Source organism: Grus americana, chromosome 3, assembly GCF_028858705.1.
Source record: "Grus americana isolate bGruAme1 chromosome 3, bGruAme1.mat, whole genome shotgun sequence".
NCBI classification, from domain to species: Eukaryota; Metazoa; Chordata; class Aves; order Gruiformes; family Gruidae; genus Grus; species Grus americana.
The window spans coordinates 107479788-107612514 of NC_072854.1; the positions used below are offsets into that span (position 1 = coordinate 107479788).

Here is a 132727-nt window from a genome sequence, read left to right on the forward strand (position 1 = left end):
CGTCAGCAGATTAAAACTGAAGGACTAAGGTGTTCCCCCCTGCTCCCCTGAGCAACATTAGCTCCAGTTGTTCATTAGCTCCAGCTCTCCGGGATGATGTCTGAAGTCATGCAAGAACTGGCTCATTGCGGACCATGTGTCCCAGCATTGGGGTCCGACCGCATCCGTGAGGGTGGTGGGACAGACCACTGGACGTCTTATTTTAACTTGGAGCCATGCTTGTCAGAGCCCTTGTGTGAAGGCCAGGTGACGCCTGTGCTGAGCACATCCGTTGTGGCCAACTTCTACGAGCACTGCGCTACGTGCCTTTCTGCGATATTGGAGAAGTGTTAGCCTGACGTTAAGATGCTTGTCCTTGGGGATTGTGGAGAACGGTGACTCTTGGCCTCCCAACACTCGTCGGGCAAATATGGACAACAGAAATAACCCTGAGCATCTCCAAAGTAGTTTGATCTCAAAGGTTCACGATTTTTGAACAGCTGAGATGAGCACTACTGAGAATTCAATTTCCACTTCAGCCTGCTCTTCTACTTGTGCAGGGCAGAGCACAGAAGCAGGGCTTGGGCACTTCACAGCCATTGTCTGGATCAATATTTTCCAATGTGCACGTTTCTGAGAGTTTAAACCGCTGAGTTTTGCAAAACTTTAATTGTATCAAGTGCAAAAAAGAAAGGGATACTCTATCAAACTAACACATAGCTAAGCACATAAAGAATTTAGGGGATGAATTAACAGCAAATAATTAATATGCTGCAAGAATAAATTGCTGAGTCCAGTAGAAGGAACCCCTATTTATTTTTCATCTTTTTTTTTTTTTAATGGTGCACAAGTACTTGGAAATACAAAATCGCAGGAGAAATTTGGTGGAAAGGCCATGTGGGGGTGCCATTCCTCAACACTCATCTTTAAATTACGTAAAATGTTGCAATAAATTTGAAGAACATCAAAGAACTTCCATCAGCTCCAACCACCTGAAACAGCAGAAGCAAGCCGAGAAGTCCACATCGCCTTGCTGAATTAAGGCGCCAAACCCTGAGCTATAAACACAGTTGTCACTGGAGAGCTTACCGTGACAGGAAATCAAGCCCTTCCCACCTCAAGGCAGACACTCATCCTTTCTCAAATTATTTAAAGCAACTAGAGGCAACAAATCCTCAGGCGGCCCACTCTGCTGCATACACGTGAAAGTTAGGATCAGCTGAGAGTGTTTCTCCTCAATGACTTGGCATATAGAATCATAGACTCACAGAATCATAGAATAGTTTGGGTTGGAAGACACCTTTAGAGGTCATCCAGTCCAACCCTGCTGCAATCAACTGGAACATCTTCAACTAGATCAGGTTGCTCAGGGCAACCTGTTCTAGTGTTTCATCAACTTTGTTGTAAAAAATGTCTTCCTTATACCTAGTCTAAATCTACTCTCTTTTAGTTTAAAACCGTTACCCCTTGTCCCATTGCAACAGGCCCTGCTAAAAGGTTTGTCCCCATCTTTCTTACAAGCCCCCCTTCAGGTACTGGAAGGCTGCAGTAAGGTCTCCCTGGAGCCTTCTTTTCTCCAGGCTGAACAACCCCAACTCTCTCAGCCTGTCCTCATAGGAGAGGTGCTCCATCCATCTGATCATCTTTGTGGCCCTCCTCTGGACTTGCTCCAAAAGCTCCATGTCCTTCTTATGTTGGGGTCCCCAGAGCTGGATGCAGTACTCCAGGTGGGGTCTCATGATAGTGGAGTAGAGGGGGAGAATCACCTCCCTCGACCTGCTGGTCACGCTTCTTTTGATGCTGTCCAGGATATGGTTGGCAATATGAGAAGAGCTGCCTCTAGTTAGCAGATTCTTGAGGGCAAATCTAGTGAGAGGGTCTCCTGATAGTTGGTAAAGCTGCTTTTCTAAGAGACTGTGTTGGGTGCTTCTGCCCTTCCCAGAATGGGTCCAGGAGCTGAGCTGGCTGTTTTGCAGGGGTGAGTGGCAGGGTGAAGGTCCTGCAGCATCAGCTAAGGCTGCCTTTCTGCTTTTTGTGTTAAGTCAGTGTTTCTCCCTTGCTGAATAACCCTGGGCTTGGGATTGCCGTGGTGAGGGACAAGGCTCTCCTGATGTTCATAGGAGGTGGTTGCAATGGGATCAACCCCTTCTGCATTGCTCAGGTAGCAGGGTGAAAGTGCCCCAAGGGTGAGCATGCCGTGGGGTGGCACAGAGGCTGGGAGGTGGGCACACGGTGTCTCCATCAGTAGCCCAGCTCTTGGGGGCTGCAAGGCCATGCTAGCCTGCCCTGAGATACTATTGCCCCCCCAAAACTGAGGATACTTCTGGCTGCTTCTGGACTGTGTGGGGCAGAGCCAGCCTGGGACCTGAGCCTCTCCTTGAACCCAGCACATGGGGGAAGAAAATGAAAGGATCCATCCTCTCAAGTCAGGCTTTTTGTACAGCTCTTCAAACCTAGAAACCACCCCTCTTTCTCCTGCTTGCTGAAATGAAGATTAAAAGCCTGAATTCCTGTAAAGGTACTTTAATGGCAGCCAAAACAGGCTCCCTAGAGAAGATTAACTATCCCCTGGACTGAGGGGTGTTTGAGCTTTAGCAAAATGGACTGATGAGAAAAACATAGCTAGTCCTGCAAAGATGAATTCGAGAAAGGTGGGCAGAGCACAGTGAAGGCATGAGACGCTGGTTAAGTGTTAGCTTTTATATATAGCTGAGTTCTAGGTCTTTAGACAAGACTTAATCTTTTCTATAAACAAATAACACATTAATTTACATGAATAATCCACATTTCTTATGCAAATCATTTCCCTGCTGCTGTTTCTACTGAGAATAATATCCAGTATAATTACCACATTTATTTAGTGAATCTATTTACACAGGGTAGCTCTCTGTCCATGAATGCTCTTCACCAGAGAGGCCCAAAGAGCAACAGGGGAGCCCAAGCTGCCAGTCATGTGCGCCCTCCGCTTTCTATTTTTGTTCCAATAAAGCATTTTGGGACCGTTTGAGATGTCTCGGCAAGAGCAGAAGGATGTCAGCATCCTGCCTCCGTCCCGGGGAGAGCACCTGCTGCTAATGGAAGGCAGCTCTCCCCTGCTCGCTAGCCTGCTGTTTGAGCTCCAGCTAACCGTAATGAGGCAAGGCACTTTGAATAATAACTTTCCTTTGGGTATAAGGCTATCTTAATTTTTTGTGTGTTTAAGTTGGTAATTGCCATAGAGTTTGAAAATCTTCCAGGTTTTACCACTCTTAATTATGTTCTCATGCATATGCATCATCTGCTTGTGCGCTCATTACTGCGAGGAGATCAGAACCTGAAACATTGGAGCGGTTTCCTCCAATTATCTCCCACATGCAGAATTTCCTGTGAAATACCTGTCCCGTGTGGGACAGCCCAAGCTGTTTGGAGCACATCTTGCTGTCCAGAGCACATTTTGCCCTCTGCGGTTAAATCAAGCTGCCTTTCTTCCCTTGCATGTCTCGCCTGGGTTGCTCCTACCTGGGATGTCCCCTTGCTCATAGCACCAGCTGTTGAAATGCTTGCTCAGGGGAAGTTATTACGGTGTCCTAATGGAAAATATTTCAACTTTCTAGGACCCTGATTGCCTCTTTACCTGCTCTGTTTGCATCTATTGATCGTTCCGGTTCAACAAGGGCCTCTGGGACTAACAAAGTCTAACAGGTTTGAATGCATTAATGAGGTGTTTTGCGGGGAAGGAAAAATAATGCTGTTGGGCTTCTAACTTGTTCTTGTTCAATAACAGCAAAACAAATGTGTGCAATTAAACATTACTTTGTTTTCTAAACAGCAGCCTTGAAATTTTGTCCTGCTAGTGGGGAAATCAAGCTGCTGCTTTGCTTTCTAACCAACAGCAGTGATTTGGTGATGGGAAATGAGATGTTAATCCACCTGAGCACGTTCAGGGTAGAATATTGTTCCCTTGTAGGAGATCACAGTGGATCTCATGAAAAGATCGACGTGGAGCAAGCGTAGACCTTGACGTTATGCACTCTTTTTGCACAGAGTAACTGCGTGCTTTTAACTTTTTTTCAAGGAGATGCAGGGTTGAAAGCAGGAGATTGCCTGATCAAATATAAATCACTCCGTCTTTATACTTAAAGCACTGGATTGTATATGGAAGAAATGTCTATTCCTAGACACTTCACCTAAATAATGGGATTGAAATCTTAAGAAGTTAGGTGGTGTGTGGCTCACTCTCTTCAGTTTTTGGATCCCTCAGGAGAGGGGAGGGATGAACAGTCAAGAATTTTTTCTATGAAAAATTTTCTAGGAGGAAGACGAGGGTAAAACTTTTCATCCAGCTGTGAAAACGCTCCTTCCCATAAGATGCCTGATGCAGTATTACATATTGCCAGCTGTGTTAATAGATGCCTAAATCCCAGCTGGCATCGCGCCACACTTACATATCACAGAAGTAGAGATTTGGCTCTGAAGTCTGCTTAACACCTGCACACAAAAGGACAGAGGCATTAAAGGTGCTTTAAGGACAAAGCTTTATTTTGGCTAATGCGTTCTCTCACCCATCACCTGACTTGTTCTTTATTCTGTTGAGTGTCACCTGTCCAAACCGCAATTATGAGCTCCAATGCGTCTAAAGGACATAGTCCTGCAGCTGGCTAAAAGGACTGATTTAGCATATTCAAAGTAACAAAAGGGTTTGGTCTGAATTCTGGCAGGGTTCTCCGCTTTCTTAGAGCTAGATGGGGGCGTGTGTGCACACGCACGCGTGCACATGGGACACATCTCCTTGGGAGGCAGCTGAGCAGCTCTGCTTCTGTAACTGTAGAGTTACAGCAGCACTGGGGTCCCCCAGGAGCAGGGGTGCCTGCCAGAGCCGTGCTGAGGACTGCAGGGTGCCCAGGACCTTACAGGCTCGGATGCTGCTGGTAAAGATTCATCTGCCCGGTGCTATGTCTGCTTATTGATCCTTTGCTGCAACTTGGCCCATAAAGCTATCTGCTGCCTTGTGTCTCAAATGCTCTTTTGTGGCCGTTTGCAGTGGCTGCCGCTGGTTGCTGCCGCAGTGACCTGGAGATAGACAGCTTCCCCCTGGCCAAAACACTGCAGAAACAGGCTGTGGGATCAGCAGCCATTGCTTATCCATGGGTTTCTCCTAGAAAATGCCTGTGTTGGGGAGCATCAGGAGACACTATCAACTACCAGAGACATCTGGAGACAGACAGGATCCAGAAGACTTAATTCTATTGTGGCAATAAGCTACACAAAAGCAGGGTTGGTCAAAAGCAGCCAGTGAACAGTACTGAAAGCCGTCACAGTGGAAGAGCACTGCCCAAGGGATCTGTTCTCGTGCTCCCTAATATATTCCCTTAGCCACACGCTGAAATCAGTGTGTCTCCCTTCAAATCTCTGGCTCTGCCTCTTGTTCCCACACCTGCTTGTACCGGCACCATTGGACACCTGGAAATGCTGGGAGCTAGTAAAAAGGCTGCAGCTAATCCAGAAAAACCTGTGCTCCAGCAAATGGAGACAAAGACTGGGGAGAATGTGAATTAAACACAAGTGCAAGTGGGTGGCCATTTGATTGCAGTTGCTAAAGATGCAAGATATAGTACCTTGTGGGAGGCAAAAATTTCCCTCACCCTCTTCCAATCTTACCGTGGAGAAGCCTTTGTTCTTTTGGTGAGAGAGATCAGCGCCTCATCCATTGGTGCCACATGACCTCGCAGCCTGACTTGTAGGAACTGCAGGGAAATGTCCGGATGTGTGCTAGTGCCCATCTACTCAGGGAACAGCTTGTGTTCCTGCAGCTGACTTGATGAGAACTTCAATTAACAAATGCTATTAAAGAAGCTCTCCTCTTTATTTTATTTTTTTTATGCATAGCATTTCCTGACAGCTTAAACCTTTAATTAACTGGAGATGCCATCGTGGAAAGTTTGCTAGAGAAGAACATTTGCAGTTTAATTAAAAAGAAAAAAAATCCTTTACAGTCACTGAAAAAGATCTGCTTGCAACTCCAATAATGGCAAAAAGCTCACAGGAACTCCTCCATTTCCCTTTCTGATTGCAGCGGTAGGTGAAGAGGTGCAGAGCAACATCATTGCCCAAGTGGAGAAGGTGAGTGCTTCACAGCTTCATGTTTGACCCTCCAGTTTAGGCTGCAGATGTAGGACAAGCTACAGTTCCGTTATCTCAGTGAAGGAAAGGAGACAGCCAACTATAAAGCTTTTACTTCTTTTAAAAGAACTTTAACTTACAATTCTTCTGGTATTAGGCCAGAGCCATCTTTAATATTTGTGGTCCTCTCTGAGGGCATTCAGGGAGAACATTGTTCAGCATAAGCACCGGTCTTGTTTGGCTCCCGTTACAGCACAAAAGCAAAGGCAGAGCTTACCTGCCATAAAAATGTGGGATAATGCTCATGGTATCTTCGACAGCCTTCACGGAAGCTGCTTTCTGAGATGGTGGGGTACTGCCCGAGGTGGCAGAGAGTCCTTGCTGCCATTCACAGCCCTGAGGGTTGCATGTGATGGTAGCTGTGGCTAGGAACCATCAGCTTAGTACACGCTTGCACCCTTGCAGCAACGCACCGTGGGGCCAAGGCATGGTGGTGACAAGTGCTGCAGAGCTGGTGGACCCCCATAGCAAAACAGCAATCTCTCCTTGCTCCTGCGCAAAGGAAAGCCTGAGAGACCTGGGTGTGTTTAGCCTGGAGAAGACTGAGAGGGGATCTCATCAATTCCTATAAATACCTAAAGGGTGGATGTCTAGAGGAAGGGGCCAGACTCTTTTCAGTGGTGCCCAGCGACAGGACAAGGAGCAACGGGCACAAACTGGAACACAGGAATTTCCATCTGAACATGAGGAAAAACTTCTTCACTGTGAGGGTGACCAAGCCCTGGAACAGGCTGCCCAGAGAGGTTGTGGAGTCTCCTTCTCTGGAGATCCTCAAAACCCACCTGGACGCCATCCTGTGCAACCTGCTGTAGGTGATGCTGCTTTAGCAGGGGGGTTGGACTAGATGATCTCCAGAGGTCCCTGCCAACCCCTGCCATTCTGTGATTCTATGATTCTGTGACTTGATGGCTTCTCCCCTTCTTCTGCCCACGTTGACTGGATTAGGAACAGGCCAAGTGACCTGTAGGCTTTTTGAACAGCTGCAGATCCAAAAAGGGATTTTTTTTGTTCCTGTTTTAAATATAACCCTGGAGGAGTCACCAGCATGACTGTTTGCATTTGAAGCACAGCTCCACCACTAGACAAGTAGCAAATGGTTTCTGAGTCATCCCCTGGGAGCAGGTTGGGGCTGTTGGGGTGGTGCCTGGGCCAGGGGCATGTGTTGGCTTGCTCTCCTGGAGGCCCTGCACCCAGGCTGGCACCTCGGCTGCTGGGTGACGAGGGACAGCTGGGCTTCTCGTGAAACATGCCAATGCTCCGCATTTGCCAAACAGCTATCTGGGGGCAGCTTGATGTGCTCTCCCTCCTCTCCTGGCCCTGTCCTCAGTGTGGTTAAATTCAGTAAACGTAGCACACCATCTTCCAGCGGTGGGAGAGAAACTTCTGTATTAGCTTCTTTCCCCAAGCCTGGAGCAGGGACCACAAGGGTACCGTTGACCACTGAATGAAATCCATCTCCTTGTATAACCACGTATTACCATGCTGACCCTTTCAAACGGGTCTCTTATTTTTGCAAACAAACATATTCTTTCTGATGTATGTGCTACCACAAGCAGCACCTCTTCTTGGGGAAGCTGCGCTGTCCCAAACCACAGACTGTACCAGGTCCTCCCCTGGCAGTGGGGCTCCGTGTCCTAGAAGCCTCTTTTCAGCCAGAGCTTGGTGGGGTTGCCCCATCTTCCAATAACCTGTGCTGTTCAGCTGAGACTCCTCAGCATCCCAAGTTGGGGGTTGATTTTTGAGTGTCTCCTCTGATCGCTTCTTGAGGAAACGTATATCAAAGCTTCAGGCCAGAAATAGGAATTGAAAGAGCATCCCCCTGCCCCAGACATTGCAATACAAACTTCAGTTTGTTTGATTTAAATTGGCTTAATCTTGAAATGTAGTCCAATAAGACTGAACACTAGACACTTTTAAGGACCTGGACCAGGTAGTAGAACACTCTCAAGCCTTCTGGATCCTTGGATTGATTTACATCAATGAGTGAACCAATTTAGGCCCCTTCCAACTTTCCTAGAACAAACTGCAAACTATTTGTGATCCTTTTGGAAATGAAATGTGTTTTTTCTCTGTGGATGGGATCTCAGATGTGAACCAAACTCAAACTCAGGAATATTCCTGGTAAAAACTGCACTGAAGCAGTGCCCAGCTAGTTTGTGGACCTGGTGAGATGAAATTCCCTCGAAATGTGCTTTACAGATGCCTTTGAAATAGCAAGGAGGGCTACTTTCCCCTACCACCCTTTCCTTAAAGGCAGGACCCCAAAGGGCCATCACCTGAGGCTGTGATTGTGAGGAGTCCCCCTTCCACTCAGAAATTATGTCCTATTTTTGCTCTCGTGAAACAATAGCTTTCATCAACTTTGCAACGCCGATACCAGCAAATGCTAAAACCCCATTTCCTGGGCTGTTTTTCTGTCTCTGGCTGTACTGCTGGGCTTGAACTTTACTCTCTTGGAAACAGGTAGTATGTTATGGACCTCATTTGTAAAGCATCTGAGATTAGCAGATGAAAAATTAGAAAAATGGGGAAGATACGGGTATCAATAATACAACAGAAGATTTTTTTTATTGCCACAGTTTTAATGGAATTGCAGTAGGATTTTTGTACAAAAAGTCTATGACTTCAAATAACTCTGAACCTACAGATTTGTACTTTTGCCTTATTCTTGTTTAAATAGCTGTTACCATCATCTGCTCGATATATTACCTGTCCCAGCACACATGGTCAGGAGGAATATACTTTCTTGGAGATCTTACTCATTGCTAGAGCTCCTCGAATCTCCGGTCTCATCACGGGACACTCGCACAGAGCAGCCACAGGGCTCCAGCAGGCAGGGACTGGTACAGTGTCACCGTAGCACTGCTGGCGTCACCCTCCTCGCTGATGTAACGGCGGTGCCAGCGGGGAAGAGTCGGGCCTTTGCTCGTTACCTCTGCCCGGCACAGCGGGTTATTAATCACGGCACCAAGCCCTGCCAATAAAGCTTTCCCTCAGCAGAGGGAGTTGTTTCTCAAGGTAATAAGATAGCATTATCTGATTGCATTTTTGTCAGGTATGTCCTATTTATTACCTTACCTGTAATCTAATTTGTAATGTATTTCCCTGATATTTTCTATATTTCTCCCCTATATTTTGTAGTAACTTTGGCTGAAAGTCTGACCTACAAGAAAGATGAGGTTTTTAATCCAGCTTTGAATGATAACACCAAGGTGCCTTTATCTGGAAAAGCTCTCCTAGCATGGAGAGAGGTCTGGTAGGAAAAGCTCAGCACCCTCTGCAAACATGTCAGGGGGATGCTGTGTTAGAGCAGCTGAGGTTACTTCATCCCGGCCAGGAAAACATCAGCAGCTACCTTCTACTTGTGGCAAGATGATCTTTTTGGTCAGAAAGCCATTCCTGCTTCAAAGGGGTTAGAGGGAGGTATGTGAGAGGCAGCAACCAGCAGAAGGTAAGAAGACAACGATGTGAAAAGCCACCATTGATGTGCCTCAGCTGCTGAAAATTGCTCAGGTGCCTCACCTTAGCTTTCAGAAGAAAGCATAAAATACCAATTTGGGGATGAGAACACCACCTGAAGGTCCCCTTCTTGGTTGGGCAGAGATGTCTCATGGTGGCAGAGCTGGAGCGTGGTGGTCCAGCTACCCCAAGCATGGGTCCAACGCAGGTTAATTGGCGTGATGAATGGTGCACGCCATGGGAAGAGGTGGCATTTTCAGACTGGCACAGGCTTCCCATGCAGTGTTGGGCTGGCAGCTCACCACGGCGTGAGGGCTTTCCACTCTCTTCCCACCTGGTTAGTTCTGCTCCTGCTTGGCTGAGTCACTGCTGTTGTTGTAAAACAAAGTTCAGCCTAAGCCTGCCTGCTGGACCTGGATTTCATCGTTCTGGTAAAGGCGTTTCAAAGTCAGATGGCCTTAAAACAAAGAAAGAGAAATGCCCCTTTTTGTGGATGCTAATGAAATTTTTATCTGGGCATCTTTCTGTGAATGTTGGGCCTGAGAGGCATGGATTATATGTTAGGGGAGAAGGGCTTACTGAGCCCTGGAAATAAATCAGAGGAGGACAGAGGATGAAGATCACAAATGATAAATTAGCAAGTGACAGAAAACAACTGCAGGAAATAATAAAACCAGGAGGAGTGTGTGGGAAATGCATAGGAGAGGTTGTTTACAACATGTGCATCGGACTTTCCAGCATTTGACATCTTATCTCCAATTCATTCCATATGTTACTTTACGCATGGATTCCTTTTTTTATGGGGTTTGTTCTATAGTTTTTGTACTAACATGAATGACTCACATCTGCTCCAATGCTTAATTTATTCTCTAATGTCTTCTGCAAGGGATTGCTCAGCTCCTGCAACACTTGTCAGTGGCAGAATTGGAAGAGCAGCGAGTCGGGCAGGTGAGCAGGGACAGCTGAGTGAGGAGTCCTACTCTGGGTTGGTTGGTTTTTTTCCGCTTAGCAATGTCTGTAATTCCCACTTTGGCTGCCCTGCGTGGATGGGCTGGCTGTGCCAGGGCTGTGCGTGGAGCCAGCAGGGAACACCCCACGGGACAGGGATACAGCCGAGGGCCGTTCCTGCAGGACCATGGCCTGGCACCGAGCTGCTGCCGGCATACCGACAGCGGCCCTGCTCTGCGTTGATGATTATGATTTTATTTTTTAAGTGCTCTTGACAGCTCCGGAGACTCACATCTTCTCTTCCAAATCCAGTAATTAAATTCCACCTACCTGAATTCCCCCTGCTGTTTCAATTGGATAAATTAATCTTCCCGTCATGTCTGAGCCTCCTCTGTGTGTTGTTGAACGGTGGCCTCCCCTAGCCCCGGCGCCGGACGAGGACCGCGATGGAGACCGGGACGGGCCAACTTCGCGGCGGCGCTGCCCGGCCCCGCGAAACCTTTCGCTCGGCTCGGGGGCGCTAGGAAGTGGCCCGGACCCACGCACGGTGCGTGGGAGGGGAGAGAGATGGGCGTCCCCGGTTACACACCCTCCCAACCGCTGTGCTCGGTGTCCCCGTCCCCGGGTGCCCGCATCCCCCCCCCCCCCCCCAGCGCGGTGCGGTCCCCGGCGGAGCGGGCAGGGCAGCGGCGCGGCTCCGCAGCTTCCCCCGCCGGGGCCGGGGTGCCAGCCCGGCTGTCTGCGCGCAGCACCTTCCCCCGGCGAGCGGCACCGGCTCCAGCCCCCCTCCTCCCGGCGCCGGCGCCTCCTCCTCCTCCTCTTCCTCCTCCTCCTCCTCCTCCCCCCCTCCCCTGCAGAGCATGCACTGCCCGGGACTCGCATCGTCGGCTCCGAGGCGGGCGGGTGGGTGAGACCCTTCTTCCAGCCGCCCCGGAGGCGCCCCCCTCCCGGCCCTTCGTTCCCGCTGCCCCCCCCGCGGACTTTTCCCACCCCTCCCGAGGATGAGGCGGCCGACGCGGCGGCTGGCGCTGTCTCTGCTGGGGGTGCTCTGGCTCGCCGCCCTGCTCCTCTTCTTCTTCGGGGCGAGGAGGAAGTTGGAGGCGGCGGGAGCCGAGGGACGCACGCCGGAGGTAAGGAAGGGGCGGCGGGGCCGGGGTCGCCGCCCGGGGAAGAAGTTCCCGGCGATTTTCGGGACCCTCACCCCATCGGGTGGTTACCCTTAAAGTTTTGCACCGGCTATGTGCCTCTGGGGGTGTGTGTGTGCGCGTGGTTCGAGTCCTTTCCTTACCCCCCCCGTCTGGTGAATTAACCCCCCCCCGGTCGCAATGCCCCCCCCACCCCCCCCAGCGAAAATCCCAGCCGTCCCCCCGCCCCGGTTCACCGGGGGCTGCAGCCGTCGGGGCTCCCCGCGCCGCGGGTGCCGCCGGGGGTGGCAGGGGCGCCGGCGGTACCAGCCCTCTGCCCCGCTGCCAACTTCGAGCATCCCTCGCTTCGGGCCTTGGGGTCCCAGGGAGCGGGGAGACCGGCGCGCCCCAAGAAAACAAAGCGTGTGTGTCTTGTCACGCGTGGGAGACGTGCGGTCTGGGCCGGGTGGGGTGGCCGTGTGATTCCTTTCCCCCGTGGGTCACGCAGCCCACTCCTAAACAAGAAGGGTTCGGTCCTGTCCCCTGGCCGAAACGAGAGGGGAGCAGGTGGAGAGCGTTTAGGGGGTCCGTGGTCGGGGCAGAGCGGCTGGCAGAGCTGCAGGTACATCAGCCGGCTTCAACCGCTGGGGCTTTGCGTTGCTGGTTTTCTGGGAAGGCAGGGAGCGGGTAGGAGCGTTGCCGTGTAAGTCTCAGCCAGGATGGAAGAATTTGCAATCGCATGTCTCCGTGTCATGTTTAAGTCCCTGGAGTGCACCGGAGTGACAGCATGGGAGAGATGCGAGGAGCATCCCACTCGAGGCAGGGAGCGGAACAGAGGAGTTTCACTGCTCAAACGCTGCAAAAAGCAGGGGAGCTGCAAGCAGCTTCGTTTGAACAAGGTCCCGTGTCCTGTCCTCTCTAATGGCTGAGCTTAGCTGAGGGTTAACTGTCCAAAGGATACGGATTACATGCTGCTTTTACTTATACTGCCATAAATCGTGAATAAATTAATCGGGGTTAGAGCCCAGGTCCTGAAAATCTGCTGTGATTAAGGATTATTGTGGCAGAAGAAGGGTGCGAGCCCTCAGCCCTGTTTCTGCACCAGTGACACCCAACTGAGCATTTGGCCCATGACTTACAGCGGCTAGACGTGTTGGCCAGGTCTTCACAGAGTCTCGTACGTGTGTCACCTCTGAAACTGAATTAACGGCTTGATTGGGAAAAAGAAAAAAGTCAGAACTCATAAAGCTCACTTTGATTTTTCATCCTGAGGAATTATTGGTTTTCCATGTTTTTTAAATAAAAATGATTGAGGAGGTTTTTTCAGGCTTTCAGAAATCTTTCAATCCTAGCAGAGGGGAATGAATCTATGCAATTTCAGGCCCCAACATAAATAATTAAATATACGTATATTTATTTATTTAAGCGAGGGTCAGTAATAAGTCACTGAAAATAGAAGACAAGCACTTTCTTAACTGTAACTATGCTTTGGTGTCAATAGGTTTCTATCAGAACTGTGTTCTTAAAAATTGCAAAGTAAGACCTCCCCTGTTTGACGTGAGCTCTTATATTCTCCTTGAAATGAACCTTGCTTCTCGCTTAGCACCAGCTGCAGCTGAATTGCTGCTTCGTTTTCCAGCCCGTTTTGACTCTGCTCCTGTGCAAGGCTCCCCCTGCCCCGAGGTGCGGGTTGCTGCTGCCGTTAGGGGCACGGCTGGGCTCCCACGACTGGCGAAGCAAACTTCTCCAGCCACGCAGGATCAGGCCCCGAGTTTCGAAGCTGTAACTGCCGAGTTGCCATAACTCCAGCAATTTGACTGCTAAAATTGCCTCTCCTTCATTTCCTCTGAATTTTCCATCAAAATAGTTGCATCCCCTTGAGATCCATAGAGTGCAGATTCTTTTTTTTATTTAATGCATTACATTTTTTGGCTTTGGAAACCGCTTTTGAGCGGTATGAATTATAAGATGGTTGTGAGCACGGGGAGGTGATGTCACTTCAGTTAACCCCTCTGAATGGCTGCAGAGCTGACTTGGGTACCAGAGGCAGGGATGCTGCGATCCGGAGAGGAGCCTGGCCAGCGGGACCAGCTGCTGCTGCTGAAAACTTGAGCAGTTAGAGTTGTCCTCTCAAATTCCTTTAGAAATAAGTGGAGGTGGTAGGTTGCTAACAGCAGTGCAAACTTTGTAGCACAGCTATGGTGGAGAAATAGAGCAAATCCACGTCAACTTTCCCGGCAGCGTTTTCTGATGTGGTTTTGGTTGGGGTTTTTTTTTTTTCACTCCCCCCTCCTCCCCTCCCCTTCTGCCTTCTCTCTCAGTGGAGCTTTATTTCTGCGGCCATATGCGCACCATATATCATGTCTCATGTGGGTTTAACCTTCAGACCCTTCTAGTTAGGCTCCAGCTGGTAATGTCGCCTCCTGCCCTCGCCTGTCTCCCGGCAGGGCTCACGGCACACATCCGATGCTGGAAGGCTGCGGTGCCCGAGCTCGCCGGCCGGCCGCAGCACGTGGATGGCTTGCCCAGGGCCAGCAGCAGAGCTGCTGCTCTCGGACCTACCGCCCTCGGCTGCACAGAGGGCTTGCCATCCAGCACTGGGATTTTGGTGTGAGCCCCCCCTCGCCCTTTATCCCAAATCTTGTGCCAAGTCCACCGCTCGGCTTCCCAGAGGAAAGTTTGTGATGTTTTTCCTATAACCAGAGAACCCTATGTTGGGGTCAGCAATGTCTCTCCAAGGAACAGTTCCTTGGTGCGAGGGGTCTGCCGCGGTCTTCAAGTCCTGCCTGTTCCTGAAACACGCTGCCCGGCGTTTGGGGCAGGTCTGACAGCGGTAGCTGAGCTTTCCCGAGCTGCTCGTGCCCAAAGGGGTAGGTGCAGCCGTCTGTTGTAATTAACTTGGCTTTACCTCCCCTTTTTATTTTTTATTTTTTTTCGGTTTCCCCCGCTAATCCCATCTCCGTGGATCCCTCACTGCTGCTTGGTGGCGGGCAGGCTCAGAGGGCCCCCCTTTTGCTAGCCCTTCCTCCCCTCCGTCCATGTTGCCTCCTTTCCCTCCTCCTCCTCCCCGCCGCTTGCAGCTGCGGGCGGTACGTGCCGGGGCAGCTGGAGCAGGCTGAGGCTGGATTTTTAGGGTGTGGGACTCCCTCCCGGCTGTGGGGTGTAGTAACCTTGCAGGGCTGGTAGGGTGTAGGACAATATAACTCCATTTAGGACCGCGAAGCTGTTCCTGGGACAAACTCCCTGGTCCCTCTGGTGCTATTACTGCTGTCGCTTGGGTGTTTTTTCTTTTCCAAAGGGCAGATGAAGCCCTGTTAGTGCGGTGAGCAAAACTCGCCCTTGCCCTGCCCTTTATGAAGTCCTGTAAATTGGCTGAGAAGGGAGCCGTGGCGGCGTGCCTGCCTCTGCCAGGGTGCGTTGCCCGCGTGGCCCCGGTTAGCGGCCGGGGGCTCAGCCCGCAGGAAAGCCGAGTCTGATGGATGAGGGTGTAAGGACGTGGGGCTGCTCGGGGTTACGGATCAGCTGGGATTCATCGAGGCCTCCTGCCCTCTGTGCCTTTTGGCAGAGGGTTTCGAAATACTTTGCAAGCATTAATTAGTTCCAGCCTGTCTCCCTGCCCCGGCAGTTTTCCGGCTGGATAAACTGGGACCCGGAGAGGTTAATTGAACTTTGTATCCTTCTGGCTCTCGCTGACTCCAGAGGGATTGGAATCGCTCAACCCCCTTGGAAAATCAGGCTGCCGGTGACCCACCTGAAGTCGCAGAGGGAGGCGGCATCGGGGCTTGGCATGTGCTCTGGTAATCTGGGCTCACGGCCCCGCGCTGCTGCCCGGCATCGCTCCTGCCTCCCTCTGATCCGGCCCTTTGCTTTGCTTTGGAAAGGAGGGGGGAACAACATATAAATTAATAACTTAATTACATTAAGAAATAATGAGAGGAACTGATACGCGGGATTAATTACAAGCAAATTCCCAGATTGATTTGTGAGGAGTACGTGTAGCTGGCTCTGCAGGGATGTTTCGTGAGCGTGCTGGCTTGTGCCTGTGCCAGGCTGCAGCCACACGGCCCCGGGGGATGCTGAGGAGGGAGCAGGAGAGGGGTAGGAGACAACCCCTTCGTGGTCTCATCCCCTCCACCTGGCGAAGCCCTAGCAGAGCACAGTGGGGAGCTGGCTGCACAGCAGAGCCCTGCTGCAGCGAGGGGCTCGGGGGGGGGTCTGGGCTCCGGTGCTCGGGGCCAGCAGTGCATGCAGGAGGGGCCGAAAGACTTGGTTGTTCGGTTTGGGGGTTTTATTTCTCTTCATTCCCTCCTGCGTGCCAGCTTGCTCCCTCTGATGAATGGCTGAAGCATAACTGACGGCCTCTGGAGGGAAAGCGGGTCCATTGTGGGCTGGATTGCAGGAGAAAGGGAGGAAAAGTTCCTTTTATTAAAAGAAGTGACCCATATACTTGCCTTGTACTGGCGTTTGCAATGCAACAGCTCCTTTCTGAGTGTGTTCACGTGCGGCTGGGGGTTGGCTCCTGGGAGGTGATGAGAGGCTCAGCACCCTCGCTGCCTGCTCAAAGTGCTCCGGGGTGCTCAGCACCCTGCAGGATTGGACCTTGACGTGAAGGGATGCTTGCCAGCTTTGCGTCTGTGTGCCTTGCACCAGCCTGCGCTTCCTTCTGCATCATCCCATCTAGAAAGCCTCAGCACCTGCAGCTCAGCTGACAGTTTCCAGATATTAAATTCCTGTCAGTTTTATAGCAGCAGAGCCACTTAACAGATTAAAATAACTGTGTATCCTGCAGAAATTCAGATCTTGACAATTAAGGGATTGAAGTGCCAAAGCTGTCAGGAACAAAAAGGCAGGGACGCTTGGGCTGGCTGGGGGCTCGGCTGGGGGCACAGGTGGGTCCGGGATGGGAGAGAAGATGAAATGTCTGTAATGCTTTGCTGGTGAAATCCCACCCTGAAATCTCTAGGAGCAAACCCAGACTTTCTAGGATGTCCAAAGCTTCGATGGTGCAGGAAGGAGGAGATGGGTGGAATCCAGTTGCTGTCTGCTGCCAGGGTATTTAGCGATGGATGTGGAAATATAAACCAGGAAACCATACCCAAGCTGTCCCCATCTGTGGGACCAGACGGGGCAGGTCTGGTGCATCAACGGGTGCCTTTCTCGGGCTCTCACCTTCCTTCTGGTGAGCTTGGGAAAGAGGTTTGCTCAGCATGGCCGCCTCCTTATGCGAACACCTGTGTCCTCGTGGAGCAGGAGCCAGGTGAGAAGTCCTGCCAAAGTCAGCTAAAAGTCACCTCGGCTGCTAAGCCAGCCACAAACAGCCTGCCCTGTATGTCTCGTTTAATTAATCTACTGACTACATGTCAATGTGCTCTCTGAGATACCTGTGAAACAATAGGTGGTCAATGAAAACTTTGTTAATTTTTCACTAGTAATTGCAACGAATGAATTTTGCCCCCGTTACATTCTGGTAGAGCTCTGTGTTGCAGCTGTGACTGATGGGGGCGTAAATATTGATTGAACAAGACCTGTTGGCTTTGCGAAACGGTTAGCGTTGGGATGTCCAGGCACCTTTCCTAGCTCGGTGCTTTTAAAAAAACATCAGGGAAGGATGGAGAGGATGCAAGGATTACACTTCTTTGCTGGTAAGATGGTAAATAAATTTCTATACGTGTGTCTTGTTGACAAGAGGTGTTAAGCACTAGAAGAGGAAAAATACTTTTCATTCTGCTCTGGAAGGATAGAAGGAGCTGAAAAAGTCCTGCTGCCCTGCTCCAAAGGGGTGTCGGAGGTGGTGGCGCTCCTGGGGTGAGCTGGGCTCAGGAGTGTCACGGTCTCTCTTGTAATCCGCTTCCCCTGGCAGAGCCCCTGCGGAGCACCCTGCACGCTGCCAGCGGGATCACTCTGGGCTGCAGCATCCCTCACTGGCTGGCGTGGCATGGGGTGCCGGATCCCCTCGGGAGGTGACAGGGAAGGGCCCGAGCCCCTGCAGCTGGGTTTTTAGGAGGGCTTAGCTCTGGCTCGTCGGTGACCCTTAGGGGTGGGTTTGACAAAAGAAAGTCCTGCTTTTGAGCAGGGAGGTCTCTGAAGTCAGCTCTGTGTCTGGGTGCCGAGGCATCGTAGACACAGCACGTGTGTTGTGAAGTGTCTTCATGCCTGAGAAAGATGTCAACTACCAGGGAAGGGTTTTTTTTTTTTTCTATTTATCCTTTTGCCACTTTAGATACGTACAGAGGTGGATTATTTACTCAAAGAGCTAGGCTGTTTTCTCCTCCTCGCTCTTCCTTTCCACGATAAGAGAACATCACCCTGATTTATTTTGATGTGCTCACGGCCCAGGGCCTGTCTTGGCTGGGTTTGCTTCCTCTTGCTCTGCCGAGACGTCTCTTGACCCCGGCTCTGCAGCGTGATCCGTGCGTCCCAGCGGGCAGGGGGACTCGGCTGCAGGGTAAGGGCTATAAATGGGGGTGCCTGAGGGAGGCAGCTCTGGGGAGCATTTTATGGTACCGGGACTAGGGTTTTTCTTTCCCTCCCAAAGCTGAGGGGTCGGTGGAAGGACGTAGAGACCCAGGGCAGAGCGTGCAGGGCATGGTCTGCCGAACCGCTGTGGTTTAGCGGGCACGAGCTGGGCGAGCACGGACGCTGGAAGGGCAGCGCTGGCAGAGGCGGCCTTGCAAATAGCAGCGTCTTACCAGCGCGCGTGCGTGCGGGTGGAGCGTTGCTGTCCCAGGCTGGCAGATCCCCGGGTAGCTGAATACGGGCTTTGAGCAGAGCTGTCGAGCCGAGCGTTTTTCTTGGATCTGTGGGCGTGCGTGTCCGGTGCACGCAGCCCACGGGGGACGCCAGTTTGGTACTTCTGGGTGCTCTGGTCTCTTTGCCGATGGGAAAAGCAAGCTTCGGAGAAGCCGTGGAAATGCAAAAGGGACCTACTGCAGCTGGGAGAGAGAAAGACTGTTATAACCGTTTCCCTTCCGCGAGGGCAGCCCAGCATTTGGTGCAATAAAACCAATTACGGGGAATGTATCTGCAGAGAAAGCAAAAGTAGGATCTGTTTAAGAAAGACGTTTGCATGAAGGGGTAATTACGTGTAGCCTAATGACAAAGGGTGCAGCGGATTGACTATTAATTGGAGGAGCGCGAGCAGGAGATTGCTGGCGTTAGCTGTGTGTTTCTTGCTGGCTTCCTCCTGTTTAAAGAAGGAAGGGGTGAGGCAGAGCAGATGATGGGGGGGGGGTTTGCTCTCAATCCACTTCCCTGTGCAATGAAAAAGCCATTTCTCCCCCCTTTCTCTCACAGTAAAATGTTCAGACTTTGCCAGCGACACTTAGCACAGTTGCTTACTAAGCTGCAATTAAATTGATTTCCCACCCTCTTTCCCCTTTTTGGTTCCAAAATCTCAGCAGGAGTCAGCGTTACAGGAAGAGCGAGCCAAGGAGGAGATCTTGGGGCCCTGTCTTCTGCTTGTCTAAATCAGTAGTGCTCTGCTCTTCCTATGTATTTCCACAGGAGCCAGGGAAGCTGGGCTGCTTAGATACAGATTTTCCCATACAGCCGCTGCTCTGGCGGGGAGGGCAGCCCTAGGTCAGGCTGGATCGGTCTATAGGGTACCCTGGGAAGCCGCCCGCTGCGGGATGGGTGTTGGGTGTCCTGGGGGAGCTGGGGCTCTGGGTGCCTGTGGCATGGGGGTGCTCGGAGGAGGAGGAGGATTTCTCATCGTGCCTTCGGAAGATGGTCGGTGGCGACAGGTTCAGCAGGAGTTCACCGCTCGCTTTACGGAGGCGGCATTAGTAGTACTCAAGTTTGCTTTCAGTCCTGCTGTCTGGAAGCTCCGTATGAGCCTTAATTAACCCTTACCGCAGCCCCGAGGGAGCGGGAGGCGTGCGGCAGCCCTTCGCCTGTCGCAGAGAAGTGTTTCGGGAGGGGACAATGTGCCGGTTTCGCTTCTCCGTGGCGGGGACACACTGGCTTGGGGACTGTCCTCAGCCAGACGGGACATGGAGACATTGGTGGTGGCACCTGTGGGGCCGGGGGGGGCCTTGTGTCCCCCGCCAAACCCTGCCTTGCTGCACACAGGCAGAAATTAGTGATGATTTACTGCAAAGCAGCTCGAGCTCCGGCTTTGCGATATTATTTGGAGGAGCAAGTGAGCTAATGATTGCATCTCATCTCGGAAAGGACCGTGGGAAGTGTGGTGCCAGAAGAGAATTGATTCAGCAACCAAACAGGTTCATTTTCAGATCAGCCGAAAGACAAGGAAAAGATAGATTATTATTATTTTTTTAATATTTTTTTTTCACCTCCATTTCATGTGCAACTGAGGATTTTAGCCTTTCCCTCCTTGGTTTTCCAGTGGAAATGCCAACAATAAACCTGATTGGAAAGCGATACGAGGAGAACAGGGTTCGTGTGGTGCAAAAACAAATGAGCTCTGAAATCACCTTCTATTCTCTAAACATTTTTCGGAGAGCCAAGGAAATTGAGACGGATTATTCTTGGGGGTTTTTTTTTTTTTTTGAAGCCACTGAAGGAGTAAGTCCAAAAGATGTAATTTGGCCCAAGCAAGGAGAGCAAGGCTGCTTTGTCCTGGCTTTCTAAATAGCTTTGCCTGCATTTAGACACACACCATTTCCTCCTCAAGGACCACTGTCGGCATCCGCTGGTTACAAACACACCTCATAACACATTATGGAGGCATGTGGCTCGCAAATAAGACACGAATATGTTCAGCGGCGCAGGCCTCGGTTGCAGCTTCCCCTGGGCTGGGGGGGAGTTCGTGCACATCTTTTCTTTCTTGTGCATTGAATTTTTAGTTGCTGCTTGTGAGGTGAGACTGAGAAAAGATGGGAGGGAGGAGTTAGAGGTGACAGCAGGCTCATTTTCAGTGGCTTGGGTCAGTTCTTTTTATTAAACATTGATTTTTTTTAAAAAAAATATTTTTTTTTAAAAAAAGGTTTTTTTCCTCTGAGTCAGGGTAATCTGCTGTACCCAATGGGTTCTTTGGGTTCCTTCAGGATGGAATAATGTCCTCTAATATCCTTTGGGATCTGCCTCGGGGGATGTTTGGAACCCTTTTCGCTCTGACTTTGCCCAGCCGCAATGCGAAACAGGGGGGTCTGGTTGGGGCAGGCGGGGGGTTTTTCCAGCGGGACGGGCAATGGGAAGACACGGGGGAGCCACTGGAGCTGGTGCCTGGGAGCTGAGCTGGGAGGGAAGCTGTCGTGTCGCACGGCCCTGCCTTTCGGCAAGAGCGGAGCTGGGCGCGGAGGAAGCAGGGAGGAGCCGTGGTGTTTATAATGCCCGTTGCGTTTTCCCGGCGCGATAATACAGTGTAATTTGGAGACAGAGAGACTCAAACATGCATTAATCAGCCATCTGCTCCTGCAACTGGGATCAAAACGGACGAATATCTGTATAACGCTCAGAATTAAACCGCGTACGGTGCGTAGGCCGTGTAAGGTGTGCTCCTTGCGGTGTCGTGAAACACTTTGTGAGGAGCCCTCCCGTCCCGCTGGGATGTCTCTGGTTTAGGTCTCTTAAGAAAGAACCAACCACCCTGCAGTCCTTGGGGGGACGGGTGCTCAGCCCAGCAGTGCCCCGGCGGTCCCGTCTGCTGGCCGTGGTGTATGGAGGAGCCAGTTTTTGGGGTGGGGGAGGCGACACGCGTTGCCTGGGGCCGGCCAGCGCCAGCTCTCCCTGCCCTGCTGCCCTGGCACGGAGCAAGGGAGGGATGGACCGATGGCTTGCTATGGCAGAGGGGCGGCACGTGTCTCGGGAAGCTGTCAGCAGCGATTCTGGTGTGGGCTTGAAATTCCTGGGAAGTGAGAAGGAAAGCCAATTTGCCTTTTGTTTCTCAAATTTTGACACTTTTTCCGTATAATTGAGTACCTGGAAAGATACCGTACTGTGAGTTCGAACAGTGGGACTGAGGTTTTAAAGCAGAGCGTGCTGCTGTACCCATCACCTCTTTAATTTAGCCCCTCAAAGCAGATGTAGTTTGGATCCTCCCCAATGCGATGATGTACAAGAGTAACCATGCAGCGTGCTGGGTGGCCTCTGCTTCCTTTTCAAGCAATTATTCTGTTTTATTCCCTACTGCTCCCTGCCGAGCCTGGACCCCATAGACAGAGGACAACGTTACGCACTTCCACGCAGACTTTTCTGTTGTGCTTGATGCTCGTGAAGCCTTTGGCTTCATGGGCAGTAATAATTGTGTTTGCACAGCTCCTGGATAAATAAGGATGTACATCCCCCTTGTAGAGGTACTACGTGAAGAATTTGGTCATCTCTAGAATTTGGTCATCTCCAGAAATGATGAGAACATTAAGCCTAAAACCAGCCTGAAATCTGCTGAGATTCCAGCTGCTGTGGTCTTTGGAAGCGTCAGGTATTTGTGCAAAATTAGGCTTTGCAAGGCCTTCTCACTTTGCCGGGTTTGGTGGCATTCTCTGGGGGGAAAAGTGAAATATGTGAGCCCATTAGAGAGGCTGTCAGCTGCCTGATTTGAAGTCCCAGCCCTAGAGCTTGGAGAAGGAAGGATGTCTCAAAACAGAGGTCAGCAGGATTTTGTAAGAGGACCAAAACAACTTTTTTCTTCCCTGGTTTTGTTATTTGAAAGAGTCTGGTTTTTCCTGCCCAACCCTCAATCCCCCTGCAGTAGAAAACCAGCCAGGACTTTTTCGAGTGCAATAGCTGAAATTTGAAATTAGACTTGCAAGTGACAAAAAAAGAGAATTGGATAATGAGAAGAGCGGTGTGTTGGTGGTCCCTGCTGATGACATGGTGTTCATTACTGCGCACAGATATGGATGTATCTCCTCAACAAGGACCTCCTGGATGCACCTGCACGCTCAAGAAACATGACATTTCCAAAATGAAACATAAAATACAAACACAATCTACCTTGCAATGTGAGAGCAGGCTCCGGCAGGCATCCGAATGCTGGGGAAGGTCGTTCAGGTGTTGTTCTTCACCTGAGGCACCCTGAGGGCTTGGGGAGGTGAGGACACCTTCCCTTCTGGAGGCAACGTCAGCGAAGGAAAGTCAGCTCCAATTTGGCCTTTGCAAGCAGAGGCTCCGCTAGCGTGTGTGAGGCAAGAGGAAAATGCGTCGGTACTCGAGGGCACCGGCTGCGGGGAGGTGAAGTGCGATCGACCTTCCCCGACAGGTGCGAGTGGTGTTCTGTAAAACAGGATTTCTTCGCTCTCAGTGCATCCGTGGGAGATCAGGTCCCTGTTGGCATCGTGGCCAAATCCTGACACTGAATGCATCCTAGAAGTGAAGAACATCTCTGCTATTTAACCAGACCCCTGTGCATCTGCTGTTGAACCAAAGCGTACGTGTTGAGCCGGGGCAGAAGCGGGTGTGAAGGCACTTGCTGTAGGTGGAGCAGCGCGTGGAGATCCAGCACAGGGGTTTGCCCGTGCGATAGCTGGAAATGAGCTCATTAAATAAAGTGTAATTTGCACTTTTTAATCTCAGTGATGCCTGTGTGCGGGCACCCGTATTTGGGATAAAAGCTTATTCTGCTTCAATTAATTTTATATCAACATAAGCTGAATAATTAAAGGTGTGAGTGAAAGGCTGGGTAGTTATTTCCCTTCCCTCTGGTGCACAGTCTGTGCTGAGGTACGTGGGGAGGTGGGAGCACCCGGCAATGCAGGTGTTAGTCCAGCTGAAACGTGCCTGCACCATCTCACAAACAATTCCAAGTTTTTATAGGTAAATATCAACCGGGATCAACTAATTGTTGATACAGATCTCCTGGTATTAACACCAGTTTGGGTCTTAGCACCAGCAGTGCGTATCGCCTTCCCAGCATCTCTCTTTCCGAATGCAGGCTTGGTTCTCAAAATGTTCTCCCCATCTTCAGGCAGAACGAGCAGCCATTACTGTATCCGAAAGATAAAGCAGATTAATTCCCACTTTTTTTTTTTTTCCTTATTTCCAGAATACTGTGTGTCAAGTCCATAGGGCAGGAGTGGCTGTACTTCACAGGCATTTTGTTACAGTAGGCTGCAATAGATAACTGGCCATTTCTGCACTGAAATCACAGGAATTTTTTTCTGAATTATATTAATCCAATAAAAAAGTAAAAGTTTTTAAAGGGTAAAAAATGGGCAATTTGTTCCTTTGAGAACTTGACCTGAAAAGTGTCTCTATTTCTGAGACGCAGCTAAATTCATGCCATGCTCAGGATTTCTTTTCCTCCCCCAGTAATCCTTTTCCAGTGCATCAAACACAGGTACAGGAGATTAATTTGCTGAAGGTCTTAATGTTTGCTTGGTGTTACAGGGACCCAAATTCCGCACGGGCCCAGCTTTCACTGAAGGAGGCTTTAAAGCCACCCAGCTCATCCCAGCGTGTGCTTAAGGGCTTTTGCCGTGTGGGATTCGGTTTCGAGATAACGTACCGGGAAGCCAACGCTCACTTTTTCTGTAAGTGGGGCTGATTTCAGATGCCGTAAGGAGCACGGTGAAGTTTGATAACCCAACAGCGTTGTTTAGTGCCTTCCCTCGCGCTGCCTGGCCGTGCTCTTGCAAGGAGCCACAGCGTGATTACAAGGGCTGTTAAATGCCCTTAATATTCATGCTGTTAGAGGGAGCATCGCTCCTGCGGGCTCTGCTCTCTGCTGCTGTTTGCAATAGCATCGCACCAATGATTAAATCACCGATGCCGCATCGAATAGCGTGTGAAGCCCCTCCAGCCAAGAGATTCAAAGGCAGAGTTAAATCTCTCCCGTTAGCCCACCTCCTTTTTTTTTTTTTTTTTTTTTCCCCCTCCGTCTCTTAAGTGACGGCGTTGTTTAAGCAAACAGAACGCAGAGGGAACGGTTCAGAGCCTTGAAATGAGATGGGAAATGAGCCCCTTGCAGAGAGGGTAGGAGAACAGGGCACGGGCACTGCAAGGGAAAGGAGCCGGGGGAGGTCGGGGGGACACATGTGTGATACAGCGCTGCTGTATGTGCTGCTGCTCCTCATACTCTTTCCAAACGTGGATGGGAAAAGCAGTGTGCTAAGATATATATCTTTATGTATATATATATATACTGATATATACTTGGTAGTGCAGGAAATGGGGGAGTGGTACAGGATGCTCTGATGGGGCGTGGGGAGGCTTTTGGGGCTGAAGCCAGCAGCCGCTGGGCTGACAGGGCCCCGATCCTTCCTGATCTCTTCTGGGTGCCGGGGAGAAGCTGCTCCCTGTCGGTTTTTCTCTGTGGATCAGTCGGTGTTGGGTTTGGGGAGCATCCATTCCCCGCCGTGCCCGCGCTGTCATCCCAGCTCCCGGGTTTCCTTGGCTGGCGCCGGGACGCAGCCGTTTTCCTGTCAAAGCCTCGTGCCTCGCACGCAGCCTCGGCCGCTGCAGAGGGGGCTTCAGCCTGCCAGGTATTTTGGGGAAAAGAGCCAAAAGCAGTTTCTTGGTACCCTGCTTCACTGGCTGGGCTGCTCCCCGTCCCTCTCTGTCCCCCAAGGCCGCGTCCTCTCAGCCGCGGGCATTGCAAGCGGGCGGCTCCCCTCAGCGGTGCCCTGCTGCTTCCCGCTCTGCCCCAAAACGTGCAGCGTCCAGCTGGCCGCAAAGACTCAGATTTAGGTCATGGCGGGGCCGGGGGGGCTTCGAAAGGCCCGTGGGTGTCTGGGAGAGGGGTGCTGAGCCAAACATACTTGCCCCTGGGGAAACAGTGGGGGCTTTTCCAAGGCCGGTTCCCGGAGGCGCCGCAGCGGCCTCGGCAGCCCCTGTTTTCGGCACCGGCATTGCTGGGGAGAAGGCTGACGCCTCCACAAATGACTCATTTACGTGGCTTGCTTTCACGGGGTGTCAGTGAGAAGAGCCCTGATGGGGTGGCCATTAACGAACCTGTCGGTTAATCGCTCTCCCGTCGGTTTCGGTTAGAGAGAGCAGCGCGACGGGGACGCCTGGCTGGGCGCCGGCAGGAGCCTTTGCTCCGGGTTTGCCGAATCTCCATTGATTTTTCTGAGCTTGTCACGCTGTTCGTTAGGAGAGGGAGAGCAAATTAGGTGCTTAGCAGAAATGCTCTGAGTCCATCCTGATGGAGTAGATTTCTCCGCTGCCTGGTTAGGGGGGCAAAAAAAGTTGTCTTGCCCAAATCTCCTCTGCTCCCAGAGCGCTCAGCCTCAAACCTCCTGTCGTCCAGGGGTGCCCCGCAGCGCATCTGTCCGTCTGCCCCATCCTCGCAGATTTGCCGCAATGAGAGAGCGGAGAAAATTGCACTGTTGGTGCTCTTGGTTCATGGGATGATTTTTCTGCCTTGTCTTTCCTTCTTGTCCTGCCGACTCTCATGGCCGGGTCCCCGTTGCGTGTTGGGCTCGGTGCGTCCCTTTTTTACGTAGCTTGTGCCGGAGCTGCACTGATTGAGGCAGTAAATCAGCTTGCCGGTGCTGAGGAGATAAATGATGGCTGTAATGTGAACTGAGGGGGAGCAGATTAAAGAAAAAAAAAATAAAAAAGGAAAAATTGGGAGAAAAAATAGTGTACTCAACAATGGATGGGCTATGAAATGAAATATCTATCTTGACCAAGGCCCCTCAGCATGGCGGCGTGGTCCTAGTGATGACTCGAGGCACTGCAACGGGACCTGCTGGGGAAGGAAAAGGGGGTTCCCGTGCGTGCACGCTGCGCTTACCCGGCGGGTACCCCAACGGGACAGCAGAGCCATGCCGGCACCCCGCCTTCCCCGCCTTGCTTGCTGACAGCACCTAATGGATGGCGGAGATAAGGATGAAAGCTGGTATCCGCGGCGCGCACCGAGGCGCAGGACTGAATAGAGGGCACCAAATGGAGCTAAATCATAGGCCAATTTATAGTCTTGCTGTCTACAGCTGCAGGGAAGGTTTGAGCTGAGATACTATTGTTTGAATGTCTCTACAGCTCTTAGGGTTGCAGCCTCTCCATTTGCTGCCTGCCTTAGCTGTGTTTCTCTCTCTCTTTTTTTTTTTTTTTTTTTAAATTTTAAAGCGCTTTCCTGCTGCTGAAAAGCTGACAGCCCCCAAGGCTTAAGTCTTCTACTGATTTCTGCAGGCAGCGGTGGTTTCTGTGTCCCTGGGCTGCGCAGACGGTGTCCCTCAGCCCTGGCCCGTGCTTTGGGGATGGAAAAGGGTGTGTGGAGCCCAGTCGGTGGCATCCCCACCGGTGGGTAATTATGTACTCGGAGCTGAACGGAGCCAGGCAGCTCCCCGTGGGCCGCAAACCAGATGTCAGGTGGCAGTGATTTAAAGCCTCTGTCGTCTGGAGACAAACCAGTGATAACGATTCTCTTTTTTTATAGACGGGACTTGGAGGCGCAGGAAGTTTTAATGGGGGGATGCTTTGTAAAATTAGCTACTTGGCTAAGTTTAGCAAAATCTTAGCCAATTTAACTAAAAATGAGCTAAATTCAGCTAAAATCATCAGACAACTGTCATTCTTGATGGGGGAAAAAAGCAGAAATCAGAGGGGAAAGCCAAGAGTGAGTAACGTTGATGAAGTTGTAACACTGATCCGTAATTCAGGAGCTTGCCCCCGCCTTCAGCATGTTGCTGAGTTTTGGGCATCTCGCTGGGATGGGTCCTGGGTTGGAAGAAATTAAGGTGGGTGATGGGAAGTTATCTGCAGGGAGAGAGAGGGGTTTCACTGGTGGACCTCGCTGCTGCTGGGCTTCTGTGGGGTTGAGCACTTGATGTCTGGCAGCAGGAGGACCTGTGTGGCCATCCTCAGCCACAGCTTTTGTAAGAGGAGGAAAAGACATGAGGAAAAAAAAAAAAAGAAAATCTCGTGACTTGGGATGGTCTTTTTTTCCAGCTCTGTCTGAAAAAATATTGGGGAAAAGCATAACTCATAAGGGAGTTGCATGTAGCTAACGAGCGTGGAGAGGTTTGCATCTTCCAGGCTGGTGTTGGAGGCAAGGTGTCTGGTGGGATGGTTTGGGAGTGATTTGCGTTCTGAGGTTGGATATGGAGAAAAAACAACGCTGTTGTAGTCCTATGCCCTCGGAAGTGAAACATGAGGAAGGAGAGATGAAGAAAAGCCTCTGTGGCTGAAGGAGGAGGTGAAAGAGGGTGAGATGAAATTAAATTCTGCGAGCCTGGCCATCGGCCAGGAGTCTGTGATGAACTTCTGCCGTGTGCCTTGGGATCTGTCACGACTGGGAGCACTTAGTAGGTGTTTTGCCTACGGCAGAGCTACATCTTTCTGGAGATGTTAAGCCGCCAGAGACAAGATGGATCGCTGCAGATGTACAAAGGGCTTGGATGTACGTTTTTCCCTTTATCCCAATTAATGTTCTGGGTAGTTGTAACCCCCATGGAAAATTATTCCTGGTAGAGCATTGGCAACGTGCCAGTGGCTTTCTGCCTTCTGCCTTTTCCCAGAAGCGATCCCAGCGGTTTAACCGAGGGTTACTGTCCAGCAGTGGCGAGGCTGGGCTGTGGGGTCACCGTCTTCTCCTCCTCTGCTGAGGAAGGCCGGGGAGCTGATGTCCCCTGTGGATCAGGAGGGACTGGAGAGGTGGTTTTCTGGATTGTCCGTACCAGCCTGGCTCTTATCTGCCCATCTATTTTCAGCCCTTGGAGCCAGCAGAGTTGTTGTGTCTGAGCGGTCCCGATGAGACCGGGGTCTGATGCCAGGGGCAGCCGTGCGGCAGCATCCCTGTCTGCAGAAGGGGGACCCCAACCCGGGACATAAGGCTAGCCCCAGAGCCTGCACCACCCAGGGGGTGAGAAGGGGGTGCAGAGCTGGTTCGGTGAGCAACGCAGGGGTTTGGCGGACATCCCCACCTCGCTTCTGGGGCAGGAATTACTGTGGCGCTTTCAGGAAGGTGATCTTGGAAGAATTGTCCTTGTGGAGGCAGAACTCTGAATAATGTCTCAGTTTGCAGGCTGCTCTGATAAACGTCTGTTTTCAGAAGTGAGAAACAGGTCACGCAGTCTTTTTGCTTCCTCCAAAAAAACCCAACCCCCAAACCCACCCCCTGCCATTAACAGTGGGTAAGGCAAGGAAGAAATATTTTTTTTTTTCCCCATTCGCTTTCATTGAATATTTTATCAAGAAACATTCCCCTTGGCCTGCCCAAAAGCACTCAGTTTCAGTTAATGAATTTATTTCTGCCATCTGGAAACCCTGCACTGACAGCAGTACCCCCCCCGCCCCAGCAGCACAGACCTGGCACTGCCGCTGTCTTGGGGTCCCCGGGGACGTTTTGCCGTCCGCAGTGTTGTTCTGTGGGTGCAGCAGCCGCTCTCGAGGCGACGGGGATGCCGGTGGACGATGGCACGTTGTTTCAGTTCCATAGCTCCTGTGTGGGACGTGGGGCTTGGTGTCCTATCCTAACCTTAACCTTGGTCCCCGCCCCCCCCCCCGTGGCTCCTGCGGGAACACGGTGTGGTCGGGGCAGCTCTCACGAGTGAGCGTCGCTCTTTTAGGTGTGTGGGTAATAACGAGCCGTGGCGTGAAATAGCAGTTTCTTTTAAAGCAATCTTCTCTACAAAAGTCCCCTTGAATTTAATGAAGACTTAGAAAAGTTGTTCCTGAAATCTTTATGCTGGCATATAGATATCCATAAAAGAGCCCTCCCATAAATGGAACAGAAAGGAAACCATTCATTTTAGCGTCTGTGCATTTATGGATTGATTTTTGCAGAATCCTATTAGTTTCGCTGCCAGTAAATGGCATGAGGACTCTATTTCAAACCAGGCAGTGTCGAGGTATAAAGGTGGGCATTAAATATCATCCTACCTGTTGCTGCGCAGCTATAGCTCCTGCTTGTGTCTGAGCAGAATGTGTTGCAGACACCAGAAATGCCAAGTCGATCTCCTTCCAGATCTTTCGTTAACAAAATCATTAGGAACCAGGATAACATAAGAGGCTGGCATTACACTGTTTCAACAGCCCATTAAATAGATCTGGTCATTTTTGTGCAATGCTTACTTTAAAAAAAAAAAAAAAGAAATACTCTCCCGTAGCCGTTACTTGGTGCCCACTCTTGAGAAAGCGATGATTTATAAACCTCTTCCTAAATAACCCAGTTACGTGCAATGAAAAAACCCCCAACCCTATAAACCGCAGACTGCTACTCCTCCTCGTAATGCAGACTATTTCTGGATTATTTTTTTTTGCCTCCCCCCGCCCCACGAGGTGGAGGACAGAGCATCCTCTCCCCGCCCAGAGGGCTGCTGCCAGCCCAGCTCTAGCTGACCGCAGCTGGCACGGCGACGTGATGCAGCGGCCGTTCGCGCTTCACTTTCGCACGGCGTTCGAGCGGCTGACAGCCAGATGGTTTCATAAATATCCACGTCTCCTTGGGCTGAGGATAGCTCACCTTCCAGTGTCATTACCAGTCTTGCTCACATTATTACGAATGAAAATACGCTATTAATGTAATTTCCTTTTTTTTCCCCCCTCCCTATTTAAGCTCCCTGCTTTGTGCATCTCGCTTGGTTTCGGCTGTGCAGTGCTCTGATTTTTGTTGGTAGGAGGTTTTACTTTCCAGTTTCAGTTCCAGCTACATTTGGTTTGCAGTTAAACCCAAAACTCAGCTGCACACATTGAAGCAAGGCAGGAAAAGCAACAGGCTAACGCTTTCATTATTACTAGGTTTTCGAAGGGTAGCTCTACAGCCTGGGGAAGAGTGGGCAAATTTGGTGCTTCAGATTGAATACGGCTACCCCGGGAGGCAGGGGGGGTGCTTTAGGGGGTACCTGCAGCGGCCGGTGTGCCTTGGGGTGCAGAGTAGCATCCCGATGCTTCACACGCCCCCGAGGGGGACCGACCGATGCCACCCAGCACCACCTCCTCTTCCCCATGGTCCTGCTGCAAGCGCAGTACGTTACAGACGTATTGAAGGGGACGTCGGTGGCGCTGGCAAACGTGATAGGGGTGCGGAGCCCCTTGTGAGCAACAGGCATCGCTCACGACTGAGGAAGACGCGAGCCCGTTGATAAAATGTTTGTGACCCGTTAACCACAATGCTGTTACTCACTGCGTGAATTCGTCCCTGCCAACTGGGCTGCGCCTTTTGTGGCCCGGCAGCCCTAGGGATGTGCTTCTCTCTTCCGTCCCTGTAAAGCTGATGCCGGGATAAATACAAAGAGGGTGGCCTGACCAAGATTAGGAGTATTTTGGATTTGTTTCGATTAGTTTGGCATAGCAATTGAATCCCCCTTTCCACAACTTCCAGCAGCACTGGCAGAGAAGAGGAGGCACCCAGCGCTAGAGATGGGGAGTGTGGCACGGTGGGGACACGCTGCTTAGCCATGGGCATGTTGGTCTCCTGCTTTGCAAAAGCGAAGCTGTGATGCTTTATTGGACTGTTTAGAAAAGGCAAAATAATATGAAAGTTTTATATATATATATATGTACGTATGTTTTCCTATATATAGGTTTTCTGTAGCTGAGAGGGAGAGGGTTGTTGCCGAGATCAGCGGTGTATCCTCAGACGCTGCGTGTTATTTAGGGAGCTGATGCTGCTGGTTTTCAGCAGCAGAAATGTGTCTTTAAGTCATTTCTCCTGTTTCACCTCTGTGGGCTGTCCAGGTTACCCCGGCGTCGAGGCAGCAGAGACTCTGAAGATGTCACTCCAGAAAGAAGAAAGGACCTTTTTTTGAGGATGGTGGAAGAAAGGGGAGGGATATTAGTAAAAGAGCCTGGCTCTGAGCTTCTCCTCTCCCTAGCTCTTCCTCCTGCTCGCGTCCTTCACCCGCTGCATCTGGCAGGCTGTGGAAGGAGAGAGACGTCGGGGCGGATGGCAATGCGTGACCAACAGCCTCGCTGTTCCCCCGGACATGGCAGGTACCTGCCAGCACAGCCTTGCCACGAGTTTTTCCTGCTTCAATCTTGGGGAACAGTTTCTGGGAGCGGAGGAGCACGTGGCTCTCTTAATCCCGGGCAGCCTCGGGCTTCCCCGCTGCTCTGAGCCAGGAGCTCCTCCGCTCTGCCTGGGGACCGGTTAAAAGCCTTGGCGAGCCAGATCGGCGCTGAGCTCTCCAAAGCGGTGCAGATGCTTCGAGCTTGCCCTTTTTTGCCGTGTGTAATTTATGAGTGCAGCAGAGGCCGGGAGCCACGTTTGGGGTGGGTTAGTGCCAGGGCACCTCTAAATTGCAGGGCTTGGCTCCTGACAATAACAGCATCTGGCCTTAACATCTGTAGCCTAAATTTCAGCCTGTCCCAAGATCTTTGAGTCTATTTGAGGCTGGGATTTTTTTAAATTTTTTTTTTTTTTTTTTAAAGCTCGAATTGGACTGTACCCGAAGAGCTGCCACATGTACCTGCAGCTCTGGGAGAGCCCAGCAGTTGGGCTAACAGCTAATAGCAATTCCTGGTGGGTTTACAACCCACGGAGAGTTTCTAGGCCACTGCGGACAAAGCGGTCACTGGCTCTGTGCTTCAGCTGCCCCATCAGGATGTGGAGAAGGGATGGGGAGCCCTGGGTGAGGCTGTGCTGCACCCCGGGGGGCACAGGGCGGCAGCCGAGGGGATGGCCCCGCACCAGCCCCACCGCTCTGCGCTTCCCAACGGGGGGAAATACGGCCCGGGAGCGTGGCAAAAGCTCACTTTGCCACCTGCTTCACCCACTCCAAGGGTTAAAAGCAGCTTGGTAGCTCCCCGTATAAGGCTGTAATGAAAATTATGCTCAAAGCAGGGCTAAAATCCCATTTCTTTTGTCCTTTAATTATTTAATTTATTTTCTATATTTAACGTGCTTGCTCTTCGTGAGTCAACTGAATTTTTCTGTAATATTTTTTGCTCAAATATTTATCCACGTTGGCGGGCGGAACATTTTAAAATGAACCTAGCAGATCTCGCCCCAGATGCCCTAGTGTTTCTTCTGGCTTCTCCCGCTATTGAGCCAGAGCGGTTACTCCCTTCACATTTCCCACATGTTTTCCCTGCTGCTTCTGATACGGATAAAATGTTAAATCGAAGCACGAAGAAGAATTTCAATTTTATTCCCTGTGTTCACCACTTTTGTCTCAGAAAGTAAGGGGCCGGTGTGGTTAGCCTGGTGCTGGCGGCAGAGCCCTGGTCACCCCACCTGCGCCTCCCGCCTCGCCCCGGTAGCGCCGGCTGCCGATTCCCATTTGGCATCTCTGGTGCCGGGCAGGGGGTGAGGGATAAGCCAAAGCGAACCCGCCGGAGCTCAGCTGCGGCGCTGGAAATAGCAGAGCCCGCACCAAATGCTTTGTTGTTTTGCTTCCCATCTCGATCGGGAAGAACATCTCACCCTGATGTACCTCGCTCCCACAACCCCTGTGCCCTTTAGCAGCCTGGACGTATATTTTAGAATAACAAGGCTTTTGCTGCTTGTCTTTTTGTAGATATTTAGGTAGTGAGGCAGAGGAAGGGACTGTCAAACAGCCTCTCCTGGGCGCCTTGTGCTTGGGTTTTACCGTGCTGCCGGCGGAGGTGAGCGACGCTCAGGGAGCGCAGCCAGCCCCATAGCAAGCACCGAGGGCTGGAGCGTGGCGGGCAGGTCGGTTGCGTTGCTGGTGAGCCATGGGTGGTCGGGGGGCAAGGGCAAGCAGGGTGCTGCCGCGGGAAGCCCCGGTGAATCCTGCCTGCTGTTTGCTCCCTGCCAAGTTCTTGCAGAGCTAGAAACGGTGCAGAGCGGGGACACGGGGTGATTGAGGCTTTGGGATGGCTTCTCTGCGAGAAGTAGGCTTGGGCTGCTTGACCTGGGATGGAGGAAGCCATGGGGCCAGACGGGGACCGAAACCCCCATCCCTCCCCTGCCACTCTGCGCCGCTTTGGCTGGCTGCAACCGGGAAATACCAAGCCCTGGACAGGCGCTGCCGTGAGCACCCTGCCTGCACCGTGCTCTGCCTGCACCGTGCTCCTCTGCCTACACCTCACCCTGCCTGATGCTGCTTGCTGGGCAGAGAGCCCAGGAGCAGGTCAGAAGTTGGCAAAGAGGAGAAAGCCTTTTAAAATAACTTGTTTCCTGTAGTATCACTCTATTTATTTTTTACCTTTCTTTTTCCGGGCTCCTCTGACCACCATGCTTCCCAAGCTTGGTTTTAGAGCCATGGCGATACAACGGGGTACAACCGCGGTGCTGTGCCTGCCTGGGGTGAGACCCCTGGTGCAGGGAGCTGGGCAGATGCTGCCGGTGCCCGTCTGGGGCAGGGAGGAGGATGCACCCCTGCTGCCGAGGATGCCGTGCATCCTCCTCTGAAGCATTAAGCGGTGTTAGAGACAGCTTACCGGGGACCGTAGCGCAGCACAGACCATTAGTCTTGCTGAGTACAGCTGTGATCGTACTTAGTGCTGCCTTCCTATCTCTCGTTGGTGAACCGTAGAGCACTTTGCAACGATTAATTCAGCATGAGACTCTAAGTGAGCATTATTGCCCCTATTTTAGAGCAGACATAAAGGTCACTGGAAGACCAAGAGCAGAAACTCTCTGCCATACAGACATTCACCCGCCTAGCTGTCACAAGCCACCGGTACGTCCTGCTGGCCTTCTTTTGTCTCAGCGCTTTTTTAGGTCCATTTCGTTGCCCTTGAGCTATTGTTCCTTCTGCTGCGAAAAGCAGGGGGGATACATTCAGATGCTCAGCTGTACCCGGTAGTTTGGGATTAAAACTCTCTTCGCCTGCATAGGAGAAAACGTCTTGGCTTGTGTAACCAGTTATTTCTGGTGCATCTCCCCAGGCATCTGCGTTGATGTGGGCAGCAGCAGCAGCATATGCTGCCGGCTGCAGAGGGACCGGTCCCATCGCCATCTGCGTGCGGGCTTGCTGGGGCTGCGGCGGGCGTTGCAGCTGGGGCTCTGCGCCCCTGCCTTTCCCAGGGCCATGCACGAGCTGGTGGCAGGTCATCCAGCTCGGGGCTGGGAGCCTGCGGTGGTGTGTCCAGAGCTCTTCACATCTCGTGACAGTTTCTTCTCCTTTGGGCTTCAAGAAGGGCAGAAGGAGTATGAAAACACTCAGCTGGAGCTTGTGCTCTGGAGGTGCCTTTACAAGCAGTAAAACAAATATAAAATCAGCCGGGGGGGTATTTTTAGAGCCATTGGGACCAGTGCTGGTTGAGGTGCTCGAGCCTGCCCACCCCATGGCTGGTAGGACATCTGCACTGACTGCTGTGGTTTCGGGAAGGGTTTGTGGAGTAGCACATCTGCTCCTTGGCAGGTCTTCTCCATTGACAGGGTTTCTGCTCCCCACCCTTCCTTCCACAAGGTGTTGTGGCTTTTGCTTGCTCTGGTGTGCGTATCAAAGCCTGAAAGTACCCCCTGAGCCATCTGTATGGCCATCTTCTCCGCTCTGTTTGAAGGCACACTGTGGCTGGTGCCAAGGGCTTGGGGAGCGAGGGGAGGTGGAGGCGTGCCTGTGGCTGGGAGGAGAGAGCTGCTGAGGGATGCAGGAGGAGGTGAGGGTGGAGAAATAAGCCAGTGGATGCCCAGCTTTAAGGGAAACAGCGTCACCAATTTGGGGCTCAACTCCACATGCTTTCGGGACCATCCAGGCAACAAAAGGGTTTTGTGTCTTCTCCAGTTACACAGACCCATGCAGGGGTGGTGCAAGAAACTTCTTTCCAGCCGTGGGGAGCCTCCCTGCTGCTTCGCTCCCCACCGCCGCTGCTTTCCACTAGGAAGCCTGGCTGGAGACATGGTTCCTCTGCCAGGAGAGTCCCTTCCCCCTGTAGCTGGGGGCCATCGGGTGCTGCAGTGGTATATCCAAACCTGTGGGCAGAAAAGCCGCGTAAGCCCGATCTCAGTCATATCCCTCCTTTCCTCTCCTGCCTGGCTGGAGTTTAACTGCATCTCATTTCCCTCCGGCTGGGAAGACTGGCTCCTCATTTCTTTGCAGCTACTGTCAGAAGCAAACGCGACCTCATTTGTATTATCCTGCATCTGATCCCACCTAATCCTTAATGCAGGGCGCCGCTGGCAAGGGGAGTGTGTTGCTGCGGGAGCAAGGAGGATCAAAGGCAGGCAGGATGGGCCATGGTCCAGCTGAGCGATGGAGCTGCCTAAAAATGGGGCCAGCATCTCCTCTCCACTCCTTGCGTTGTGTGGGGTGCTTCCCCTCTCACCCCCATGGCTTTCTGAGAGCAAGGACCTTTGCCCTCAGCAGATATTGCACAGCTTCTGGTGGAGATAATGTGTTCACCTGGCACGAAATGCTCTTTGTTGAAGAGAGCATCAGGCTGTTTCAGTGCTGACTCTTTGAGTTTGGAGGTCCCGGAGATGTTGCCTATCAGCTTGTTTCTGGTAGATGGGTAGGCAAGCTTTTGGCGGTGGCATCTCCATGCTGCTATGGCCAACGAATGGAGCGTGTGTTGACTTGCCACCCAACTGTTCTGTGAGAAGCTGTTCCGTGCCCACAGGGGGGGTTATTTCTGCCTTGATTTGCATGATGCCTCCTCTCATTGTGCGCTAATACAAAATGCCATCTACAGGAGTGCTTTGCTGTCTGCATTGAAGAGGACGAGGTTTGGGGATTTGATGTGTTGGGGTACATGGCAAGGCTTGCCACCTCCAGGTGGGTTAGCCATGGTGTGCAGAGTCATGGTGGAGCCAGGCAGGAGCATGCCAGGAGCCAATAGCCATACTGCCTTGCCGTAGCAGAGGAAACATAGAATCATAGAATCGTTTTGGTTGGAAAAGACCTTTAAGATCATCAAGTCCAACCGTTAAACATCTTCCAGCACCAGCCAAAAGGGCTAGTTCATGCCCAAGCAGCAGCTGTCCACCAAGACTCTCATGCTATGTCTTCATGACTGATGACTCCAAAAATCCTCTTTTCCTTATTGCGGTGAAACATGTGTGTATGTGTGAGAGAGAATCAGTGCCAAACACAGATTTTATTTTTTTCCCAATAATAACAACAAAGCTCGGTGTCTGGTCCCTGGTTTCCATCCAGATCTCCACGCTCTCAGGAGATGTTTTGAGTTTGCTGCATCAGGTGACTTAGCAGTGGGCTTGTTTTTTATTTTTGAGTGGGGTTTTTTTTCAATTTTTTGCTATTTTTTTTTTGGCTTCTAGAGATGTGCTGAAATATTGATCAGATGTTGCCACTGTGTTAGGGAAAGGGGGAAGGGAAGGCTGGTGCCGTGTCTCCGGGCTGTGACATAGCAGTGCTTTTTGAACCAGCGACCTCCCGGCTGTGAGAGCTCCAGTGATGGGCCAGTGGCGGTAATGCAACCGTCCTCCGCGTTATGGAGGAAGGCTAGACCCCTGGTGTGGTGTACATCTATTGCAGAGAAGTGGCCAGAAAGCCTCTGGGTCCCCATTTGTCTTGTCTTCTGCAGCTGGCGTTAAGCGTGGCAGGCCAGAGAGCTCAGGCTTGGCGATGCTGGTGCGGAAACTCCATCTTTGCTCTCCCTGAGCCGGTGTGTTTGCCTTTCTGTTACTTGGCTGCAAAGCCCAGGGAGGGGAGAGAAGAGGCGGCAGCGTTACAGAGCAGCGGAGACGTTGCAAACCTTGTCTCTGCCTGGTTTCCTTATGGTGGGTTTAAGGTGCTCGTGGACAGAGTGGCTGGAGCGGAGCTGGTGCATTGCCACATCCCGGGGTGGGTTGCTTTTCCTTCTCCTCCAATAAAACCACGGTGGTGTGGAGCACCACTGTTGCTGTTGTGATTTGCTACATGCCCAGTTACACCTTTGGGTTTGTTTCCCCCTCACCCTCCGTTTTCCTTTTGCAGCTCTGATCTTCCTAGCAATGCGGGGAGCTGTGCTCGTGCCTTCGTGTGAGCAGAGCAGGAGCGGGCGGTGGGGTGTGCATCTCCATGCTCGTTTGCCTGCTGCTCTTTTTGGGAAGGACAATGCTGCTTAAGCTTGTCCTTCAAGGGAAGCAGGTGGCTTTTGCAGTGGCAGAAGGAGTCGTTGCTCCAGAAGATGTGATTTTTTTTTTTCCCCCAGCACTGTCTCTTCTCTCCCTGTGGGGATGATTTTTGGGGGAAATATACCCTAAAACACTGCTCAGGCCTCATTATGAGCTTTGGCCCCTGCTGCCAACTCTGTGTTGTCCTCGGGCTGTCCCTGCTGCGTGGATGGACCTGGTGTGTCCCGTGCCCCTGCTCCCGTGCCTGGCCGCAGCTCCGCTCAGGGTTTGCTCGTGCGAGCAGCAGCGCTGCGCCGCTGGAAGGCGGACAGACCCTGGAGATCAGCCTGTGGTCTGCCTGGCCAGGTCACACCAGCCGTGCCCTGCCTCTGGTGTCCCTGTCCATCCCCAGCTCAGCCCGCATCACCCCAAGGCTCAGCACCTTTCCTGAGGCTCCCGCAGCGCCTGTGCTTCCGGCCGGCGGGGACCCACAGTCCCTCTTCAGCAGACATTTATTTTCTAACTCACCACACCTTGCTACAGTGCATTTCGCACTAGGTTGGGGTTTTTTTATCGGTATTACTGAGCCGAGATAGGGGAAGCTTGGGCTGACACATATGCTCTAAATTATGCTGCTGTATCTCCAGTGCTGTCAGTCACGTTGTTCCCAGGCCCAGGATCTCGCAGATGCTCCAGCAGCAGGTACCTAAGGATCAAAGGTTTAGATCAGTTCTTGCTGTCACAAATATTTCATATCTAATTTCTCCTTGAGGAGAGTTGGGGGGAGGATGGGCTGGCACCTGGGTAGTACACGCGCCCTGGAGCATCGTCGCCATGACCTGAGCTTCATCTCCCTCCGCCTGCATGTTGAGGACCAGTTCCGTGTTACAGAAACGCCTGTGTGTCTGCAAAATGTGTGTGTGTGAGATGAGGAGGTGGGTCACATTGAAGCCCTGGTGCTTTTTTGTTGGTGGGATGGCGTCTGACAGGCAGGCGCTGGTGGGTCCTGCCCTCTGGCTGTGCACTGAGGGTTTGCGGGATGCCCCATGGATGGGTACCCCACAGGTCGGGGGTACCCCACAGCCTGTGCTGCAGAAAACCCGCCCCTGGCTCCTCCATCCTCTCAATACAGGGTAGAGCAGCCCGCACGTTTTCTGGTGGTGCTTTTAAATGTGTTGGAGAGGTCATGCTCTGACCGAGATTTTTCTCTGCCAGTACCAAGGTAGCTGCTTGGCGTGGTTTGGGCTCGGCTGGCCCACAGCATGTCACTGCACGGTGTGCCTCCACCAGGAAGGCTCTCCAAGAGGGCTTAGGGCATTTTGGTTAGTCATCAGCAAGGGTTTTCCTCCACTTTTCCCACTCTGCAAAGAGTGAGAGGTGGGAAGAGAAGAAAAGCCCTTGTGCTGGAGCTGCTCGGGGTGGGTGATGCTCCCCGGGGAGCCTCTCACCAAGCAGGAGCCTTGTGAGTTAATTGTAGGAGCAGGGAAACTGAGGCACGGCTGGGGGCGAGGCCAGGGCTTTTCCAGAGCTGGAAATCAATCACAGGAGCAGAGAGACTGACGGCATTTCTTGTCCTTGCTGAGCTCCTTCCTTGGAGCAGGTTGTGCCTTGGTGTGCGCCCTTCGTAAATCCCTGCTCCTCAAAAGCAGTTAGCTGACGGAGGGAGGGGGAAAGGCAAGCTGGTGGCTTCCTGAAGACGACTCAAGCCGTGCATATAACTGCCTTGTGTACTTGCAATTATTTTATTTTGCTTGAATATCTATTTTTCTAATCTCTGGGGTTTTTTTCCCCCTGTTAGAATAAACCAAGGTAAGATAAAGGCTGAGCTTTCCTTCCCTTGGAGGCACTTTTCCCTTCATGTTAATGTGCTGCTGTTATCCATCACCCCTCGTTGCTGCTCGGTTTGGAAGGGCGGCTGCTCAGGGAAGGATAGTAGCATTAGTTTCTAAAGCTGTGTAAAGATCCCCATGGAAGCAATTACCAGATGGATTACCCCTGGCTTTGCTGCTGCGAAAAGGCCGTGTCGGGTCGAGGATGCCGAGTGTATTAACAGCACGATCCCTTCCTTGCTTGGAAAGTGCGGTTCGGATTAGCCGCCTGCTTTTTAAAGGGCTGGGCTCAGAGCAGGACTGGGGCTGCTGGCTCTTTTACCCTTCCCTGCTCCCCTTTCCCCCCGATGTGCCCCATCCTGGGCTCTCCTCTGGCATGCGGGACCCGCAGCCCTGTGGGGAAAGGGGAGACCTTCTCTGACCTCTGAGATGCTCAAGCTCTGTGGTTCAGTGGGGGTTTTGGCTTTTATGTAGAAGGACGAGCAAAGCTCAGCTGGAGACCGAGTGCAGCTTTGGGCTCCTAAGTACTGAATCATCCGCTCTCCTGCTGAAGCCTGGGGAGGCTGGCTTGACCTTCATGGCTGGGAAGCAGCTCATGTCCGTCCTGAAAAGGCACAGAAGGAAAACAAAACACCGTCTGTCCATGCAGGAGCTCCCTTTCACCACTCTATTCACCCGCTGCGGGTTTGGGCTCTTCCCAAATGCATTTGACCTCTGATGATCCTGGGAACGAGCTGAACCTGGCTGGCATGGGGACACACGGGACGCCGCCTTGCTTTCTTTCCCAATTAGCACCCCACGTAATTGCCACCGACCTTCAGGGGAGCAGCAGCTCTCGGGCTCGCCCGCGCGGTGCGGCTAGCAGACGGTGGCACTGAGCGGTGGCAGTGGGCCACGGAGGGGCTGCCCGTGGTGCTCTGGTTAGTGCAGCACAAGAGCTGCAAAGATGCTCTCTGCCATCTCCCAGGGAGCCCGGAGAGGGGTGCCGAAGGGACCCCCCTCTGCCAAGGGGAAAAGGCACTCAGGGCAGCTGGCGTCAGCGAAGGATGGAGAGGTCTTGGGGGAGCTGCGGGTCTCCCACCACTGGTGGGAGCAGTGGTGGGGGCACCAGTGGGGGACTGTTGCCACCAACCTGGGGGGCTCACAACAGAGCAGAGCTGCTGCCACACCAGTGGTTTTCCACCTTTTTATTTATTTTTTTTTAACCCTGAAATCTTAAAAAAAAAAAAAAAATTTCTCACTGGAAGCAGAGACTCTCTTGTAGACTCTTGAAACCTATTTAGTCTTGTTTGCCGTCCAGAATCGCTGTTTGCAGACCCAATAGAAGAGTTCACAGGCACCAACGGGCTTGGGCAGACCTCGCTCATCCTTTTTCGGGGGGCTGTAGGGGATCCCAGACCGTTTTTGATGGAGGCTTGGGAAGACAGATGCAGCCTGAGCACAAGGAGTTGAGTGTGATCGGTTGATCCGAGCAGTCCCACAGCATCTCAGGGGAGCTGCGGGCAGGGGGAGGAGGACGTGACCGAAACCCCTCTCCATCCTCCTGCTTGGCTCCTGGCACAGACAGAGCTGGGTCTTCTCTTTTCTCCAGTCAGCAGCTTGGTTTGTGCTGACCTCCTAAATATTCAGCTCATTATACAGTATAACGTATAAATAAAACAGAAGCAGGCAGCAATATTCTCCAGGAGGATATAATCGGCTTCCTTTCCTTTTTAATTATACAGGATTTGTCTTCATGTGTCAGGCTATCCTATGGGCTAATTTATTATTTTAAAGAATTAGAGTCTGTGTTCTTTACACAGTGAGGCACTTCTATACAGCTGCGTGTGTGCGTGCACCTGATTTTGGGGGCACAAGAAGGAAGAGCATCTTTCCAAGTGGGAGCGCAGGGAATTTTGTAGCTGGATGTTGTTTCTAGAGGTCAGTGCCCGGGATTCTGCGCTCCACACTCTCATCACGGGGAAGCAGGAAGGTTCTCGGTGTGCTGGAGATGATGGGGATCACCACGGGGATTCCCTGGGATCTGGCTGGGGCGTGCGATGCCTCTCCCCCTGCGGAGGCAGGACGGTGGATTGATGCTTCAGCCAGGAGATAGGAGCATCGTCCGTGCGGGAGGCTCAGGCCCAGGCTGCCCGCGGGAGGTGGGGGTCTGTTTTAGCCTGGCACCGCTGCCGGCATGGTGAGTGCTTGCTGATAAGCACGAACACTGAGCTGACTTGTTCTCTCCTAAGGGAAGCCCTGGAAACAAAATTTGGCCTTTCATCAAAGCAACGAATCTGTCATCTTTCTCTCCTTGCAACTTGGTGTCCCCTGCTCCTGACTTACAAATAAATTCCCTATTTTGGTGGCTGCCCTGGCCATCTGTTTTAAAATTAAAGCTTTGGTGCCCTTACTGGAAAAAGCATCAATAATTCTCCAGCAGCTTTTCATGTCATTGTGTTTGGCTGGAGACTTTAGCAGATTTAAACCTCTGGAGAGTATTTTGGACCCTGTATATCATTTACCGCAGATATGGACAAGAAGATACACAAAGAGCTGGTTCTAGCTGTGATTGGCTTAATGATGGCCCAGCAGCCCTAGCCTTGGGATGGCTCCTTGCACTGAATCAGTGGCCAACAGCCTGTGCTGATGCAGCCGAGCGTGGGGATGATCGGAGGAAGACACTGGAGACCCTGCTCCAGAGCCCGAATGGACATGCTTTCATCCAGGCAGTAGCTGCAGCTGTAGTTCTTGAAGGTCAAGTCTTCTTCCACGGCCACTTTCCAGCCTTGGTCAGTTCTGTTGCCTGATGCAGTAAGTGTTTTAGTTGTGTAAATGAGCGTGCGCAACACGGGAGCGATCCAGATGCTGCCCACACAGGAGTGGGCACTGGAGGGTGCTTGGTGGTTTGGGGAGAGATGGGTAAAGGAAACAGGGCAGTGGGCAGGGAGGGCAGCAAAGGTGGTGTTGGCCTCAGGGCCGAGTGAGAAAGTGAGACGCTTGCTGGAAGGTCCTCAGGGACTAGTGTTCCCTGCTGAGCTAGCAGAGGAGGCGGCGATGCTCCGTCCTTTGAAGATGGAGCAGCGTGCCTGTGGATGTGCACAAGCAGGGAAAGGTCATTGGCAGTGAGAAGCTTAATGGTGAATGCTCAGAGCTTCTCCAGGGACCCCAGCTGCAGGACAGGCTTTGCTGGAGAAGTGCTTTGCTTTAATTAGGTATCCGTATTAATATTTGATTTGATTTTTTTTTTTTTTTGTTTTGTTCGTTCTTCCCCCAGCAAGTGAGGCCAGCGCAGACTCAGATCTGCAAGTCACCCTAGAGAGGCAGTAAATCGCCTCCAAGCAGTGGGAGACGCCGGTCATCCTTGGGGCAGGGTGGGATCCTGGCAGCCATGGGTCTGCTGTGCATCCCTGCGGGGTCCCGGAGGAGCTGCCACCAAGGTGCACCTGCGTGTTGTGCCCAGGTACCGATGCAAGAAGAGGAGCTTCACAGCCCTCAAATAAAGGAACTGGAGCTAAAATCCCCGTGGGGCAGAAGACTAATTAAGGGCGGATGATAGCCGGGGCCCAGAGCTACCTCCGTTTCCGATGCGTGGTTGGTGTCAGCACAAAGCTGGAGAAGGCGGCGCTGAGCCAATGAAGCACTTAAGCAAGTACTTAATTTCAAGCATTTAAACAGGGATTTCTGTGGGCTCCTCCAAGTCCCTGGAGTCACTTAAGTTTGTATTTAAGTGCTTGATTGGCCTGGGGGCTGTGCAGTTTGGGGAAGGGGCATAAGAGAAAGGAGGTGCGGGATGCGACCCTTCCAGGGTCCATGCTGGTGTGCTGCTGAGCAGTACCTGTAGCATCAGAGGATGTGCCGCAGGATGGGGATGAAGCCCTCTCTCCAGAAACTCACAGCCTGATTTTGGCACCGCCACGTGCTCTTTGGACAGGGCGAAGAGCGTGGCCGTGGTGCTCTGTGTCCCCCTTGGATCTTGGGGATGAGGCCATCGGGATGCACCGGATTGTACGCGTGGGGCTGAGCCAAGCTGCTGGGCTCTGGTGTCGGAAAAACTACACCAAAGCTCGACTCAAGGAACTCGTACCTTGATGCTCCACCCGGGCTCTTTGGGGAGGCAGGGAAGAGGATGGAGGCACTGTGGTGCTGCCCCTCTGCTTTCCTCTCTGGGGCTGTTGTCCATCTTAGTGCGTGTGCTGGCACCGGGGGACGAGGAGGGATGAGCCCTACCCTGTTTGAAGTATTATAATCCTTTCAGATGGCATTAGTGCCTGGGCCAGTAACAGCTCTATAATTGAACCTCCTGCTTGCAGGGGCCCCGTGCTTCAGTGAGATGTTTAAATCTCATTTGTATAATGCCTGGTTGCAATTCCTGCTGAAAGATTGCCCTCCGCCTCCAGTGCCCCCGAGCTGTGCCGAACACACGTGCGTGCTCCAACCGTCTGCAGGCGGAGGAGTGACCGAGCGGGGCCAGGCAGTGACGTGCCATGGGGCATCCGAGTTTCTAGAGTTTTTGCTTGTACTAGGCTGATGTATTTTTTTATTTCCCCTTCCCCTTCTTCGTTTAATGCTTGAGTCCCAGGAAAGGCAGGATGGAGGCTCAGCAGCAAGTGCTCGGGCAGGGATTATATAGGGGTGAGATTTTCCAGGGAAAGCTGGGTGTGAGGGGGGTCACGAGGCCGCAGAGGCACATTTGGCCACTGCCAGACCCCCTTGGGGTCATCATTGTACTTGCACAGGCAAAACCCCTTTGCCTGGCCAAAGATTGGGGCTCCCCGGCAAACCCCGGCAGCTCTGCTGCTGTTTGGTGCCTCCTGAAAGGATGTGCACGGTGCCGGTCCGATTCGCCTGGGTCTAATGGCAACACTCAGCAGCCCCAAAAGGAAAATGGCTTTTATTTTAGCAAAGGTTTAAGTTCTCTATTTTAAAACACTGCCACAAAGGAAGAAAGTGAATCAGAGTCCGCTTTTGGCTCGTGCTGCCCACTCCTTTCCTTCCTGGGCAGCTGGAAGCTGGCCCTGGGGACCAGCGTGACCTGCCCGTCCCTGGCCACCGCTGGCTCCCCTTGGGCCAGGCGTTTCACCCCAAATGCGCTTTCCCCACCGGGCCGCCTCACCGCGGCCAAGGTGCTGCTGCAACGCGCCGGCCCCCTGCCCGGCGTCCGGCCTGCTCTGGCCGCCCGTGCTGGCAAGGGGTGCCGGGGTGCCGGGGGCCGCCTGCAGGTGCAGGCCGGGGGGCAGAGCATCCCGTGGGGACGCTGCGGGCCCGCAGCAGCGGCAGCCAGCTGGGTTGCTTGTTCCTCCTTCCTGCTCCAGCGATCCCTGCTGTACTGTAATCACACAATTATTATGCCATTAAAATGTCATATTCGCAGAAATCCACATAAACAAGGCATTAGCAGTTGCCCGAAAATTGTAGTTTTACTGCTAATGACCCGCTCTCCCCCTGCGGCACCACTCCCCCTTTTTTTTAATACTATTTTTTCCCTTTTTTTTTTTTTTTGTTTCTGAGCTGTGATTTAAGAGGCAGATGACGAATTACATTTTTGCACTGAGACGCTTTTGATCTTTAATGTACGGTTGCGGTGAAAAGCTGCCTCCGTGCTTGCTCTGGGGTTTTGCTGTTTGCCCTTCGCTGGCAAGACGGCGGGTGGTTTTGGGGGGGGGGGTGTGCTTTTAGTGGGTGGTTTTGGGGGGGGTGCTTTTAGCAAGCTGGCGAAGGAGAAGGCTCTTGGCGAGGTGCTGGTGTGAGATGGGAGCTCCTCTCTGCAATGAGTTTTGTCCGTGTCTCTTGTGACCCCCCCGGGGACCCCACCAATACGGTGTTGGCGGAAGGGGCGGCACTTGTTTTCCGGACACCCCTGGGATATTTTTTTTTCCTCTCTTTCCTGCAGACTCGTTGAGTCTCTCAAACTCTTTTAAGCATTGACTGTGTTTCCTATAATTAATACCAGCCATTAAACTGCAATGTTGAAAGAGAAATTACCTAATTCAAAGAAAAAAAATGAAAATTTATTACTAGTACATGGGAGAAAATGAATATGAAACTTGGAGAGAGAAGCCCTGTGGAAGATAAATAGAAAGGCAAGTGGAGTATTGACTTGATCCTTTTCTAGTGCAGGGTAATTTGGCTTCTAAAGTGAGTTAGATCATAATAAATTAAATTTAGATTTCTGCACATCAGTTAAATAACTCCCAAGACAGAATTCTGGTGTGAGGAAGAGGTGATAATACATGGTGGAAATATTATAATGAAGACCTTATCCAGTAACCGGTAACTGATGTGCTGTCCCTGGGTGAGTGAAGGGGATTTCTGCTTCCATCTTAACTCGCTCTCCCCGTCCCTGATCAGGCGCCGAGAAGCAGGCAAGTCCCTGCGTGCAGGTTGGGAGGTCTCCTGCCTCCCACTGCTTGCGTAGCCAGGAGCTTTTCATCCGAGAACGCCGCCTCGCTTTCCCTCGCTGCTTTGCGCAGGTATTTTTTTGCAGAGGTCAGCGTGCATGTGTGTCTGAGCATCCTGCTCCGATTTCAGTCAGTCTGGCGGGGACCTCTGGATGGAAAACAGAAGAACGCCCAGAAGGTTTGGACAGGAGGTGTGGACTGAAAGCAAATGGCCAAACCTGGGACAGGAGGTGTGGACTGAAAGCAAATGGCCAAACCTGGCTATCTACTTCTAACTGTGAAAGTTGACTCAATCCCTGGGCTTGTTTTCTGGCCAGATAGTGGTTAAAATAACTCTTAAATTTCGATTTGGCATCTATTTGCTCTTGATCTCAGATGTGTATTTAGGTACCCAATATTTAGGAACCATCCTACTGATAGCTTTCCTCAACCTAAAACGGAGAGCCTGGGTGAATCAAGGTGGGCTGATGTCTTTCAGGCGGAGACTTCCTGGGGATAATAGTTATTCACTGCGGTGTGAACCAAGAATGCAACCCTTGGATGCAAGGTATATCCAGGGCAGGATGAGAAGCAAATACTATGAGATAAGGCACTGGTATCTGTCTACCACTGGGATCCCCCAGTAACGGGACATTAGGGGGAATAGATGGATGCTGGCGAAATGCCGTCCCAGACCTTGGAGCCCTATTCCAGGACCCTCCTGCGTGCCGACCCCCTGCTTCTGCTGGCCTGGCTCGAGCCTCGCTGCCCTGGCAGCACATGCAGAAGCTCCGGTTTTCCTGCAGCCACAGCTGCCTGCGGGAACCCGCCAGCCCTCCTGCTCGAGCCGTCGGATGCTTGCCCAGCTGCACCCATCTAGCTGATCCAAGGCTATTGGGTTTAACTGACATAAAAAAAAAAAATTATATATATATATACACATACACATCAAACAGCCTTAAGTGCTACGTGGCCACTTTTAAAAGCCATTTCTCTTCTTAGTAAGTTTAGTAAAACCAACTTTTGCTTTTCTTCACAGCGTTAAAATTTAGGGACTGCAACTGCGTGGCGGTTGTTTTAACGGCGCCAGGCCCCCCGGGGTTATCATGAAATCTCATAAACGTCAGGCTGTCGGTGGCTCTGCGATGCAATCGTCTCACTTTCCCCTGATCTTTTACTGCGGCGGTAAATCACGTTTTGCAAGATGCCTTAGAAAAAACATAAACAATATTTATCACCCTGTGTACATCGGTCCTCCCAAAAGCCCGCAGGCGGGTTACGTACATCCTCCTCATAAACCTCCTGCGGTGACCTTACTGGTTTCATAACTTTCTCCCAGCCTTGAGTAACCTTCTGGTCCTGAATACCTTTCTGCCAGTACGGCTGGTGGCTCGGGGGTTTCTGCCGATCCTCCCTGCGCTGGGTAAGTGGTGGAGCAGCTCCCGAAAAGGCAATGGGGTTACATCAGGGGAGGATGGATACGACCCCGTATCTGGAAACCCCTGCAGCCCTGTGGTCTGTTGGCTTTTTGGGGGTGCTCCTGTCGCTGTGACCTGGTGGGTGTGGGTCATCGCGTGACTGGAGGTGCCCGGCTTGGTCCTGCAGTGGTTCGCTTGCAGGAGCTGCTGCTCCCTCCTCCCCTTTCTACGACTAGAGAAAACGCGCTGCCAGATGCGAGTAAAATCAATTATGGGATAAAAATCGCCCGTTTCAAAAGCTTCATTTTGTGCTATTAGCAGGCAAAATCGGCTTTGAGATGGTGTGAACTGAGGAGGGGAAAGAAAAAAAGAAAAGAAGAAGAAAAGATCAATTATTGGATAAGATCACAATTTTCTTTGGGGCTGAGATGTCTGTAAATGTTTGCAACTCTCCGTGTTACACGTAGGCTGAGATCAAAGAGGTTGTGCTGCTGGAACGATGAGATCTTATCAGCGCTGCATTGTGCTCCCCGCTCCGGCACCGCGCTGCTGCGGGATGCTGAAACCCCCCGACAGCACCGCGCTGCTGAGGGATGCTGAAACCCGCTGATGGCTGTCGGGTAACCCCAAAATGCAGCTCCCCCATCCTTTTGGAGGTGGGGACCGCACAGACGCATGCTTGCCCGCTCTTCTCCGTGCATTAGGGCTGAAGTGCTTGGTGGGAGACATGTTGCGGCAAAGATAGATGAAAATTGGGCTGGGAGGACCATGTCCCCCTTCTGCCAGGGTCCCGTTGCTGGAGCCGGCCCTGGGGCCAGGGCACAATTGTGAAAATGTGGGTTTGTGCTTGATGAAACTGCTCCTGTCTGATGGCCCTTTCCCGCCCGAAGGGTTACAGGGTGAGGGGGCATGTGGTGTAAAATACCTTTGGTTTTGCGGCTGGAGAGAAATTAAAACCCTAACAAGACCTTTGCGCTTTTATATTTCTGGAGACGGTGCTGTTTGAGAGGGGGATCCACCAGAGACCTGAATGTGATTTCAAACTGGTCATTTTAAATTCAAATTGGCAGGCTCTCTTTGACATGCTGTTTCAAGACCTAGGAAAAAACCAAAACCTGAAGGCCTAATGAGGCTCCTTGTTAGCCTGCTCTTGTGATGCTTGCCCATGCCGTGGGGCCGACTGACCTCCGGCGGGGCTCGGGAGGACCTCCGGAGCGGGGTCAGGTGTCCTCTGGTCTCTCCTCTCTCTAACGGGGCTGACTTTGTGCGCGCAGGGCTCGGACGTGGACTGGGACGACCTTTGGGATGAGTTTGAAGAGCGGAGGTACCTGAGCGCCCGGAGGTGGAGGGGCGGCGAGGACCCGTACCGGCTCCATGCCTTTAACCAGCGGGAGAGCGAGAGGATCCCCAGTGACCGTGCCGTCCGTGACACCCGCCATCACAGGTTCTGCTTCCCCCCCCGCCCCGATTTCTCCTGGTCTTCCTCAAGAAACTTTGTTATATGGGTGGATAGTCCAGTTCCTCTTCAGGGCTGTGGTTTTGGGCTGCTAGGTGGTTCTGGGCTCTCCACCCACGCCCAGTGGGTGTGCTTGGGGTTGGTTCTGCCTGGGTTGTATTTTTAGGATTGAATCTTTCACTTTACTTGATTTCTTGGCATGTCTGGCAGTCCTAAACCTATTAATTAAAACCTGTATAAATTATTCCAGGACTACAGGGAAAGAAAGGAAAAGCCTTTTTTTTTTTCCTTCAGAAAAGTAACGGGTGTGCAGGAGCACATCTCCACGATGGGTGAAGTCTTCACTGGTGCTGGGAACTCTTTCTCTGCAGAAGATGCAATGAGACAGCGCAAGGTGGATAAAATAACTGTTGAGCACTCATTTTGCTCTGCAGAGAGAGGAGTTAATGTGGGGAATAAGGGACTATTGCTGAGGGAGCGGGAGAGGAAGGTGAGAACTTGTTGGGTTACTAGCAGCTCCAGCACCTTTGGGGTCAGAAATATCCTTTGGCTCCCAAAGGACCTCTTGAAGGAGGCAGGGAGGATGGCAGCGAGGGTTGCTTTGTGGGACCCACGGTCCCTTGCTGCTGTCGGCGTGGGAAGAGCAGGGTGGGAGTTTTGGTGCACCCTCACTTGCCGTGAGCGCAGCTGTACCCTCCCTCCGGTCACCTCTCCAAACTCATCGGGGAAAAGCTGCCCTTTGCAGCTGCAGGTTGTTGATGGTCGGTGGGATTAATTGTTGGTCTGCTGGACGGAGTGATGCCAGGGTGTCCTGCTGGGGTAGGAAACACCCCTGAGGTTCCCTCGATGCAGTTCTCCTCCTCGTTCTCTGAGGGCACAGCGTATGCCCGGCCGGCGGCGGCGGTCCCCATCCCACAGGCAGTGCAAGCCCTTCCCGAGGAGCTGTGCCTGGCGCCATGACCCAGCCCAGTGGCAGCAGCCGTCCTGTCCTGCCTTCTCCTGGGAGCCCCGGAGCCCGTGCTGCCCAGGCTGCGCCTTGCTCCCAGGTCAGAGCAGCTCAACTCCCAATGTCTGATCCGACTCTGAATTTCCCCTCTTCCACTCCAAACGCAGCACTTGGGCTGAAATGCTGAAACAGCACCAGTTCTCCAGCCCTATAGCAAGCAATGATGGGGTTTTATTTATGTATTTTTTTTAGCTCCTTTTCGTAGCAAGGACCAGATGCTCCTTTCTCTGGAGAGGAGCTGTCAGCCCTGACGGACGCCTGTTATAGCTGAGCAGAGAGCAAGTGTGCTATTCCTGGAGAGAATTAATGCCAGGGATATTAACCATCTGCCCTATTAAAAGGGAAGATCGACTCGGCTGCCCCCTCGCCGTACCCCCGCTGTGCGGTGGCAGCCACCTTGTTCCCGGGCAGGCGGATGCGGCACTGAGTGCTCCTGCGAAAGAAAAGTTCTCATTAAGGAGGAAGCGAGGGCACAGCACGTGGGAGGGGCTGGGGCTAATTGCATTTGCTTCCAATTTCCTTAACCCGGTAATTGGATTCTGATTTATTGAATATGTCTGAACAATGCCGCGGATGATGCACCATTAGCCGAGCATTAGAGCGGCCACAGAGGAAATGGGGCTGCCGGGAGATCTGGGGGAGCCAGGCACTGATGGGGGGATGGAGGAAGGAGAAGGGTCTGGGGATGGTGGTCAACAGGAAGAGGAAGGTGCAGAGTTTGCAAAGCCATCTCTGGAAAGAAATCCTTGCTTGTGGTGCAGGTGTCCAGGGAGCTGCCGCAGGTGATGCTCTGGCACTACTGTGCAAGCTGGGAGCGGGTCCTAAATTGTACAGCGGAGCTGGGTGGGAAAGCGTGGATGAGCACGGCCTGCTTTTGGAGCAGGGAGAAGTTGCTGGTGGCTGTGCAAGAAGAGCATGTAAAGAGAGTCCAGCATGGGGTTGACTAGGAGAGGTCCCTCCTGCGGAGGGATGAGCAGAGTACCGCAGACGGGGCTAGCGTGAGAGATAGGAAACCCCCAGGGCTCACGTGTGACCTGCCGGAGGCTGTGCTTAGAGAGACTTAGTTTCAATGGCAAATCTGGCTTAGGCTGCTTTGTGTGATCCAGACGGGAAGTGCTCAGGCTTTCTTGTATGACAGCGAAGCCAAAGGGCTGCACCTCAGTTCTGTTCCAGCTGACCTTGGCGGGAGGTACATCCTTGCACGGGCGCCACACCAAGGGGTACCACCGTGTCAAGGTTCTCCTGCCTGGCTCACATGAGGGGTTAGGAGGCTTTGGAGAGGGTCTCACCCACCTTTTCAGCTCATCCCCATGGGCAAGCAGGTTCTCCTTGAGCCTCTCAGCCAGATATTGTTGCCTGAAGCAGCCTGCTCTGCTCTCCAACCAGGTTTTTGGCACGTTTGCTCTCCATCTCTTACCCCTCTGTATGGCGCATGGCAGCGCCTAGACTCACAGACCCGCAGACTGTGGTAGTGCCCAGAGACCGGCACCTCGTAGTCCTGATCCTAGTGCCCAGGACATGGGACCGCTGCTCCTTACAGCCTCTCTGTAGGGTGTTTTTCACCAGGATGTTTGCAGATTTCCTGGAGTTTTCTCTGCTAATCCAGCCAAGCATCTGGACTTGCCAACAATAGCTGAATATACAAAATCTGGCAAGGGCTGAGCAGCAAGCTCCTTGCCAGAAGGTCATGGAGAGGGCAAATACTTTCAGTGGGGTGGGATGTGGCACTGACAGCCAGTTGCTTAGCAATGTTTGCTGGATTGATTTTGTTTTTAAATTGCAACCAGTGGAATGATTTCAGATGGAGAGGAATCGCAGTGCTCCGAGGAACTGTAGCTGGAGAAACCATGGTGGCTCCCCTTGCCTGTCTCCAGCCAGCATGGGGATGTGAGCTCACGCGTGGTTTGTGGGTGATTTCAGCCTGGGAAATGTCATGACTTCTGCAGACTACATCGTGGCCCACGGCCTGGGAGATCTCACAGCTGGAGCATTAATCCTAGTGACCTGCCTGCGTTTCGCTGCCATTAACTGCGTTCGTGGTTACGCATTGACTAAGTCCTCGGACCACGTAAAAGGATGTCTTTCTCCAGGAGAGGACCTTGTATGGTCCCATGGTGTTATATCCCATCCCCACCAAGAGTCAAGGTTAAAAAGTCCCCAGCAGGCTGGGCACGGGTCTAGGTGGAACATCCACGTCATGCGTAGCCAGCTCATGTCGCTGGAGTGGGTGGCTAGTCCCCCTCTGCCGCGGTAGCCACACGCCATTGGGATTACCTCATCACCACGTCCCACCGGCAAACCGCAGGACCAAAATGGCAGCGAGTGAGTCAGCGCCAGGCGCGCCTGCGTGGGGAGAGGAGCGGAGGTTTCCAGTATTGCTCAGCGGCTTGGAAAGCTGACAGGGAGGATGCGTCGCCCCCAGCCAGAAGATTTCGCTGTGATGGCTCCTGGGCTTTTTCCATCTGTGGCAGACAGCTCCTGGGGAGGCCGGTATTTGCCACGCGGTTCCTCCATATGCTGCTGAGGCTGACCTCCGCCTCCCAAACGCTCCGTTAGGTTTAATAGATACGCAGATGCTGTTGTGGCTGCCAGGCTAGACTGCGACCACGAGTTGCGGCCAGCGCCAACTTGAGCTGGGGTTTGCGCTCACTGACGGTGGCGAATCAGAGAGGCGAAATTGGGGACGAGGAGAGTAGATGAGAGGGTAGTGGCTGGAGGAGAGGTAAGAGCCTCCAGCAGACTTGTCTAGCTATTGCAAATCACATCAGCCAGCCTCAGGCATCCCCCGCTGCCTGTTTTCCTCTATTTGTCTTGTTTTTTTCCTCCACAGTGCAGATATGAGTTTAGTAGTGCTTTCTTGAGAGCTGGTAGAGCAAGGAGGACAGGGATGGAGCCCTCTCAAATCCCGGCATAAGGCAATAATCCTCTGAGTTTCTGGAGCTCCCTCCCTCCCTGAGTCCCGAGTGCTTTACAAGAGGCCCTACACCTACCCAGCTAAGCCCGAATTTTACAGCTGCTCGAGGGGGTGCGTTTGTGTCCATATGTACGTGTCTGAGAGAGAGAAAGCAGCTGCTAAACTCCAGTTGAGATTGAAATGCGAGGCTGGCAGGGATACTGGCAGATATGAAGATCAGGCGTTGCATCGTCTGCTGAAGATGAGAGCGTCCTGGCAGCCCGGTGGCCTGCTCACGCCAGCTTGTGCCCCCTAGAAAAGCTCTGCCCTTGTAGTCTGTCCTGTTCCCCTTGCAGGAAGCAACACACGCCGTAAGATTTCCTCCAGGTTTCCTCACTCACACTGCAGTGCGGTGACAGCTGGAGAGTGTCCCTGGGGTGGGAGAGCTGCCCAGGGCTGGTGGCTGTGCTCTTAGGGACTGTTCGTGAGGGGTGGGAAGAGGTGATGCCTGTGACGTTCCCCTGGGGCACAGAGCTGCCGTCTTGAGTTCTCAAGGTCCAGAAAAGCCAGGATTTCAGCACTGAAGCACTATGCACCGCAGCGTTATTTTGACCCGTTAATTGCAGCGTGCATCCCAAGGGTGCAGAGGCTGCATGGTCAGCATCACGTTGGAGCAGCTCTAGTTGGGATAGTTGAAAATACCTGACTGTGCTGTGCATGGGGACGGCTGGGAGAAACACGCTGTCCTGAGGGTTGTCCTACCTCTGCCAGGTGTGGTACCTGCCTACACGGGCACGTGGGGCCGAGCGTGCATCTCTGCCACTGCACACCTTCCACGTGTCCCGTGTGAATGCGTTTGGTGCACAGCACGTGACAGCGTGTGTACATGTCCACGTGCAGATTGTGTGAGGGCAGCTGTACCGCGTGCAGGTTTTGAAGTGGCTCCGTTTTTGGCTGAGTAGATGATTGCATCTCAGGAGTGGCAAGCAGTCAAGTGCACTGGGAATGTTGTAATATCTTCTTGGGAGTGAAGAGTCGAAGAGGAGAAAAGTAGATTTTTGACAGCATTGCCTTTGGCTTAGCATGTTTATGATCCCCTTGGACTTCTCACATTACCTTGTCTTCCTTCAACTTTGTTGCCCGCTAGATCAAAATCGCTTTGAGATGGATTGAGGTGAACACTGGGTCTCAGCAGCTAGAAATGATTTTTTTACCCCACATAGGGATTTAGGCATCTTATCTTTCTTGTCTGGTTTCTTGATAGTCCCCAAAGGAGGAACTTCATGTCTGGAGAATGATATGTGTGGGAAAGCCCATCTTATTCCACAGGCTGGACAGAGTTGGGGCTCTGCTCTGCTGTCCTCAGCGGTACCTGAACATTAGAGCTGCAGAAGCAGGTAGGTACCTAGCAGGTGGCCAAACCCCCTTTGACTTTGAGGGAAGGTTTGCCAGGATGTTACCTGGATGGACCTCAAACAGTTGAGAGTGGAACCCAACCTAGAGGTTTTCCTGGTCTACTGTTGCCTTTCCCTCTGCCGACCCCGTACATTTCTCACTGTGGCCTCTGGATTGTAGCTGAGCTAATCCAGGCTCCTGCGTAATGCAGACTAAGTCCTGAGGGATTCTGTTATTTTTAAAATTTGCTTATTCAGGCAGTGTCTTGGGAGCTGCTGACTCTGGATGCGCTGTGTAGTAGACCAAGGCAAGACATGGTGCGGGTACAGGTGTGTGTGCACGTGGTCTCCCTGCGCCTGATGCTGCCGGGTGCATCTGCTCAGGGCAGAGGGGTGGTGGGACAGCGGGGAGCGGGGCGTGCCTGAGCAGAGGTGCCTTGAGTGCGGTGGAGGTGGATGGACCTCTGTCCGTGAGGATGGATGGAGCTGTACAGTCTAAGATGTGAAGGAGGGAGCCCGGTGAGGAGGATGGGCGAGAGGGACTGCTCAAATGCTGCCACATCGCCGGAGCTGGCATTGCTGAAAGCTGGAGGAGGTGTCCTCGTGTGGCCACGTGCACGTGCTGCTGGCTTTGCTCTGTCATCACCCTCTTGTGTGGGCTGGGGGTCCTTGTGTGGGTGCTCCCCTGTGAGAAGTGCCTGATGCCCTGGGGAGAGCGGGCTGTCAGCACCTCGTGCGGCTGAGGGTGGCTGGATGCAAGGGGGTACAGGTCTCTTCTTGCTTTCGGGGTTCGTTATTAGCTGCTGTGTGACTGCCAGCAATATCCCAAAGAGTTTTTCTGTCCCTTGATCTGTTATTCCAGCTGTTACGCTCTTCTTGGGGCAAAGCCAGGGCATTTGTGATTTCATTACAAAATGAGATTTATCACATTCGGACAAAGTACTGTATGTGTGAGGGCTGTCCCTGGATCTCTTGTCTGCAGAGCATATTCTGAGGCTGAATTAGCTGGGTGAGAGAAGATCTGGGATCCCCCTGCTTTTGGTCTTGGTGTCCTTCTTATTTCTAATGACAGGTAAGAGCAGAGCATGACCTTGCTGGTGAGCAGTTACACAAATGAATGGTGGAAAACACATTTGAGATGAAAGCATCTCCATTAGGTAACAGCATGATTGCTTTCATCTCTTGGACACCAGACCCCAAGAGGTTAGAGCTGGACACTGTGTTTTTCCATCATCTCCTTAGGCTGCGATCTCTGGGGATGAAGATATGAGAACAGTCCATCAAGCAGGACAGGGGCTGGCGTGTGTCTTGGGGATAAACTGGAACCACCTGAAGTGGCCAAGGTTTCGTTTCTGCCGTCGATCAGCTGGCTTTGGGGGCCTAAGTTTGAAACTTTCACAGTCTGGGCAACGTCTTGAGAGAGAGAATTGCTTGTGCCTTCTCTTCTGTGCAACCTAGTAACCCTCTGGCAGCGGTAGAAACAGCTAGCACAGGTTGGTTATGTCAGGAGAGTATCTTCGTATGTTTTGTAGCTTCTCTTAATGTAGTTCGGCAGCTGAAAGTCAGTGAAAGAGATGGCTTTGGGCAGCCAGCTCGCCAACCACTGATCAACCATCCAGCCATACCATCTATGTAAGAGGGGATTGTCATGTGCTGGGATTTATTTTATTTTTTAGAGAACTGTCATTCTTCTCTCTTCTCATCATAGTTACCCTGTTTTCAAGCCCTTCAGCCCTCCAGAAATTCAGAACTTTGCTATACAAGTTGGTTACAAGCACAGTCAGCTGGGAAAATTTGCTGCCTGCTAACAAAAGACACAGCATGGAGCTCCCTTTATCAAAACCCACTACCTATAACTTCATGCTAGAATTTATACCTGCTGTCACTCACAGTTTGGACCTATGTGTTGGTGGAGAGCTGAGGCTTTTGAAGGACTGCAGTGTGAAGCCCAAAGTCCGTGTGAACAACAAGCAAGAATCTGTGCTGCTGCTTGGGCAATGTTGATATGTTTGGTGGCCTCAGGTCACTCTTGGTGGGACAGCAGTGAGGGAGGTTCTCTTGTGTCCTCTTTTGGGGTTCATCACCTAAAAGTGATGCACTTAACTGCCACACTCATTTATCTTTTCTGGCTTGACATCACAAGGCTTTGCCAGTGGTGGGGTTGCTTAGACTCCAGCACAGTCCCCACAGCGTTTCAGCATCAGCTTTTCATGCTGCTTGGGCTCCGCACCTGTTTTCCTGCCCTGCTTCCCACTGTGCATCCTCTGCAGTGCATCCAGTGCGAGATGTGGTACACTGCATCCATCCAAGACTGCTGTAAAGACGCAGTGTCCTCGTGTCAGCTGGCCAGAGCCACATCAGCAAAGGAGGAAGCCTTAATGGCTGGGCTGTAGGCAGCACCCTGTGTTTTCTCTATGTTTCTGTGTGCTTCTTAGTCCCCGGTATTTCAGAATATGGTGTGCATGCAGAACTCCACGGTTTTTTTCCTTTACATTTGTGTAAATCCAGAACCACTTCATTTCTTCCAGTAGAGAGGTTCTTGGTTTATGTGCATTTCTTTGAGAGAATAGGACCCATAATTTGCAGTGTTTCCTGCTAGGGATGCCTGAACTCACTGGAGGACTGACCGTGACCATCTGCTTTGCCTTTCCTCATGGAAGAGAGGAAGGTCCTGGCTAAATCCTACCTGGACTGCAGGGCTGCGATCTGTCCGGACCTCTGCTCAGAGAACATTGTGGGGAAAAATGGCAAAAAATAAGTGGCCCTGAAATCCTAAACTTTTGTCTTTCCTAAGGTTTGAGAAAACTCAGAGACAAAAATCCCACTCCCACTCAGAGACAAAAATCCCAGAGAGTCTCCACTCCATGACATTGCCTAAAAGTGGAGAAAAATATTCATTGGACCATTTTAGTGCTGCAAAAAAACAGTGTTTCATGTTCTCCTGCTTCTGCTGGAGTTGGCGTCTTGCACAGATGTGGGGACACCTGGTAAGAAGTTGGCAAGGCACCTCTTTCCGACAGCTGCGCCTGCTGCTTCTGGAGAGCTCACGCAAGAAGTGTGACGGGTCTCTCTGGGGACTTACTGGCTGAAAAGTGGGCTGGAAATGCCCAGTCCTGGGAAATGGCTGGTGTGTGTCCAAGTCCCCATCCTGGGAATGGCTGTGACCACCCCAATGCGTGACAGTATCTGTGATATTTGCTGCCCCGTGTTTGTTGTCTGATGGCCCATGGGGCAATTTGCCAGGAGGTGGAGGGCTTGAGGAGCAAGCCAGCTAGACCTGATGGCTTCTGGGACGAGCTGGTGGCTTCAGGGGACAAAAGCTGATGAATGCGATGATCTTTTTCAAATACCTCTTTCTATTTAATGACCTTTTCTGAAGTGTTTTGGGTTTTTAATGGGAGGGGAAGGAAGTAGTGATGAAAAGGGGCTGCATGAAATGGGATTATAGTGGGCTTGAGGACTGAGAGAGGTTGCATCTCCCCTGAGATGGCTGCCTGGGGACTGGGCTGGGGACTGTCCCTGGCCAATGCTGCTGGCCAGACCATCATCCCAACATCCACTTGTCATGAAGAGCCTGTTCTTCCCTCCTCAGATGTGATGGGACTTCTGCCATGGTCCTGTTGGCCCTGCGGGTGCTTGTCCAGCAGGTTAGTATGTTCCCCAGCTCCTACCGACATCTGAACCACCTGGTGTGACTCGTGTAGAACTCCCTGGGCAGGAGAGAGGCTTCCAAGTGCCAAGATCCCAGCCCAACCCTGGCTTTTGCTCTGATGTCCAAGGCAGCCTGCGATGCCCCTCTGCCCTCCAGCCCCTGCCTGATCACTCCTTGGAGCTGGAGGTGGTGGGTCAGGTCAGTCGACATCACCTCCTTGGCAGAGATGGACGGTAATCGTTACCTCCAGGCTACCTGCGTCACAGCGAAAGGACGACCATGCTGTTGGTTTCGGAGGTGCTATGTCTTCCTCACCCTGGCAGCGCAGTGGCTCCGCTCAGGTTTTCGGACCACAGCCCAGCTGATCCCAGGTTGCAAACCATGCCCTGGAGTCATGGGCTCTGGTGCTGGATGTTCACAGCCACCAAGGGGACAGGATCTGAAGTGCCGTGAGATGCTGCGGGTTTGTATCTCCAGGGGCTGCCTCGAGAAAGGCAGGCTGAGGGGCTCTAATTAAAAATGGTACTGGGAAGGGACGCTGGTGCAGGAGCAGGGGAGGCTCGTGTTTCTTCAGGAGCCCGGTTGGTTGTGTCTCAAACATGGATGCTGTAGGGAAATGGCAAATGATGGTGCTTGTTCTGCAGCAATGGATTTGCAGTCCTCCCCCTCCTCTTCTTTTTTTTTGAGTGAGAAGGATGAGGGTGACTCTTGGGAAGGAGTTGAGGAGCGAGCTAGACTGTGTGAGGAGCTGATGGAAACGCACGGGCGGGTGTTTTGAATGCAGGAGGATGTGTCAGTTAAGTGGCTGTGTTACTCATTTTTTTTCTGGAGGGCAAAGCTGGTTATATCTGAAAGAGCTGTGCTAGGAGTGTGAGTTATGGCACCTGTCTGCGCAGCAAGCAGAAACGATTCCTGAGCTGTGTTCTTGGTTAAAAGGTGTCTGCAGGACAAAGGGGATCAGCAGCACGGGTACCGGGGGAGCCCATAGGACCTCCGTGTCTCGGAGCCCAGCTCCAGGCTGTGAGGGTGACTCTGGACTGTTCCAGCAAACACCATGGTGTAACATTAAATTTCCTACATGCTGTGTTTTGTTTCTCCAAGTTGTCCCTTGTCCTAGCCCCACGGTGCCTCGCTGGGTAGGAAAAGCATCCCTATGGGACACGCATCCTCCCAAGAAGAGTCCAAGGAGCTCTCTCAGGCAGGGACACAGCCTCCATCCCAGCTGTCTCTTCCTGGGAGGAGAACACCTTTTTTTTGTTTAGACTAACATTTTGCTTGACAAAAATTGCTGTTTCAGAGAGAAAAAAAGCTGAAAAGAGTTTTTCCTCCCGTTCCAAGTGATAGATTTCCTTCACCTAAGTTATTTTGGTTTTGTTTCCCCGTGAGACAGTTTTGATTTCATTTTGGAAATTCCCCACCCACCATTGCATTTTGCCAGGAAAAATGCATGCACAAAATAGTTCTGGGTCGATCTGAAATGACCGTTCCCTCGTCCTTTTCCAATTTCTCCATTTACCCTGCTCGCATCCCAGCCCTGTTCTTAGCAGCCTCGTGCAGAGATGTGGTGTGCTGTAACCCCGACGAGAGCTGCTGTGCAAGCACTGGGGGGACCTTCTTCACCACAGTCCCCATGGGAATTTGCTTCAGCGGTCGGTTCCCCCCGGGAGAACATGTTTGTTGTTGGGATAAAAGGGTTGGAGGAGCCCTTAGGGTTTCCGTCTTGTTGTGTAGACCAGAGCATCGGAGCAACGATGGAGGAGACTGCCCCAGAGCTGGTGGCGGTGCCTGGGATGAAGGGACTTGGGCTGGTGCTCCGGTGCCGCGAGCGCGGCTGTGAAGCTCTTGGCTGAGTCGCAGTGCCTTGCTTTGAAGCATCCCCCTGTACCTGAGGGCATAGAATAGGATGAGCAGAATATGCGCGGTCTTTGGAGCAGGGTTTTGCTGCTGTTAATATTCTAAGGCAGGTTACTTTGCGTTGAGAAGTAACTGCTGGTTAGATGTACTGTTAGCCCTGAGTTGAGATGCTGTCTATCCATCAATACCACGTGTCTCTCTCCAGCCTCCAGTCTCTCGCTCAGTCCCTTGGGAAATGGCAGAGTTAGTACTGCCAGGGCTAATTATTCCTCAAGACAGAAGACATGTGATAAAATATTAACCTTTTTCAAAAACAGAGCCCCAGTTAATTAGCTTCACTTCTGTAACACATTCACCCAGAGATAAAAGCTTGTTCCCCAGATATCCGTCTGTGGCATGGTGATCTTTTTGTGTGTCCTGGTCACGATGGGGGACGGGGAGAGGGGAGAGCTGGGAATTTAATAAAAGATGGTGACCTGCCAGTCACTGCGCCCTGAGGACAAACCGCTCCATTTCAAGGTGAGCTGTGTCCAGGCACGGGCGCCGCTGCTTTTGTTCAAGAGGCTGAAGCTGGAAACTGAGACCGAGTGGGTGGTGGGATCCCACAGCTGGGTTACGCCCGTGTTGTCAGTGCCACATCTCTGGAGCCTGAATTTGGGGGCTATGTGGGTGGACAGCGCTCAGTACAGCTGAGTGAATTACTGTGTTTCGGTTCTTTGGTTCTTTGAGAAGAAGAAAAGCCAGGCATTAGCAATTTCAGGATAAACCGAAAGCAAAGCTCTCAGTGAACCTGAAAGTAAAAATACAGGAAAACTTAAGGCCAAAGGGATCTGTTTTTCTCATCCTGAAAAGGAAAAAATTTCATTTAGATCTCAAATGTTTTTGACACTTCTAGTCATCTAAAAATGACAGGCTGTATTTAAAAGCAAGTGGTTTTGAGTATCAGATGAAAAGTACATGTTGGGCTCCTCTGGAACAAATGATGTGCTGGAGTGGAAGTGATGCCGCGATGCGCGTCGGTGGCTATAGGAACCGCCGGTGGGAGGATGCGGCGCTGCCATGGTGGTCACTGTGCTGGGGTGGGGAGGGCTTCTTCCCACTGCAGGGAGGGATGAGGATCTCTGATAGACCAGGACTGACCTCAGGACAGATGTGCCAACACTGGTCAGTCCATGGAGGCATGGGGTCTCCTCTTTGAACTCCATGAGCCCCTTCCTTGGCAATGGACAGAGGGGATCCTGGGTTTTTACAGGGAAGAAAAAGCCTGCTTGTCCCAGTGCCCTTCACAGGAAGCTGTGTGGCACCCAGCTAAACCATACCAGATCCCACTGATGACTTCATGATGGACGTTGCTTCATCACCAAGTGCTCCGGCGTTCCCGGGGTGCCATCGATCACTCTCTGCTACAGCCATCCTCTGCCTTTGACCGCTATAATGTATTGACCACTTGTCTTACAGTTATTACATGCCATCGATTACTTTGATAACTTGCTCCAAGTAATTTTGACAGAATGAAGTTGTTTGTTTAACTTCCATGCTTGTCTCAGTGTTCCTATTGACCCAATATGTTTGCGTAGGCTGAAATCGAAATCGAGTATTAGTAAGCGATGGAACTAATTCTCTGAGGCTTGCTACTAGTGATAATTAAGGCCAAGAGACAGTTTCTTCCATCAAACTCTTGTTTGTTTGCTTTTTTTTACGCTACCCAGCACCTTAAAGTCTTCTTCCATCAGCTGTAGCGAAAGGACGATCACAGGCAATGTTTCAGGGCCATTTGGCTGGATTTTTGCTGTTAAGCACTGCAGATCCCTGCATGCTTAAAGTGTTTTTGAGCTATCACAGCATGGAGTTGGGTTTGCGCTTCTCCAGTTATGAGTAAGGAGGTGCTATGAAGATGGGGATTTTCTCTGCTTTGATTTACCACATGGTGCCAGGAAATTTTGGTCAGAAAGCATCCTCCCTAATGAATCTTTACATCTGTGGTTCTCACCCTCTGACAAATAATTTGAGGTTGTCCTGGCTTCTAAAGGTCTTTGTTATAGAATTGGTGCCTTTCCAGGAAGGTGCAAGGTACAGATTTTGCTTTTACCTTCACCAGGTGAGAAGCTTTAATGGCAACTCTGGTATTTCAGTAAAACTGACATCGGAATTTTGGCCAATTTTAAAATTCTACTGAAAACAAAGAAGGTTCTTTTTTTTGTTGTTTTCTTTTTTTTTTCTTTCACTTTTGTTGGCTCCTTTTTCCTTTTTGCCTGAGTTCTGAGAAAGGAAGGGTAGGGGAAGTCAAGAAGCAAGACAGACCCAGAGTCTGTGAGGAGGGCCCTAGAAGTCTGAATTATTCATGAGCTGCTTTGAAAATCAAGACACACAATCTGGTTTAACTTGTTTTTAAATGCAGCCGTGCTATTCTCTCCTTCCTTTTTAGTAGGTTCTCTTCTTTTCCCCCCCTCCCCTTTTCCAAAGACAAAAACCTAGCAAATTTTTAATAAATTATAAATGCATCATCTCATCACTTATGAGGTTTGCAGGCAGCAGCACATCATGTGCACAGAAGGTTATTTTTGCCTTCTTGCATTTCTCCCTTTCTTCAAATTTAGCTGTTTGATTAATTTTTTAGATATCTATCTTGCCGGGAAAAGAAAGAAAGAAAGAGACCAAAAGAGGCAGTGAGTTAGAGGAGATACTAATTGTGCACTAGCCAAATATAGCACTGTTTCAGTTTCCAGAAGCTGTGTAGAAAAATGTCCTTCTTGGTCAACCCAAGAATTTTGACCTTCTCAGGTCAACCTGCAGTTGAGTTAACCCGGATTCCCATTTGAAAGGTCCCTGCCCTGGTGGGCAGCGTGCGTGGTGGTCACTGCAAAGGCTTGGAGCTGCTTGCCTTCAGGCAGGCACTGGCTGTGACCATCACACTCATGGTAGCACGCTGGCGTCAGAAAATCACGGAGGCTGAGAAGACCTCTTTCATTGGCAGCTGCATCTTCTCCTGCCTTTGGGAGGGCTGTTCTCTTTTGCCTGTTTTCTAGTATTTTTGCTAACGTGCTGGGAAGGGGAGAGGTTGGGACTTGGGCAGGTTCCTCTGGGAGTTTAATTTACAGCCAGCACTGGTTCAGTGCCCTGGCAGTGTTTTCCTGATGGACTTCCTCACAGTTTTATCCAATTATGTCCAGTTAAAGCCTGCTAAATAATTCCTTGTCAGCTCTGACGCTAACCACCATTGAATATTTGTTGCAGATGTGCCTTCTCACCCTCGCTGAAGCCCTTGCACATCCCCAAGTCGTCTGCTCAACCGGGGATTCCTCTCTTTGGATCGCCCCCCCCATTTCTCCCAGCCCCAGCAGCCACTGACGCTGTTGCATGCCACTCTGGGGATTTTTCAGTCCCTTTTTGGGAATGCAAACCTGGGGTGTGTGCCAGACCAGCACAGAGAAATCCTACTGACCTTTGTCAAGGGTATTTTTTCACTTTGGCAAGCCAAACTTGAGCTGGCGTTCCCTGCAATTACGTGGCACCGCCAGCTGACATCTGACTCCTCGTCCCTTCTTGATTCCTTTTGTCACGGCTGCTTTCCGGATTCCTCTGCCATCAAAGCTCTTGGCGTTATGGAGGAAACCCCAGAGCTTTCTCAGTACATCTTTGTCCCAGACCCAACCCTAAGAGCAAAACATGCAAACAGCCTCCTCGCTGCTAGCAGCCGTGCCCTGGCATGGCCCTGGGTGCCAGCCGGCGCACACGGTGCGTGGTGGTGCTGGAGACGTGCAGCAAGGCAGGCCATGGTCAGCCCTCTGTTTGGCAGCCTTATCCTGATTGAGGGATTGCAAAGCATACCCATAGAAGGAGGAGGAGGAGATGATGATGTATCTTGGGAAGACAAAAATAGGATTTTGAAGATCTCTCAAAGCTGGGTGGCAAAGTATTTTGAGGTAACCTGCAAGAAGGATGGCTTGGGGAGAGCCAAGAGGAACCGAGGATGGTGACAGGAGGTGAATGTCACGAAGAAGGCCATGCTGACCCTTCTGCGTGCACCAGTTGTGCAAATACTGAATTGTCGTATCCTGTTTATACTATTGTATGAGACTGACGTATTGACTGTAACATGAAAAGTACTTCTTGGATTTTCCATCTCTGGAGGGCGTGAAGTAATGATTTTTTTGAAAGGTAATCTGCAGCCAGACACAAGTCACTGGGCTTAATGCATGGTAACTGAGAAATGCATGGATAACTGGGAAAAATGTTACAGAGACCGTGTTACCCAGAGGCCAGGGGAGACAGTGCACAGTCCTGTCCAGCAGCATGCTCTACGAACTCATTAACTTCCGTACGAGTTGGCACATACATTGCTATATAGCTCTAAATCGCAACAGGTCCAGCATCCCTATTTTTAGAGTATTTTCATGGAAGTCACCTGTAATTTTGCTTCAGTTTGAAGAAAGGGTTTAGGCACAATGGTTTCCCACTGGCTGGGGACTATGCCACCCTGAGAGGTTGTCCTGAGAGGTAATGACCAAGGTGCCCATATGTCCTGCCATCCCTGCAGGCATGTGGAGCCCAGGCATGTTCAGTACTGGCCATGGCAAGGCACCTGGGGTTCTAATCCCTTCCTTCACACCAGCATCTGTTTGCTTGCCTATGATGGGTGACTCCCTCCCTCCCTATGGCGGTAGTTTTCATTTTCCTCTGAAGGAGTCATTTTTCACGCTTGGTTTGTTGTCAAGACTTGCTCCAGTTTCTTCTGGGGAGGAAACCACAGTGGCTACACCAAGGATGCCCGGCCACAATAGTCAGGTGAAGCAGCTCAACCCAGAAAGGGCTGAGCTGATTTTCATGATAAGAAAGAAAAATGGTAAAAGAAAGCTCTCCTTGTTTTTCTTTCCTGGGCTGCCACCCATTTCCAGAAGCGGACTGGCTCCCGTCCCTTTGGTAAGGTACAGACATGTTTACAGCACCTCTGGTCTTTCTCCTCTGCTTTCCCTGCCACTCTGTCTCTCCAGCTGGGGTGGGGGTGTGACAGCAAGGTCCCTGGGAGGTAGTGGTTGACTGACTGGCATGTAGCCTGAGCAGAGCTGTAGAGGCTTCTCCCAAGCATGGATGACTTGGTCCTGACCCAGGCCACGCTGGAGCAGATGGTTGAGTTCCTTCAGTGGTGTGCACCAGGCTGGCGAGATCTCTTCTTCCAGCATGGGTATGAGCTGAGAGCTTTGACATTAGTATTAATTCTTTCTTGTAGTTGCTGTGGAGATTTGTGTAATTTAGTTAATTTTTTCTGTGAGCTAAAAGGACTTTTTATAAAATTTTTCCCCTTTCTCCACCAAGTTCTTCTCCGCTTCTTGTGGAGTGCCAAGTCACATGCAGCTCATGGTAGTTGCACTGCTGTGACATAACTCTTGCACGTGTCTTCAAGAGAGCCATCAAGCTTGGAGAGCTAGTCAGACTCGAGGAATGTTATCTGAAACCCAAAGCGCCTGTAGGTTTGTCCATCAGTGGTGGTGTGAACCCATACTATTTCTGATGGCAGGTCCCTGTCCTCTGGGTCAATGTGAGAGGGACAACCCTGTGAGTGCAGTGTGGACGCAAACCCAAATACTCTTGGTTTAGATGTGTGGTGACGAGACTGCTCTCCCACATGTTTCCAAGGAGAAGAGAGGAGCCAGGAGGGAGTTGAAAGTAGCTCTGTCTGATGTGGCTGGCTGTTTGAAATAAATATGCAGAGAGCGCTTTGGAAGTGGTGAGCTGTGTTGAGGGAGAGTTTGGACTTCACAGAAAACGTTAAAAATTCAAAGCAGAGCTGTTGGCAAGTGATGGCTGTCGAAGCAGGAAAGAGGAATGAGCAGAAGCCCGGCAGGGAAAGCTGGGTGAGCAGGATGAGGATAATCATCTCTTGAAGGAAGTTAACGAGGCACAGGAGAGGGTGAACTTGAGAGGTGGGTTTCAGGAGACACGGCGCAGCTCTATGGGCACGTGATGGTGGATGTCAGGGAGAAAACACACTCTGGATGAGCCTGGGAGTGGACCAGGAGGGGTTGACGAACAGGATCCATCTCCGTTCACACAGTTAGTCTTTACCATTGTGCTTCGTAGTGGTGTTCCAAGGTGGGCTTTGGTTTGGTGAGGGACACAATGAGCTAAATCTGCCATTTTAAACGTAAAACAGGTTGAAATGCCCTGGGAATGGGTGTTCATTGCTCCATCAGGAGGACCTCTAGGGACACAGGGGCAGCTGTGTGCAGAGGCCACCACGGCGTGGTACCCCATCGCTCACCAGGACCGCAAGGGTTGAAGCAACCCAAGAAAAGAGTCTTCACAGTGAGGGACTTCGGAGGCCTGTGAGGAACACTGGAGCGTCCAAAGTTTGGGACTTTGCGGGAGGGCTTTGTGATTCTTGCGATGAGTGCAGGGCTCTGGCCGTCTGCTCCCTGTGCCCGCAAACGAGTGCGCCGTGATTGATCCCTGAGCTGCTAACAGCACACTGGGAACATGGAGCTGAGATGTGCTGCTCCTTCCACCCTAAAGGAAGTACGGCGAGCAGCCAGTCCAGGCTGGGGTTTTCCATGGGTGATTCCTGCAGCCAGAATGCCCCTCCCATAACTTTCTGATTCTGAAATTATTTCAAATTTGAATGGGAAGTACCCTTAGAACAGAAAAGTGAAACTTCCCATCAAATGAAAGTTTGACTCGTGGGTTTGCAGGAGGAAATAATAGTTTCTCCAGCTGGATGCTCTCTCTGGTATTTTTAGGGCAGGCCAGCCTAGCTTCTGTCTTCTTCTGTCCCCCCAGATGCTGCGAGCTGGCGGAGCAGCCCACGTTGCAGGCAGTTCAGCCTGGCAGCGTTCCTGCTAGCACTTGCTGTGCTAAGATTGCTCCCCAGTCCTGCTGCAAGGTTTCAAAGCATGAAACTTTAAATTACTTCAGCCAGTGAGTTTCAACACACTGCAAATATAAGCAATGCAGTTATTACTTTTTTTTTAATTTTTTTTTTGGAACAACCTAAAAAAAAAAACCCTCAAACTTTCGTTGGTTTCCTGAAAATGTTGTGGGTGTTGTTTTTGTTGGGTTTTTTTTTTTCTTGTTGGCAATTGGGTGACCTATGAAATACCATAAGCAGCACAAAACATTTATCCAGTGACAGCCTGAGGTAGCACAGGCAGCTCTTTGTGGGTTTATTTTCATTATTACAGCAATTTTAGGGCTGCATGCTGCAATTTTCACTTGCAGTGAGGTATTAAATTGAAATTACCCCAGATGTAATTGTCACACAAAATAATTCTGGACATGCTGGATTTAATGCTTTTCCAAGCTGTGGTTTTTATTACCCAAGCAAGTGCCAAAAAAACACTTGTAGTCAACAACTTAAACTGAAATCTGCCTTCTGGAGAGCCAGGACGTTTAGCTGCAGTTCCACTGGGGGAGGAAGGAAAAAAGAATAAGGGACCAACTGGAGGAAACTTTGGGAGGGCTCCTGAAAGAAGCGCCCGGGGTAAAATCCTGGGCAAGGGCAGAGTCGGGGCCGCACGGGGACCCCGGAGGAGCCCTGGCAGATGCAGCAGCTCAGCCTAACCCTTTTTCGGGCTGGTTTTCTGGGAGGTGAGTCCCACCCGCGGTGCGGTGCCGGTCACAGAGGTGAAGCAAGGCTGGGGGTGCTGCCGGGTCCCTGCCTGCTGCGTAGCGGCAGCGCAGCCATCGGTCCCGTCTCTGGGATGCGACGAGCCTCATTAGGCAGAAGTCAGGAGCAAGCCGCAGGTCTAGACCGAGCCGTGGAGGTGCTCGTATATGACATTTCAGTGTTTCCCACATGCACGCTGCCTGGTTAGGCTGATCCGATGTACAGACATCTGGAGTTTTAAAAACAAGTTGTTGCCATGCACGAGGAGCAGGCTCAGCCAGCGTGCAATATCCCCGGCACTCCCACTGATGGGTGATACAGCACGCATCACCGCGGCTTTATTTATTAGCTCCTTAACTATTGTAATAACATAAGTAAAGTATGGATGACTCTGTATTTTCTACCCTCTCTCATTCTTTTCCAGAAATAGCTTCCCTCGTTTGCTCCACACAAACCCCTCCTGCTGCTGCACTGGAGGTGGGTGGAAGGACACACATCTGGAATGGTTAGGAGATAACGGTGTATAAATAGCACAGGGAGAGCGATCGTTGTAGTCTGTCCCTGCAGCTCCGCAAAGCCAGCGAGAGCTGAGCCTGAGCGCGGCAAACCAGGCGCCGAGCAGCAGCAGCAGCAGCAGCTTCTTTCTCGTTACGTCAGGTTGGGAAAGCTGAAGTTGGTGACTGGATGACGCAACGGGCCACAGTGACCCGGATGAGCAGCTCGGGGCACGACCTGGTGCTGTTTAGTAATTCAGAAACCCTCTGCTTTTAGCATCCCTGAGATGTAACTTTGATGAATGAGGGTGTTGTCACGCGGGGCAATGTCACTGAATTTTCTCCTGCATGCGGAGTGGCCGTGTAATTTTGCCATCCTTCGAGGATGGACCTAGAATTAGAATGGGCTGAGTGATGAATTTCTGGGGTTGGTGACTATACTGAAAGAACAGGGTGGTAATGAGAAATTTGCTTTGGTCAAGTTGAGGCAGGGTTTGGGAAAGGTTTTGATGAGAGAAGGCAGCAGCCAATTTAGTGTGAGCTTGCAAATATTTTGTCGCAGCCAAGATGTCTTTTTTTTTTCCTTATTTTTGTAATTACTTCACCTGTTGCACCCTTTTTTCCATTAATTTAGGTCACTTTGTAAATAATCAGAAATGCAATTTCAAAATGAAAAGGTGGAAAACCTCATTAAAAAGAATATCTCAAGCATTTTGGCATTTCTGAGGTGCAACCTGCCGTGCTGATAGCATAAACCAGCAATACCTGGCTACTGTTACTTGCTTTCTCCTCCCCATCCCCAACTTCATTTTCCCATTTGTTTTTACTTTGCCTTGCAGATACTGTGGTCCGGAGCTTTGGGGGAGCAAACAGATGGTTTGTTGCAAGAGCGGTTGCTCAGTCCTCTTTCCTGCTTCGTTTGAGGGTGGTGGTGGTAGCACTTGGGCAGCGAGGCGAGAGCGAGCGAGCGGTGCGTGGATGGGAAGGGGCGTGATGGCTGTGATGAGGAGCTCCTCAGGCTGGGCATGGGGTGTCCTCCTGCCACCCGTGTGTCACCTTAAGGCCATGAGAGGGGCCAACAGGGACCTGGAAAGAGTAGCACAAATGTAAGAGGTGTGTCTGGATTTCCTGAGCTAGGAATATGTTGGCATCGGTCTATAAAAGCCACAAATTTCATCAGCTAAAGGTCAAAGTAATTACAGAGTCTACGACGTTTCCTCCTGGCAGCAGGGGTTGTGGTTGCAGTTGTGGGTTTTCACCTTCTGCAGGCTGGCTTGGAAACGGTTAAATCCTAATCTTCCCTCCAGTCAGGTTATGCCATGAAGGCAGAATGAATAAGGAAACAATCAATTTCGGAGCAGGGCTTGGCTTACCTTGCAGCGGCTGGTGGAAATGGCTGCCTCGGGAGGCAGGAGTGAGGCGCTCGGAGCTGGAGCTGCAATGATGGATGCTCTTACCTCTGCCCGTGCCACGTGCCAGGTGGGTGTGAGAGTGCTCGGGCCCCTGCCTCGATTTAAGGAAGGAAAAAAAAAACCACCTCATCATGATAATCCAGTATTTCTGGAATGACACCGAAAGCCCCACGAAGCCCTCAAAGCCACCGAGGCAGCATAAGACTTGCAGCTGGCCTTCTGCACGCACCTCGCCTGTGCCTTACCTTAGGTGTGAAGGACCCGTTTCTGATACCATCGTGCTAATGTCAGCGAGGAGCATCGTTGCCGAAGGTGGCGTTGCCCTAGCTGGTATAAAAAGGGAGAGCTTTTGTCTTCCCACTGCCTGTCGGTGGGGGAGGCTGGTGGCACCAGGAGGGTGTGCTAGCTGGGAAGCAATGGTTAGAGAAAAGGGCTGCATGGTGGGCGCCTCCTTTCTCATCCCTTCCTATTAATGACAGCAGAGCTCTTTTTGCTGCTTTAATCCTCAGTGACTTACTTGGCAGTTTCTGGACCCCTTCAGAAAGGATTCATGTAGAAAAACACTTTTTTTTTTCTTTTTTTTCTTTTTTCTTCTTCTTTTTTTCTCAACAGTGGCTTGAGGACCATCTACGAATGGACTCTGCTGCCTGTGTTAATGAAGTGAGCTCCCACTTTGAATTCCAGCGCCTGAACGGCCTTTTCCTCTTTCTCCCTCCCCAGGTGTACAACTTTGCGCTATCGCCAGGACCTCCCGCCAACCAGCGTCATCATCACCTTCCACAACGAAGCCAGGTCGACCCTGCTAAGGACAATTCGGAGGTAAGAGCTCCCAGTCTGCTCTTAAAAAAGGGTGAGTTGGCTAGAGGTTTTCATGAATAAAGGCAGAATCTGTTTGCACTCGCTGCAGCAATGGGACCAGACCTACCAGCTACGGTCTCAAATGATTACCGGGAGAAATTAGCGTGAAAGCTGATCTCCGAGAAGTAGTTTTTACAGTGGGATGCTGAGGAAAGTAAGTAGCTGTGCTTCCCTTGCAGGGTCCAGCACGGGGTGCTCTTGAGGGAGCGGCAGAAGATTAGAGAGAGTCTGGGATAAGTGGTTTTATATCCAGCTGGGCAGCAGTGCTCAGCTGTATTTTGTCCCAGTTGTCTAGGGACAGCTATTATTCTGCAGATGTCTGCTCTGGTACTGCTGTTTGAGCTTCTCCAGTGACCCATCAAGTGCCAGAAAGGCTTGCTAATTGAGAAGCCCTAATGGTGCACATGCAGACTGGATTTTCAAGGACGGTTTCTGTACTCCTCTGGATGCACGGTGGAGTGCTCTGGGCATCTGGCCATTCCTTCATTTGTCGGTTTGTTCTTGGCTGTGTTTTGCTGTAGTGGATAGACTAAAGGCTTCATTTTCACCGCAGGGTTTTGAAATCAGCGTTTAATCCCAATGTGTGCCTTGAATCTGCAAGTTCTCTTGTAGGAAGACTTAGTGACCTTTGAGTGGTCTATCTCCAGCTCTTGGCTGGTGGGTTCCTCTGTAGCGAGCTTGGGTGTGCTCTGCTCTGTGCCAGTAATAGCTGTTTTGCAGGTGTGTTTCATGCCCACATAAGTGAAGGTTTGTGCCGTGCTGCAAGCCTCGTCAGTTAAACTCTGACATCCCCAGGGACCCCTTGCCATCATCAGCACTGGTCAGACTGGGGTATCTGGCTGGGGGGAGGCTTCAGCTGTGCCCCGTTCACTGTCACGTCTTTGCTGGGCTCTTTTCTGCAAGCAGCATCCTTCCTCAGGTGAACGCGCCCAGTGCCACAAGTGAGTTTGACAGTCCTGAAATTGAATTCCTGCTTTGCTTTATGGTTTCATGCCCAATCCTATCTCCTTCGCTTCACACTTAATAATCTATCACGCCTTTCTCTCTCTAGGGTGTGTGGATTTCGGGTGTGCATAGCACTGACGCTTGATGCTGTGTACCAACTCCATGATCCTGGACCTTCTCTTTTATCTTTACAGTGCCTTGCAGAGCTTTACCATTCTCCAGAACTCACTGTAACAGAGATGGCAAGGCAAAGCCAAGTGCAGACCTCTAGCCCCTGAGATATAGGATGCTTATAACTTGTGAAGTGCAGGGATGGACCTTAATCTCTTTTCTGCCTGTAAGTCAGTGCTTGACTGTCCTGGCAGATATGATCATGAGTGATGTTGTCACATGAGAGATGTTAGACCCATGATACAGCTCTTATGCCTGGATCCCCCATATCTGGCTTCATTAGAGAACTGTTCATTGCAGTGATGGCAAGGTTAGAAATACAGGTAGTTTGAATTTTTCCTTCTTCCTCTAGGATATTGTCCTCTGAAGTTTCTGATTTCCAGCTATAAAAAGACTTTCTTCCTCATTCCTCTTCTTTTCTTTGCTTGACTTGATTAGTTGGCTTTGCTGCCTTCCTTACCTGGTTGCGTGTGATTTCCACCGCAGCTTTGCCCCCGTGCACTGCTCATCCCCACTCACGTGCCCCAGTGATTCCAGCACTTGTGTTTTGTCTGCGGCGAGGTTTTCCCCAGCTCTGGGGCCCCTTCTGAGCCCTCTTTCCTGGAGGCTGATCTCCAAACAGTGCCAGAGCCCTGCAGAGCGTCCCGCTGAGCTGCACCGCAGAGGCAAGCCCAGGCAGTGAGGAACTGAGATGACAGCCTAGCGTCCCCATCTCTCCTACCCCTCCCTGAGCTGAGATCCTGAGCTGACCCTCCTTCTTCTGATCTCCATGGTTTGGAGGTGGCCTCCTGGCATCAGAGTTCACCATTTTCCTCCTAGATGCAGTACTTAGAGGCTTGCTTTGATCCAACTGGCCTTAGGGGTACCAGCCCTTGGCGGCAAGCCATGCTGGTGATGTGGCTCCTGCTCTGCTCCTCTCCGGCCATGATTGTGCATGTATTGCCACCTCTCTGCCTGTTTTTGGAGCCAGCTGAGAGCTCATCTGCCTCTTCGGCCTCTGTAGGTTAATTTGCTGTGCCTTCTGACTGCTCTATTTTTCCCTGCCTTGCTCGACAAATGCTTAGTTTAATTAGATCTTCTAGATAACTCCATCCCACGGTGGCTGTAACAATATGGATCATTTTCCATGGCCATTCAAAGCAAACTCTGTCCTCCTGACACTGCTTTCTGCCTTTTGGAGCAGTCTATGGCCAAGTGTCTCCAAGCGCTTTAAGTGCAGTAGTAAATAAAATGGGCACCTCTTCTACCCTGTTCTCACCAATACATCTCCACAGTGCGCTCTGGGTATAATCCAGGTGTCAGATGGGCAGACTGAGGAACAGAGAGGTGATTTGCGGTTGTTGGAAGATTTTGGGTTGCAAGTTCCATCAAGTTGGGTTTTCCAGCCTCATTGCAAAGTGAGTTTTCCATTAACCGCCGTGGCAGGAGCAAGAAGCAGGGCAAGGGGACGTTGCTTGGCTTCTCCAAAGCCATGGGGCGACTGGGCACTGTTCCCCCAAAGGAACCACTTCGTACAGGGCCCCATGTAAACATGGAGGGGTGGCAGAGGGAAATGCTGGTGAAGGCACCCTCTAGCAGGGACTGAAATCAGCTCTCGCAGAACGGACCCCGTACATGATGAGCAGGAGAGATTTTGCTATTCCTACGCTTTTCCTAGGTGCTTGAGAGCTTTAATGCTCACCGAGAGCTGAGGCTGAGCTGTATTGCAGGCTCAGCGTGTTGCGTGCGGCTCTTGGTGAGGATGCGAGTGCTCTGACCCATGAAGCAGAAGCACCAACACGTGGCCTCCGCAGCACCCCTTACGCAAGTCGCGTTGCGAGTGTTTGTGACAGTTCGTTTATGAACAATTTGCATCGTCAGAGCTATTGAGAAAACCTAGTGGACTGTGTTGAATAATGAATTAATTTAAAAGTTTCATGATCTTTTCTCTGACTGTTTGCCAGCTGGAAGAAAAAGAGGGAAAAAAGAAAAGAAAAACTAAATTAATCAAATGCCCAAATCTCTGCAAATGATGTAGTCAGCGTTTATAAATGCGTATGTCACTGCTTGTGAATACGTACAAATGTCCAGTTAGTAGGGGACGGGTGCCATGAGAAAGGGAAATAGAAGAGAGGAGAAGATGCTAGAAAGGAGGAGATGGTGAATAGCAAAGTAGCTCTTCAGATTTTTTTATGATTTTTCTTTTTACTGTGTAGACAGTGAAGAAACTACCATTGGGTTGTTGTTTCAGCCACTCACTTTTTAAATGACCTTGGGCGAGTTTCTTATCCTGCCGCGGTTCAGTTTCACATATTTCAAGCTCCAAGGCTCAGGGCATTAAAGATGGTGAGAGTCTCCAACAGTTCGGGGATGGGACCATGTGAGTAAACCCAAGGAGGGAAGGCAGGAGCAAGGGACAGAATAAGCAATGCCGGAGGCATTTTGTAAAAAAAAAAAAAAAAAAAAGCAAAACCCAATTTCTTCTTTCCTCTCTTTCCATCCTGTGCTAGCTTGGATTTAGAAAGGGAGTCCAGCTCGTTGCCCAGCTCTAGCTGCTCAGCTCCTCCAGAAGGAGAGCTTGAGGATGTCCCCAAGGCCACAGCAGGCACTGGAGGAGAAGGAGCAGCGTGGCTGGGAAAGGAGCCATGCTCCTCGTCACCTGGGGCCAGGCTGGGTGCTGGGGCTCTCGACAGCGATGGGTAAGAGTGCCTCCCCATCTTGTAACCCCTGTGGTTAGGGGGATCTACTCCATGGCTTGTTTATGAGAATATCATCCCCTTTCCTTTGCTGTCCCTCCTCTGCAGGCATCGGCGTGCTCACATGCCGAGATGTGGCTGCTGCTGGGGGACCAGTTGTGCTTTCAGGACGGGATGCGGTGCAGCATCCCATGCCGAGATCCGCAGGGAGCAAGGCTCGGTGCGTGCCCCATCCCTGGAAGCATCCCTGGGAGCTGGAGGCAGGGCTGGGGGAGGCAGAACCGCAGGCAGCCTGGGGTGACGCTCTGCTCCCAGACCGTCAGTGACCACCGTGCTGTGACTTTCTCCAGCGGGATGGTTTTGGGAGTTGGTGGCCGGTCAGTGCTGGCACAGGCTGGGCGGGAGAGGAGCGCAGGAGGCTGTCGTGCCGGTGACCTGCCGGGCAGAGGGTGAGGTGGTCTGGTTTACTCTGCTGAGTGGTCTTTATTTATTTATTCTTCAAACTTGCAGCTGGGGAGCTTAGAACAGGAATAAGGAAACTTAATTATTTACCTCTTGCTGACAAACCAAAACACGTCCTTTGGCAAAAGTCCTGATGCGAGTGCTGTGAATACCACATCAAATATTTAGATCATTAATTAGAGGGAGAATATCATGCCTTTCATTTTCCAGTGCTCGTAAGAGAAGTGATGTCCTGGACAGCCAGCATCTCGCACCTTCCCCCGTGCCGCTACTTTGTCTGCACCCAGACACATCTGAGGCGGGGAAGTGACAAAGCCGCGCGTTTCCTTCCTTAGGCAGCGGCGGCACCGTATAGAGGCTGTGCCATAACTGAAACGAGCCTGATTAAAGAAGCAAAAACAAGCCAGGTGTTGCGCAGAAACTGTATAATTAGCACTTTGTGCTGACTATTTTTTTTTTTTTTTTTCCTGCTTTTTGCTTAGACCCTGGACTTTTTTTTCTTTTTTCTTAATTTGCTAATCATCTCTCATGGTGACGAAGTACACAGCCCTCCGTGTGCTTTTACCTTTTGATGTTAACATAAGAGAACTCTTGAATTTCAAAGAGCTTGGTGGGTATTTGAAAGAATAAAATGCGAAAGCCGCAGTGTAATCAAAGCTCATTATGGTTATTCTTGGTGTGATGTCTCTCTTCCTACATAATTAGCCATTTTGGGTTGTTGAAGCAGTTCATTTTGGTGGGCATTTTCTCTCTGCGCTCTCGGTCTGATTTTGATAATTGTGACCCTTGGCCCTTTCAACACTTTATTATACTCCCAAAGGTGGTGGGTTTTGTTTTTTTCCCTAACAAGTCCCAATATGTTGCCATGGAGAGAATTAAAGGGTTCATGAATTCCCGAGGATCGATGTCCACAGTCACTGCTCTAAAGCAACTAGTATTCTGGGCGATGACCAAAACCATACCGACCTTTGGTCAGAAGATCTGAAGTCCTCCCTGCAAACATTTTCCGTGTCTTACACGTCAGGGTGACTTTTGCATTGGTATTTATTTGCGGATGAAATTGTTGAATCCAGTGCTTACCTCTGGGTGGGAAGAAAAGAATTCCAACAAATTATTGAGGAAGAGGAAAGAAGGACCTTACAATGAAAATTTAAGGTGAAATTCCCCATGATTACATCTGCATAACGTCTGCTAAATCCATTGAAACAAAGAAAATTTCAGCATTAACTTGTCAAGATACTTCAGCAGCAAATCTGGCCTTACGGTGTTGAAAAAGCATAAGCACTTTCTGGACTAGGGGCATGAGTTTTCATTTCAATGGTAAGGGGTCTTTCGGCAATTTAAGGGAGAAAGTGTTGTGATCTGTGGCTCAACAGAACTTAAAAGCTGTTTTGATTTGTTAAAATACGCCCATCACTGCAGTATATCTGCCTGTGTTTGATTTCAGGGAAAAAATTCTATAAATAATGGGGGACTTCAAAGCACTATGATATTAATTGTATTCTGATTTTACCCTCATAAAAGGAAAAAAAGCCATGCACATGCATAAAGAAAGAAAAGAAAGTATATAAAAAAATCAAAGCTGAGCAAAGGCACAAGTAATAGAAAAGGTGGCTTTGAATTTTTAAAAGTGCTTTTATAGCCTATCTGAAAAAAAAATAATAGCCCCATAACGTTGAAAACATGCCGTAATCTGTGCCTCGGTTTCCCCTCCTCCCTGAGGAACGCCGCAGGAGGGATGTTTGTAATCTCCTGTGTTTCTAGTGGCACGGGTACGTTATCGTGCGATTAATAAAGCACAGGTAGAAAACGTGCTGGAGACGTGAACTGGGCTTTGCTGAAAAGCCGGCGCGCTTGCTGTCGGCTGCGTCGGGAAGCGGGCTGCGGCCGCGGCGTTGCAGCCTTTGCTGTGGATCGCTCTGTGCCTGCACCCGGTGGCCCTTAGCTTGGCGGCGGTTTTGGGGCTTGCAGGTGTCGGTCATGGATTTGTAAGGGCAATAATGACCTTAAAGCCCGCTGAAATCAGTGGACATCAGGTTCCTTGGAGCAGTGGTAGACCCAGCTTTTGGATCACCCTCACCAGGGCTTTTTTCCCGTTGGATTTGGGAAAGTGTTATGCTGTGGGTGAGTCCCACCAGGGAAGTGATGGGAGAGGGCTGCGATGGTGCGGGGTGAGGCTGCCCGCAGTGCCGGGGGATGCTGCGTCACCCGCGGTGGCGTCTGTCATTAACCCCATGGAAGGATGATGGTTTGTGGAGCTGGGTCAAGCCTCGGAGCGGTCCCTCCCTCGTCAGTCTGCACGATGACTTTCCCGCTCTTGCTCTGATCAACCCTCTGCATCCCGTGGGTGGCCATCGCGGGCATTCAGGGGACACCGCCATCCCCGATGCAGGGGGTAGCAAGGGGAGGTGGCACGCCGCTGGCAGCAAACGGCCTGACCTGGGAGCAGCGGGAGCCTGCAGCCGAGCAGAGAGCGGGCTGCACATCGCCCCAGCACACTGCTTTGAAAACGGCCCGTGCTGGATTTTCGTCCGTAAGAGGTGCTCTGGGGGGAATTCTTGCAAGGCACCGAGTACCGCTTAGAGCCCAGGTTTGGTCTACGGCCCAGTGCAGCGGTTTCGGTCGAGTTATTCTTGTTGGTACCAGCAAAATCAGAATCGGCCCCTTTGCGACCGCCTTCCTGTAGAGTTGAGCCCAGCGTTGTACTTCTGGCAGCTGAATCTATAGGGGAGACTGGGCGGAGGCAGGCTTTGAATATTCAAGTTGCCCGCTGCCTCCCCCCTTCCTGCTCTCGGCAGGTTATTTATTTATTTTGCTGGCTTTTTTACAAGTCTGCTTCTTTCCTGCAGGTTTCACCAAGTTAGGTTTCCAGGCAATCAACGCTTGTTAAATATTCCACTGAGCATGATATTGCTCTCCTGTCTCTCTGTACTGACGCTCAGCTGCGGTAATTTGCTGAACTCAGCTCTCGCATATGGGGATTTTTTAAAAATAACAAACCTATTAATAATAATAATTAAAAAACACTTGACAGGTGGGAACAGCACAACTAAATTGCTCTGTGTGCCCCAGCGGGAGGAGGGGCGTTCAGCCACTTTTTCTAACACTTCGTGCAGGCTGCGGGCGTTGGCAAGGCGGCGTTGTCTAACCCTGCTTAGTGCAAGCCTTAGTGATGCTGGGGTGGCCGCAGCATCTCCTGGCTGTTGGGGCTCCCACCATGACTGCTGCTTAGAGGACAAAGGCTTTCTTCTCCTTCCCACCCCAACCTTAACATGCAAAGCATCAGAAGTGTGTGTGTGTGTGTGTGGGAAATCATAGCTTTTGCCAAGATCCTCGAACTGGAGGAGGCTGGGATTGTGTTTCCAGGGAAAGTAATTCTTGGAAGTGATTTCTGAGGAGCTCCACAAGGGAGGTGCCAGCCTTACCCACTCTGGTCTGAGATAAAAACTGTTTTTTTCAGGATTTCTGCTGGAAAAAAAACCCCAACAACCAAAACTAAAAACATGGAGGGAGGATCCGTTTCAAGCATCTACCTTGAGATGTCCTGTTCTCCTTCCAAAAAGATCCAGCTGAACTCTAGAGAGTTGTAATTCCAGCACCTTGGCAGGGTGAGGGTACAGCGGCGCAGGCACTGGGCACCTGGCAATGGGCATAGATACTCCAAGCCCTCCTGGGTGGGGTGGGCTGGGCTTGCCATTTCTTATCAAGAAGGTTTCATCAGAGAAATGCAGCCCTTTGGCTGAATGTCCTCAGCTATCCGGGGTTGACGCCGTGAGACCTGTCCGGGTTCCTGCCAGTTGGGCTGGTAGCTCCCAAGCACCCTGGTCCCCTGGGGATCCTGCCCTGCAGAGCCCTCTTGTCTGGGGTCTGGGCCAGGAATGTGGTTTTCCAGACTTCCAGGCTTTTTGCTGGAGATTTGGGAACCTGAGAGACCGGGGGAATCTGTCAGTAAAGATCTGGAGGTATCAGGGGCTTCAAGGTTGTTAGCCCACGGGGTGTCTGCCCTCTTATACCAGTGAGAGGTTTGAAGGTTTTTTCTAACCCAGACCCAGCTGTGAAATTTTGGGGGGAGGATTTTAAATCCTGTGTGAAAAAGGAACCATGCTTAGGATGAAGTTTAAATGCTGGAAAAGCCCGTACAACCCAACTGGCTTGATCAAAGCCTAAGTCAAGTGCTTGGAGATTTTTAGGATGCCCTGGGGTTTCTGCTTCAAGAAGTCAGCCTTGACCCTTTGCTGGAGCAGGATTTTAAGCACGTGTAATTCTGCCGACCTCTGCGCCATGCGAGAAAGGGGAAGAACAGGTCCAGACTTTTTAATAATAATAATAATAATAATAACCCTCGGTGGCATAATTAAGGGAAGATTGTAGCTTTCAGCCACGTTACACAGTCTGTCCACCTGGAGGGAGCCGTGAACCACATCCTCCTGTCTCTCTCTTGCATTAAATAGGCGGGCTCCAACCCTGCTCTTATCCTCTCGGCAGTCTCTGAAACGCAGTCAGCTCACGGATAAAAACCAGGAGTTGTCCTGCCATGGCTGTGAGCTCCGTAAAGATGGGTTTGAGCTGGGTAATTTTCTCTGTGTTGGCCCTGCTGTCGGCGGACACCATATCATTAGCCCCGGGAGAGGTGGCGGGGTGACGGCAGCTTTGCTGCAAGCCCCGTTAGGAAACTTGGTTGATGTGCGTGTTGCTGAACAGCCGGTTTCTCCTGGATTTACGTGGCGCTCTGCTTTTGCTCGCAAAGGTGGACAGGGTGAATCTCAGCTATTTTCCAGGAATACCAGGCGCTTGGCTCTTAAATCAGGCTACAGGAGCCGATAGCCAGGCACTGTTGGTTACTGGGGAGTGGTGGGGGGTGGTTTCTGGGTCTGACCTAGTATATCCTTTCTGGAAATCCAAGCTGGTTTTCTGTGCTTTGGCAGGGATCGGTTCCTAGGCTTCCCTGCCCCGTTTGCTGGGTTGTTGAGTTGGTCAAGCACTGTCATGGATTTTCTCTCTTCATTCTTTAGCGTGCTGAACCGCACCCCGGTGCACCTCGTCCATGAAATCATACTAGTGGATGACTTCAGTGATGATCGTAAGTCACCCTTTCTCTGTTAAAAGTGAGGGGGCAAACTGAAAGAGACTGTGAGAGGCTGGGATTTACGCAGAGAAGGGGGAAGAGTTTGTGGAAGTGAAAGGAAATTTAAAGCTCCGTAGGTGTGGAGAGCAAACCCCGCTGTGCCAAGTTTGCATCACCGCGTGGAGAATTCAGATTCCAAATGATCAAACCTCTTCTCATGAAAATAATACAAGAAAAGCGCATGGCAAACCATTTTTACACCCAGTAGACATTAATTCAATCCTTACCTGGTTGTATCCTGCCGAAGCCGTGATGCATTTAATCTGGCTTTCAGCTGCAGCCAGGAGCAATTCTGGGTTGACACCACTGGAATTGCACAGGATAACGACAGTCTGACCCTCCTGATGTATGCATATGTTCTGCATACGTTTACGTAGGTGGCCAGCAACTCTTGACTGATTTTTTTTTTTCCACCCATGTAAAGAGAATTTCCCGCACAGGCTGCCCATTTCTGAGCTGCACCATAAATAGTGCTGTATGCCACAGGCAGCCCACATCCTCCTGCCATTCTCTCCCAGTTAATAGCGTGACTCACGTGAAATCAATAGGTCTGATCTCAAGCAGAAGTCAGTAGCTGAAGCCCCGGGGACTCCCAGGGAACTGCCCCAGCTAAAGACCTTACCCAGCGCGATGGATGAGTGGAAGATCTAGGCGCTGAGAGTAAGTGCTCAAAAAAAACCTGTCTCAGGCATGCAAAGGATGGTAAAATACACCTAGGCTGAGCGGTCCACGGCACTTACATTTCAAGGAGCTGCAAAATGTAGCCATTTACTAGGAAACGTGAAAACAAAGCCAGAGAGGTTTATAAAAAAATGGATCTACGCTTCGCTCTTGGATGTTATAAATAGGCAGTGCCTCAGAGAGCATGAGGGACAGATTTCACACGAGACCCACTTCTCGGCATCGACGCCTCCCCGGGGAATCGCTGAAGCCAGGGGAAGGGTTTGCAGTGGTTACGGTGAGCTTTGGAGCGACTCCGTCACACGGGGAGCCAGGCTAGGCAAGCCTGGGGACCGGCAGAGCGGCTGCAAGGCAGGAGAGGAGCAGGAGCGAGGACTCGAGCTGCCCTGGCGCACAGCAGAGCAGGCTTTTTGAAGGGCGGAGGAAGTATAAATGCCGGATCTTTGGCTAAAGAGACAAGGCGCTTGCCTTCCTGAAAGGAGAAAGGTTTGTGGAAATGCAGCTCCCCTGTGGCAGCGTGCCCAGGGGCAGGAGCAGGGCTGGGGTTCAACTCATCCCAGGGCACCAAGGGGGAGCCTGTTTCCCATGTAACTTAGAGCAGCCCCTCGGCTACTCGAAATCAGCGCTTCTCAGCTGTCTTACATCTCCTTTCCTGTGATAGTCTGAGCCTGCTGGCATCTAGTCTGCATGCATTTACATAAAATACATGTATTTGCATAATATGCTATACACACACGGTCAGTTTTTTTCCCTGCAGCCCACCCCAAGCAACTGGTGCTTTTATCTCGTGCCCAGTTGTGCCTCATTTCTCACCTCCGTCTGCCCGCTGACCTTTTATTTGCTGGGATGGAGTTGTTCTGCACGCGGGTTCTCGCTCTTCCCAGCAAATTTCCATTGTAGGTCCGTAGCCAGCCCCTGCCACTTCTGCTGCCCTGGCGTGCGCAGAGCAACGCAGCTCAGTACCGGAGCTGTTAGGGATACCAGTACGGTGATGTCTCTTGTCAACAAAGATTGCTGGAGGGGAGGAAAGCGCTCGGAGCTGCGTGTGGGCGCATAGTGTGGGTAGCAGGGATGGGGCACACGCGTGTGTGGTGTTAGTGCTGAGGAAGAAGAGGCACGAAGGGCGTGCAGAGGTCGTGGCGTGGGCGTGCAGAGGTGGAGGGGGCTGTGCTGGGTACACCTGCCTGCAGACCCAGCTCCTGCTGGGAGAAATCCGGGTGAGGAGGGATGCCAGGGCTGCAGGCAGCACCGGGGCAGGAGCAATGGCAGCAGCTGCGTGTGGGATTGCAAGATCTCCTCAGCTCGGGTGTGGGTGGCCATGGGGCTTCTCTGCCCCATGGAGCTGCTGCTGCCCAGGGCGTAAGGAGCCCCCAGCTGCTCCATGGGGCTCTCTTTGACCTTCCCTTCTCCGCACTCAGGGCTCGCAGGCCACCTCAGGAAGCTCCTGCCCTGCCAGGGAGACGTGCATCAAACAGCTTATGTGTTGCTTTGCAGCTACCAAAAATAGTCATTTGCATTGATGGGCAACAAGTCAGATTCTGACCCCAACCGTGGCTCTTCTGTGCTGACTTTACAGCATAATTCAGCTGTTCTCGGTGCAAATCCACTGAGTTTACACTAGTTTCATGAAAACCACTGCTCTGCCAGTCCTGATTTACACTGCGTGAGCTGAGGGCTAAAGCCACCGTGCCCCAGCAGCGCCATCACCCTAACAAGCCATCAGCCAGTCCGCAACGGGGTCCTCTCCCTGCTCCCAGTTTCCCCTGGGACCATTTCTGCTGCCAGACCCACCACGAGGGCTGAGGGTGACATGTCGTCCCTTTGTGTTTCCCAAGCTGACGACTGCCGCTTGTTGGGCAAGCTCCCCAAGGTGAAGTGCTTGCGGAACGGACGGCGAGAAGGTAAGAGCTGCCTGCCCTTGGCTCGGGTGGGAAACCCAAATGTTGGGAGGTATGAGAGCAATGGAGCTGGGGCGGAGAACCTCAGTGGAGTGGGTGATGAGGGAAGTGACTTCTGGGGATGGGGGCGGGGGGGGGAAGGATGATAAAAGGAGACGTGATAAAGGGCTGAGAGTTGAAATAGATTCCCCCCCTTTGCTGAAAAAGGATGGGGCTATTAAGATATCCAGTGAGGCTCAGCTGTAGCTTATTAGCCAGAAAATTAGAACAGGCAAAACAAAGCCCCGGGTCTTATTTTTAAAGATGTTTGCTCTAATGAGAGAGAGGAGATCTGTTCCTGCTGCTTCTGTGGGAATTTTTTTTTTTAAAAATAATTAATTGTATTTGAAAGATTTAGAAGGGCTATCTGGAGGATGAATGTACGCCCTACTGGGCTGCTGCTGGCAACTTTTTGAGACATTTTCAGCTCCCCATAGTCTGAATGGGTGTTTTCAAGTCCTGCTTTGCAGTATTAGGAAAACAAAAAAACAATGAAGTTTTTTCATACTGAAAATCAAAGGTGTGAGTCCAGGTGTGTATCAGGTTGGGGAGACTGAGGAGCGGAGAGAGTTTGTCTGTGGATTCTTTCTGTGGAAGGTTTCAGCTCTGCAGGTCTGCTGTTGGGGTGGCATCATCCCCCTGTGGGTGTCAGAGATGTATCTGCGGTGGTGGGAGGGTAGGGGAGGTCTCCATAGGTCTACACCTCCATCTCATCCTTCTCTCCTGTGTTATTGAGGTACATATATGCTCAGCCCTAGTGCTGGATGGACCTGGAGGTGCTGGTGCTCCATAAAGCAGCCGAAATTTGGGAACCCAGCCTGGAGGGCTTACCTCACTTAATACATCACTGAAACTGTGTTCCTCAGCACCTGCCAGGGTTTGGAGAGGGTTGGGCCGGATACAGCAGACCGTGCCTACCCACAAGATCTCAGAAGCTGCAGAGAGAGATACAGGGACAACCTGCGTTGCAGGAGGCGACCTTAGCAAACTCTAGATTGCTTTGGGCTTCGTTCTCCTGTCCCTCTCCCTCCTGCTCAGCGGCTGTTCCTTGGCCACCTTTCCTCTAAGGAGTTTTAATCTGAAATCAGTGACCTCCTTCTGTGTGGACCTGATGCGTGGCTGCTCCCTGAAACCATCCGTCTCTTTATCTGCCCCTATCTCCCCTCATATTACCGCTATTTCTCCTTCATCAAGAAGCTCTGCTCCCCTTGAGCAACCTGCGTGTCCTCCTGTTTGCCAACAGACCATCTCCTTTCTTATGCTGCGGTTTGCTTGAGCATCAGCCGCGGGCAGGAGGGGTGTTGGAAAGCCAGCTGACTCCTGTATAAATAGGCAGTTTCCCACAGAAAACCCACCCTCAACTCCCCTAGCCCATTCCCCCCCAGACTTAGGTCTATGTTCAATTTATTACCTGCAGGGGGTTATGGAAGCATTTCGAGTCCTGTTTTGCCCCAGAAGGTGACAGCAGAAATAATTGCACAAATTAAGGATTGGCATAAATGCCATTAAATCATTAATCTAGGTGGAGCCATTTATCTGCTTTGGTGACCTTGGGAAATGATTGGCATGCCTTGCAGCGCTGGGAAGGAGGCAATGAACCCCAGCCATGTTTTATCCAAATGGGATTTAGATGGGTCAAAATCCAGGGGATGCAGGAGCGCAGGAGACCGTGCTGGAGGAGCCTGGGGATGTTCCTCAGCCCTGAGTGGGTGGCAGCTGACGTGGTGTGTCCCTGAACAGGTCTGATCCGGTCCCGAATCCGAGGGGCAGATGTGGCACAAGCAGGAGTCCTGACCTTCCTCGACAGTCACTGCGAGGTGAATAAGGACTGGCTGCTCCCTCTGCTGCAGAGGATCAAAGAGGTGAGTGCTCCTGAGAGACCAGGGCCACCCTCTGGGATGCGTCGCTGATGTCCACCTTCCTCTTCCCTCTCAAAGGGCACGACCGCCCAACTGTAACCATTTGCATGCCAGCATCCAAGTAAGAGAGCGATGAGCTATGTGGGTACAAAGCTGCCTTTTCTGGTCTTCCTCCACCCAGCAGCAGGTGGGGTTATCTCCATGACTGGGACGAGGTGCCACCTGGGGCAGTGGGGCTCTAACCGGCAAGCACAGGTTGAGTGGTGAAAGGGGAATAGGTGGGCAGTGCTCCAGCAGAGTTTTTAATTAGGCTCATGTAAAATGCTCAGTGCTGATGATTTAAGGGAGTGACGGCTCCTTGAATAGGGGCCGAATTTAATTTCATGCAAATTAAGCGCTAATAAATTGATTTAATAGGATTTAAATTCTGCTGATTTCGGAGCAAACAATGACATTCGCCTTTTGCCAGCGATGACTCTTTCACCAGACGTGCGCACGGAGGCTCCCGGTGCCTTGTCGCTCGAGTCGGAGGGAGCTCTGTGCCGGTGACCCGCCGACACGGCACGGTGGGGGCAAAGCCCTCAGCTCCATCATGGACATGTGGTCCTTTCCCATTGCTGTGCCTTGTTCCCCCACCCTTGCTACACTCCTGGTTGCTGGTATTTATTACTCAGCAATTTTAAAACTACTAAATTATGTTGAAGTAGGGGCAGCTCAGGAGCAAGGAGAAGCCAAGGTGGTGGGTTGTGGAGAAACCTGCTCAGCTGGTGTTCACGGTGCCCCTTGCCCAAGGCGTCCTGCTTTGCGTGCCTCCGTAGGCGATGGCTGTGCTGGCTGGGCTGTGCGTCCCCTGTGTGCAGCAGCGGTGGGGCAGGGGGACACAGCACCGGGTCAGGTCCCTCCACGGTGGGCGAGGGCAGTCGGTGCTGCTGGCACTCACAGTGCAGCCCGCGCCGGAGAGGTCCCAACCTCGGTTTGCAGTGCTGCTGATAAATGGTAATATAACGAAAATGGCCTTTTCATATTATCGATCGCAGCTCCGACGGAATTACGAGAACACGTGCTATGAAACCCCACCCGAGCCTCGTAGCCGGCCTGCCCCAGGGTGGGAGTCTTTACTGCATTGGTTGTTCCTCTGAGCTTTTTTAAGGCGGGCAATTCCCCATTCTCTGCCAAAGCCCTGCTGTATTTCAGTGGGGGATATCCGGAGCAATTGCCTCTTTCCCAGGCAGCACTTGTGATGTGTTTTGGCAGGAGAAGGGCAGCGGCAGGAAGGGCGCAGGCAGAGCTGCTTTCCCACGCAGCTCCGGGACTGTGCCCCAGGTTGGGTGTTCGTGGGGTGGGTGACTGTGGATGTCACCGTGTGGCGTCGCCATAGGAGTTTCGCTGCATCGTGGTCTAAATAAAGCATCAAATGCATGCATCACCTCCATGAACTTCTTTTTATTTGCACTTCTGGGTTAAATCTTTCTCTGGCTGGAAGTAAGGCAGTCTGTAAGCTTGCACTGCTGCTCATGCTGCTCTTACCCTGCCCGGCGTCTTGCTGCTCAGCTGAAAGGCAGCAAGGGAGAATTACTGTGAAGAATGTTGAAAGACTTGGAAACCAAGTGGGGTCTTGCTTGCTCGCTTTTTAACTGCTTGCCAAAGCTGCAGAATAAGGTCAAGGGGTCCTCGGTTTCCTTCTTCCCAGGCCCACCGTACCTATCCTTTACCTCAGGGTTAAAATATTGATCAGTGAAGTGTATGAAATGTTACTGCTGCCACCTTCAGGCTGTGCTAACGAGATGGCTTCCCTGTCCCAGTGCTGCGGTGAGGATTAGCCGCCTAGAAAGAGCATTTTCTTACCACGTTACTCCTAGGAACAGTCTGCTTTGAGCTAACGTGATTTAAGTTTCAAGCAAAGGAGCGGTGCATGGCTCCCCCCACCGCCGGCCATCCCGTGCGTTGCTTCTCTTTTATTTTCTCGAGCAGAGCAGCTATTCCTGCAGCTTTCCATGGTGGGAAATGCCGGAGCCTGTGTGTGCCACCATGCACCTATATGGACACCTGTGAAGGTGCCTCTTAAGCGCCACATTGAGCTTTCCCGGCAGCTGATGGCACCCCTCCCCAGGCCCACACTCACTTTCGGGTGCGGGCAGCACGTGCCCAGCACGTGGGTTTGGAAACAAGCAGGACTAGAAAGTCTAAGAGCAAGTGAAGGGGTGTGGGGGGAAGAGAGAGGGTCTGGGGGTCTCGGACCTGTGCCCAGGAGGGTGTGTGTCCCAGGGAGCGACAGCGGGTGTTTTGCACCAGCATGTTTGTGAGCGTGTGACTGTGAGCGCGTGGGCACAGACTCTTGTTTTTACTTACGGAACAAATATCTCTAAAGCCATTAACAGTGCATTTCGACTGAATAACTTTTTTAAGAATGTAATTATCCAGCCCAAGGCATTTTTACAGTATGACTCAATGAGCTCGCCCCAAAGCTGGATTTGCAAATGGCAGTGGGATGAACCAGTGGATGGTGACCCATCACTTCCAGCTCAAGCATCCCCCCCAGTTTGATGCTCTCCTGAGGCAGGTGAGGGGCAACCTGGCCCTCTCACCTTTCCTGATGCTGCTCTGGGGCCAGAAGAGCAACTGTGGCCCTTTTTGTTGACCATTACAAGGTCATGATGTTGAGGTTGAGAGACAAGCTGTAGTCAAGGTCCTTTAACAGCGTTGAAACATATCCAATGTCTTCAGGACCATTTTCAGAGTTTTTCCTGTTGATTTAGTTCCATAATTTGGCTTGTCTGAGAAGCGTATCGGAGAATTGGAGGTTTTTGAGAATTTCATGTTGAAGAGGATTGAATATTTGGGTATAGTTAATATTAACATGCCCTGGCATGGGAGGGTATCAGAAAACCAGAAAGGTGAAGCTGCCTATAATAAGAACTGGTCCTCAACCCAAAATAAATCATAGCAACAGTGCTGTGCTCTTGAGCATGCCGTGCTTTTCTTTTGAGGGTCAGAGAGACCTTCATGAAAGCTGAGTAAATATAAATGCCTCCATGGCACGGCAGGGAAAGTGAGGCAGGGAGAAGGCTGAGCTGCTGAAAGCTGCTAGCACTCTGCAGTAATGCGCTCAGCCAAGAGGTAAAGGGGATCTTCTTGCAAGAACTTGTGCCGTGCAATGAGTAGAGGTGTGGAATTGAAACTGGGGATGAGTGTGGGCTGGAAGTGCTCACTGGTAAGATGCTTGATGACTAGATATGATCCTTTCCCTGTAGTGTTCGGCATGCAAAGCAGACGCTTTGCTTAAACCTTTCCCCTACCCTCAGGCAACTAAAGGCTGCTTGGATATATTGAGCTGTGGGAGTTTGGGGGGCACTATGCAGCCGCAACGATGGGTTTGAAAGGCTCATTGTGCCTGGACGTGACTTGAGTTTCTCTATGCGGTACATAGGTACAGCAGATTTTGCCCTTTCAGTGGGATGTTTAACTTGCAGAAAGTCATGTTAAGAGTCCTGACTTGACGTTGTTATGGAAATACCAAGTATTTGTTGTGCTTATTTGAAAACCTGAGCTCTAGTCCAGCTCCCAGCTCATGGCCTTTGGTTGCTTCTTCCTACAGCTGCATTTGAATGCTTCTTTGTTAGCACTAATTTCTAAAACAAAGTCTTTTCCAAGTGAGAGAGCAAGTCTGTCTGTGCTCAGATGCTTTCCTTTGCATGGCTGTGAAAAACGATTTGATCTGGTGAGGGTAAAAGCTTGAAGTTTGAGCTATAATTGGAGTTTGGGATTTTTGAAAAGAAAAAGGGAGATAAGAGACCAGTCAAAGCTGTCAGAATGTCTTTCTCCTGTAGATGTTTTTGTTCATAACTGTTTGTATAATCTCTTTGCCCATAACAAGATGTTCATTAAATCACCACCAACTATTTAAGATAATTCAGATCTCCCTTTTTTTTAACCCTTTCACACCTTTAGCAAAACTCTAACTGTATCCCCATAGTTGGTACATTTGAAAAATGCCTGTATTTAACCTGTTTGACTGCCTGCATTTTTCCTCTGTCATTTCAACTGCCTGTTTATCACCAGACTTCTGAAATCCAGCAGCAAGTATTTAAGGGAGGCAAATGGGGAATACATTGGTGAATTAGCAAAAGGCAGACAGAGCTTTGCATCCAGCCGAGTTCGGCGCTGAGTACACGCACAGCCTGTGGAGGGAGAGACTGTGGGTGAAGCCAAAGCCGATGAGAGATGCTAGCTCAGCGGCCCAGCAGCACGCAGTCCTCTTTCCTAGGAGAGACGGTGCCTGCCTTCCCATCAATACCTTTGCCACTTGCTGCTGCTGCCATTAATTCCTTGGTTGAACTGATGAGATGGCTGATGAGGACGAGGCAGTGGTGGGCGTTTGTCCCTGACAAACCTGAATGACACCAAGATTTCAAGCCACCTGGTGTCTCCAGGAGTTTAGAGCATCCCTTGACCAGTTTGAGCAGTGTGATCTGAAGTCTTGGGTCATTTTGCTTCTGCTTTCCAGGATTCTACCCGAGTGGTCAGCCCCGTTATTGACATCATCAACTTGGACACTTTTGCGTACGTGGCGGCTTCCTCAGACCTCAGAGGAGGTAAGTCCAAGTGGTGTGCATGCCCCGTAGGTGTCCATCCCGTGGTGTGAGCACGCACTGGCCCGAGGAGCTGGTGGCTCTGCACCACACTGCTGGCTCCTGCTATCTTGCAAAAAGTGCATTAGCACTGTTCAGTGCTCCCCGCTGGCTGTTCTCAGGCTGTTTTTGAGACAGGTGAGCGTGGCGTGAGGAATGGTGTTTGCTACAGTGGATAAGGCAGTCAGGCAGGAAAGAAGGGTCATGTCAAAGCCACCCTTGGCAGCACTGAAAGCCGGGCTGCCGAGAAGAGCAGATGGGGGATGTCTAGGCAACAAATGGAGGATGCGACTGTAGCGCTTATTAGTATGCCTGTGCTATTTGTAGCACACAATATCCATCAGAGCGTGTATCTGTGTGCACAAGGGGACAAAGTGAGGTTTCAGCAGCAGCTTTAATTCTGACTTTTCCTGTCTTTGGAGTGCTTGACTTTGCAATTGTAATGCAGTATGTTGTTTCTTGTTCACATGCAGTAGTAAAATATGTTAGTCATTGGATAGTTCTCCCAAGAGCTGCATCTCCAAGGCTTAAGTCATTTGAAATACTCCATCAAACATGGCTTCTGCAGCTTGCATTGCCTCCCAATCCACTGCCATTTCTAATTTCCCCATGGTACCTCTCTACTTTGGTTTTAGGTTTTGACTGGAGTCTGCATTTCAAATGGGAGCAGCTTTCCTCAGAGCAGAAAGCTAAACGACTTGATCCCACCGAACCCATTAAGTAAGTCCAGAGGGGGAAGGAGGCACCTGAGGAACGTGGGGCAGGACAGGCGTCTCATCTGACCTCATGTGTGTTACCATGCACTGTAACAGTGTGATATTCCTTCCAGGACAGCTCTGAAGTTCTAATACCTATAGCAAGCTCCTGGCTCGCCTGGGGGTTGCAGTACAGCTTCACCTCCCAACATTTAAGCCTGAAGGTGCCACAAAGATAGAAGGGGTATATTTATGGTTATTTGTGGTTTGGTAGTGCTAAGGAGGCTGAATATGGTTAGGGGAAAACCCCAGTCCTCTAGACTCCTGGTTCTCTCAGCTCACCTATCACTTAAAAATAAGGCAGTGTCCTTGGCCGACTTGATAAAACGTGATGCCTAGTCTAGCCTTTCCAGATCAGCGCTACTCTTCTGGACGTCACTGAAGGCTCCTCAGAAATTGCAGGAGAGAGAGCAAAACTGAACGGGAGAGATGCCATCTGTCCTCATGCCGTGGGATGGAGGGAGTCCCTCGTTCTGCTGAAAGTCTCCTGGCAGCAAGCCGAGTGCTGGTGTCTGCATCTCCAGCCGTGAAGCGCTGGGGTGTGCTGCATGAAGGGACACCAAGTGTTGGGGGGAGCTCGGGGCCTCAGAAGCTCACAGGAGAGCAAAGCACTGCTGCTCCTTAGGATGCTGTTGTTAACAGGAGCTCTCGCTGGCTTCCTGAGGGTTTGCATTCTTGGTCGTCCTGCCATGTAGGGCACTGTGGGGACTCACCCGGGCGCAGCATTCCCCCCTCAGCTCCTCCTGAGCCTATGCTAAGACATCCACACTCTCTGCAACCGAATGGAGACAGGACTTGTGCCAGTAAAGGGCGAGTCTCCTCGAGCTGTCTTCTGGGTCTGCCCTCCCCTCCTCCATGGACCTTCTCTGTGCAGTTTTCTTAGCTAATCCAAAGAATGAAAAATAACCCTGTTTTGAAATAAAGATCACACAGCTAGCGATGGCTTTTAAAAAGCCCTTCTGAATTGGCTCTGCCTTCCCCTCCCCAGTAGAATGGTGCTCTTAACAGGCTGGCTCCAGGCAAAAAGCCCAGCTGAGTGAATAACCCCCTGAGCACTAAGTGCATTTTTGATGCTGAAGCCTACAATCAGGGCTGTGAACTTTGGGCTTGTAGGAGTAGTGCTGACGGGTGCATTAGCCAGTCATTAAGTGCCAGGCAATTTATGATTGACAGCAAAATACCAAGGCAGCTGAAAGAAAGGCTCAGATGCTTTTTGAGGTGTGTTGTCCTTGTTTGATGAGAAGGAGATGCACAGGTAATGTGCTGACGAGGGAAGAGGAGGCAAAGGGAAGGGCTGCTTCTGTGCATCCAGGTGCTGCAGCGGTGTTTGAGTGTCCCCCCTCTTCCCTTACCCATTCTGCAGGACTCCCATCATTGCCGGGGGGCTGTTTGTGATTGACAAAGCCTGGTTCAACCACCTGGGGAAGTACGACAGTGCCATGGACATCTGGGGCGGGGAGAATTTCGGTGAGTCACTCTTCTTCCTCCTACACCTTGCTGTGTTGGCTTCTCTTCCTGAGTCATGCCAGATGGATACAAGGTCATTTTGGACTTCGCTTTGAATGCGCTGCATGGTTTCCCTCACATTCATAGGTTTGCAGTCTGAGGTGAGTAAGGGATCCAACATGATGGGAAGCGAGCAATTGTTGGCACTTGGGACTCCCTGCCTTCCACACCACTTTGATTTTCTATAGGTAAATACCCTAAACCATGGAATTTTCAGCTTTGGTGTTACCGACAGTTGAGAACACACCACACACCCCCTCCTATTACTTCCTGATATTATTTTCTTGTTAAAAAAGCAAAGAGGTGTCTTATTCCATTGTCTGACAACAGCATTTTGAAGCTATGAACTGGGGCATCAGTGCCTCCCTGAATTTGCAGAGTGCCTGAAACAGTAGCTCCATCGGCATGCTGCAGGCAGCTGGCGAAGTAACATGGCTGCTTACTCATTCCTGTATCGCTAGATGGCTAAGCGTTGTCAGGCTCTCCTTGACACTACAATTTTTTCCTGCACGAAAAAAAAAAGGTGAAGAGCTGACCTAAATTCAGTCACCTCTTCCCATTGTCATGGGGCAAGAAATCTCCTGCATGCAAACTTGAGAGGGCACGTGAAAGAGGTGACGGCCTGTCCCTTGTCCCCCACGTCAAGAGGAGCTGGATCAGGCTGGGCTGTTCTCTCTTTGAAGCCGTAGTGATGCCACAGATCAGAGCAATAGACTGTATCCGTGAAAGAAGGGGGAGGCACTCCATGTCAGGGAGACAGATCAGAACCTGGCTTTAATAGCTCACACCTCTGGGGACTATGGCTAGCAAGGAAGGATCTTGTGTCTTAACACATACAGCAATGCTGTCAGTCATCCAGGGGAACAGATGCTGCCGCCTTGCAGTAACCCATCCGCTGCCTGACACTATTTTTTCCTTCACACGCCTTTTTCCTCCAGCATATTTTATTTATTTATATCTTGTTATGCAGTAGCATCTCTTGCCTTCCTGCTTTCTCTCTGTGGGTGGGTGCCTTGCCACCGGTCTGACCCGAAGCATCTGCTCCTCTGAGTGGGGTGGCTCTGAGGAAACCTAGGAGGGAGCGCAGCCCTCCCACCTCCCCCGCTGGATCAATGGCCCGAACAAAGCGTTCAGGGAGGGAACTAGACAGGAGGAGAGGGACCTGACCCACTGTCCGTCTCTGCTCACCACTCACCTCTGACAGCAGCCAGCATGAGCTGCTCCTGGGAGATGAACAGTGACGGGGCGGCCTGCCCTCTGGGGAAGCCGGATCCTGACAGCTTGTCCGATGCCCTGCAACGGCAAGCGTTGCGCTCCTTACGCGTGGGTATGGCCTGTCCTACGGAGCGTGGTGTTTCCCTTACTGGTGCTGTGCTCCGGGAGGCTGGTCCCAACCGAACGTGCGCTGGCTGCGCTGCGGGGTGTAACGCTGCCTCGGGGCATCGGCCTGACAGGTTAACGCAGCAACAAAAACGTGCAGGTCTGCTGAGCAGCAGGGCAGATCCCATCTTGCCCATCGCTCTGAGAGCAGAAGCGTGCCCGGCTCAAAGCTGCATCTCCTGCAGGCGCAGCAGTCGAGGGCGGCGTGTCCCACCTCTCCGTTGCACACAGGCGAGGGCGGCTGTGACTGCTGGCCCCAGTCAGTTTTGGGCAGGGGACAGAGGGCAGGAGCTGAGCAAGCGGCTGCTCATTTTGGATGCTTGCGGTGAACTGTGCTCTTTCTGGTAGCTTAGTCCTGAGGGGATGCAGGACTCTGGTGCTGGGGAGCATTGCTGCTGCCTTGAACGTTATTGACTGGGCAGCTAGAGGGGCCGGGAGACCAGGCAAAAAAAAAAGTAAGTGTGTTTGGGTTAGGAGGAGGACATTGTAGGTTTCTGTCGTCTTAAATTTACTTAATCCCCTGTAGATGAATTGATGAGTAATGGCAGAAGGACTTGCAGGCCAGCAAGAAGCACTAAAGGCATTTTGCCAAGCCCAATGCACCCCAAGGCGTGCTGCTCGCATCTCTCCTGGGGCTGGCTCGGAGGGGCCACCCACACTGCAGACGTCCTTGGTGGGTCAGGTGAAATGCACTGCTGGTTCCTGCTCCCCTGAGCTGGCCCCGTGCCATGCCTTGGCCGGTGCCTCAGTTTACCTCCTCTCGAGGCATTTAGCTCTCGGCTGCCTGTCTGGAGACCTTGTTTGTTAGCTGCCACTGATGGCTCCGTGGGTCATCCCTACCTGCCGAAACCTGTGCTTTAATTGCTTCTGCAGGGACTGGCGCAGGGTCTGCGAGGTGCAACACCTCTGAAACAGAGAGCTCAGACTCCTTACCATCTCCTGCCTCCCCAGCGCTGTGTTCTCATTCCGGTTCGCAGTGCACAGAGATCACCTCAGCTCACCTCTTCATTAGGCTTTAAATTAAGAGCAGGCGAGGACTGAACGGTGCAAGTCTTTCCCTTGCAGCACTTCAGGGAGCTGCTCTTCTCCCAGGCTGAGCAGAAGGACCAGAGGAGGGGAAGGCACAACACAGCAGCCACGCTGCGGTTCACAGCTGCTCAGCTGACTGTCCCCCTTTATCGGGCACCCTTCTGATTTACTCAGCAGCGCTGGCAGCGTGGCTGGCGCTGTGACACGCAGGCAAATGAGAGCAACAGCCACGTGCGAGGGGAACCGAGCGCAAGCAGCTTAGAGTGGCCGTGTCCTGCCGTAATCTCATTTCCCTGCAGCTGTGATTAAGGTTGCTCCCAATATAGCACCAGGACACGGCACAAGGGCGCGTTTTATTGGCCTGTTAATACCCAGAGCTGGGGAAAGTGGTGAGGCTCCAGCTGCTATTGCAGCTCTTGCCTGTAAACACAGCAGTGAAGGGAAGGGGAGGGGATTTCTGGGAAAAAGTACTTCTCCTCCCTGCCGTGCTTTCCCACCCCAGCCTTTGCTGACCTCTGCTGCCAAGGCCAGCTGTTGGGGATGGGCTCAAGCCTCGAATTTTGGACCTGGGCATCCAGGCAAGAGGGCTTTGTGGCTGTGCCAGCCTCCCGTTTCCATCGGCTCAGGAGCAGGCGGGTGTGCTTGGAGCAGGGACGGGAGCGCTGTGAAGCCGGCTCACACCTCTGCAGCAACCTGCACCTCGTGGCTGAGCCACGGGTGCTGAGAGTAGGTGGCTTGGGAGGTCCGGGCTCCAATTCTCCTTTGCTCCTTGAAGCTCTGAGTTGTTTTCGGAGGGCTGGCAGTGGAGGAGGAGGAGGAGGAGGAGGACTCCTGTCCATGCTGCCCAAATGGCCTTCCCACCACAGGTGCGATGTTGTCTTGCCAACATCCAACCTGGGGATAAGTCATACTTGTGCTGGCGTATGTGAGGGGACTACCAGGAGCACGAGCTGGCAAAGATGATGGGTGGCCACTTGTCTGACTTCTGTAGTTAAAGGTGGGAGGGGAGTGAAAAGGAATTTGTCGTTTTGGAGTACGTAAATGCTACATGCGGGTCTGTACTGTCAACAGATGATAAAATAGGATGCAAAGAACTGCAGAAGCCTTTTCTTTTTAATTTCATTTCTTTTCCATGCTGGTTCTGTCTAAGCATGACTTTCTGACAATATAGCTGCAGATTCATAGCTTCACAGGCGTTAGGACCAGATGGACCCATTAGATCAGCCATTCTGCTCACCCGTCCTACCTCGCCAGCTAGGATTTCATCCAGCTCCCTGCCAAGAGCCCCGTGACTTCTGGTGTCAATTGTGCCACAGGCTCGTTTTCCTCCAGAAGGGCCCCGCGGACCGGCCAGGGAGCAGCTTGGGGCAATGGGGAGACATTTCCCGTACTGACAGCTTATCCAGATTTTTGGGGGATAATCCCTCCCACCACTGACCTTTGCTTCTGTGAAGGTGTGTGCCTTGTTGGACCACAACGCTGGCGCTCACGGCTCGGAGTACGCGCTGAGCAGGATAAGCTCCTATCCATTTTGGGACAGTTGACGGATGCACAGCTCTCCGTAAACTTTGCAGAATCAATGGTGGATTCATAGAGATAATGATGGTTCTAGTCATTAATAAACACAATTCATGGCCTCTTCCAGTGAACTTGACAGCCCTTTGGAGGGAAGTGACTCCGAAATAGGCAGTGCAGGAGTAATTAGGGGAACGCAAAACTGGCAAGATGATTCTGCGATGTAAGCGGGGCTGCATGAAAAGGGACCTACTTACCGTCTCGCTTTTGCCATTGTGATAGCACCTGCTGCGCTATAGGCAGGTTTCAAGTGCGCTGACTTTAAACAGATTGCAAGAAGCTTTGAAATGCGCTTTTAAGGGAGTTGTGCCTAGGAAAGTCCCTCCGGTAACTGATTTATCCCAGTTTAATGTGGCGGAGGATGAAGTGAGAGGTAACACCAGGATCCAGCCTGCTCTAGGACAGAAAGACAAAATGCTGAAGTTGCTTCTCTTGTAGAAATCTCTTTCCGTGTGTGGATGTGTGGAGGGAGCCTGGAAATCATCCCCTGCAGCCGCGTTGGACATGTCTTCCGGAAGAAACATCCGTACGTCTTTCCAGAGGGAAATGCCAATACATACATAAAGTAAGTGTTTTGTGCTTACTTTGTTTTTTGTGATACTGATAAGGTGCTGCCTTGTGGGGAGTGGCAAGCAGAGAAGACGGGGAGGAAAGTTTGTTTGGAAAACTTTGAAATATCCCTGGGCAGGAATCTCCTGAGCCGAAGAAAACGCAAGTCAGTATGACTCTCCCTTAGGATTTCTACAGTGTCGAGAATATGACAGAAGTAGGACACTTACACGGTACCTTTCATCAGCACAGAAATGGAGGGACGGCCCCAGCATCTCCCTGAGCACTACCTACCGTAACAGCAAATGGTTCAGACCCTAAGGTTGTCAGAACACATTTATAATGACCTGAAATCAGGCTGCCAGAATGTCTGTCCGTACCCAGTGACCTTAGCTGAGGGCTGAGCGTGGCTCAGCTGAACCAGAAAATTTGGTTCCCGATGTATCTCTGAGCAGCGTGCTGGCGCAGGTGCCTTCGCCTCCGGGCTGGTGCTGTCTCTTGAGCAGAGGCAGCAATGGGCTGCACCTTGCTGGTGGGGACACCGAAGGAACTGCCAGGATGTCCCAGCTGAAAGGGACCTGTCCTCGCACATGGGAACAGGGACTGAATCAGGTGCTGAAACGGATGGCTGAAATGGGCCAAGATCAAGGCAAGGAAGGAGGTAGTCCAGAAGTGGGAATCAGCATCAGAAAGATGATGGGAGCAGCTAGTGAAGTCAGGAAGGATTTCTTACTCTTTTAGAGCGTGAGGCTGAAGGTTGTCCATTAAGTAAATGACAGAGAAAAATACTGGGGGTGCTTACACTTAATGCAGGGTTGTTTCTCAGCTAAACTGCATTTGTGTGTGTTTACACACCAGGTATTCCTTTTAGTGTGGCTTTCCCAGTGTTATAAAGAGTCGACAACAGTATTGGTGAGGAACCAGCCGCCTGCAGCGGGGTTGTCACTGACCCGGGGCTCTCTGCAGCTTCTCCACGCTTTGCATGAAACAACAAACTGGGGGAGCGCAAATTGCATCTCTCAGTTATATCTAATACGCGATTTCCAGCCGCGCTGCGTGTGGGGCATGAAGGGGACCATGTCACCTTGCTCCAAAAAGACGGTGGTGAGGGACACAGGGCATTGCTGGCATCAAGGAGGAGGGCACAAATCTGAGAGTCGCGGGAGGGCTCTTGCTTTTAGTAGTGGAATGAGACTCCTACAGAAGAGGCTGGGATGGGGCAAAATCTCCACTGTTGGAGTTGCCGCAAACCTGAGTGAAAAGGCGAAGTCTGCATTGCATCACCTGCAGGAGGAGCAAGGGGAGCTCAAATGGGTACGGCTCTTCTGGCTGTGCCCCAGGCACAGGCGCACAGGGACTTTGGGGAGGTCTGAATCAACGCCTAGGTCTGAGCCTCGGCATTTATCCCCATGTTTCTTATAAACCCAAATGAGATCAGGAAGCCAGACAAAAAAACCCTGCACTTTGTGGAAGGTTAGGTACACAGATGTAGACACCATGGCTTAGGCATCTCTTGAGCAAGAGCACTTAGACTCTTGTAGTGGCCTTAGAGAGAGAGAGAGAGAGGAAGAAGCACCATGAATCAGCAAGGGACTGAATAGCAGCCTGGAGAAACATATCTGTAGGCATTAGAAGCTGGGATTTTATTAACCTTATGGTATCTATCAGCCTTAAACTTAATGTTGTAGTATATAGACTGAGAGGAGAAGCAGCTTCTGGCAACCTGATGCTATGTGGTACCTCTGTTTAAACAGAGATGTTAGCAAAAAATATCTGCACCTTTCTGCCAGACATTGATTTTTTTTTTCCCCACACAGCCTCTACTTCAGTGCGAGAGACAGCTCAGGCTCCAGTGTTACGCTGGCTTCACGTGCAGACTATCTCCTTTTGTGGCCACATGGGACTTGGCTGGATCCAGAGCCTGCCCCGTGGCACCTACAGCCTAGCGGTGTGGTAGCAATGGCTTGGAGGCACTGGCCTGCCTTGGAGCGGTAGTTTGGAGGACTCCCCTGACCCGGGCAGGGATAGGCAGATAGGCACGGAGCAACAAAGCCATTTGCAAGAAGAGTTAGAGCCATCTGAAGTCAACAGATTTCCTGAGGTTCATAAACCTTCTGCAGACACCTGGCTGATGTGGAAGACTGACATTTATGCTACAGCACTGTAATCGGGGTGGTTTGTCTTAAGTTTTGAGCACCGAGATTTGCCCCAGTGAAATCCAGGGGTGCAAAGCAGGGGAGTCCATACAGGATTGAAGCAAAGGAAATACTTGCCTTCAATCTTTGGCAAATTCTGGGTCACTTTTTAGAGCTCCATCTCAGCCGCTAAATAAAATCCCAGGCATGCCTACCTGGGCGATGACACTTAAGAGAGGCTGCACTTCTGATTCTGATGGATGCAAAGCATCCAGCTGTGTTTGAAATGGTGAATTCATCACCCAAGCTTTTGCCTTTTCTGTTTGGTCCCTGGAGTAATGGGGAGGAAGAGTATCTTCTCTAGTAGTGAGGGATGGGCTGACTGAAAGGTGGTTTGGGTGAAGCCAAAGACCAAGTTGAGGAGGGGAGGAGAGTGGGATGGAATACTCAGTGCATTTTAGAAGATGTCACCTCAGAGGCTTCTTTGGTTTCACCCATCTTTCGTTGCCTCCTTCAGAAACACCAAGCGCACCGCGGAGGTGTGGATGGACGAATTCAAGCAGTACTATTACGCAGCTCGTCCCGCAGCCCAAGGGAGGCCTTATGGAAAGTAAGTGTCTTTCTCTGCTGCCTGCGCCCTGCCTGTGCCCTGCCTGCTGCAGTTGGTGTTCACGGTGACGTCGCCCTGCTGCGGAAACCCGCCTGCGTTGTTTCTGTAGTAACGCTCAATTAAATGCTAATGGTAGGCAGATGCTATGAGCGCAGCAATGAAACGTATAAACAGCTAGTTTATATGCTGCGCTAGTTCATCCCAGCGAGTGAACCGAATCGAGGTGGGGGGAAAACCCCCTCTGCTGTGTCCTGCCCTTGGTGTTAGGTACGAGTAGTGCTGGTCCCAGAACAGAGTTTGGCAGGGAGAGTCCAGAGGTCTCGCTGGCAGCAGAGGGGTAGGAAAATCATCAAATTTGGGGCCTGCTAAGGCTTTACTGGAAAGGAGCAAGTGCTTTGTATGCGGGGAGTTTGCCATTCATTGTGTGAACAGTCAGAAACGCCTCCCTGTCAGGAGGGCTGTAAGTATTCGTGTTGATTTTTCAGTGTCATATGCTCTTCCGTTCCTCAGAAAGTTTCCGTTGGACCACAAGGGTTTCCAAATCCAAACCCAAATTCCTTGTGGCTACTCTTCAATCTCCAAGATAAATAAATTGAAGTCCTGGTGACTAACCTATTTCCACTGAATTCATACCCTCTTCCCATCCGCCAGCAGCGAATGAAGTAACAGCTCTGTCCTGCTAAATGTATGAGGGTGTAGAGAAGAGAGCCTATGCGAAGGGAAGCTACTGGAGGCTTCCTACTGCTCTGTAAATGCCAGCTCATAACAGCTCCACGGGTAGAGGCTGGCCCAAGGAGGAGCTGGAGTTTGGAAATTGTCACTCTACAGCATGATCCCTCAGCAGAAATTTTGCCCTGGTTAATGAAAGAAAGAAGGATTTCACCGTGCGATTAAGTGCTGCTGACTTAAAGCTGTGTTTAGGTGCCCTTGGAAATCAAGGCCTTCTGTAGTCCTGTAAACTAAGAGTAACTTATAATAGCATATAATAATTTCCAAGTACATTAATATATTAAATTAATGCTTATTGCATATAGTAGATAGCATACTTTTTTTTACTAATAATTTTTAAATGACTGTACTTTTCCATGAACCTTTTCATCCACCAAACTCCAGGCTCCTTGTTAAAATGGCAATATGTCATCATGCTATTTTACCAGGTGAGACCTCCAAAGAGACAGATCAAAACGACTGCCAAAACTCATGTAGAAGAGAGCAGAAAATAGAGCTGCTGATGCTCATATGTTTGCTGTCTGTGCATATCTGCTGGGTTTCTCTCAGCCTCCCTGTTTGGTGCCTTGGGTCTCACCTTCGTGATTTCCATGGTATCTCTATGATACTTTCTTCCCACAGCGTCCAGAGCAGAGTGGAGCTGCGGAAGAGGTTGAAATGCCACAGCTTCAAGTGGTACCTGGAAAACGTTTATCCTGAACTTCGGTATGGATGTGTGATCTCCACCTGCCCCATCCCTCCTGCCCCACAGAGCTTTCCTCTGCCCCTCCAGTCCCCACACCTCCCCCTGCCCCAGAGGCACAGGCACCCCCTCCCTTGGGCTTCACAGAAGGGCGTAGTGAATTTTATGCTGGCTTTAAACACAGATTGCTCATGGTGTGAGATGGTTCATCTGAGATCCTGCATTCTCTAAGAAATCTTACAGACTTCTTGGCTCTTTGCTGCAGGGCTGGTGAGGAGCAAAGCACCAGTTATTTCTCCTAGCTTTTGGGGCTTCCTCAGGTATCCCCCTGCCCATGCTGTGGGACAGGAGCTATAAGGAAATAGCCAGTTTTCCTTAGAAAAGTATCCCAACATGGAAAATCCACAGTAGCCTCTGGTGGGTTGTTTCAGTAATTAATGACTCTTGCTTACAAAACAAACACCTAATTTCCAATCCTTTCACACTGTTCTGTGATACTCAAGACTTCTCTGGTATGAAACCATCCACTCTAGGAGTTTATGACCTGTATTCAGGTGGCTCTGCCTTACTCCTAGCCTAAAGCTTTGCATAATTTACACAGATCCCTTTTAATCACCAAAATTACTCCAGAAACCATTGCATCCATTCCCCCGGTCGCTATCAGGAGCCATCCTCACAAAAGTTTTGGAGATACCTCGAGGGACCTGCTGTTGCAATGGCCGAGTGCAGAATCACAGTGTGTAAATGATTTATAGCTGGTTTTTGCTTTTTTTGCCATGTGTGGCATTGCACAGCAGCCTTCACAGGGAATGCAAGGGCTCTGTGGTGGTTTGTTATAAAGCTCCCCGTTCCTGTAAGCTGAAGGCTGACCTTCAGCCTGCTCACAGTCTATTCCTTGCTCCTGTGTTTGCCTTGTGCAGTGTTATTTATTTTTTCCTCTTATAAAGGCCATCCATCCATCTCTGAGCGCTGCTTCTGCAGCGTCCCCGTCCATGTACTGCTCTCAGTGGTTCAGTATTGTAATAGATCTTGTCACTCTCATTTTCGGAAGGTGAAATGGCACGACTGCCCCTTTCTTACCCCACCGAGCCTCCCTTTGTGCACTCTGTGTGCCTGGGGGAGCAGGGGTGTTGTTTTCACGCTGTTCCCACAGGATTCCCGAGGAATCGCTCTATCAGACTGGGATGATCAGGCAAAGACAGAGCTGCCTGGAGTCGCACAAGTCTGAAGCCCAAGAGTTCCCCGTCCTGAGCTTAAATCCTTGTATCAGCAGCAAAGGCACGGCAGCAACAGCACAGGTAAGATGCGTTGCCTATCCCCGTAATGCCGGCTGGAGAGAAGGGTCTGGGGCAGCTTCAAGGTGATTTCCTACGTTTGCTAAAGCTCTGTTAGAGAATTACCCGTCCTGCCAACCCCTTTCTTAAGGTAGCATGTAGTTAAACCCTGGTAAGTCCTCCTTACCTCGGTGGAGGCAGCAGGGACTGGTGCAGGAGCCGCGGTACAGGGTGGACCACTTACCTCTGTGCTAGCCTGCACTGAGCACTCACTACTACTCAGGAACACCGCGCACCGTTCATCCGCAGAGATCAGAGAGAGACAAAGAAAACTATAATTTCCTCTCATCTTTCAGCCTTATTTCTTTCAAAATGCACTGGATCGCAATGGTATTTATAACTTCATAGCCTGCATTCCCTCCGTATTAGATTGCCCATTAAACTAGTGAGAATTTAATGAGGATGATCACAGTTTCTTCGATCTCGTTTTTTTCAGTCTCACTGAGACGAGAAAAAGCTGTATGAATCAGTGTTCTCAAAAGTATATTCTAGGAAATGTTAGAGCCAAGAGCAAGCACGTGTGCCTTGCAGCGTTGTCGCTGGAGCAAGACCCTTGAAGACGAGGCTTCAAAACCTGCCTTTGCTTCAGGCTCCCTTTGTGGTTTTGGGCACGTCAGTAAGTTCTCTCGCTGTTCCCATCTATAAAACAGGGAGAATAACAATCACTCGCTTCTTCAGGGTGCCGTGAAGTAATTTAATAGGCAACGGTGTGCTTGCTTCCACTTGACTGTACATCCTTAACCCTCATGGTTACGCATTCAAACCAGGTAGCTATGCATATAAAAGGCCCAGGTCTGGAGCTGCTGCTGCAAATGTCCTTAATTTGTATGTGCAAATGAAGCATCTCATTATGTGCGTCTCTTTTGCATGCAGTTGCATGCCTGCCTTTAGTCAGGAAAATAATATCTGTTTCACAATCTGGTAAAATCAACAATGACTACTTGAATTTTAGTCAGTTCAGAAAATATACTGAATATAACTGCAAGTACCACAGAGTTACAGTTCTTACAGTTTAACTGGTTTCCAGGCTGCAGAATTCTTTTTCTTTCTTCCACTGCTGCACGGATTTTTTACACAAACAGCAAGAGAAGCGAGCTGATGAGAGCAAGTCATCATGTTCTGCAGGGTCAGCTCTGCTGAAGGAAAAGAAAATACTTTAGTGACAATTGCAACTTTCAATGAATTAGATGTTTTTTTAAAAAATCTGGGAGAATCAGAATGGAAAATGCTGCTGCAAGCTAGCTTTTCAAAATGAAATGGCGTTGGTCTTTCTGAAATATCAGTTTGATATGATATTTTAAAATGAGAAATGTCATGCCAACAAGTTGGATTGTTTCATTCCCATCAAACACATTTTGTTTTGACATTTATGTGCAGGAAATTTTTGGAATTTTTCACGCCACAAACTTTTCATCTTCCCATTCTGATTCTGCAGCAGTTTGCAATAGGTCAACACTTCCCACTGGATGGCAACTCCTAACTCTGCAGGGGAACGGAAAAATGCACTACAAATGGATTGCTGAATAGCTGCACTCAATACACAGGCAGGAATAAAGAAAAACCTTTTCCTTTTATCTTCCTCTGTCTTTCTAGGATAGTTCTCTGTTACTTGTACCCGTGGAGAATATTTCAGATGAAAGCAGGATATTTCCATTTTCACTGTGAATAGAAACTTATATTTTAATTACACAATTGTTACAAGGCCACCTGAACTTGTGGATGACATGGGGGTTATAGTCACCAGGCTGTGTAGGATAGATTATGCAGCAGTCCTGAATGCTACTTAGTTTCGTATTTGATATCCCAGAATAGAGCAATAATCTTCACTTTTAACATACCGAAGTCACATCTTGTTTACCCTAAGCTTCATTATTTGAAAAATAGGCTTAGCTAAATCAAAGCTGTGCTTTCCTGGCATTCACTAAGTACTATGGAAATATCCTGGCCATCCAGATCCTTTATTGTCAGGGTAAGCAGCATTCATTCAGTTGCTTGCTTGCCCTTCTGTAGCTGTCTCCCTGCTAGGCTCCCCAAGCCCGTTACCAACATTACATGCATGAAGTCCTGGGACCGGGTGTGAGAAGATCTCAGCTGTCATACCTCACCATGGTTTGAGGAGAGAGGAACAGGAGCTGTCAGGTGACAATCAGTTGCTCTTTATTTTTTTCTATCTGTAGTGCAGGGGAAGGGTGTTGTGAGCCCTCTGGCCACATCCACAGTTTGGGTAAATTGAGAAGAGTGACTGCAGTGAAATCAGGCTTTACACCCCTAGCAGATCTCACAAACCCTCCCTGGTGGCATCTGGTGTTACTCCTGAATTACTAAAAGGAGCACTGAGGCAGAAGACCACCTCTCATCTTTGTGTAGGAGAGCTCTGTCTTCTCATTCCTGGGATCCATTCGGCCCTTCCCTCTCCAAAAGGTCTGGTAGCAGTCAGAGCAGGCTCCGTCCCCTGAGGTGGCTCTCAGAGGGACCTGCTCTTGAGTCAGTGACTGGCAGAGACCTTGTGCAGTGCTGGCCATCCCCAGGGCACAGCGGGCTCCTCCTTTGCTTCTGCCCACCAGAGCCTTGGTACTCTATGTCTTATTGTGTCGCATTTGCTAAATGAACTGATTGATTTAGTTTTTCACAAGAGAAATGCATCTGAGGGAAAATAATTGATCATAGTTTTGTCCTGGTCTATCTGATAAACATGTGAGTAGTTGAGTTTTTTTCAAACTAAGTGTCAGTTGATATTAGTCTCTGGAATAGACATTTGACTGGAGAACATTTAGTATCTACCCAAACTAACCTGCCAGTGTCCCTCCTGAGACATCTCAACCATAAAAATTCTCCTTTGACCTTCCTCCCCTCAAAAGTCTTCGTTCTGCTCCTCCATGGGCATGTCCTGCCCCAGCTGTAGGCCAGATAGAGCTTCAGGAGCTGGGCTGAGCCAGCAGAGCAGAGGGGCTGGCTGGCACTAGTGTCATCTCTGCACCCAGGCTGCCGTGGGCGCCTTTTGCATTTTGCTTTCCCTCTCCTGAGACGTGCGTAAGAGCTAGTTGCATCCCAGGGCCTTTTGATGAGTGAAGTGCTTTGGTATCCTTAGGTGACCCGTGGAGTCACGTGCCTTGGGAAATCCTTCCCTGTGATTTTAAAAAGATAATAATTGAGGGCTGAGGTTGTTCCCGGCTTCTTCAGAAACATTTTTCTCTAGCTGCTACCCCAGCTTTAGGGTACAGTTGACCGCTTGCTCAGCAGCAGAGCACGTACTGCTCTGTCACGTAGTGCTGGGCTCCCACGGGGCTGCTCCTTGCGAGGCTGAGGGGCTTCTTTCTCCTTCTGCCACCCAGGCTGCGCCACGCCGAAGGTCACATTTTAAAACAATTTCCTCAGTTCACAATGATGCTGAGTAACAGTGGCAGGTGCCTGCTCGAATGATGCTAAAGCCTTGAAAAATAGTCGCAAGCCTCAGATGGGGGCTAGCGTTATCTGAGGCTTCGGAGGAGGGGGATTGCTGGTTGTGGTGTGCAGGTGGTAGCTCTGCTCGCCCAGTCCAACCTCTTCCTCTTTGCTCTACCACCACCTCATCAGGAGCTGCTTTGTCTTTGAAAAGTCAGGAAATCTTGATCTCGGTTTCACCTCGTGTGTCTGTTTTACCTTGGTGCCAGGGGTCGGCTCTCAACCCCGCTGGCATCTCTTCAGGCCAGTCTGCAGCCCTGAAGCCGTGTTAGCTCCTCGAAGGTCTCCCTTCTTAGGAGTACCCTGGGCTGCCCCGTTCACCGAAACTGCCGGGGTGCGAAGCTCTGCCGTTGTTACTGCTGTGCTGGCCGCGGGAGTGCTCCGTGTGCCAGGGTTTGGAAGATAAAGGAGTTTCTCATGGGAAAAAGAGCAGGAATTTTCATCCCAACTGATACAAATAGGGGAAGAGATGGGCTAAGATAAAAATTTGCATGGCCATTTGCCTGTATTCTAAGTCAAAGCTTTTAATGGATTCTGTGGTGTTCAAGTGACTTCCCCCCCCCCCCCAGATTTCTTCATTTTCTGCATCATTTTCTCTGGCTTTCATCTAGGGCTGAAAAGAGACAAGACATGATTAGAACTGGATAAAACATTTGCAACAGGACTGGCTTCCATAAAAAGCCATTCTGCCAAAATAGAAGAGCCGTGTGAAAATCTGTCAGTTCAGATAAAGACAGCAGCAGGACAGCCTGGGGGCAAGAGGGGAGGATCCAAGGTCAGTTATCCAACGGACGCATGCATCTAGCTCTGAAGGCCTCACTTCTTATGATGAACAACAGCTTAGGAGAGATGGTTACCACCACCCTGTCTATCCCACGGCACTTTGCCGACTGAGAGGGTATTCCTGCTTGAGAGGATGTGAATATCGGGAAGGTTCGAACAGAGCCTGGCCTGGAAAAAAAACCATGGGGAACCTTTGGGAGGAGCAGTCGTCCATGAGGTGCCTTAGTGAAGCAAGGAAGCAAAGAAGGTTAAGGGGTCAAACAAAACAAAAAAGTCCCATGGGCTGAATTAGTTGGGGGATTCAACATATACACGAGTTACAGGATTAGCTTGTTGCTGTGGAGCGTCCTGGGTGCAGCTCAGGCCTTGTCCTCGGCTAAAATGACCAACAATTGGTTAAAAATGTAAAGTGGGTTTTCAAAGCAGCTTGTAGCAGTGCAGGCAGCAAGAACAGGTGTTGGAGCTTGCCCCGTAGGGCTTGGTTCTTCACAGATGCAGGACTAATTTGGCACCTGATTTCCCGGGCTGGTGGTTTACACAGCAGCTGACAGCGTGTATGATTGGGATGTCTGGAACGCGTTCACTGTAGGATCAGGTAAGCTCTGCTCCGTCTGACAAAGGAGAAGTAGTTGCCAGAAGGCCCTTCGGGTGCAGACTGCGGCTTTGAAAATGAATGCTTGTTATGCGCTGAAATCCTGGGCAGCTCTTGCTGAGAAGCCTGGGGGCAGGCTGTTCAGAAAGCCGGGTTTGATTTCCATTAGCTGGTGGGGAGTAGTAGGCTAAGCAACACAGGGTGTGAGGATCACAGTGTTATGTCCTTGTGGATCTGGGTCTGCTGTGCAAAAGCATGTTTTCCCTTCCAGGTGGCTAAGAACCTCAGTGAAGTGGGATTTACATTCCCAGGAATTAAATGCCTGTAGCTGTCTGTTTTGAAGTCGGGGAGAGGAGTTAGAGCTGCTGACGGTGACAAATACCAAAGGGGTGGAAGCATTTCCCTGCTCTAATAACTCATGCTAATGCAACCCAAAGCCTCCACCATTTGAAGTCAGGGGGAGCTGCAGGTGTCCCAGCTTTGAGATCAGGGCAGCCATTCTTCACGTCCCCCTCCGGCACTCAGTCTCCCAGGAGCACTTTTTACCCTTCATTTTTCTAGACCCAGCCTACACAGCCATACATTTGAGTGCTGCCTTCCCCTCCGTTGCCAACACCCCTGCTCACTTCACTCCTCCCGGAGCTCTGACTCCTCCATATCTGAGCTCTCAACTGTTTTGCTTTCTCTCTGCATCTTTTCTTTCACAGCAGCCTTCCCAGTTCTTATACCCTGTACCCTGTCAAGGCGTGTGCTTGGCTCTTGGGGCCTTTTGCAGGAACCCTCTTGCTCCCTGGCCTTGCTCTCTCCAGCACGGTTATTGCCCTCTGCTAGTGAAGCCAGCTGCTTTTTGTGTTCCAGTCCTGCTCACCTGCCCTGCCGCGGCTCAGCAGCCTGCTTTCCATTTGCTCCCACTGCTGCTCGCCTGACTGCTATCTCAGAGCCACTCACACAGCAGGAGTTGATCCTGCTTTGCAGCCTGGCTAGAGGCACTCAGAAACCTCTTCCAGCCCTGCTCTTTCTAATTTTAAAGTTAATGCCCACACAAAGTTATAAGCAAAAGACCTTGTTCCTGAAGTCACTCTCCAGGGTTATGTAAAAGCACGGTTTGCGGCGTCCCGTAGGCCGAAGCAGCTCTTGTCTGCTTGTGTATACACAGAAACAGGAGGGAGACATCCCTTGCCTGGGCAGTCTCGGACCCTCAGGAGGTGCTCTTGGGTAACAGGAGTGCAGGTGAATGATAGAAACCATTCAACAGGAATAAATGTCGGAGTAAACTTCCATGAAATACTTCGGGGCTAAGCAGTGTATCTGTACATGCCCGATGCTTTGATCAGCATATTTGGGAACCCTGGTCAAACTATCAGCTACTTCTCTTTTCCTCCCAAGAAAAACATTCCAGGGGTGGAAAAGAGGATAATCCCAGAGAGCCCCTGTTGTATGGTAAGCTTTACACAGCACAAAGAGTCTCCGCTCCCCCAAAGATTGTTTCTTGGGCCGATGGGCTGATAAAGAGCAGGTGAATATGAAAAGCAGCATGAGAAAAAAGCCTCCAAGACAGCCCAGGGGAGCAGGAATAGCAGCGGTCACAGCAAACCTGTACATCAAATGCTTGGAGTTTGATCCCACTCCTTTGATACAAAGGGAGCTTTATCCCTGATTTTTGTCATATTTGGGAACAGAATCCTCGGAACTGCAAACATTTGCTATGTATCAGCTTCTCTCTCCCGCTGCCAGCTGCAAAGCATTTTGCTGCTCTTCCTCACAAGAAGAGGATTGCACATTGTGTGTAGCATTTCTGCCTCTCTTTTGCTGTTTTTCCATCCCCCTGTTCCCCAACCGCAGCCCGGTTCTGGCTATGAAATACTTTGCCTCATGAACCATTTTCTTCCAGCAGCTTTTGTAGGCATTTTCATTGGTGCATGTAGTCCCCCAATGACAGCTGCAGTTTTGGGGAGGCTTGAAGCATCCTAGTGACCTGTCCTGCTGCCTCTGGAAGTCCGTGAGGTTTGTGCTTGGTTTCAGAGGGGACAGGATCCAAGCCAAAGTGTTTGCTTTCCAGGTAGAAGAATACCAAGGATCAACCCTGATCTCTTGCCTTCTCTCTTTTTCTTCCTCTTTGCAGGAATGGACATACACATACAACCACCAAGTCCGCCAGCAGCAGCTGTGCCTGTCTGTGTACACCCTCTTCCCGGGTTCCCAGGTGCTGCTGTCACCTTGCAAAGAAGGTGACAACAAGCAGGTGAGCCCTTTCATCGATCCCCCGTTTCCTTTGAAGTTCCCTTTCTTTCAGCATAGTATTACCGCACGTCGAATCGCCCATGAGCTCTGCGTTCTTCTGGGAAGCACAGTCTATCTGGGAGTAGAGACTTTGGCCTGTTCAGCCCTTTGCCTCTTAAATGAGTGTGTTGATAAGGCTGTCTATTAGTGTGGGTGGTGATCTGGATACTTATCTGCAGAAGTCAAACCAAAACTGGCAATTTAGTTCACACGGGCTGCCAGTCAGTCAGCAGATGCTAACACTTCTCTGCAGTTAATCATCAAGCTGGCATTTGAACCAGTGACCTGGGGAAAAAGCTGTTAGTAGTGTATTATCTTTCTGAAGGCAGGCAGAGACTGAGCTGAAATGAGGGTGCTTCTGATGGGAGAAATGCTCAGCGTGTGTTCCGCTGGGTGTGGGCTGAGGAACCCTGTAGTTTCCAGCATCAGGCCACAAAGGCTTAGTGACAACTGGATGCTGGACTAGTTTAGTGACGACTGTCCTCCTGATGCTGGAACAGTACAGTAGAAGCATAACAAGGAGGAAGCTTGTTCACCCCTGTTTCTCCTCTCTTGTGTGTTTCTCCTCAGCGATGGGGTAAAGTTGGGTCACATATCGAACACATAGCTTCACGCTTTTGTTTGGACACCGAGACGATTGGGGACACAAATGAGAGCACCAAAGAGTTTGTCATCAACCCTTGCGAGAGCACAGCCATGAGTCAGCGCTGGGACATGGTGATGTCTTGACCTCCTGGAGGACTTACACAGCGGGGATGGGCACTGAGACGTTGCTACATGCAGCCGAGATGCACCAGATGGAGCTCAAATGCAAAACCGTTGCGGGTCCTTGTGTATTATGGGACAGGAGAAGAATCATTCAAATAAAAATAAGGACATGGCCCTCCAGGTTGAACAATGGATGTTGTCTGCAAGGGATGCAGCTGGTATTGGCCTGATGGCAGTCATACATTCAAAGAGAAGGGATGGCAAAAAACCCAAACTTGACATGTTTTAGAGGGATACCAGTGCTCCTGTTATGGGCCCTACAGAAGTTCGGTGTGCACAGTATTTATTAATCTCTCTGGAAACACAGGTAGAAGAGCCTTGGAGACCAAAAGGAGACTTGGACTCAGTAAAACAAGCATCTCAATAGCTTTTGGGGAGTGAGGCCAGTGTGCAAGGAGGGATGTGTCAAGGGATGCTAAGAAACATCGCCTGGGATCGAGTGGAAAACACTGAATTACCTTTGCACTTTTCATTGCTATGAATGAGTTTGTCTTTTGCAGAGAGTGTGGGTGGAACCGTGTTTTGCGTTTGAATTTGTATCTGATTCACGTACGTGTTGTGTGTACAGAGGCAGGGCAGACATCTATGGCTGTGACCAGGATCAAACCAGCAGGTAATGGGGAGTCCTGCTCAGTGCTAACTGCACATGGGGTTGTTGAATCTCCAAAGCCCAAGCAAACAGAGGATTCAGTGTGTGAGATTAGAGGATATAAAGTGCTGTGAAGCTGGGAGGAAAGGCAGTAACATGATTATTTCTCCTTTCTGAAGGCCATGGGTGAGCACTGAAAACTCCCCTTTAATCTCACTATGTGTCTCTCACTGCTTCAGATCTGGAATAAGTCAAATTTTCACTTTTCTTCCATAAAAGTAATATTTTTGGTAATTGAAGGTAATTGTGTCATATTTGTGTTTCCCAATTTCCCGACTACAGAAGAAGGGACTCCCATGAAGTGCTGCTACTGTAGGAATGGAGGAGGTATTTTAAAGCTAGAGACTACTCTGAGAAAGGAAAAGGGATATTACCAGGTTTTGCTTTCCAGGTATCTTGTAGCCCAAGATGTGAAGTGCTGAAGAAAAGGTTTGGGATTCCCCCAGCCACACCGGTAAGCAGGGAACCCGAGGTCACAAAGTACCTCTCTCCCAAAGTCTTTCAGCATAGGCAGACTTGGCAGAACTTATTTCTTCAGGTATTGGAGATGTGCTATTGCTACATGGAAGTGAGGTGACTGCCAAAGGAGAATAGGACAGAAGGCCTCAGAAGGGGTCTTAGGAATAGGAGAAGATTAGAAGGTACTTTCCAGCCTGTCCTTCAGAGCAGATCCCACCACAGCAACAGGTAGCGGGCAGTGAATCACCCAGAGCTGCACACACAGCTCTTGTGTAGTAACAACTCTTGAAGACGACTTTTGCAGGACCGTCAATGTGACTTGTAAAAAACACAGTTTGTCTCTAAAAATGCTAGAGTTTAATGAAAATCCTATCATTTGTCCCCTGTGCTGCAAACTATAGGTAAAATACCACAAGCTTTGAGCCTTCGAGTGCTCTTGGCATCCCTTCTTGAAGAAACTGCTGGCTTTCAGGATTTTACTGCCTCAGTTTCTCCTCCCTCAGTGCTGGGAGAAAGCTGTATGTGTAAATCTCCCTAGCTTTAGAGGCAGAACCAGTATAACTCTTTATTTACAAAAGGTCACAGGGTATAAATGCTTTCCATGTGCTGCAGTGATTACTAACCTAATCAAGCCCCCGTGGTGCAAAGCTCAAAGGCTTCTGTTGTGAAAGGGCTGGAGTAAGCTGTCATTTCCTGGTGGGAGCTGGCATTGTTTCCCTGCCACCACTTTGCGCAGGAAACAAAGAGAAGTATTAAAATGGAATGGATCCCATTTCACAAAGAAAGGTAGTGACCTTGGACTCCTTCTGTTTAATTGAACCAGGGAAATATCACACCTACTTTTCACTCTGGTGATGACAGGCAAGTGGTAGTGACTCCCTGCCTAGTGCTGACAAGGGAAAGCAGCTCCTGAGAGCTTGCAGCTTAACATGCTCACACCTGTACCTTGCCTGCAGCCCGGGACTGCCCAGCCACTGGCACTTCAATTCTGAAAACTTGGAGACAAACAACTTGTCATCAGTTTTGAAGTCCAGCACCCGGCAGGTACACTCTGACCAGGACCTCAGACCTGTCTAGCCTTGTTATTTTCCACCTAAGCCAAAAATATCTGTTCTGCTGACAGCCAAATCTCTCTAAACAGGTAATGCTCTTCTTTGCCTTAGCAGAAACAGCTACCTCACTACATGTGTAGGACCCATGGGACCTGCAGGGATGTATTCTAGGAAGAAGTTATTTGACCAACTTTTCAGCTGTCTTGCATTTTGTGAAACCCAACAGCTATACCAAACCCCTCCTATTCCAAAACACGCTAAGGTGATCACTGTGAACTTGTTTGGGGGCAATGGAAGGCAGGCAATGGGGAAGGTGCCATCAGGCATAGTGGCCCCTGCAAGAGAGGACCATCCTTCAGCTAAGTCTCTTGCAGGCCCAAAAGCCACCAAGTACCTAACAGACCTGGGGAGCAGCAGCCACTCAGCAAATGGTGATTATGTCTCATGCATCCATTGGCCGTAACCCTTAGACTGCAGCTTTTTTCATGGTCCAAGAAATGAGATTAGCCCTATGGATCAGCAGTGTTTCTGGAGAAGCCCGAGGGTATCAGCCTGACTCCTGGGAAGCTTTATATTAGCAGGTAACGGACTGGAAGTCTCCAGAGTTAGCCCCAATATGGCATTTAGCAAATCTTCTGCTTAGTGTCCCTGTAAAGAGACCTTACATCATGTCAGGGGAAAGGTTAACTGCTGCTGAAATCTAACTCATACCTTTAGGTTTATTTCACTTATTAAAAAATAACACTGGAGACAGATGAACCTTTTTTGCTTTGCATTTCTTACTTGCCTAGATACTTATTGTCATGCTGTGCACAGATACACGTGACATTGATAGGTGTACCTAGATGGGCTCCTGTGCCTATAGCTCTTAAGCCCTAATGTCATTTGGTAGTAATGGTTTTTGGTAACATTTTGCACTGACTTGAAAGAACAGAAGATAAAGTAGGAAATATGGTTCTAATCCTATCTGTTGAGCTTTGTGACAGCCTTTATGATCTCCAGGTAAGTCACTTTTTGTGCCTTGGGAAAATTAGATTCAGAGCAGGAAACTCAGGGTTAGAACTACTGCTGCCTTTTAAAGAGCCAACCAAGGCTATGCAAAAAATCCAAAAAAAGCACCTTAATCTTCCCCTTCCCTCCCGAAGGAGATCCGTGTTCCAGTGAGAACAAATCTACCTGGTTTCAGTTGGGCTGGGAGAAGTCTTACTCTATCTTGCTGCTTCTCTGATTTCCAGGTATTTTGTGCTCATCCTCTCTCTGTACCAGCGCAGTGCCATGAGATAGCAACACAAAGCATGGGTGCTTGGAAGCTCAGCTTACAACATGCCAATGTATTAATTTAGTAGTAAAGAGAAGGAAACAATTCAAAGATCTTTGATTATCCAGTGAGGCAATAGGAAAATGGGTCTGATGGATGAAGATTGGAGGACTGTGGTTCAAGACAAGCACCAGCCCTGAGTGCTAATCCCTTCTACTGCTTCTAGGAGCGACCTGGGCTAGCTTACTTCATTTCCCTGCCTCAGTATCCCAAACTTTTAGTGAAGACTGAATGTTTTGAACAGAGAGAAAGCCAAGTATTAGTTTTTGTTGCATGCAATACCAGCAGTACTGGACTGGCAGTGGACTGGTTGTCTCTGGAGTTAGCCCCATGGTCCCTTATTACCTGCTGTACAGGGTCTGGTTTGGATGGAGTTAATTTTCCTTGTAGCAGTCTGTACGGTGCTGTCTTTTAGAATGGTGACCAAAACAGTGCTCATAACACATCCCAATGTTTTAGTTAATGCTGTGCTTCCACAGTGGCAAGGCCCCCTCCACCTCTCATTCTGCTGCCCGAGCAAGTAGGCCAGGGTTGGAAAAGATGTTGGGAGGGGACACAGCTGTGACAGCTGACCCAAACTGGCCAAAGAGATATCCCATACCATATAATGTCATGCTCAGCAATAAAAGTGGGGAGGAGTTTTTCCACAGTAGTTGTTGCTTGGAGACTGGCTGGGCATCAATCTGCAGGTGGTGAAGTGTCTGCCTTTGCATTACTTGATGGGTTGGTTTTGGTTTTTTCCTTTCCTTTTCCTTCACTTATTAAGCTGTCTTTATTTTGACCCACAGGTTTTTCTCACTTTTGCCCTTCTGATTCTTTCCCCCATCCTGTTTGGGGGGAAGTGAGTGAGTAACTGGGTAGGGACTTAGCTGCCAGCCAGGGTCAATCCATCGCACTGCCCTAAGCAAACCAGGGTCTGTAGTGTAGCTGGCTGCTATTCTTGACAGCTTGGACTCTGATCACAACTGTGCAATAGGATCTGCGCTGCTCACATTTCAGATCTTAAAAGCTTTAGTGAAAAACTAGGGGCTAGAATTGTTAGTAGATCTGGTAATGGAAGCAAAATCAAGCAGATTGCAAACTACTGATGGTCAACATACAAGCAGCAGAAACTGTAGCTCATTAATGTTGTGGCTAAATTAATTTTGAATAATAAGTCCAGCCCCAGTTTTAATATTATGCTGCTGCTTTAGATGGCTGAAGAGTTTAAGGAAGTCTGGTATGGGTGTCCACCTTACATTGAGACTTAAGGGCTGAAATCCAGTGGAATTATTCCAGGTTTATGGATGTTTTCCATATGTCCGCTGTTCTGTTACTCACTGGAAGTGCCTTCAGAACCCTGTAAGAATAAAAACCTGTTACAAGCTACTACCTCTCCAACTGAGTCTAATTAAGTTTCAAGTTGAGCTGCATTTTAGCTTAGAGCTGATGAAAAGCAACATACAGATGTGCAGGTAAGAATGCTGCTTTGGTGGTGTAAGGGGCTTTTGTTTTCTCTGGTATTACTTGGGCACTAAGGAAATCCAAGCTGGTTATGGGAATATTGGATATATGGATATTGGAAAAAAATTCTTTACTGTGAGGGTGGTGAGGCACTGGAACAGGTTGCCCAGAGAAGCTGTGGATGCCCCATCCCTGGAAATGTTCAAGGCCAGGCTGGATGGGGCTTTGGGCAACGTGGTCTAGTGGAGGGTGTCCCTGCCCATGGCAGGGGGGTTGGAACTAGATGGTCTTTGGGGTCCCTTCCAACCCAACCCATTCTATGATTCTATGAGTGATGTACAAAAGAAACCATGACTGAGTTTCAAGGTTGGATTTTGCATAAGTGCTCATCCAGCAATTATCTGTCAACTGGCCATCACGATGACTGATGTCTCTCATTTCCCTGTGATTTATGTGGAAGAAGTGTCCAGACAAGGCATTGCTACTGTACAGGGTTAAATTCAGTTGTAAAACCAACCAACCAAGGAAGAAAAAAAGGAAAAGGAGCATTGAAAGCTTGTATGTAACCTCATACATGTAATAAAAGGGGGATATTGCAAAATCAGGACTCTTCCCAAGCTGAAAGGTTTTGGAATCTGCAAGTCAGTAGGAATGTGTTTTGGGTTATTTTTAAGAGAAGGGTAGAAAAAAAGAGATCTTAAGTGTGAACAAATATACTTATTGTAAACGTACTTTTCTGTGCAGTCTCTGCAACCCAAGCTTTTTTGCCTTGGGCTGTGAGCTGATTACTAAGAGAGGTGTCCTGGCTAGCCTCTTCCCACCAATCAAACTGAGAGAAGTGGGAAGAAGCAAACTCCCACCTGAAGGTCAAGTTGATACAAATTTTCCTAGTTTCAAAATTTCTTCGTTTTACCTTGTGTGAGGGAGAGGGTTGCTTTCCCTGTAGGGTAGCAGCTGTCTCTTTGCCAGGATGCTCAGAGTGCACGAGGCACCTTAACGCTGTGGCAGGACCCGCTGCAAACTGGCAGCGTGACCTTCTGGCCATGGGCTGGAGTGGCTGTGCTTTGTCCAAGTGAGCTCCAAACTGAGGCCCAGTGGCTCAGAGCTAGTCCGTGGGGTCGGGTTTCTAGCGCAGCAGCAGAGCGAAGTCCCCTTGATGCTCAGTTTTCTTACTGAGAAGAGCACGTGACCCTGCAGCGCTCCTGTGGTCCTTCAGAGCAGCCGTGCTTGTATCTGGTATTAAACATGCACTAAACGGTCCCAACTAACTCTGAGCATGGAGACACGTAACGACCCACGTGTCCGTCTGTGTGTCTCTGCAGCAGCCATGCAATGCCATTCTTCCTTCTCTCAGCTTTGGAGAAGTTTCCTGAGCCTATTTTAATGGAGGCCAGCATCCTGGTACTGTACTGCTGTTCCTGCATTTTAAATGTTTTTAGACGAATTGGTGTTAGAAGCACTTTGAGCAGTTTTCATGAATTCCGATCCTGCTGACAATTCCTGGATCATCCCCATGGACATCCAGCCTATTTTCTTTAGCAGAGATGATTGTTTTCTCTAAATGCAGGCTCAGACCCAAAGTCTACGTGCAGTCACAACCTAATCCAAGGGTATTACTAACATTAGCTCTGACCCTCTTGAGCTAAGCCAACACAATTTAGATAGCTATTACAAGTTTCACTGGACTTTAGCTGCCCGTGGCCGCTGACAACAAGGACACACACAGCAACAATCATTTCACGAGAAGCAGAAGAGCATGCAGTGTTGGGAGAGAGTGTTCTTAATCCTCATTCTGAGGCTGCTTTCACCTCCTTACTAATCCTTGGGGAGTTGATCTGGGGAGGGTTGTGCAAACCAAGGTGAAAGGGAGTTTTCCTGGAGGTTTGGCAGTGGTGGGAAGCACTTGCAGGTACTCTGACTGACACACGAGCTGACGGAGGGCAAAGCAGGTGGGTTCACAAGATGCACAATAAGTTGTGGAGGTGTGAGGCTGCTGCTGCTGCAGCAGGTCAGGTGAGACTGGGGAGTAACCAGGGATGTTACAAATCATCTGAAGATGAAAACACTTGCTCTCAGGTGCAGAGAGCCCGGGTGGATATCAGGTCAGCACCCTGCACTTTCTGGGTTTTTTATTTTGACTGATAACTGATCAGGTGGCTTGAAATGGCTGTCCCAGAATGCTGAAGGGGTTAAAACAAATTTGCTTATCTGGTCACAACATATTTTCACTTCTGTTAGTGAAGCTGTTGTTAGAGTGGCAGTGGATTATTCAGTGCCTAGGAAGTGAAATCTTGATTTGGACACAGCAGATATATTGATAATGCGCATTACTTGTCCTGTCTCTGCAGCTTTGCATTGCCAAACACTTAGTATGTTTGCAATGGATCCTTAGCTTGAAAGATCACAGCCATTGCATCTTGAAATTGATTTTCTTCTGCGGAGAGATGTTTGAAGCAAAAAACCAATTTGGTTTGTATAAACTACATTAGATATAAGAAGATATCCCTCAGAGTGCACGGGATCACCTTTGAAGCCATTTTCACCCTACCGTGAATAACAAGTTGCACAATAAAAGGAATTTCTCACAGCTGATCTGATCTCTACCCATCCGTGAGTTGGCTCTGAAATGAGATAAACCTATCTACTCTAATTCAGGAGAGGTGTATCATATTTCCCAGTCATATTACAGAGACTCATAAGGCCTGGTGGTGTAACCCAGAGCGCATTACCAGGGCAAGTGAGGCAGCTCTGTCTGCTTTGAGGGACTTGCCTTGCAAATAAGAGGCCAGGCTGCTCCTGCTGCCTTCAGGAGGCAACAAGCTGGTCTGTGAGGTTCTACCTGGGCTTCCACTTGGTAAGTGGTGGCTCTGGAGGGTCACACAAGCAGCTGGCTTTTCTCTCTGGATACATTCAGTGTTTTGTATCTTTCTTCTCCCCTCCTCTGGCCAGTTCTGTCCTTCCAGTCTGGTCCTCAGCTGCTGCCTGTCTGTTTAGGTACTCTGGCAGCCAGCCTACAGAAAACAGCAAAACAGTATGCTTTGAAGGGGAAAGCAGTGAGAAAAACCCCCCACAACAAACCCACCACCTTTCCCTCCCTCCCTCCCTCCTCCCCATCTCTCTTGGTCTTTTGTAATAGGTTTTCCTGATGTGTGCTAACATCTAATTTTTAGGATATCTAAGAGGTATCAGGGCTTCGGACACTACTTTGGTAGTGGAGATACAGGTACATTTGCAGTGCAACTCTTGTCTGGAGTCATGCCCCCTCGTCCCTCAGCACAAGGCTGCCAGCTCCGCTTGTGCCAAGACCGAGCATGTTTTGTGGGTCCTGCGTTGCCATTTTCCCTTGGCAGGAGTGTCGGGTTGGCTCATGAACACTGAGAAGTTATCCCTGAACAGGAGCAGATGGACTCCTAGTAATAGATGCCAACTCAGCTCATGCCTGAGACAACAGGGAAAAGGACCCTGGCTGACCAGATCTGGGGCAGGGACCGGTCGTTCTGCAGGGGACAGGGTGACATTCACAGCTGAGCTCATTGTCTTTGGTGGCAGACAGCAGATCTTCTGTTGGTTTGCCTGTATGCAGCTGTGGAAATGAAAGGTCCCATATTCATGTATCACAATAATTAATGGCAGTTGTCAAAAGGTGCCTGAGAGCGTAAGCATCCAGAAGGGAATGGAAAAATTCATGGTGTCAGTTGGATTTTGTAAGAAGTAACTGGATTGGGGGAAGAAAAAGAACACGTCCTTAACCTGACTTCAACTTTTTGTAGCAAATAATAATAGTGGCAGCTGCGGATGGGTGCGAAGGGACTACGCGCTACCCAGTCTGTGATTTAAAAGGTCAGCCCCGAGCTGTTTTAATGTGAGGCAATGGGGAGTTAAAAGCCCCGCTTTCCAAACCATGTGTCCTGTGCACTGAAGCGTGCAGGGCTGTGCTGGGGCCTGGGGAGCCCTATCTCCCCAGGCTTACACCGATAGCTTGTGGAGGATCGCTGGTGGCGAGGCCGTGTGTGCCCTGGGTATGCTATACCTACCTGGTACGACATGCCTGCTCCTGCGGGACCGACGCCAACCTCAGCAGAGCCAGTGGGAGCCCGTTTACCTTTGGTGACGCCCCGATGGAGCGAGAAGCCAGGTCTGTTTAAGCAGTTACAAGTTGTTCCCTGGAGGCTGCTCTTTCTAGAGCACTTGGCCGTCTGGTGCATCCCGCAGCCACCTTGTTGGCATATTATCAGCTGATTTGAAATGACTCAAACAAGCCCTTATCAGCACATGAGAACAAAGGGTATTAGTGGGCATGATGACAAGGAAGGCTTTTATGAGCCACTTCATAAAGCCAAATCCTCAGGAGCTACTAAGGCCATAATTAGATTTGAGGATAATATGATTTATTTCCCCCTCCTCTTTTTTCCCCTCTTTCTTTCTTTCTGGTAGCAGATCAGGGGAAAAATTGGAGCACTCAGTTCATTCTTGTGGAGTCAGAGTGTGGCTGCAGGCTCTTTACTCAGGAATACAAAGGGATTACAACCTGGTACCAAGTAGCCTGGGAGAAGTGTGAGTGTGAAAGTATAGTGGTCTTTTGCTGTAGACCGCGTGGATCTCTTCTGTACGTGCCTTGAAAAGGCCCCTCAAGCCTTAGGAGCGATTAATAATGAAATCAACTAATAACAAGATCTGCGAGGTGGAGAGAAAACTAGCCGGTATTTCGTTATGGGGAGAAAATGAGCAAACCAGCAGGGGACATGCTGATGGTGTCTGATTCATGTTGTCTCTATAATCCCAGCTAAAGTTTTAACAGCCCAGGAAGATGAATTACCCACTCTAACCAACACACGGATCAGCATGGGGTTTATTAGAAGCAGGCTATCATTTAGCAATGTCAGGAGTGTATTTATTATTAAGCAGTAGAGTCCACAGTCTAAATGGAAAACCATTACTCCTCCTCAGACACCAAACAAGGTATGTTCATAAAGCCAAATGGCCAATATATTGTATGCTTGCATGAACACGAATACTGGGTCCGCTTTACTGGACCTCAGGGCTTTCTGTGTTTAGCTAGAGACAAATAAACCAAACTGTTTTAAGCTACCAGAGGACAAAGCTATACACCATGTGCTAATTTTGACTCTCAAAACTCCCTAGTTACTTCACCCCAGTGACTTGTTAAGAAACCAGAGAGAGGATTTTGGGCTCAGCACAGAGGGATTGGTTAAAAGTGTTTGCATGTGGGCCATGGTACGAAAAACATGCAAGAAAACTCTGTGCTAGCAACTAGACTGCTTTCTAATATGCACTGTGTATTCGCAGCCTAGAGATTGCTCAGAGTCCTTCTCTTTTCCTTGAGACTTCTGTCCTTGTCCATAGGAAGACCGATCAGTAAAACGTATGGTAATACACAGCAAACATTTTGGGTTTATTTATCACTACATTAAAGTACCCAATATGGAAGCATAAATAATATAGTTCCAGTAAACTACCACTTAATGTAGTAATATTTCAAGCTGGATTTGTGGGAAAGGCTTGGGGCTGGCCACGTTTTCAGTTCAGCCTTGCAAATCCAAAGCATTTCTGTAGGACCAACAAACATACAAGGCTCTCAACCTGTAGCACAGCCGAACAGCTCTAAGCGTTTCGCAGTTCTGCTATTGCTGCACAATCAAATGGCAATCACAGCGTTACTCTTTCGGTCTAAATGTGGGAAAGAGTTACTGGGCACAGCCATCTGACTGATGTGACTGTCCACATTCGTGGGCTGCCGCAATTGGCTTTGAACATCACCCAAACCCAATCTTTTCTTTGCAATTTATGAAGCCTTCTCAGCCATATTTTTAACGTGTCCTCCTAACGGCTGTGATGGCGGATACCTTGAAATACGGCAAGGTGGATTTTCAAAATTTAGAAGCCAAACTGCAGAATGAGTTGAGAGCTGGGGCAAGCATGGAGCAAACATGACAGACTACTTTTAGCTTTCACCCTTTTTTACCACCTATCTGGGAATGCCCAATTTCTGAAGTTTAAGCAATATTATACAAATTTCTTAAAATGTGATAATGTCACTTTCAATTAATTTCCTTCATTTCTCAAATTAGGGATTTGTGAATATACTAGACTGGAAATGTGGGCTGTGGGTTAGACAGAGTTAATGCTGGTCTTTAAAACTGCTCTTCACCAAAGGTTGCTTTGTAAATAGTAAAATGAACCAGTTGACTTTTCTGGTCCTGTTTCTTGTCATGCCTTTGGAAGGGGACGTGCCAAATGTCCATTTCAATATACTGGCAACTAAAGCCAGTCTTTGCATCTGGCTATGCAGGGCATAATATCTGCTGTTGGTCTGGGGCATGGATGTGAAGGGTCTTGCTATAGCAAGACTTCTTCATTTCTCCTCACCTTCAGTGCTCAATTTGTCCGATCAAATTTAAAGTCCTTTTGTGTTTCATTGCCATTCCCATCAGCTATTTCTACTGCTGAACAACACACTCTGTCACTGTTCCCTGAATTCCTGTAACCATTATCCATGATCAAGTCATAAAAGCAGATTTGATATCATCTCCACAGGAATGATTTTCATCTAGGCGTGATGAATACCTCTTGTACTCCAATAGCTTGGATTTGAGCCATGCATAATTTTTGCATTAATCATATCATTACTGTTTAATTGCTGCAATTAGCAGCATCACTTTCTCTGAGCCATCACTGTCATCATATGGCCTCCACATTCTAGCAGGCTCTCACTCCTGCAGGCTCCCACCTGTTGGTGCAACCTATGCTGATTCTCATTTATGGGATGTCCACATAGAAAATAAATACATGATCCCCAAATGACAAGTCTGATTCTCTGCTGCAATGTAACTGTAAGCAGGAGGGCTTTCTTCTGAGGATATCAAAGAACTGTGTTCAATTGACCAAAAGAAAGAGAGTACCTGAGCTGCTACCTTGTCTTTGTGAAGGCACCTAAAACCCTGCAAGGTGAGTGCAAAATGGTGCCTTTCTGAAACTCTCATTTTTCATGTCTTCTTTGCAGAGCTTCAGATGGCTACACTAAATACAGGAAAGCTGGAATCAGGTCTCAGCCTGAATTTTAAGGAGCTACATAAACTCAGTTTACGTGTCACCATGACAGTAGGTTCCACCTGGGAGTGATATGCATGTTGTTTAGGCTAGGGAATGAAGACCAGGCCAGGAGTGTGTCTCAGGAGGCAGACTGATGCTTAGTTAAGAGAGTGACCACACTCTTCAAAAGCACTTTAGCTGGTCACATAATGCAGAAAGGGGTTCAGTTCAGAGCTATTAGGACGATGCTTCTGGAACACCTGAGTGTTTCCTACTGTCTGGTAAAAATATTAAATGGTGGACTAGTGACAAAAGTGTCGTCTGATAAGTAGCTAGCAACAATTCTGGTGTCATCTGTGAGTGCTTTAGGAATCTACCCTCATCTAGCCCACTGCTGCATCTGCGGTGGGGAGGCTCTATGCAGAGCCACTGTTGGGTTTGTAAGAACCCTGTCATGCTGAACTGAATGGAAGCAACTCAGAGGCGGGCGTGAGACCCTCTGCTTTCATCTTACAGCAAGGCTGGGCAAAGCCCAAACTGTTACAGCTGCAGGCTACATCTTCACTGCTGCTGACATTTTGAGCTAAAATTGTCAACATTACTTCTTGTCAGTCTTCTGCACTAAATTAAAATCCGTTTTAGATAATGTCAGAAGGATGCCAGTACAACAGGTTATTAATCCTACAGCTATAACATCTGAAGAAAGCTACCGGGACTAGAGTACACTCATTATGTCATCCAAGTACCAAAGTCCACGCTTCCATTCTGTAGAGGAAAGGGCACGTTTCTCTGAAGTAATCACTCTTGCAGTAAGCTGACCAGCCCTCAAGAGATAATACAAATTAAAACTACACTCTGTTATTCAGAAACAAGATTAGCTCTTTGAGGAGACTCATACGTTGTACTGTGGTTGTTGGGCTCAGGAGGCTTCTGACTGTCTGAATCTCCAGTCTACAACTCAGCATTAAGCTATCTGCTAACAGCACCATCAGCCATCATTACTTTACAGCACAATATCCATCAAGCAACAAACCCTGGTATTTATTTAGCAGCAGGAGATCATTATCCAGGAGAAGCATTCTTCATGCCTTTAGACATTCTGCCTTAAATAAGGGTCAGCCACCCTGCCAACTGCATAAAACTCACTTTACCCTGAGTATGAACACTTATTTTGAGTAAAACAGAAAGAAAGGCAACTTCCTGAATTGCTTTTAATTCTCAGTGATTTTTTTATTTAAATTTCTCTCTTCTTTTTTTTTTTTTTTTTTGGTGTGTGTAATGAGAAGGCTGTATGTGCTTCTGGAGACTTTTTTTTTTTTTTGCAATGGCAATGGCTCTGCTGGGAGTTCTTATTATTGTTGCATTCATTTGAGTTTGCTTACACAGACAAAAATCACTCAAGCAAAATCACTGCTGATCACTCTGCAAGTGGGAATGATGTCGAGGTGACAGTTATATGAGCTCAGTTGTGTGGATATAAACCATCTTCATTGGTTGGAAAAGCCACCTTGGGAGGGGCTCAATCTTTTTGTGTTTTCTTTCAAGTGCTTAGGAATAAAAGCAGCAATTACAGAACGTGGCTTTGGGTCACTTTAAGTCACCCAGTGATGAACGTTTATGCCACATATTACCAGCTTTTTAAAAGGCACTGTTCTGTGCCAGTGGTTACCCGCTGTATAGATAATTGTAAAACAAACTCCATATTCCAGTTGACACCCTTTCTAATTACATCTCACCTTCATTAGGCTATTAAAGTGATAAATGTTAGCAATTACATTGAACTCCAGTGAAAAACCCTGTCTGTGGCATGCACAGACTGCGGTGTGAGTGATTTGTCCAGGAGCCCGGCAGAACTCTGCCAGCACAGCGAAGCCCTGAACAAAACAACCACAAAAAGGAGGAAGGGGAAAAAAAAAGAAAAAAAAAAAAAAAGCCTGCAAAACAGCTCAGCTGATTAGAGAGTATCTGACAGTAAAGTCTATACCCGGCATCGAACTGCACGGCTGGCTGGGGCTGATCCGCCGGCCGTGAGTGGCAGCTTCTTTTCATTTTAATTAGATCTGTGCGGGAGGAGAAAAAGTGAGCGGACCCGGCGCGTGCTTCAACAAGGAATAAGATGTTCAGATCTGGGTCTAGTGGATGTGCCGTGGTCCTTGTGTGCTCACACGTTTTGGCTCTTCCATGTTCTTGCACGTGCAATCTGACTTGTGCAAAGAGGAAGGTTTCCTGGGACCGGCATAGACGGACATTTGTGCACCTGTAGGATTTAAATGTGCACAGTCACCTGTGCACATGTTGTCTCACACATGAGACGGACACAGGTGGGTAAACAAAAAATCACTTTCTGTCACTAGAAAGGGATATGGTGTGTGGCAGTTTGCAGGGGCTGTCAGGAGTGCTGCCCTGGGCGGAGGGGGAAGCCATGAGGAGGATTCCTAGGTGCTGAGCTGCCCCGTGGTGAGGGTGCCCTGGCCTCCCTTCCTCCCAGGCAATCCCTTCTGGAGAGTCCGGGAAAGAACTGGTGAGATTTGGATTTTGGCTGATAAAAGACTTTATCCCTGTTGAGAGATTTGGGAGAGTGGCCGGAGGGGGAGCCAGGGAAGGGATGGGACATCTTTGCCCCAGTGCCTGCAGCACCTCCTCCCCTCCTCCTCCTCTGATCATTTTCTGCAGGGCTGTTTCTCTCACTCTTTCCCCACTCCTCTCTGTCTTCGTAGCATTTCACCCTCCCTTAAGCACAATTTCCCCGGGGTAATGAGCCGGCAGTGTGCCCTCATGGCCAAGAAGGCCAATGGTACCTGGGGTGCATAAGAAGAGCATGGCCAGCAGGTCGAGGGAGGTTATCCTCCCCCTCTACTCTGCCCTAGTGAGGCCACATCTGGAGTACTGTGTCCAGTTCTGGGCTGCCCCATTGGAGAAAGACAGAGAACTACTGGAGAGACTCCATTGGAGGGCTATGAGGATGATGAGGGGACTGGAGCATCTCTCCTATGAGGAAAGCCTGAGAGCTGGGTCTGTTTAGCCTGGAGAAGAGAAGTCTGAGAGGGGATCTCATCAATTCCTATAAATACCTAAAGGGTAGATGTCTAGAGGAAGGGGCCAGACTCTTTTCAGTGGTGCCCAGCGACAGGACAAGGAGCAACGGGCACAAACTGGAACACAGGAAGTTCCATCTGAACATGAGGAAAAACTTCTTCGCTGTGAGGGTGACCAAGCCCTGGAACAGGCTGCCCAGAGAGGTTGTGGAGTCTCCTTCTCTGGAAATCCTCAAAACCCACCTGGATGCCATCCTGTGCAACCTGCTGTAGGTGATCCTGCTTTAGCAGGGGGGTTGGACTAGATGATCTCCAGAGGTCCCTGCCAACCCCTGCTGTTCTGTGATTCTGTGGGGTGCCACCACTGTGGCTGAGGGGCTGGGCTGGGCCCTGCAGTGGGGCTGCGGTGGGACTTGGCCTCTCCTCTGGGCTGGTGGTCGCCAGCCACCAGCACCTTACCCTGGGCACACACTACGCAGGGGAAGAGAGATGTCCCCCAAGATGGAGGGAGCTGAGAGCTATAACTGCTCTCTCAGCTGCCCACGGGCCTCCTGGGGAAGCAGGAAGATGAGCTGGAGTGTTTGGAGCAGTGTTATTCAGCAGGTGCATGGCTGGTGCCCATCAGAGCTGTGCTGTCATCCCAGTGGTGAAATCCTCCAGCTGCTCCCCTGAGCCTGGGTGCCTTGGGGTGGCTACTGACCCGAATCCAGCCCCCCAGCCTGGTCTAGGGGAGGAGTGGGGGACGACGACACCCAAACGGGAGCTCTTCTGTGGCCAGGGAACGGGCCTGAGGGCTTGGAGTCACCTTGCGGTGCCTGTGCTGCGACTGCCTGATGGCTGGCTGTTAATTGGGCGTCTGTGGTTTTACAGCAACTGCTGCAGATCTGCCCGATTTCAATCTCATAACAAATTTAATTTTAAAACCTCACAATGCTTTGTTATTGCCGCACGTGTGGTTCAGTGGAGAGATCAGTCAGCCACTGCAGGAGCAGATGTTTCTTTTCCTGATGAATTGAGCCAACAGAGGAGATGCAGTGATAGAGATTTTGTTTTTATTTTTTTTTAAGTAAACATGATAGCTTCTGCAAACTTTTTCCTGAGGGTTTCTGTAGGGCAACTGCTATTACTACCAAGAGCATGCCCTGAGCTGGACCCAGGCTTGCCCAGCTCCTCAGGGCTGGTGTCTTGGGAGCCAAACAACCAGGGTTTCCTATGAATAAATCATTTCCTGGAGAAGGACAGCCAAAGTCACCTCTTATAATTTCTGATCTTCCTATGGACAGATTGAGGACTTCTCAAATGTATTCACTCTCTGAAATTATTTGCTGAATATGGCCATTAGTCATTTCTGAATATTTCAGTCCGTGAGCAGCTCAGAGAAAGGCATTTGAGATTCAAAATCCTGGCTGTGCTGATGTGTTGATTAGCTGGTCTGAATGCATTAAGGTATTTGATGTATTTCTGTTTTCTGACTAAAATGAGTGTGACCTTTAAATGTTTTGTACTACTAAAAATAATAAGTCATTAAAATCCTTAGTAGTTGGCCTACGCCTTAAGAATATGATCCAGAATAAGGAAGAAACAGCTGTGGGCTGCTTATTGACAAATGATAGCAGTGGATTTTCCTCCAGCTTCTTTAAACAGGAATAGCTTTTTGATCCGTGCATTGCCTTGCCATATTGGAGTATCTTGCAGAAGCACCCTGAACAAAGTCATCAGCATCTGTCCCAAATTATTTCTTCCCTTTTCCCAGAATAAGAACCAGGTGGAAGGGGATGATTTGTTTTGATATGGATGCCTTCTCTAATAAGGACTGTTCCTAGCAAAGCTTTCTGCATCTTGTTAGCTACAGACTGGACACTGCACTAGTCTGTTGATGTGGAAATTCTGTGTGTTTTCACCCAAATGATAGAAACTCAGTCTATTTTCAGTGGCTCCATCTACACAATGCTCAGTCTATTTTCTGTGACTCAAAGGTGTGCTCAGAATACTATTTTTGAATATATTCTTGCCAGTAATGTTACTTAGAAGCACATTTGTAGAAGAGTGACATGAAAATAGCAGGAATCTGGAAAGAAACAAAGTGCTTGAAAAAGAGGAAGGATAATTCCTCAGAAAAATAACAGGGGGATTATAAGCCACTTTCATTGAATGCCAGCCCATTGGCCTATCTTTCAAACGAGGATGTCCACAGCCTTGCTGGACTACCCTGCTCTTGCCATTATGAAAAACCCTCTCAGACAGCCACCACCCAGTCTTCTCCTGGCAATACATCCTCTTGGTTACTGAGGAGGAGATAGACAAATCAATGGGGGACGTCTGGTTATGTGCAAGGGTGGAGCCTAGACCTGGTGTACCTTTGCTGTGAAATCAAAGGTGCTGGTGTGACTTTGGGGCAGAACACACTGTGATCAAGAAGGCAGGGCCATAGGGCTGGTTGGAGGCATTTGTAAGTGATTCACTCAATCAATAATAAACAGATCCATGTGTGAGTCAAATCCAAGCTCAGGCTGAAGCTGGGTGTTTGGTTTGGTGCTAATGAGGCTTTCTGGGTGTTGCCTTAGCTATAATTCTTCTTTGGGCACCACAGTTCAGACTCTAATACCTACTGCAGGTGATGATGTCAATACGAGTCAATTTTTCTGTGCTTTAGTGACACCTGACTCGGTTTTCGTAAGGAATGCTACCCCAGGTAATAGTCAGTAGGTAGAGTCAGTGGACCTGGTCTTTGCAAATACTTACTTTTCAAGTACTTTTGACACAAGCTGTAACAAGTGGCTTTGCACAGATGCAGGTGTGAGGGCCGGCATTAGGGAGGTGCCAGAGATGAATGGTGAAAATGAAGAGCAAGGTCAGACTGGCAGGGAGATGTAGCACCTTGTGTTAGACTTATTGATATAGATGGAGAAGAAAGGAAACAGAGAAATGTTCAGGCATATGGTCCTTTCTTCAGGTCTGAAACTAAAGCCATCCTACCCAAAAAGTTTGGTTTTGCTGGCTAGAAAAGAAGCACTATTATTTATCAGACAGCAGTTTGCAGATGCTGATCTCCTGCCAGCCTGGGTCAGAGTGCCTTCTTTTGGGGAGAAGGTAAGTTTTTGATATGGGCACATGCCATTTGGCCTTAGGGCCAGACTCGGGCCATTGATGTCTCCTGTTGTATTTAACAGTAGGGATGAAGCCTTAGCGTCTGTGGCTCATTCATGATGGGGCCATTGAACCCAGGCAGGGCTAGGGTGCTGCTGCCTTGTGCCAAAAGATGTGCTCCGAGGTATGCTGAAGTTGCTGAATCTTCTGTCCAAAGTCAGTGGCCTTTGGGTTAGATCCTGAAGCCATCAGGCAGTTGTGCATGGTTTTATTTGGAAATCCAGGCCTTGAGCTAATTTCTGGTTAGAGAAACAAGAATTTCAGGTGTGTTTCTGAGATGAACTCTTGAATTATAAATGGGAATTCATTTTCCAACTAAATGTTTTCTGATTTCACTTTAGATCGTCTCTCTGTGAATGTTTCACCAGTAAATTTTTTCTCTCTGGAATTCTGACAAACACAACAGGGTATAAAGCACACAGCTCAAACTCCTCGCCGTGCCGAGGTGACAAACAGTGGGGCACAGCCCTGGCAGTCCCAGCACTGCCTTTAGCATTCTCCACTGTGAGTTGTGATGAAGAGTTGTTGAACTCTATCTGCTCCTCCCCTGTTGCTCAATGTTGAATGAGATAACATAGTCTAACCTGCCTCCAAACCACCACCGGTGGTCGTGGCAAAAAGGGCAAAGGGTGCGTACTTGAAAGGAGAAGGAGTTAAAGAAGTGACTGTATATCTGTGCTGTAGTTCTGTTGCTTGTGTTACAGGCCTGGTAGCACAGCAAGTTAAACAAAGGCATAGCAATCTTCGTAAAACATAATTTTTATGATAATCACTTGGCTTTTCTACAGCATGTAACTGTGCTCATTAACGAAATGCCCAGAGATTTATTAAGCCAGTTTGGTTAATAAAAAAAAACAATTAAAGATTAACTGTTCTGAAACTTCTCTTTGTTTTTAATATACCCAATTGTTAAAACACAGTAAAATGCTTTTAATCATTCATCATTCTGACATGGAATAATTGTTTGTTATTACTGTTTGGATTACAGAGTTTCTAGAAGCTCCAGTCAGGGATCAAAGTCTTATTGTATGAGGCACTGTACACACATTATAAATAGCAGCCTGCGGCCCCAAAGAAGCTGCAGGATGGGGTATCTACACCATATCACTTTCAGTTTTTGCCTCCCAGCAACGCAGTGTCATCTTCTGTCTCTCTTTGACAGTCCAGTTATTTAGTGTGAAACTCATCTTTGTGACTTCCCTGCAAGATGCTGCAATGCTCTCTGTAGCCCATAGTTAGCAGGACCATCCCTGGCGCTTTGGCAGCGGGATATAAAGGGACTGGAGAAGAGGAAGGTAATTCTTTGTTCCAGGAATGCAATCCATCACAGCCTGCAGTATTTCCTCCTCAATAGCATTCTCTGTCACTCACTAGGACGTATATTGGGTCAAATGCATTATAGTTTGATTCTCCAGCTAATGGCTAGTGAGGCCTGGTCTCAGTATGCTGCAACAAGCATAGTAATTGAAATTCAGGCCGCAGGAGAGAAATAGCTTAGTCTTCATTTCAGCACATCACACACATGCTTATACAGAGTTTTCTCTTGGATGCAGTAAACAAGGGGCTTGATACAGTATTGCCTGAAAGTCTTATCCCACATTTCTGAACAAAATGTGACAGTAGAGAGAGGTCCTAGCACTGATTGTTTTTAAGTTCAAAGTGTCTCCTTCTCTGGAGAACAAACTTTTGATGGTTCATTGTGGCAGAGTCAAGGTCCCTGATTCGTTCTTGGGAGCTGCTAGGATGATGTCGCCTTTTCTTTTCTTTTTCATTAGTGAGTCTGGAGTGCTGCTTCACTGAGCCCTGCTTCGTACTCACTCCCTTTCTGCATCTCTGCATGGCTCACCAGCATCAGAGTAGCTGGAAGAAATTAGATGACTGGGAGAAGGACGAGACCTTTCTCATCAGGTGGCCTGTGGGGGATGTGACAGCTTCTAACAGCTCTTGCTCCATCTTAATCCCTGTTTTATATTAGTGCTGCTGTAGTGAGATTAGTGATTTAGTCTGAGAGTTTCTAATAAGCTCACCAAATTTAAAATTAATTTCTTCTGTTCCAGAAAAAGTTAAAATGCACCAGGAATTGAGGGACTATTATGTTGTTTTCCAGTCTATTTTAAGACTCTTCTGGGTGCTTCCCAGCATGGTATTGTACCAATTTTGCTCACCTCAATGGGGAGCAACCATTTCCAAGTCTGTCTCACCCTGGGGCCAGTCTTGCTGAGCCTTGTCTACTCCTACAGTGTCTCTCTTCCCTTTCAGGCATTGCCTTGCATTTTATGCTTTTTTACTGGGTGGAATAAATTTCACAGAAGTGATCCTCTGTAAAACACCTGAGACTTTGCTGTTCTGTTTACATTTTTGCTCTGTATTCTGGCCCTGTTTCTATCGTGGTTTGTGACTGTTACCCATAGCTTTCTGTGCCTGACCACAGAAGTTTTCTAGGGTTTAGTCCTTCCCTCCCTTCTCCCCCAAGAAGAAGGAGGTATTTAGAAATACAGTGCAGTCTGGCTGAAAAAGTTAAATGCAATCAGTGATGCGCTTCCTTAATACATTGTAGAAAGTAGGTAATCAGGGAAGAACATTAGTTGAAATGTCAATGAAAAGTGTCAGAAGTGTTCACTAGGGACCATATTCTGTTCTCTGTACTGGTATCTTGCTCTCCCTATGTGCACTGAGCCCTAGCTAAATGCCTTATCTATCTATCTAAGGTATTTAATTAATACCTCAGATATAGTACTAATCCTCATTGTTCTGTGTATTGATAGAGCAGAGCCAGGAGAGCAGACCTGCCTTATCAAAGCATGTTGTGCAGCTCTGAGAGGAGACATTCATCCTGACAAAAGAGCTCAGGGCTGGAGCTGCTCTGAAGCTGCTCATGCACGTAATGGGAGCCTGCTGTCAGCACCGCGCGGGGAAAGAGGTTACGGTAAAGGGCCAGCATGGGAAGCGGCGTGCCTGATGCACCACCCGCATGTGGCAGCAAGCTGGAAAATGAGACCAAACACATAAACCCTTTCTTTTCAAGGGTGCTGCAGTGGCATGTGCTGATATATTTGCTCATGCAAGTCACAGCTGGCCCCTCGCAGTTCTTGGAAAGCAGAATTTGGGGAGGACAGTTTTCTTCATCAGGGATTTAGCAATTTGTGTGTCCAAGCCTAGGCTGAGCCCTGATGTGATGCTGCTCAGGATGACTGCCCCAGGGAGGGCACCGCTGAGCACTCTGCCTTAAATTCTCCACTTGCTCTCTAGACCTTCACCGCGTGCTCTTTGTATCTCTTTCTGCTTGGATGGGCTTCAGTCTTCCACGTGTCCTAAGCACTACAGCACCCACCAGACCCGTGCTGCAAAAGAACAAACTCTTTTTCCTTCCCATTCTGTATTGATATTAAAAGTTTATCCAGGTAAATCTCTAAACTCTTTCTATACAAAATCTTCTTGTGGCTTTTTGCTTCTCCCTTGACTGTAGCCTTCAGCACCAAAACTGCCTGGATTACCGGAGGAGCCCACTTCTGTCTGGAGCTTTTGCTTGTCCATGGCTGTGCCCCTCTTCCTATGCCTTTCAAATAAGAGGTCAAATTCTCCTTTGGTTTGAGCTGAAGCAACACCACTGAACAGTGTTGCACAGGCATAGCCTCAAGAATAAGCTGAGCTGCCGCCTTTATGGGCGGTGTTTTGTGTTTTACTTGCTGTCAGATGAGCAAGCTCAGAGGCATCTGGCTACAAAGTCATCAGGATGGCAAAACATGACAATACTCAGGCTGATAAAGTTTTAGGGTTGTTTTTCTTAACTGCCCAACCCTGTGATGTTGGCAAGTGCTGACGCTGCTACAAACGCTGTGACATGACTCTTCTCTTGGCCAAAATTATTCGTAGAGAGAGATCAAATGGGTCCCTAGTGAGAAGGGGTACAGAGCATGGACTCCATTTTTCACAGAGAGCTCTAGCAGTAGCTGAATGCGGGGCGATGACAGAAGCCACGCTCCATGTTGTGCTGCTGTTCATCTTCTGCCGAGCAGGAGATGCTGTGGGATGGGAGTGAGTTTGGGCTCAGGGTATGTGAGAGGAACTGTGGAATGTCAGTTATCGAGAGCAATGGATGGTAACTCCTGGTTGCAGTGGGGCACATTCAGGATTTATTGTAGTGCTACAAACACTTGTTTTAGGCACCTTGTGTATTCCAGAGAAACACAGCATGGTCCTGGGAGCCTCTCACCCGTGTTCCCTGGGGTTGCAAGCAGAACTGCCTGCTGCCCTGTCCCAGAGGCAGAAAACCTGTGCCTGTCTTACTTAACATGGTCACTGAGGTGAACGTGCTTTTTTCAGACATTACCAGCAAGTTTCTGTGTCTTGGCATGCTCTCCATTTTCTTTCAAGACAATGTTGCTTTTTAAACTGCTAGGTACCTTGCACGTATGTATTTTTGGGTAATATTGGTTCAGACGAGGTTGCTTCTGTTGGATCAAGAGAAGATGAAACTAGAGTCATCAAAAACACATGCTTGCTGCTTTTTTATCTTTTAAATATCCAGGAATTTGCTGATAGGAATGTTAGTGTGACAAATTAATTCAGTTTCTCCTTCTCTCTCATTACTTATATTTCATGGAACCAATATATTTGAACAAGACCAACACTATCAGCATACAACACACTTAACTGTCTGGTGGAGAAGGTCCGCAAGGTCTTCTTACAGAACAAGGCTAGGATGTTATGTCTTTGACTTCCAGGGACCTCATGGTCTTAATTTCACCATGACAGTATTAGCACTCGCCACAATTAGCTTCAGATCCCTCCTCTCTCCTGCTCTGATTTGGATGGTAACCTCATTTTCAGATTTTGGGTACATGCTGAAGAGCATGGAATACCGGAGCAGTTATGTGGCTTGTCTCAAATTGCAGCCTTTACTACCTCTAGGTGTTGGATATCTTGTGGGAGCAAGGAGGAAAGGTGGACAGCAAGTTGCCTATCTGACTGGAATACCAGCAGCACATCCTTGTTGGCACCTCACAAATGACAAGATGTCAAGGAAGAAGAAGCTGCGCTGTGCAGTATATGCCACTAGTCAGCAAAGACTGAGGTGAGGACTGTGAACTGCTAATGTTTCTAGTAAACTGTCTGTGAATGGATCTGCAGGCCAAGGATTCTTCATTACAGGATGGCAGGAATGTTTCTGAAAAACAAACAAATGTGAGACTGCTGCAATCTGTTCGCACCAAGACAAAAACAAAACAAAAAAGGCGTGAAATAAATTATCTCGTGCCTACAGGGCTTTAACAAGGGCTGGACGCAGAAATGCCAAACAAGGCCTAATATGCTAATGAAAACAAGAATTTCATTTGATGTGCCCTCCACAAAGGTCTGGCTCTAACGGAGTCCCTGCTGTTTCATGGAACCCAATACCCATTTATGAAGAGGTAGATGAGGGACACCATGGTGAGAAGGACAAAACTGCTCCTTCACTTACTTAGTGCACTTACTTACCTTACTGAGCAGTTGCTAGCGAAGTTTGGTAAAACTAAACAGCAGTGCTATGACCAGATGAGAGGGTATTCGTGTCACTTGCAAGGATAATGTTATGACAACTCTGTTTAAGAAGTGCTTCAGTGTTACTCACGATGATGGGATGGGCTCATTCTTATGGGGAGTTTCAGTGCTATCTGCTGTGGTGCCAAACTGGGCTTTCAGTTTTGCAGAACTTTGGTACATTCAAAGTGCTTTCATATTCTGTTCCTTGTTCAAATGAAAAACAATGTCTGAAATTACCTGAGAAACCAAGTTCTGAAAAATAATGTCAGACTGAATGTAGTGAGCTATTGCAATAACACTTGGAATCTTTTTTACATTGCAATGTTAAAACTTTCATAGAATCGCTAAGCTTGGAAAAGACCTTTAAGATCATCAAATCCAACCGTTAACCTAGCACTGACAAGTCTAAAACTAAACCGTGTCCCTAAGCACCACATCTACATGTCTTTTAAATACCTCCAGGGATGGTGACTCAACCACTTCCCTGGGCAGCCTGTTCCAGTGCTTGACAACCCTTTCGATGAAGAAATTTTTCCTAATACCCAATGTAAACCTCCCCTGGCACAACTTGAGGCCATTTCTGCTTGTCCTAGCACTTGTTACTTGGGAGGAGAGACCAACCCCCACCTAGCTACAACCTACCTGAAAGGTTATCAAGCACTGGAACAGGCTGCCCAGGGAAATGGTTGAATTGCCATCCCTGGAGGTATTTAAAAGATGTAGAGATGTGGCACTGATACAGATAATACAGAGAGGATCCTGAAGTGATGGGGTTTTCA

General features: G+C 50.0%; 1 protein-coding gene across 1 annotated transcript; it reads left to right on the forward strand.

Moving 5' to 3' along the window:
* Positions 1-11416: 11416 nt before the first annotated feature.
* On the forward strand, positions 11417-109152 carry GALNT14 (polypeptide N-acetylgalactosaminyltransferase 14). The gene is made up of 15 exons (XM_054822313.1): positions 11417-11675; positions 48297-48466; positions 69504-69602; positions 78907-78974; positions 81536-81601; positions 83378-83499; positions 88001-88088; positions 88760-88844; positions 90243-90346; positions 94808-94934; positions 97571-97663; positions 99014-99097; positions 100228-100372; positions 107347-107466; positions 108075-109152. The coding sequence occupies exons 1-15, from the start codon at positions 11547-11549 to the stop codon at positions 108231-108233; spliced, it is 1659 nt and encodes a 552-aa protein (XP_054678288.1). The 5' UTR covers positions 11417-11546; the 3' UTR covers positions 108234-109152.
* Positions 109153-132727: the final 23575 nt, after the last annotated feature.

Excerpts from the sequence above, each read along its gene's own strand:
- GALNT14 (XM_054822313.1), top strand. The coding sequence starts at position 11,547 with ATGAGGCGGCCGACGCGGCGGCTGGCGCTGTCTCTGCTGGGGGTGCTC. Across the intron at positions 11,676-48,296 it reads CCGAGGGACGCACGCCGGAG|GGCTCGGACGTGGACTGGGA; the intron begins GTAAGGAAGGGG and ends TTGTGCGCGCAG. Across the intron at positions 88,089-88,759 it reads TTCCTCAGACCTCAGAGGAG|GTTTTGACTGGAGTCTGCAT; the intron begins GTAAGTCCAAGT and ends CTTTGGTTTTAG.